The sequence below is a fragment of the Mixophyes fleayi genome, chromosome 6, assembly GCF_038048845.1.
Source record: "Mixophyes fleayi isolate aMixFle1 chromosome 6, aMixFle1.hap1, whole genome shotgun sequence".
In the NCBI taxonomy this organism is placed as follows: Eukaryota; Metazoa; Chordata; class Amphibia; order Anura; family Limnodynastidae; genus Mixophyes; species Mixophyes fleayi.
The window spans coordinates 195,951,261-196,095,439 of NC_134407.1; the positions used below are offsets into that span (position 1 = coordinate 195,951,261).

The 144,179-nt window shown below is 40.3% G+C and overlaps 6 protein-coding genes and 2 non-coding genes across 10 annotated transcripts; 4 read left to right on the forward strand and 4 right to left on the reverse strand.

Moving 5' to 3' along the window:
- Positions 1–14,740: 14,740 nt before the first annotated feature.
- Positions 14,741–23,413, reverse strand: KCTD2 (potassium channel tetramerization domain containing 2). The gene is made up of 6 exons (XM_075177874.1): positions 23,010–23,413; positions 20,135–20,243; positions 18,498–18,589; positions 17,531–17,626; positions 15,638–15,763; positions 14,741–15,247 (listed from the first exon to the last, which is right to left on the reverse strand). The coding sequence occupies exons 1-6, from the start codon at positions 23,295–23,297 to the stop codon at positions 15,218–15,220; spliced, it is 741 nt and encodes a 246-aa protein (XP_075033975.1). The 5' UTR covers positions 23,298–23,413; the 3' UTR covers positions 14,741–15,217.
- A 250-nt stretch (positions 23,414–23,663) lies between these two features.
- ATP5PD (ATP synthase peripheral stalk subunit d) lies at positions 23,664–31,206 on the forward strand. Its single transcript, XM_075177875.1, has 6 exons — positions 23,664–23,818; positions 26,758–26,888; positions 28,082–28,178; positions 28,279–28,350; positions 30,689–30,751; positions 31,026–31,206. Exons 2-6 carry the CDS (start codon positions 26,767–26,769, stop codon positions 31,155–31,157), a joined length of 486 nt encoding a protein of 161 aa, XP_075033976.1. The 5' UTR covers positions 23,664–23,818; positions 26,758–26,766; the 3' UTR covers positions 31,158–31,206.
- Positions 31,207–35,210: 4,004 nt separating this feature from the next.
- Positions 35,211–35,283, forward strand: TRNAR-UCG (transfer RNA arginine (anticodon UCG)). The gene has a single exon. It is a non-coding gene; the product is annotated as a tRNA-Arg (tRNA).
- A 441-nt stretch (positions 35,284–35,724) lies between these two features.
- TRNAR-CCU (transfer RNA arginine (anticodon CCU)) lies at positions 35,725–35,797 on the forward strand. The gene has a single exon. It is a non-coding gene; the product is annotated as a tRNA-Arg (tRNA).
- A 4,808-nt stretch (positions 35,798–40,605) lies between these two features.
- Positions 40,606–47,016, reverse strand: MRPL58 (mitochondrial ribosomal protein L58). The gene is made up of 6 exons (XM_075177876.1): positions 46,824–47,016; positions 45,044–45,077; positions 44,356–44,415; positions 43,457–43,539; positions 42,528–42,697; positions 40,606–40,914 (listed from the first exon to the last, which is right to left on the reverse strand). Exons 1-6 carry the CDS (start codon positions 46,953–46,955, stop codon positions 40,830–40,832), a joined length of 564 nt encoding a protein of 187 aa, XP_075033977.1. The 5' UTR covers positions 46,956–47,016; the 3' UTR covers positions 40,606–40,829.
- A 3,668-nt stretch (positions 47,017–50,684) lies between these two features.
- Positions 50,685–68,856, reverse strand: CDR2L (cerebellar degeneration related protein 2 like). Of its 3 annotated transcripts, none has more exons than XM_075177881.1 (7): positions 68,756–68,856; positions 65,296–65,414; positions 62,753–62,865; positions 59,613–59,761; positions 58,973–59,137; positions 56,690–56,960; positions 50,685–53,735 (listed from the first exon to the last, which is right to left on the reverse strand). In XM_075177881.1, the coding sequence occupies exons 2-7, from the start codon at positions 65,372–65,374 to the stop codon at positions 53,148–53,150; spliced, it is 1,365 nt and encodes a 454-aa protein (XP_075033982.1). In that variant the 5' UTR covers positions 65,375–65,414; positions 68,756–68,856; the 3' UTR covers positions 50,685–53,147. The 3 variants fall into 3 exon arrangements, with proteins under 3 accessions (XP_075033982.1, XP_075033981.1, XP_075033979.1); XM_075177880.1 differs by lacking the exon at positions 68,756–68,856 and adding an exon at positions 66,217–66,654; XM_075177878.1 differs by lacking the exon at positions 68,756–68,856 and having other exon boundaries at positions 65,296–66,653.
- HID1 (HID1 domain containing) lies at positions 66,724–93,344 on the forward strand. Its single transcript, XM_075177877.1, has 19 exons — positions 66,724–66,938; positions 75,200–75,349; positions 75,465–75,635; positions 75,794–75,910; positions 76,034–76,140; positions 76,300–76,419; positions 82,354–82,576; positions 82,664–82,720; positions 86,392–86,532; positions 86,655–86,745; positions 86,896–87,047; positions 87,132–87,210; positions 88,589–88,753; positions 88,921–89,148; positions 89,374–89,507; positions 89,866–89,937; positions 91,545–91,636; positions 91,840–91,998; positions 92,794–93,344. Exons 1-19 carry the CDS (start codon positions 66,873–66,875, stop codon positions 92,855–92,857), a joined length of 2,388 nt encoding a protein of 795 aa, XP_075033978.1. The 5' UTR covers positions 66,724–66,872; the 3' UTR covers positions 92,858–93,344.
- A 21,794-nt stretch (positions 93,345–115,138) lies between these two features.
- Positions 115,139–125,178, reverse strand: OTOP3 (otopetrin 3). The gene is made up of 6 exons (XM_075178365.1): positions 124,830–125,178; positions 123,454–123,590; positions 121,336–121,394; positions 118,205–118,314; positions 116,881–118,079; positions 115,139–115,309 (listed from the first exon to the last, which is right to left on the reverse strand). The coding sequence occupies exons 1-6, from the start codon at positions 125,176–125,178 to the stop codon at positions 115,139–115,141; spliced, it is 2,025 nt and encodes a 674-aa protein (XP_075034466.1).
- Positions 125,179–144,179: the final 19,001 nt, after the last annotated feature.

Consider the following 144,179-nt stretch of genomic DNA (forward strand, 5'->3'; position numbering starts at 1 on the left):
GGCGATGTGTCTCCGCGGTCTGTTTCGGAGACACATCATGGCACCTTGCGCCGAATTGCATCTGTTCCCGGATAAAAATTTCTGAAAATACAACGTGCAGTCCAGAATCTCATTCCACAAAGCAAAAGCAGAACTTACAGTTTGTATTGCCGGATCTTTATACCTATGCAAAGTACGAATTGAACGAAATTCCTCAGAGATTCTCTAGTGGAGTTACAAATTGTTCTACAGGTAAGTGTTTACCTTGTAACTATTACGATCTGAGTTATGCATGCTACAATTTCTTGCATGGCTTAATCGCCTGAGCTTGATTCTGGAGGGAATGTGGAGCCAATGAAGGGATTTACAGAGAGGAGCAGCAGATGAGGAGTGGCAGGAGAGGAAGCTTAGTCTAGCTACAGCATTCAAGATAGATCGTAGTGGGGAAAGGCCAGTGTTAAGGGCAGAGTATTGTGAGGTCCTCAACTGCTAGATCTTTGTGAGATGTCTACCTTGAAGCCCCCTTTCCGAGGAACTTGTTACATTCCACAGTACTCAGTTGCCCCCAGGACTTAAGCTTGGGTAGTAGCACCCGGTGGAGTGGACAAAGCACGGTAGGATTTAGTGAGCAACTAGGATGTTATTAGCAGAACTCAGAGCCAGATAGGCAAGAATTAATGCAGAGTATCAGACAGGCCTAGGTCAGGAGAAGGAGAAATCCGCAGTTCCTTTTAACAACCCAGAGTTCAGGGCAGGCAGAGATTTAAGAGCAGATCTGTTAAACAAGCCAAGGTCGAGAATGCAAGGGAAGACAGCAGTTCATTTAAACAAGGTCAGGGCAGGAAAAGATATGAGAGTAATTCTGTTTAACAAGCTGAGGTCATGCGTAGGAGAAGACAGAGAATCCTTAGAACAATCCAGGTGCAAATACTTACAGCAGAACAGGTCAGGATACAAGGCACAGTAGGTTGAGCAGGAACTATCACCAGCATTGGACTGGCAACAGGAAGTGGTTTATAAAGCCAGCAAAACCAAGCAGAAGTTCCTAGTAGATTGGCTGCATGAGTACAGCAGCGATTGCACAACTGATGCTGTAGACTGAAACCTGAAAGATGCTGGTTGCTATTTTACATTGCAACCTGCTGAATAAATGAGACACCGGCTGAGTGGAGAATCTCAGCAAAAGATCAGATATGCAGCGGTACTTACTGCATAGCTAGACACATGAAAGCTCCAGGCATTGTTTACTGAGAGGGAAGGAATGCAGGTAACAGATCAGGTATACAGATGAGATCCTATTTCTTAAGAGCGAGTAGGATGTAACAGTAGTCAATGCAGGAAATGATGAGCGAATGGTCCAGTGTTTTGGTTACTTCATGAGTGAGGAAGGGGTGTATTTTGGCAACATTGTGGAGGAGGAGGTGACAGGACTGCAAGAGGGACTGGATGTGGGGAGTGAAGCTGAGTCATGGATGACACCAAGGCAGTGGGAGCATGGAAAATGGGAGAGGGGATGATGTTGTCGACTGTGAGAGAGAAGTGAGGAGGGGTAGTGACATTAGCAGGGAGTACAGTAATGAGCTCAGATTTGAACATGTTACGTTTCAGGATGTGTTGGGACATTCGGGTGGAGATGGCAGACAGCCAGTTGGACACACATAATAGGAAAGAGCAAGAAAGGTTGGATGTCATCTGCAAAGAGATGGTGGTAGAGGCTAAAGGAGTGTATTTTCTCTTATAGACTAATAACATTATTAAATCAGGATTTATTTTTTTCTTGGCTAAAGTTATTGGTGATACACTTTTAAATTATTGCTAATATTATTATTTACACTGATTAGCCATTACATTGTCAACTACTGACAAGTGAAGTGAATAACATTGATTATCTCATTACAATGGCACCTGTCAAGGGAAGGGATGTATTAATCAACAAGTGAACAGTCAGTTCTTAAAGCTGATGTGTTGGAAGCAGGAAAAATGGGCAAGTGTAAGGATCTGAGCGATTTTGACAAGGGCCAAATTGTAATGGCTACACGACTGTGTCAGAGCATCTCCAAAACGCCGGGTCTTGTGGGGGGTTTCCCGTATGCAGTGGTTAGTACTAAACCAAAGTCGTCAAAGGAAGGAAAACCGTTAAACAGGCGTCAGAGTCATGGGTGTCCAAGGCTCATTGATGCGCGTGTGCAGCAAAGGCTAACTTGTCTGGTCCAATTCCACAGAAGAGCTACTGTAGCACAACTTGTTGAAAACGTTAATGCTGTCTATGACAGAAAGATGTCAGAACACACAATGCATCTCAGCTTGTTGCATATGGGGCAGTGCAGACGTAGACTGGTCAGAGTACCCATACTGACCCCTGTCCACCGTTGAAAGCAATGGACATGTGAGCGCCAGAACTGGACCATGGAGCAATGGAAGAAGATGGCCTGGTCTGATAAATCATGTTTTCTTTTACATCATGTGGACGGCCAGGTGTGTGTGCATCGTTTACCTGGGGAAGGAATGACACCAGGATGCACTATGTGAAGATGGCAAGCTGGCAGAGACAGTGTGATGCTCTGGGCAATGTTCTGCTAGGAAACCTTGGGTCCTGGTATTCATGTATATGTTACTTTGACATGTACCACCTACCTAAACATTGTTGCAGACAAAGTACACTCCTTCATGGCAATGGTAATCCCTGATGGCAGTGGCCTCTTTCAGCAAGACTGAAAAAAATTGTTCAGGAATGGTTTGAGGAAGGTGACAAAGAGTTCAAGGTGTTGACTTCCAAATTCCCCAGATCTCAATACGATTGAGCATCTGTGCGATGTGCTGGAGAAACAAGTCATGGAGGCCCCGCCTCGCAACCATGCCTCTACAGGTTGGAGCTGTTTTGGCGGCACGTGGGAGACCTACACAATATTAGCAGATGGTTAAAATGTTGTGGCTGAGCTGTGTATATTATTATCTTTTATATAAAAGTCATCACAAATAGTCCACAGTGACGTACATAGGGAGTGAACAGAGTACACAGTATTACACAAGCACAGTTACGAATAATACATAATTATACATAAAAAATTGAGCAGTCAACAACAAATTAATAGAGTATATAGAGAGAACATAGAATTGTTTTGAATTGTTCCTATTTGGTATCAGGCCCGCAGTATCTATGTGTTACTAGAGGTATTTTGACATTTTTCACCTCACCTGCAGGAGTTCATCTCCTCCCCCTGTTGGATCAACTGCACCTGTTTCCCTGACTATTTATTCCCGTTCTCATCACAGGGGCAAGTGCAGGATTTCTACACGGAGGTTTCTGCACCAAGCTGCCAGAGTGGGCATGACCAGCATGCAAGGGGTGTAGCTATCATTTTAGGTAGTGCTGGAATGCTCACCCCATTTCCTTCAAATACACGTGCACTAGTGTTCCCTCTTGAACAAGAACAGAGCAGTGTGAAGCAGGACATACCTCACAAAATTCCCTGCACATGGTACAAAGTCCTGATGGCACCTGTCCAGCTCACAGAAATGGGACTGTCCCACCAGAATCAGGACATTCAGGGTCGCCATCAGGGGGGTACGGGGGGTACTGTTGTATCGGGCCCGGGCTCACCAACAGCTCAGCACAGACTTACCTGGGGCCCGCCGCTGGTCTCCGCTATTCTGTCTTCAGCCTGGATGTCACCGTGACAGCCAGGCACCAGGATCCGATCGCAGGGGTGGAGGATTCATTCCCCCTGCTATCATGTGCTCTGCCTGTGACACATGGGGGGGGGGGGCCCGCTTATGGGGGGGTCCCGGGTGGCACGGGGGGCCCGTACTGGGCCCGATTTTTTCTGAAGGCGGCCCTGAGGACATTTGTCAGACTGTACTGCTCTCTCGTACCTGTTCTTGCAGATTGCACTACCAGCTCAGTCATAAGCTCAGTTGCTGCTTGTCTGGATCTTGGAATGTTGGGCACATGATAGACACATGAAATACGAAAAGCCTAGCAATGCGTGAACACTCTAAGCTTCCCTCCCCCTAACCAGCCTCAACATTACTAGCATTCACATTTAATAAATAGGCCTATTTCCCTCAACATGCCCTGACTACACCTATTTTCACCTCAAACAGCTCCAAAATTAATTTAGTATTCACAATTAATAGCCCCTAACCCTGCATTAAATAGTCCTATGTTAGTACCTTAAATTTATAGGCACTAACATAACTCTACTGTTAAATTAAATGGACACCACAAATAAATGAATGCCTCCCACCCACTATTAAGTATTTAGCTCACACTCTCAACATTAAATGATTAGCCCACTCCCCACATAACATTAAGAGCACCGGTACCCCACACTTAGCTTCTTCCATCTGACGCTATATTTTTCAGAGGCTCCCTTCTGTATGTCTTGGGAACAACATTGTAAAGGGCCACAACGTCAGGGGAAAACAGATCTTCATGTTGGAGATTAGTCTGGTGATAGGTCTCTGACAACAACTTTTATTTAGAAGAACTTGTTGAATACAGCCACTACCTGGCAGTACCTGGTGAAGAGCTAACTGCAACCTCTCTGGCTGCTCGAGTGTTCAAGTCTTCTGAAGAACAGCGTGACTAATGCAAACTGTGGTGTTTGTACCCCTGCCTGTATACAGGGGCCTCCAAGATTAATTTCAGACCCTGGTAGAGCAACTTCTTGGGCCCCCCACCATTCATATCAAAGGGAATCTGGCCACACAGTGTTGGCAGACGCCCATGTATGTTAACAGTATAATACACTGTATACAGCTAGCTACCCCTGTATGTTAGTAAAATGCTAAGCATTGTAGAGACACTCAGTCCTTAGCATTAATATACTATATACAGAGCCCTGCCGGATATTGCCTTTAATAAAATTCTTGTTTTAAATACCGCCGGCAAATGGCTGAAAATTGGTAATTTGACATAACTGAAGATTGATACATTTACACCTCTGTGTAAGTATTTAAGTTGTGATCAGAAATTTTTAAAAATGAATCAAATGTTCATTGAGAAATCAATTCTGTTTGTTGTAAGTAAATTCCAGTAAGTTATATAATATTCCTCTGGAATCTTGATTGTCTCCTTCAAATTATTTACAGGACTGAATCTTTCTACTTCTATTTTTACAATAATTGCTACATTCTGCCTCACCAATTTTGCATAGTAACAGTCACAAATAAATTGGAATATCACCAAATATTATATAGTGTAATGTCTTAATATATTTATTAGTTAATTTGTGTCTTTCACTCTTTTTAAGACTGTTGCGCTATTTTATTGAAAAGAACAGCTCAGATTTTCTAAGTGATGGATAGAGATGTATATTGATATCAGTCTGAATATATTACAGTCTTATTAACATCACTACTATTGCTTTCTTTATAGTACTCTGATTTAAGGCTTCTCTGCCAACTCTTAGGGGTAAATTTATCAAGCTGCAGGTTTGAAAAAGTGGAGATGTTGCCTATAGCAGCCAATCATATTCTAGCTGTCATTTTGTAGAATATACTAAATAAATGATAACTAGAATCTGATTGGTTGCTATAGGCAACATCTCCACTTTTTCAAACCCGCAGCTTGATAAATTTACCCTTAGTCACAAATGTTCCTTAGTAGCAAACACTGTTATAATCTTATTAATACACCACAGCCTCAGGCTCTCCAACGGTGGTGGGACTACAGATACCAGCATGCCATGGCATACCAGAAGTTGTAAATATTGACAGTGCATGGTTACCTCAGTAGGACCCTTAACCAGTGTGATAGCAAATAAACATCTTGCTTCAAAGACCTGCTTGAAAACATCTTCAATATTGCTGCATTCCTGTGATCTACAGATTAGACCCAAAATCTAATCCGTTCTCCGACTGTCTCAGAGGTTTGGACCCAAGCGTTTCCAGTACCGCTGCTCTGCCTGCTACCCAGCAGCCCTGGTCAGTGTGATAGGCCAGGGAGGAATCCATGCACAGCTTCCCTAGCAGCGTCAGTTACCCAGAAGAAACCCGGTTCTGGATGCCGGTAAAGGAGTCCGGTGGTGGCAGCTCGTGTAAGCTCCTCCTACTGCGGAAAGAGGGCGCATTTGGGATAACGAAAGGGAATGGTGGCAAAGTAAGCCCAGCCGGTTCCCAGCAACAACAGACAGGGTGGCATAGGCGGTGCATCCTGTCACAGATGGCGTTTGATTATACTTTATCACAATTCATAACATACACTATTTCATACGATAAACTAATCCTTTTACCTCACTATTGATCAATGGAACATGTGGCTCTCTGTTCACTGTGGCTAAGGGATCAAGACAATGGAGTCTCCTTTCTCCACTTTTATTAAATATAGCCCTTTATCCTTTGCTTATTATGCTACAATAAAGGCAAGATTTCAAGGTAAACAAATGGGCAACACAGAAATTAAAATCAGTGTTTTGTCAATGATCTTTCACAATTTACCCCTTATGTTCCGCCAGATCCCCAGGTTGCAGCAGAGGCAGGCAGCGGCATTTTCAAAACAAGGTTAAGCCCACTGGGACCTGATCTCCTCTAGTTACTACATTTAGGTTGTTCTGTATATACTTATTTATTTTTAATATCTAGTCTGAAAAAAAAAAGAGTCACGACTAGAAGGAGGGTGTCGAGAGAAAAGAAGACGTGATATTAGAAGGATCAGAGTACAGGAGGGGCTGTTGTAAATAAGGCGATCGCTAGGCATGAACGACACAGGGAGTAAGTGGTAACGGAGAGCATGCATGAAAAAGTGTAACTACTAAGTAACCCGTGGAGAATAACAGAAAATAAGCACCTGTGCAGGGGCAAACGCAGGATTTGCAGAGGGGGGTTTCCACACCACGCCACCAGTGGGCGTGACCAGCATGCATGGGGGCGTGGCTATAATTTTAGACAGTGCTTGGCTGCTCTCCAACTCTTCCTATCCCCATAATATACATGGGCAATGCTGCGTGCACTACTGTTAGGTGCAGCTCACCCTTTTCAAGCAGAGCCGTGTGAAGCGAGGGCAGTGTCCAGCCACCTCAATTATACAGTGCCCCAGGCTTGAAGGGGGTTTCCAGGCACTGTGCCCCCCTCGGCTTGCCTATACTGTGAGAGGAGCAGTGAGATTGTTCCCAATTGTTAAACACTATGGAATTTGCTGTTATATAAATAAATGATGATGATAAGTACTGAGTATGGGTTGAAGGTGAGGTCACAAACAGCAAGGTAAGAACATTGTGATAAAGCATTTTTAGAGAGTATAGCTTGAAAACATTTCAATGGGGAGTGTCAAAGTTGTGCACAAAGCAGGTATATTAGGTAGAGGGAAACAGGTGCTGGTTTTGCCTTTTATTAAATTGCCTTTTTAAATATGGCTGGCAAACTTGCAGAAAATTGTAGATTTAACAAAACCAGACTTTCATACATTTACCCCTAGCTATGCAACCTAGGGGGGAGATTCAGTTGCCGGCGATGAAGCGTGCAACAACATCACATTCTTCACATTGCCAGCAATTAATAGTATAAGTCTCCGCTCCCTTGCACTTCTATGGGGTGTGAGGAAAAATCAGCAGAGATTTCTGTCAAATCTTCGCCGTGAAGTGTCTCACGGATGTTTCTGGCTAATTGAACCTCCCCCTAGACATTTAGAATCCTGAAAATGGGACAAAATAAGCCCCACTCCAAATCCATCCACAAACCGCCCATATTTTGGGTAAAACCTCACCCACCTTTCTGTTAAGTCCCTCCCCTTTGGCAGCCCACTAATCGGGATGACCTACCAAAATCGGGACAGTTGGAGGGTATGGAATGTAGTCTACAGAGACTGAATATGTGAGGGTTACAGAGACATATGATCAGTAACTGGAATCAAACCCCCAAACCCCCCCCCCCCCCCCTCCACCCAAATAACCTCACACGACAAAGGGCAGCAGTACAATTTTTAAACATATATATAAAAATATGAGTTGGGTACACATTTCCAACGAAAGAAATACCACGAAAAACGTGCATAGCATTGATTTAATAAAAAACAGCACATCCGACTGCAGTCTAAGTGCCTGGTACAGAGCGGTAAGGGAAAATTATCAGTGATTTAATAAAAGACACAAATATGATTGCAGCCTAAGTAACTGGTGTATTTTCCAAACCAGAAATTTTTATACTTATGTGATGGTTTATTAGTGATTGGTTGTACAACAGAGACAATTAATTATGCCAATTCCTCTGTAGCAAAATCTTTCCATTAAAGATATGAGTTTAACATAGAATTAATTCCTACTGAAAAAAAAATCTTTATTGATGTCTGGGCAGCATGGTGGCTTAGTGGTTAGCACTTCTGCCTCACAGCACTGAGGTCATGAGTTCAATTCCTGCCCATGGCCTTATCCGTGAGGAGTTTGTATGTTCTCCCCGTGTTTGCGTGGGTTTCCTCCGGGTGCTCTGGTTTCCTCCCACACTCCAAAAACATACTGGTAGGTTAATTGGCTGCTATCAAAATTAGTCTCTGTGGCTGTGTGTTTGTTAGGGAATTTAGACTGTAAGCTCCAATGAGGCAGGGACTGATGTGAATGAGTTCTCTGTACAGCGCTGCGGAATCAGTGGCGCTATATAAATAAATGGTGGTGATGATGTCTCCTTAGAGGGGTTGGCATAGGTTGCAAAACAGATATAATTGAATTAGTCACCATTCACTGTTCCTTCAATTTATTGTCAACCTTAAATTGCAACTGGTTTGACAAGGGGATTATAGTATTAGATCTCTTGCAGATCACTCTGTTATAAACTCTCTTATGATAAGACGAGCTACAGAGAAATTTGAACTACCTCACTTGCACGCATTGGCTTTATCCCAGCACATTATGTAAGTGCAGCGATTAAATTCTTATCACCATTAGATTAGCCTAACTCCCTGGATCTGTTGCTTGGTAAACTCCAGGCAGGAAGAAAATCCATTTCCACACACTATAATATGACGTACAACTCTTTGGATTATTAGAAAACCAGATCTGGATTATCCTTTTGGCTGGATATTTTCCCACACATTCCCTTGTATAATGTTTGTTTTACCTTTTTTTTTTAACACATTAACTGCTAGTAGTTATTGGGAATGTTTTTATAATATATTTTACAGGGTCTATTTATAACTACAAAGAGACTACCTGATTGGATCATCAAATTCAAGCACTTGCCCCAAATGCCATACTTTAGATGCAGCTCTTTTTCATTGTTTGCGGGAGGGTCCTCATATCAAGTGATTCTGGAGAGTAGAACATTATTTATGATTATTTCTGCAGTCGCAAGAAAAGTGGATTCAGGATCAACCCCCAATTGCTGTGTTCAAGAATAAATTATACTTTTTTTCAGAATGGACTGGTGGGAAGTATAATTATAATAAGAGATTTGATTTCTTCTTTGAATCCTGATTCTTCTTCAAACTTGATGTAATATGTATGTGTCTACTTTATATAGCATTGATTTTGGTAATATAATTCTATATTGTTATATATTTGTGGATTTTATACTCAATCTACACTAGGGGCCTGATTCATTAAGGAACTTAAATTAAGAAGTTTCTTATTTAAGTATCCTGGACAAAACCATGTTACAATGCAAGGGGTTAAAATTAGTTTTCTGTTTTGCACAGAAGTTAAATACTGACTGTTTTTTCATGTAGCACACAAATACTTGATAGCTTATTTGTACACTGAAATTTAAAGTTGATATTTGTGTGCTACATGAAAAAACAGTCAGTATTTAACTTATGTGAAAAAACAGAAACCTAATTTTCACCCCTTGCATTGTACCATGGTTTTGTCCAGGAGACTGAAATAAGAAACTTCTTAATTTAAGTTCCTTAATGAATCAGGCTCCAGATGCTCTATTTTTCTCTTCATATATTGGAGGTTAGTTAAGTTTCCATTGAGGAAATATGCATATATTTTTTTGTAAATGACACACAAGAGATACTTATTTTTATATTCATAATACTTGTTTTTGAAAAAAAAATAATAATTTATTGGATTGATCAGACCCTTATTGGACAATTACTGTAGAAGACATCTATTGGCCTATGTGTGCTGTCATTATCTGATGGTGCTATTGGTGTTGGAAGACGTATGGCTGCTCATTCTTGTCCAATTTGGTCACTTACCTGTGTGGCCAAATAATTCTGCATAAAGATCTCCTTACACCAGAAGCAGACAAGAAGTAACTATTCATAAGTGCTCAATGTTGTTTTTCATATTGCCACCTAGTGTCATAAATTAGTAATGCACCACACTCCCCAACAAGAGATGAACAATTATTAGCGACAGTAGGCTAAATTTTAAGTATTGTGTAAGTTGTTTTCTTTAACTGAGCTACATTACATTTTTTTTTAAATAATGCAATTCCTTTTTATTATATGTTATTTATTATGTATTATTAAGCTCAAAAAATACCTTGGAATAAGAAAAAGGAAAGAGGTAAAACTAATAATATATACCTTTGTCTTATCTACCAGTTACATTGCAAAATACAGCTGCAAGGACCTCGGGTCTCCTATCCACCGCTTCTGCTGAGTCAGGTAAGTGAATGGGGGTGATGAAGGCTGACAGTACTCCCTCATTTTAGTGTAACTCATCCCTAATAGTTAAATAACTATTTGAAGCCTCCTATATTGTTGCCAGAACAATAAAACCAAAAAGTAAGGTAGAGCACACTTATAGTAGAGAAACTGTATGTTCGATATTGCTAACAATGCACAAAATAAAATACTAATAAAAACAGATTTATTCAAATGATTAAGGGAGTAACGAGAAAAACACAATCTGTATAATTAAAACTGGTTCTATTCAAATCCAGTTTTTAACCCGGAAGTTTGCAGGAAGCAATTGTCCACATGCAAATTAATTCCGCTATATGAAATAGGGCAAACAAAAATAAAATGGGCATGTTATCTAATTACTAGCAGCCCTAGCAATGAAAAGCTTCCAAACCACCCTGGTACTGTGGTAGTTAAGTAAATAAACAGGAATGGGAGATGTGCCACATCTATAGTACCTGCCTAGCAGACACAGGCTCCGCAGGAGCCTATACCAATTACACAACTAATTACAGAAATATGCTGTATATATTGTTCACGCCGTTTTAAAACTTATATTTTTTCTTAACCTTCTTCTAATCTTCTTTCTTCTAATCTTCTTTCTTCAGGGCCACACACTCAGATCATCTTTTATAAGGTCTCTCAAGTGAGCTTTCATTGGTTTCACTCTCAACCAATCAGGTACGTGAGAAGTGATGGGACAATATCATAGTTCCTGTCTCAATAGCGATTGCAGCTGTTGTAAGCCATCGCTCCTATGCTGTAGTGGATATGAGCTGTTCCACTTCCGGACAGCACATGGCTTATAAATCAATTTTAAAACTGTTACTGCTCAAAGTAAATAGCAATTCTAGGGCTAGATTTACTAAACTGCGGGATTGAAAAAGTGGGGATGTTGCCTATAGCAACCAATTAGATTCTAGTTATCATTTATTTAGTACATTCTACAAAATGACAGCTAGAATCTGATTGGTTGCTATAGACAACATCTCCATTTTTTTCAAACCCGCAGTTTAGTAAATATACCCCATAGTCTTATGGTGAACTTCTACAACATCATACATCCCATTTAGTCTGTAGGACATTTTAATCAGGGCCACTTCATATTTGATTTCTTTCTTGCAACTGGAATTGTCCATTCCTTTATTTTTCATGTAAATAGGTGTCTGAATCTGTAATCCATACACCTTGTATACCAATCATTACTTGTAACACATTTGGGAATGACATAACAAGAGATGCATTTGAGTATGTATCTGAACAAGTCTCATCTACTTCTTAAAAACCTGCTTCCCTATCTCCTTTAGATCTTCTGATCAATTACCAGATAATTACCAAGACATCCCTGTTAAGAACTGGTACATGGTACTGCATAAGTAACGTTTCAGAATAAAGATGGTCTTAAATGGTCATTTACAAAAGTGCAAAACGTAAGCCTCCCACAGTACCCATGCTGGGTGCATAGACTTGTGTGCCATCAGCAGAATGTAGCATCTGATGGGAAGAGCTGAGCAGATAAGCGGTGCTCCTTGCTGAATGTGGATTAGGTGCGTGCATTGCATTTATAGCTACGACTCCACGTGTACCAACATTTTGTTTTGCAGGATGAGATGATTTAAATGACACTAAAGAAGTAGATTGGGCACATTTAACGGAACATTGTCTGTTAAGTATGAGCCTACAGGACTTTACACATCCTGGGATATGGTGGGAATCAGGCATGTTTATAGTTTAGTAATGTCTTTATCACCTTCCAGGCACTTTTATGGAAAATCACTACGGGTAATAATAGTCCAGATGTTCCCTCGCTCTCATCATTCACTTAAAAATGTGGCTAAACAGTATTTTAGGAGTAGAACAGAAAAGATGAAAGGGGTTGGTAGCATGAACTTTGGAGTAGTTTTCATCATGTATATTTCATGTTGGACCAGACAAAGTAGATGGCTCTGCTACCACTGAGGACAAACCCAGAACGTGGGCATGTACCTAGGAATACCCTAGGCCAGGCCTGTCCAACCTGCGGCCCTCCAGGTGTTGTGAAACTACAAGCCCCAGCATGCTTTGCTGGTAGACAACCAGTTGATAGCTGGAAGGGCATGCTGGGACTTGTAGTTTCACATCTGGCGGGCCGCAGGTTGGACAAGCCTGCCCTAGGCAGACAAATAGACAACCTCTGTGCACAAACTTCTTTTTTTTTTTGCACTTTTGTAAATCACCTTTATTGACAAGTGAACAGACAGATGAAAAAGAAAATAATTCTCTTTACACACATGGGAAGCAGCAGGAAAATAAGGTCACCATAAATTACATCGGGTTACAATTTAAGTGTGAAATATCCATATATTTTGTTTGAATAAAAGCAGCTTGGGTTATATTTATTAACATGTGGTGTTGATGGAGAGATGCACCATGCCTTAGTGCAGTCTCTAGTTCCTAGTGCAGGCTGCATTCTCAGGGATATCAGTCCGGCTCACAACACGCTGTCTCCGCATTATCCATGCAACGAGTAGATTACAGCCCTTGTCACTTACATAGAATGGAAGTAGCTGAACCAATACTCATTAGAGCGCAGCCTATTAATTCACTTGGAAACAGTAGCAAGGTTCTAAATGTCTAATATCCATGAGGCCTTTTCATAAGGCACCGATTCCTAGTCAATTGATAAGCTGCATTTTTATGAACACTAGTTAGGATTACACAATAGCTGCCTCCACCGTGTATAGGGTATGGCTGTACATTAAGGACTAGATTTACTAAACTGCGGGTTTGAAAAAGTGGAGATGTTGCCTATAGCAACCAATTAGATTCTAGCTGTCATTTATATAGTGCATTCTACAAAATGACAGCTAGAATCTGATTGGCTGCCATAGGCAACATCTCCACGTTTTCAAACCCGCAGTTTAGTAAATATACCCCTAAGTGAATGCTTAAATCTCATGAACAGCAGTAAGGACAGGAGCATTCGCTAGATTATAAGGTTCTGCTCAGGCAGGTAAAACAAGCACAACACACTATATAAAAGGTTACCCTATTTAAATTGCAAAGTTCAATTACATTTCATCTTCCACAATAAAACTTATTGTTTATTTAGTATCTTATCATGTGTCGAGAAAAAAAAATAATAAAACTTTGCCTTTGTTTCCATTAAAAAAAAAAAAAGATGCACAGGTTTAAGTAAGTTTATGGTTTTATAATACTGTTGTGTTCCGTCTGTTTATTAAGAAACGTTACTGCCAGCAGAATACTGTGCATAGGGTATAGTAGCATCTACTGGCTGTCGGAAGGCATCACACCTGGTGAAATGTAATCATTGTTATATGGATCTTATTCAAATCTTAGGGGGGGAATTCAATTAGCCGGGAAGTTTCAGAACATCACGGCTGTGCACTTTTACCGTTACTAGGGTAAAAATCTCCGCTCAGTTTTCCTTGCACCTCTATGGGGCGCAAGAAAAAATAAGCAGTTTTCTGCTAAAATCTCAGCTGCAAAGTGTTTTTTTTTAGGAATTTCCGTCAGACACTTCACTGCTAGTTGAAATCCCCCCTTAAAGTCATATATTTTTCTTTAAAATGCAATGCCAAATCAGAGAACTGTCACTATTCTCATAACAAAAGGTGTTATTTGCACATATATATATATATATATATATATATATATATATATACACACATTAGTCTATTCCCGAGCACACTGCAAACCGGTTACATCGGCAGCTACTGCTGGAGAGTAAAAATCCGCACTCTAGTTTTGGCAATGACGACAGTTCTTGCCGAAGAGAGATTTATGCAACGGCACAAACAAGATAAATTACCTGGATCCACCTGTTCTAACAAGTGTCCTAAAATGTTTGTGCTTGAGTAAATAGACTGAGGCAGGCAGGGAGCCCGAACCCAAATAACAACAAACACCCCTCCCGCCCCCCCCTAGACTGGAACACAAGTTTGTGTGGTATAGGTATGTATGCATGCATTGTAGAGACAATGGAGGGGCTGCCTAGTGCTACCGACCAGTAGGAAATGCGGGAACAGTGACCACAGCCAGATAAGCCGTCTTCTATAGATGTCTTTATGCTTCTCCAGATTCTGTGGCTAAGAGTTCTAACGCTTCGTACACGAGCCTCCGGGCATTGATCCCCCCCATAGTGTCACAATGAAACAAAACTGCACAGTAAACAGCACTGGAGACGGGAAACAGAGCAAGACTTTTGGCAACTGTAATTAAAGAAGATAATTCAAGGGAAGTCCAGTTTCCGTTCCTCCAGCAGAAAGGCAGAGAGTCTATTTCACGATTCTGCGAATCCAAAGGGGCACAGCAGAAAATACTGACTCCTCTAAAAACAGGCCACAGAAAGAGGACACACGCACAAAGAAAAACACAATTAGCCCCAAATAAGCAGGGTCGTGCCCCCCCTCTAACCCTTGCACCCCACAATAATTGACATCATTCCTACATAACCTGACAACACAAAGTACACGCTTGTGGGTGGATATGGCAAACATAATAGTGTCTGCTCTCACTATGCTCGCACATTGCCCCTCTTTAACTTGGGGGTGTTAAGGCCTGCTGAGGATGAGGGGGTACATCAGTAATACAGCGCATGAACTCCGTGGGCAGTGAGGGCTTTGGTTACAACCCGAAGGGAGCTCAGGAACGGATCCCAATCCTACTTCTCCCTCACATGCGGGATCCACGCTCCTGAAGAATCTGAAACAGAAGAGTCAGTGAGAGCTAGAAAAACAATACACCCAACAACCACAAGGGGCAGTAATGTGCAAGCTGAGAGCATCTTAAGCGTATCACGTTCACGGTTCTACGGACTGTTAAGAGAACATTCGTCCAAGTGGACGTCCATAATATTGTTAAAATAATAGCTGATGTAGTAGTTGTTTACATTTGTATTAATAATTATGATTAAAAACCCAAAACGAACTGCACCACATTGTGTGTCCTCTAGGACTTACATGGTAGACACAATTAAATACACAAAAAACAAGGCTTCCCATTTAGCAAAAGTGTTCCATGGCAATAACATTTAAGGAATAGTTGCGAGATGTCTGCTTTAGACTACAATCGTCTTCCGTAACAGCAGCTCACCTTAGCCTTCTCACTGGGCTCAATCACCAGTCCATTTGTGGAGTTGTTCAGCTCTCTGGACACGACACATAGGAACTCTGCCTGGTCTTCACTTCCATAGTTGTAGGAAGATCCAATACTGATAAGCTGAAAGAAACAAATATATAAAATTACATGGGAAGACGGGATGAACTCGTTAGTCCTTTCAGTCATCAAATTCTGCCTCTGTGTCTTAGGGTATATGGTACATAGCACCCGTCATAACGACGATGTAATCACCTTCTGATATAACAATGTCATTAGACATATACTTGGAAAAAAAAAACAGCCCCAATTTCCACCCAGTCACATACAATCCTACTCCCATAAGGATCTGTACACAGTTGTGATATCGCAAAAGAAAAAAAAGGCTTCTCAAACTAAAATATGTATTTATGTACCTGGTACACATATTTGGTATGTCTGTACTAACAAGAAGTAGCTGATTGAATTAAGTACATTTTTGGAGTTGCACTAATTATATAGAAGTTGTTTTGGGAAAAATCAAGGAAAATTATTTTTTTCTTATTTTTGTCAATGTGCCCTATATAAATAGGCTACCAAATTAAAAGTATATATGTCCCAAAAAAGAATATAACATTTGATACCATAGACTAAAAACAGACCAAAAATTGGTCTGATCATGAAGGGGCAAAGTAATTAGGTGATCAAACACCTTACTTCAGGTTTTTGCGATAAGTCAGTTTACACAGGAATAACCTTTGTATTCAGTAAGCTGTAAACACCCAAACTGGTGCTGTCCCTTGGCATGAGTGCCAGGCACCACGACCGGTGGACCAATGCCATCTGCAGTCATCCTCTGACCGCATTTACCAAAAGGCCCAATAGTAATTTAAACAAATTTGATTGATCATCAAGGTAGGTTTTGGACCACACATGGCTGCAATACTGCAACGTTTGTGGACAGCATTACGCCAAAGACTTTTTTGTCATTTTGTTTTGGGGGGGGAACATAGGGCTGTTTTTTCTTAGCAACATGGGACAAATACATTTTTAGTTTTTTAATAATTATATATCCGAAACTGCCAATTAGTTAAACCCCAGAAATTTACTCTAAAATATAAGCACCTAGTTAAATATAACAATTCCAAACAGGTTTACTTAATTCAAGGTCTGACACAGGTACAAGGTCCAACAAAGGTACTCATTTTAGTTAAAAGGATTTTGCATCCCTATTGAACACCGTGACTATACACAAGTGCAAAGAGCAAATACATTTTTTTGTTGCCTTGGTACTACACCCGTTCAGCCTGACATTCAAGTATTACCGCATGACATCACTGACACGCACAACGGGTGACACGGTAATGGGGACCTGGGATTGAGGTTAGGGTTGACAAAGACCATATTTTAGTTTTGTTAAACCTTATTTCATATTAGAAAATAGTGGATTCTAATAGTAACTACAGTGATTCTTAGGTTGTTAACGAAGGAAGTCAGACAAAATATCATCCTTATTACACTAAACATTTCTGTAGTCATACGGACATGCTGAATGTGCTGATGGATTGCTATATATCCTCCAGTGTAACAAACAACAAGGGTTTGGATGAAGCATAGATAAAGCAAGTGACCACACTCAACAGAAGAGGATTGGACTTGTTCCCCTTGTTTCTGCACATTAGGCTTTTTGTTGGACTTGCCCCTTTAAATAATCCAGAATTTTAACGCTTGCTTCAATAAGATCAGGAAAGCAACTATCAAACAAATCCGACCGATCGTTTCATACAAATGGCAAAATACAAGATGGACAGTTAATGTTTCAAGGGAGGATTTCTGGCATAAGCTGTTCCAACAGCAGCCACAACAATTGCGGCAGCACAAATGTCATTGTCCCAGTCTTCTGTTACTCACCTGCTCAAACTTCCAGCCGTCAGACATGGTAGATACCATCTGTGTGAGCTCCTCTTCTTGACACTGCAATACTCTGTAGACGTGTTTCACAGGACCCTGGGGATAGAAGTGTGTGACACTATAAACAATGCATTGTGTACAGGAGTGTTCTCTCCACGCTACCATTGAGTTCTAATCTACACAGAGATTCATTTACAGACACAAAACAGGGGTAAGGCCACATGAAAACAAAATACTGATTAGTGCACAGTCCAGTAACGTATTGGAAGGTTGGCAGAGCAGGGAGAGTGCAAAAGACATCTCTGAACCTTTTCGCTGCTTCCACCTTGGCCTTTCCCAGACAAGCAGTGTGTTGCCCCACGACATCCTGCGTTCAGCGGGAGCATGTAGGAGTATATGTCTATTTCCCTTTACCCAGAGATTTTACATTAAATTTCCATTATCCACATCAAGAAGCTGCAGCTCGTACAATCCAGTATTTTCTATATGCTCCATTAACAATTTATACCTAGTCGCCACCTCCTGCCTCCTTTACGACCTCTCAAACGCAACTTCCAGCCCTACAAACACTTTCAAAACAGAATATTACTGAGATTCTGGCTTCACATCTCGCAATGAGTTCACAGTCTATCATTCGCTCAACTCCAGGACAGACTAGCCGGCAGAGGTCATCATAGAAACTGTAGGCTGTGCCAGCTACTTTATTTATATATGTGTTTGCAAGAGATTAAAAGATTGTAATCACTATAGTGGCGACGACTCCTCTGTGCACGATTCAATTAGAACAACACTGGGGGAGCGGATAGAAGAAAAAGGGCAGCTAAAAGACTAATGTGTGTGTGTGTGATAAAGGTGCTGGTCATTCCCCTTAAGGGAGATAGTTATAATCAAGGAGGTGCTGAATGCTGCCCATCTTCTAACAGTCTTATTGTGATGTTAAATCTGCTTTTGCTGCTGCAGAAATTACCTGTGAAGTTCTGTTTTCGTTGTCTCTAATACGCTCCTTGACTAGACGGACCAGGGAGGCAATATTATAAAACTCTGCTTCTTCCAGAACTCCTGTGTAGAAGAGTTACAGCAACTGATTAATGTGACTGATATAATACACGTACTACACTGACTTCATGTTTTCTCTAAATAAATGCAATCATAGCTGCAAGAACTATTACAACTCAGCTTTGACAGACTTCACCATTTCTAGCGGACACAGATTGACGTGCTTGCACAATGCAGAAGTAAGAAGTGGAAGAAAGCTAAATTACTCTGTCCCCAGAGGTTCAACAGACACATTCAAGGAGTTAAATAAAACTCAAATAACGGTTTAATACGTTGAATCAAAAACATACTTGTTTGCATACACAGGCGTGCAAACCCTAATATGCCAAGGTGTCATATGTGCAGGATTAGTGGGCAGTGGATTTATATAACCACTTCCTAAAAGTGCCCATACTGGTCAGATTTTTGCCATACACGTGCATATATGAGCATCATTAGTCCCAGTCGGATGATAGACAGCTCACTTTCTCTTCAGAGCCAGTGGCGGATCCAAGGGGGGGGGGGGGGCGATCGCCCCCCCTAGCAGGGGCTTGCTGCCGGCGGCTGCACACTGTGCAGGTCCGTTCAGCAGTGACAGTGTGCTGCCCGGCTGCTCTGATTGTGTTTTAAACACAATCAGAGCAGCGGGGCAGCACACTGTCACTGCCGAGCGGACCTGCACATACTGTGCAGCCGGCGGCAGCCTTAGAAATTAGAAAGGGGCGGTGCCTAAATCGCCCCCCCTAAAATCGCCCGGGGTATAGCAATAATCTGGATCCGCCCCTGTTCAGAGCTGCTGCAGTTCACAGCAAACTATTATAATCCATACAATCCCTTTAAAACAAGCACTAAGGAGGTGCTTCCCTTGATTTGCAGTGGTATTTGTTTACATGGGCAAAATCATGGATTAGGGCACCAAGATGGCATCGATTGGTTTTGCTCCTAGTAATGGAAGGATCTGGGATTCCCTTACAGAGTGTGAGCTAGGCAAAGAAATATGAATGACACTTGTGTTGTGAGATGAGATATTTACATTATATATTAAATGAAGTGCTTCACGTGTGTGTGTATGTTAGGGAATTTAGACTGTAAGCCCCAATGGGGCAGGGACTGATGTGAGTTCTCTGTATGGCGCTGCGGAATTAGTGGCGCTATATAAATAAATGGTGATGATGATGATTGCAGTAAATGCATTTCAGATGTAAATAAGCACAACTATGCTATATCCTATAGCAACCAATAACATTTTTGCTTTAATCAACTTACTCTTCAGCAGTTCTGTAGAGAGAAGTCTATTCAAGAACATGAGTCCATCCACTAGTGGAGATATTTAAATAAATATGGACAAATAGCAGAAGTCAATTATATCTTTGGAGCTTGGAAGAAAACTGGAGCACCTGAATGCATAGTGCATAATGAAAGAAAATATCTACTTACTATTACTTAGATTTGTGCTATTTTTATAAATATGCCACTTTGGATCTGGTCTGGTGTTATATATCTTGTGTCCTGCTGTAAATAAATCACGATTCATATCTAAACCTCAGTACATTCTAAAAATGTCCTCACCTTCTTCTGCTAGCTCTTTGTTGAGGATTAACTTCCCATGTCGTAGGTAGTTCAGGATGGGTCCAAAATAGGTTGGGTCCCGATCAATGAGATAGGCTCCTGTCTCGTCCTAGGAAATAAACACAATAACATTTTCACTAAACTATGCGGACTCGGACAATTACAAGTATGAGCCATAAATCAGTATAATATTTATTTCATATACACATGTACATATATGTTTTCCAAGAAGCCCAAAGGCTCATATTTTCAGGTGCCAAAGCCAGCACATTTTTAATTATATTCTATGTATAAGTCCACTGTGTTTAAAAAAAGAGCAGATAGATCTCATTTTGTCTAGCTTTACTCACACTTCTAGCAATGTCACATGTTGAGAGGTCGCAAGCACATGGATCGATGTTGTAGTATGTGTGGCCCCAAAACTAGTGCTACTATTGAAAACAATACGACTGTAATTGTTTAGATCATTGTTGAGCATTCCGGTATATCTGGTATCTAGGTGACTGCGCTATTAGGTCGCAATGCTCCTTGGCCTAAGCACTAAACAGCTAGATCTCAGCCCACTTGCGATTCTCCAAATAGGTAATTTACAAAAGTGCTGACACACAACGCACTTTTTTTATGCACGTGTTTATCAGGCTCTAGCATACACATGTGCACACTCATGTTCGGTTACTGGTGTAAGGACTGAGGAGACCAGCTGCAAACGTGCAAAGAGTAAAACCATGACTTCAAAGTGCTACCTACTACAACATTAAACTTTCTCCTAAAATGCTAATGATCCCAGGCTTATTTACATCATTATTTATGAGTGACAGAACATCACGGAATTAGTACTTGTGTGCATGTAAATGGTTTTATCTGCTTCAAATGTACCTGCTGGTAAAAATGTTGTCCCACATAGTGGTATATTTACTAAACTGCGGGTTTGAAAATAAAAATAAAAATGAAGATGTTGCCTAGAGCAACCAATCAGATTCTGTCATTTTGTAGAATGTACTAAATAAATAACTAGAACCTGATTGGTTGCTATAGGCAACATCTTCACTTTTTCAAATACGCAGTTTAGTAAATATACCCCCCTAGCCTTTTCGCTATGTGACCAACTGCTACACAAGGAGATCCCAGAACAACGCACTCTCTTTATCCCTTTAATCTTATTTACATACATGTGAGCGTAATTCGAGATATGAATGTGTCAAGCCCCCATTTAGTTAAGAACCTCCCACTCATCCAAGTTCCTTCTGTCAGAAAATTACATGTTGCACCCTCTTCTGATTTTGCAGATCCAGGTGTTTCCTATAAAATAGGCCTTTTTACATGTTTGTAAACGACCCTTAGATAGCACTAAGTGGCACAATCATACTATGTATGACCAGCTGTATATTTGCAGCTCCAACATAAAAATTCAGTAAAAACGAAGTGTGCGCAAAATGTTAACTATAAAAAAAACCTGTTAAGCACTTTAGGGTGGTTAATAACACACTAGTGACATGTGTGAAGCAAAATTGCTTTTGACATACAGGGCCTGATTCATTGAGGGGCATAAATGTCACAGAACTGAACCATACACCAGAGAACTCAGCGACATCCAAATGATAAACAAGCGCAAAGGACCCTTACTACAGCCTACAATTTCAAGGGGCGTAACGGACGTATGCACGTAGTTAACGCACAGTAAGGGTGTACCAAGCCCGAGTGCACGCCGTCCAATTCAAGCTTTAAGCATCTCAAAGGTACGTGTTTTTCTATCTTATCACTTGTACCAGCTGCAGGTCGGGTGTAAGTGCCGATTACTACTGATGACGGTTGTGTATGCCACTAGAACATGTGTTTGCAATCAGCAGGAAGAGTAAAAATTTATTTTATGTACAATAGACATTCATCATAAATGTATTTCATAGAAAAATGAATTACATTTTTTTAATGTTTTGTCATTAATGACTATAATACTAACGTTACATTAATTGATTTTTTTTTTCTGTGCATTCCTTTGTCACTTATTATTCCACATATGTATTGGACATATCCTGCAGTGTATTTATCAGTTAGAGCAGAGTGGACCTAGACCCGTACTCGACAACAAAAATATATTCAGATCTGGGGGTAAATGTATCAATCTCCGGTTTCTTCAACTCCCGCGAGTTCGGCGTCTTTGCAGCTTAAATTTAAAGCGGCGCTGCTTTGTAAAGGGAAGTTTCCCTTTAAATTTAAGCTGCAAAGACGCCGAACTCGCGGGAGTTGAAGAAACCGGAGGTTGATACATTTACCCCCTGCTCTTTGTTGAATACGGACGTGCGTATGCCCGATGTACATATGTCTTTTAAAAACAGCACATTAGGTCTGTTAATTAATCAGGCCAACGGTGTGCAAGCAGTGCTTACAATTGTGGTTGATGTGGTCAGTGGTCACATCTTTGAACCCTACTTTCACTGAATACAGCAGGCAGCTTCCTAAAAAGAGACTACGGCATGGAGTCATACCCTTACCAATATGTTCCATCATCCTAGCAGTACTTTTGGCTTTACTGGCATTAAAAAATGCTAGTAAAATCATGAATATTTTTGTTTTAATGGCAGCAGGTAACTGACCTTAAAAATACATAACTAAATATAAAAGGATACCATATGAATTATAGAATGGTGGACTGTCTGGAATCTGGTATTGGGTTAAGCTGGTATTGCCATCCAAGTCCTTTACATATGAATGCTGGAGAGAAACGCACATAATGTCTGGTCAGTAGCCGGATTGTGCCTGTTGGTGTCAGTGATGTTATATAACAGAAGATTATACACATATATATATATATATATATATATATATATATATATATATATATATATATATATATATACTTATAGTGCCCTCTCTGCACCTTGTCAGAGTCCAGGTCCGGGTCCTCCTGGCACAGGCGGTATAAGAAGGACTTGGGCTCCCGGCACAGAGTCTGTTTAGTGCTCAGGAAGTATGTGCCGCCCACATTGAGCCGGACCCACTTTCCTCCCGTCCTGCCGGCGGGATCCTGCTGCCTGGGACTGCGGGGACCGGAGCAGGAGAGGCCTGGGCTCGGCGGCCCGCTCCGGGGAGTGGGGATGGTCAGGGTGTAGGGGGCTACCCGCACTCCTACGGGCTCCGTGGATTCCCGCTGTGGTTCTGCCATCATGACTCAAACCGGACACAACCGGGAGAGCGGCGGAGCCATAACACCGAGACCAGGAGCGGGAGCGACTTCCGGGGAGATGTAGCGTCACTTCCGTGGCACCATCTTACTACACCCACAGGCTGGGCGCGGACACATGACGGAGACTAGTTCCTGCCAAAGTGGACTTGTATGAGGCTAGCATTAGGACAGTACTGGCAACGGCCACCCGACTACTATGTACACTCACGCTCCTCCCACCTATAACATCTCTCAGCATTGAGCATTCATACTGCTGACGTGTGATGTCATGACGCCATCCTTCAAGGTCATGACGTGCTAGACCCGTAATTTTACAATCACGTGACAAGCAAACGCCTGTCACAGCTCGCTGGGGGTTTGACAGCCGCTCGGTGATTGGTTCAAGCGGTTTCCTCTCGCGCTCTGTAATTGGTCGGTGTGGGGATTGCGGACTAACGTCAGTTTTCGCTGGTGGCCATTGCAGTGTCCCGGCCAAGTGTGACTGGAGGTCGCTGAGCCGAGAGGTGAGAGCCGGGGTCTGTGTGAGGCCTGTAGGTCCCCTGTCTGTCCCTGGAGCTCTGAGGGGTGTAATGTCCCCTTGTATGTACCGAGCCGACCTACAGACACCATGGCCGAGTCCTTCATATCCCCGCTGCTCCTGTATACTGGGTCATAGACTGGGGCTGGGAGCATAGTCATGTCATAAGGCTGTAGTCTATGTTCATAGTGTACTCTCAGGGGCTCTGAGTCCTTTCATACAAGCAAAAAAAGTATTTATTTTATATATATATATATATATATGTGTTGTATAACATGTACATGTATTATGATGGGTAATCATGTCCAAATTATCTTTTTCTGCACACTTGTAGTTTACATGTGCAAAATATTGTGCATTAACTGTCATTCCATCGTTAGATGTGCATTTTATACACATTATCCTTTATTCATAATTTGCTGACCTATGCAGTGCTGTATATTGAGGAAATCGTGATACAAATAAATTACACAGTTGCTTAAGATGACCCTGCCCAAATGACCTTACGGTCTACGAGAGGGAACTATTGATACATAAGGTAGCAGAGTAACAGTTGTAGCTGTTAGTGGGGAAAATTTATTGTAACATATTAAATTTTATAATTATGTGTAGGTTTAAACAGCATTCACATGTGCCTACAATGTGAGTGTTTTTTAGATGTGTTCATGTAAAGGTAGGCTTTTGGCACTTTCTGTTTAAGATTTTAGCTTTTTAATGTCTTTTCATTTAATTTTTGTTTTTAAACAGTAGACAATAACATGACAGTACACAGATAACATAGAGATTCATGAACTGTGGCGTAGTACAATCCTATTGATGTAATAGCAGTGGTTGAGGTGGGCCTGGTATACGGTGATATGCCATACCACCACTTCTACTGCTTTCATTGTAAAACTATCACATTTCATTCACTTACATTTTCCATACTGCCACTTTTAATTTTTCACTTTGGCCAGTGTCTCATAGCAGTAGATAAACAATATCCGGTCTTTGTGTTGATTATCTTCTGTGGAGCGCAAAATAATATAAAAGAGGAGGGGGTATAGGGTCGGCTGGGCAGGAATGACTAATTTGGGAGGCTCGCCTATCGGCAACGGCTCACAACTCCTATGTGATTATCACGAGATTTATCTAATGTGCTATTGGGGCGCAGAGGAGAAGGTTGGTGAGCGACAGGCTCAGGGTTGTGACAATGGCAGTGATTTTATTGAGATCCAGAATGAACTGATCTTGGGAGCAGGACTAAGCCTATGTGAATGAAGCTACCTACATAGCCATAGTCTCTCCAGAATTGATTGGATTAGGTGGGATACATTTTGTGTAGTCTTTCTAGCACTAAGTACCATCTGGCGAAGAATGTATAGGAGTTTTCTTTTATAGGTACAGTAATTGAGCTCTTAGAGCCTTTGGTATGGATTTTGACCCAAGTTTCTTTTTCCAGTCTAATTTGTGGGTATCTAGTTGTTGTAGAGCAATAGTTGTGTGGTATAGAAGATATATGAAGCCTCTGTAGTTGGGGTAATGGGTGCCAAGTTCTTTCACTTTGGATGACCTGTCTTGTCATCTGCTGGCTAGTTTCATTGATGTAGTGTTTTTATTCTATGTTGTGTTTCTGATTTGCACAGTGCTTTACATCCATCCTAGATGTCTGTCTTCAGTATAGGAAGCACATTCAAATGTTTTTGGTTATGAATCTGTTAATAAAATGTTTCATATTTCAGAATCCCATACATGTTATGGGTCTTTTATTAATTGCTAGGAAGGTTAAAGTGAATACAAAATGTAGACAGCCATCTGAAATTGTAACTGTTATTAATGTATGGTGCTACAGGAGTTGCACATTTCATCACTTAACTTTTTCCAAGCAATTTATTATTTAAGGAACTATAATAATTGTAGATTGTAAGCTTGCGAGCAGGGCCTTCTCACCTCTTTGTCTGTTTTACCCAGTTTGTTTATTAGTTTACTATGTTTGTCCCCAATTGTAAAGAGCTACAGAATATGTTGGCGCTATATTAATTGATGATGATGAATAATTACATTTCAGTCTGTTTCCCCTTTAATAAAATTAGAGAAATGTCTGCTAAATTCTCTTATATATTTCTTGCCAGTATATTCTATGTAAAGAAATAAAATAGACCTTAGTAAATGTATCCGTAGGTTTTTCTTTTTGTACTGTCTAGTTGTCAGACAGTTGCCACAGGTTCATTTTAACATTGTTTTCCATTTATAGACCTCTATCGTTTTTGTACATAATATCCTCCATTGTTTATGATCATCCTGTTTTCCGTTTGTGTTTTTCTTTTAAGGTCTTTATGTTTTCCAGGAATAGTTAGTTTGCTATTGTATACAACATGGCTAAACTGTGCTCTGTATATTTGCTATAATTGTATCTGCAAAGCAGTTTTGTGTTCTATCCAAAGGCTGCAAAAGTAACTAACTGCTGATGTTCAGCTGTAAAGGTTTTATCTGCTAGTTCTGAAAAATGTGGGGTTTTGTTACATGCAACTTCTAGTTGCAAGGAGGGGAACATTATTCTCATTTCGGGAGCAGAGAAATGTTTGGGAAGTATATCTCAAAATACTGAGTAAAGGTCCTTCCTCTAAGTAGCTTTGTCACTTAGATCTGCGTGTTCAGGGGACTATACTAAGATGGCAAGGAGTGTAATCAATCTTGAATTGCTTCACATTACCAGCTGGTTGAACTCATTGGAACCATTTTACTGGCATTATCCATTTCAGAAATATCATAAACTACAGACTACACACTTTGTAGTGTTTATTCCTCTGCTGAAAAAAGTATGTTTCAGTATTGATGTTCTGGATCTGTGAATCTAGTCTCTGTTATGTTTTGGAGAGTTATAACTGTGTGTATGATTCTTGTACTGCCTTCTTTCTCTTCTCACATGACTCTCTTGTTTTATAGATTGTAATCATGGCGGGTCGTAGAGCTGCAATCAAGGCCGTAGACTGGATGGCGTTTGCAGAAAGGGTCCCCCCAAATCAGAAAGCCATGTTCAATTCACTGAAGACTCGCAGTGATGCTGTGGCTGCAAAGTGAGGCTCTGAAGGGTTTATGGCTATTTAACCTAGGAACACACATCTGTAATATTATTTTGCACATTTGTTATGTGGTGGTATTTTATTTTTGAATACCACTTAAGTTTATCTATATTGTAATATGTTTTTATGTACATTTCTAGCTTCCGTTGCTTATGGTGTCAGCTATTTTATATAATAGAACAGCGTTTCAAACTTTAACACACAGCAAGTGGACAAATCCTCATTCAATGTTTTAAATGCATTAATGAGGATGTTGGGATGAAGGATACTTTGACCTCCATAGTTCCACCTATAGCAAGGTGCTGCAAGCTCACAGTGCTCCTATGTACCAAGGACCTCTACTGGACCCCAGACCTGAAGGTGGAAAACCCCTTGCATTGTTTAACCACTTGTGGATACATATATTGTAAACCTACCACAGTGACCTTGTGCACCTATCACAAATGGGTTGCACCTTCACATGCTATTGATCTGCATTCGGAGGATCGTTTTAGTACATTTAAAAACACATGAAATGTATACAGACTTACAATTAATATCAGAACTTGGTGGGGGTTAAGCAAAACCAATTAGAAAAGCACAGGGACAAAAACAAAAAGATGGGTGGAAAAAGTGTCCAAAACCAGTAGGGAAAAAATGGTAACAGGGAAAGGGCAAAAATAAATGTAAAAAGCATTAGGGTAAAATATTAAAGGAAAAAAAAATGTTAAGCAGATTTCATCTTTAATCTCCCCACTTTTTTGCAAATGTCACAACCAAAACTTCCAAGGTGATTTTTACCACTGCTCTTGCATAGAGTGTAGGGCAACTATTTTTAGCAGCATAAGTTTTACATGCTTAAATGTGGAGTATGTTGTGGTTGAAATATAGCAGTCTGTATAGTAGAACATCCAAACATGTTGTTTTAAATGCTACATAGGCAAACTTGAAATAAACTCTCAGCAATATGCAAAAAGTGTTAACTTCACAACCAATATAGACCAACTTTCTAATTGCTATTGGCCAGTATATAACCTTGACGTGACCTAAATCAGTGCTGTGGTATATTTGTCATGCTGTTTCCCCCACATCCCCATGCAACAATACTTTTGAGTTCTCACGAGGAGTGTCCTAGATCTAGCTGTAAGATCTACTTCATGGCTTGTACATAACGGGGCACCAATGTTACAAATAGTTTCTTTCAACAGGTTGACGTCTCTCCCAGCCAAACCCCCAACCATTGACTGGACACACTACCGTGCTACGATTGCCAAGGCAGGCATGGTGGATGAGTTTGAGAAGAAGGCAAGTGTGACACACTACCCTCTTGACAACAGGGATTTGATCACATATTGATTAAAATTATTCAGTAATCTACATAACAAATTGCTTTTTGTACTTTCAGTTCAGCGCAGTTAGCGTCCCAGAGCCCCTTGATAACCAGACAGAGAAGATAAGCGCACAGGAGCAGGAAATGGTGAGTCATCCACACAATATTAATGGCAATTTTTTTGTCTTAAGTCACAATTTTCAAGAGCAAGCTAAACAACGATTTGCTATTAATATATATGACAGCCTATGTGTTGCGGGGCTAAACAAGGGACATGGAAACAACTGTTGAGTCAATACTTAACATTCTGGGCAAATTAAGTTTAGTTGTGTGTTCTATCCATCAGGGTACTACAAGGCTCGTGCTTCCCTAACGTACATCATTCTGAAGCAGGGGAAAGCAAGAGTTTGTGTGACAGGCTAGTTTCCAAGATTGCAGATTAGTGGATTCGCACACTGAGGCAGGGATAGTTGTATACTGGAATGCAGGTAGCTGATTAGAGAAGTTGGTATTGTCCATAGTAGCCAATTATACATTTTGCTTTAATTTTGTAAACTATACTATAAATATAACAACCTGGTTGCTATGGACTGTTATTACAATTTACTTGTAAAATAGCTTTTATAAGTTTTACCCCATGTGCTTTCAGTTAAACCATGTCTTTGTGTATTGGAATAATGGCTCAGTCCTGCTTTAATTTTTTTTAAAAGTAAGGTTTAACAGTTTTATTTGACATTCCTGTTTCATCTACGAAAATGTAATTTTGCAGTTTAGTTGAAGTTTGCGTCTGTCTCTGATCATGTTGGTCAAAAAGCTAAAATAGTCTAGCACAGCATATCACATCCCTGCTCCTTCCTTTTTAATCTACCAGTGATATCACTGATCATGTCTGAGTGTGTCAATCCACCAGTCTGTAAGAGCATTACCGTGACAGAGGCAGACCTTCCTCATGCAAAAATATAGTTTATACATTGACATGGGGAAAAAGCAGGAAGAAAATACACTCCGTGTTTCTTCCAATAATTACTTTCACACAATTTGAGCAAGCCCCAGAAATTATACACAATTGTAACATCTTGGTCTTCCTAGTACAGTGATAGAAAATTCTGTATGTACTTGAGGTTTGTAGAGCTTCTAGGTCTCAGGATTAACGAGTGCCCATTCTAGCTTTAAATAGTTATTCTCTAATAGTGTAGTGCGATTTGTGCACCGGTATATTGGGCTGAAATTGGGTAGTCAAAATTTGGAAGAGGGCATTTTTTTTTGGGTCATCGTTGATTTCACATGATATTGATGCAGTTTAATTTGCTTGTATGATGCCTAGCGACATGTCCGTTTTTATGCAGAATCGCTGACACATGATCTTTATACTTTGCGGACTGGGCATGGAACTCGTCACTGTTACAACACTTGTATAAAATTTGCAATGCCGGCTGGCGTACCAGCACCAAGCTGGTTCCCTTCTCCCAGTTAGTCCATGATGATGTCACAATATCATCCGTGTCCCAAACAGAGGTGTTTGTCATTGTGTGTCTGAGAAGCCAATGAATTGTTCCTTGGGACAGCATTATGGCTGGGGGCATTCACAGCCAGCTTGGTTCCATTACCATTGTCAGGGGGGCAGAATTCTGAGTCAAAGTCCTGAGCATTTCCAGTCCTCATGGCTGGAGGCCTGGAGAATAATGCAATGATCATAACGCTGCTTGGAATGCAGATGAGATGACTGCTCCCGCACCCCAATATATAATCACTGTACTTGCATCACCCTCAAATATTACGAAGGCTTTCATATGTGGTGGCAGTTAAATGGTGCTTAGTGAGGAAGAGAAAGAACTGTGGTCGGTATGAGAGGTGACATTTAGACCACTGCAGTAGGTTGTGAACCAACATCACAAGTGTTTGGGGGAGAACCCACCAACTGGGATACATGCCCAATGGTGGTTATCTCCTTAAATACAGATTCAAATACTCCTTTTAAATATCTGAAAGCTATTTTAAACCAGTTGAAAATGTAGGGCCTGATTCATTAAGGATCTTAACTTAAGAAACTTCTTATTTCAGTCTCCTGGACAAAACCATGTTACAATGCAAGGGGTGCAAATTAGTATTCAGTTTTGCACATAAGTTAAATACTGACTGTTTTTTCATGTAACACACAAATACTTGATAGCTTATTTGTACACTGAAATTTAAAGTTGATATTTGTGTGCTACATGAAAAAAACAGTCAGTATTTTATGTGCAAAACAGAATACTAATTTGCACCCCTTGCATTGTAACATGGTTTTGTCCAGGAGACTGAAATAAGAAGTTTCTTAAGTTAAGATCCTTAATGAATCAGGCCTGTAATGCCTAAAACTTTTGTATATCGCTATATAGACTCTGTGGAAAATGAAGAGACTAGGTAATGGGTAATAATCTAGTATTGTTTTTCTTGGTTTTCAGAATGTATTTCGCTATCTAAATTTTGTTGTTTTGTTTTAAAGAATAAAGCTGCTGTAGCCTACATCGATGAGTCCAAAGCCAGGTTGGCACATTATGAGAAAGAGGTGAGTGTCCATAGAACTACTGAGTTTCTGCTCTCTTTAAATGGTCTTACTTTGTTTATGGGATTGCTCTATCCCTGCTGTTACATCACTAAACATTCCTCAATTACTGAGTGAGTGTTACTTGTCCTATGCAGCCCAAAGAGATTGTTTGGAAAGAGAAACCTTCAACAGTTGTGTGATTCAGTGAACGGTTCAACTTGTGTTCTGTCTCTGTCTCTCAATATGCACCGTCCTTAAATACAGGACTATCTTTTTTTTTTTCTCTTCCCTGCAGCTGGCAAAGTTTAAGAACATGATTCCATTTGAGCAGATGACCATTGATGACTTAAATGACGCCTTCCCTGAGACCAAGTTGGACAAAGAGAAATACATCTACTGGCCACATAAGCCCATCAGTGAATTATAAATAGCACCATAATACTATATTATATGTCAATAAAACATGTCAAGAATTATTTGTCTCCTGTGTTATTGATCAGGCCTATATTGGCCATATCCATCAGCACATCCTAACAAATGGCTATTGGAGTTGCAAGGGAAGCAATACCAGGAGGCACCTTTACCCATAGATGCAAATTTACTACAAGCCTCCTAAGTATCCCCTAAGTCTTCTCTACCCTGAATCCTGACCAGAGGCTGAAACCCACAGCTCAAGTAGTGGCTGAATTAGAATCCTGATCAGCAGCAAATCTGTATGTATGAATACATGACAAAGTTTAGAAACACAATACAAACATTGCACTCATTAATCTGTATTAAACACTGTTTTCTGGTCAAATATTCATCTGTCCAAGTCCAGCTGAAAAGGTTACACACTCGACTGAAAACTTGACAGACAACGCAGATCTTATTCCTTCTCCAGTCCCATTACTACGCTTTGGTGGACAAAAGAAAATATAGACTCTCTTATACAAAGTCCAAAAAGCAATTTGAGTACAAGCTCACTGCATTGTTTTTCATTTTGAAAACAAAGGGGGTAGGTTTATCAAACCTAAAATGGAAAAGTGGAGGTGTTGCTCATAGCAACCAATCAGATTCTAGCTGTCATATCTAGTACAGTCTAGAAAATGATTGCTAGAATCTGGTTGCTAAGGGCAACACTTCCACTTTTCCTTTTTAGGTTGGCTAAATCTACCCAAAGGAGTTGTTTCTTATGGATCAAACTTAAATCTTACCATCTCTACACCTGGAGCTTTCATTTTTATACAAGTATAGAGTATTGTTCAATGATGTTTTAACACAAAGAATGACATACACACTATGGTGACGGAAATAAAAATATTGTTTACAGTTGAACTCCATAAAATAGTGTGTGTGCAGTAAGAAATTACATCTCTGTATTATCAACAAGAATAACGGTGTCACTAATCCAATATTATAGTAATTCTCAATCCTAATGTGGACCCTTCCAAGTGCACCAGTTGTAGCCCAAATTCCCTACTAAACCTGCAGATTAGCTCTTTGCAAAGGTTATGGCCACTAGACTCAATATTCATTTGACTTATCTGAGTGACCTGTATCAAGTATGAATCCAGATTCATACTATACAAAATCTCACTTTGTGGCTGCTGTATTAACTAGCAACATCCCAAGTCTCGCTCCCTATTATGTTTATTGAATTGGAGACATATGGACCCTAATAAGGATACCAGATAAATAATAACACATCAGAAGTGTTGGCCTTCCATCTCCTTCCACATACCTTAAGACTACTAGAACTCCGTTTTGAATTACAATGGAGATCTCTAGCCCTTTGTTATCTGAGCATCTCAATTACAAAGAACACCAATTCTCCCCTATGCCTCTTAAGTTACGTGAGCAGATTGTCTGTGACCGCCTCGCCCGGTACTCTGACAATTCCCTTCTTGACCCTCCAATCTGGCTTCCGCCCCCTCCACTCAAACCGCCCTGACCAAAGTTACTAATGACCTCCTCTCTTCTCATTCTCCTGGGCCTTTCTGCGGCCTTGGACCACTCCTCCTGTTGCAGACCTTTCTTTCTCTCTGGCTCTGTCCTCGCATGGTTCATCTCTTACCTTGCTAACCGCTCCTTCTCTGTATCCATGTCCGCTGTCTTGCTTGCCCTCCCTTTAGGATGTAAGCTCTTACGAGCAGGGCCCTCCACTTTCTATACCTAATCTTCTGCTCTAGCTTCACTGTAATGGCTTTGCCTGGAACTTTTGGAGTCTTGGTATTATTCGTTTATTGTTCTGTACTGTTTTACCCCGTATGGTCTACTGTTTATACTCTGTACGGCGCTGCCAATATCTTGTGGCGCCTTATAAAGGATAATAATAATAACTACACCCCATTAGCTGCCGGTATTAAACAACTTAAACACCAAGAGCCATTTTTGGCCCAGTAGAATCAATGCTATAAACATTAATGCTCTTCCTCAACCCCCTTTCATAGATCTCTGCAATCACTTTCCAGCAAATTTCTATGGAATGAAAATGAAAAAAAAAGAACAAAAATAACTTGTCTTGCGCAATTGTTCTTATATAGCACTATTTTCTCATCTTACAGAGTCATTTGAAACAACTCGGGACCAGGACCAGCTCATGTGTGTGTAGCCAAATTCTCAATACAGCTGCTAAGGAAAATGTATATAACATCTATACTAGATGGTATAAAGTCCCAAAATTTATCCCCAATCATCTAATTTGTGCTGGATAACTTGTGCACTCATAGGAACAATTTTACACATCTGGTGCCCACTCATTTCTAGATTTTGGACGAGTTTGATACCCTTTCTTACAAAAATTACTAATACCCATATTCTTCACAACCCCTCGATTGTATTAGTTTCTACACAGGTTAATTCAATTAGCAAACCTACAGACAGTACAATTCGCCATCTACGCAACAAAGCCAAATTACGAATAGCTAATGATTGGCAGAAACCAGTACAACAAGCCATGAGTGTGGTCATCACCAGAATTTGGTGTGCGGCATCTAGGGAATATATTTCTCGTCTTCAACATGTCAAATCCTGGGGCCCCTGGTACTCAATTCAACCTTTCTAAGATTAACATAATTGCCACAGTCAAAGGCATGGTCAATGAAGTTTTTTTTTCTTACCTATGTATTTAACCTATTCTCATCTATAAATCTTCTATTGTCACTTGGCGGTAGATTTATCAAACTGTCTAAAAAGGAAAAGTGGAGGTGTTGCCCATAGCAACCAATCGGGTTCTAACTGTAGCTAGTACAGTCTAGAAAATGATTGTTAGCATCTGTTTGGTTGCTATGGGCAACACTTCCACCTTTTCTTTTTAGGAGGTTTGAGAAATCTACTCCCTGGAATTACAATACTGGCCCTATATCCACCCCCCACCTTTCCTTCTCATATATATATATATATATATATATATATATATATATATATATATACATATACAATGACACTTAGTAAAACAGAGAAAACCATTGAATATTGACGTACAAAACTCAAATCATGACAGATATAAAAAAAACAACATTTTTGTTTCATATATAAACATGAAAGATAAACAGGAGGGAGGTGAAGTAGGTTCGAGGATGAAGACCAAAGAAGACCAGAATCAAAGAATGAGGAGTGATTTAATAATTACCTTCTGCTTTCTGTCCCTCTTTACTCATGTACATATATATTCCCATAGTCCTCTATTTTTATGTACCAACTAGAAATATTGACCATGTTGCTGATCAGTGTGAAGATTGGTATTTAAAGGATGGGATTCAATTGGCCGGGAGGTGAGGCAATGTATCTCCGGTACAGTCTGTGGACATATCATGTTGGAATTTTTACTAAAACCTCTGCTAATTTCCCTAGTATAGAGATGAGAGGAGATTTCTATACCGTATTGTCCAACAATGTGCGCAGCCGGAAGCATCATCATCATTATGCAGTTTATGATATATAAATATATACATACACGTTTTATATTACTTTGTATTTAAATACATACTTGCCTACTCTCCCTTGGGAATTTCCTCCCGGACTCCCAGAAAAGAGTGCGCATCCTCCCGGTTGTGCTGGAGGCGGGGCTCAATCACATCCTCAAGCCCCGCCCCTGCTATGCAATGCCGTAGATTTAGGCATTTCATAGCAGGAGGCGTGGCCATGCACTTGTCACATGACAAATGGGTATGATTTAAATATTTTACAATGCCAGCAGTGTGTGCGCTGGAAAAAATTAATTAAGGCAAAGGTTAGATAAAGAAAGTTACACATTAACAGGCTTGTTTACAACAGAAAAGTACTGGTCATTAGAAGTATCAGGGGGCTTTCTGTATCATGGAGTGCAGGCAAGTAAACTGCATCCAAAATTAGCCTTTAATTGAGGGATAGACTGTAACTTCATGTTATGTGCTTTAAATGTTGCAGTTTTCTATTTAAAGAACAAAAATCATTACACCAGAGTAACATATAGATGTGGTACAACTGCATATATCCTTTTGTAACACACCAACATATTGACCGCGTGGCCTAATGGATAAGGCGTCTGACTTCGGATCAGAAGATTGAGGGTTCGAGTCCCTTCGTGGTCGAAACTTTTTGGTAGCAATTTTGCTATGGTTTTCAATGTTGCTTTATTTATGCAATTAGCTTCCGTTTAAGTATGCACAATTTTGCTTATTTCTGGATTGCATTTTGCACATGGGCTCAATGTCATTTGGACAGCAGTTCATTGATTGCAAACGTACATAGATTTTAAATACATTAGAAAACAGTACCGTGTAGCCTGTAGTATTCACAGCATATACAGCTTCGTTTGATTGTGTTTCTACGTACAGTATTCACAGCATATACAGCTTCGTTTGATTGTGTTTCTACGTATTATAGATTATAATACAAAAAGACGCGTCAAAAAAATGGAAAAGAACTCGTACTTTAAACGCTTGTAAGCCAAAAATATACCTCCCTATAGTTAAAAACGGATTCAATGTCTCACTCTCATATATCTATTTAGCAACAAATAGCTTTGTACAGCCCCAGTGGCCTAATGGATAAGGCACTGGCCTCCTAAGCCAGGGATTGTGGGTTCGAGTCCCATCTGGGGTGTGGAAGTTTTAATTTTGTTTCCAGGCTGTTCAAAACGTAATTTTAACCCCACATAAGACATTTTACAAATTATATTACTATGTGTTAGAAAATGGGGATAAGAAGCATTTATATTAGTTTTATTCCAGGATTTTATATAGTTCTCTGCTGGTTTTAACTTGTTATGTTTCCTGCCGTTGTATTACACACGATGATATTGTGCAAATCCTGCTCATTCATAAATAAATAGATTGGTTAATGTATTCTGCCTGTCACTTGGAGCTGCTAGGCCGCTAATGAGGAATTGAACGTGGTGACAACTCAGATACATTATTGACTCCCTGGAATGATTCTCGTTGTCATACAAACCGGCTCCTACTTTGTACCCATCCATGGTACGTTCCCTTTAAGCTGCGTTCTCCGCTTTATGATTGCTGATCAACCAACACTACAAATAGTTAATAGAACCCTATGAGTTGAGTGTTCCAATGATGGAACGTTGGTGTCAGACAAAAGAACATACTGTGCCCTTATTCGTCTGATCTTAACGGTGAATGCTCATGTGTACTACTAATGCCACTTTCCTAGAGTGCAATCAAATGTATTTGCAGTGATAGCCTCAAACGTAACACAGGCGTAGCGTAAACCTGTGTACAAGCCCTAAAATCAGTTTAATGTCATGGGAAGCAGTTCTTCTTATTAAACAGTAGGGGGTTTAAAAGGGAAAGGATGCTTAAAGTGGAGTGTTTCTCCTTGATCATTTAAGATGCTCGGAGGTATGCACAGTAAATGAAGCAAGAGTCCTACATTTAGAATACTATATCAATCCCATGTATTAAAGTTTAGCCATTTAGGACGTCTGCAACTGTCTAGGTGTGTATATTTCTAGGTGTATAGCAAGCATTTTTTATTTTTCAATTTGTCTAGCGGGGTGGGGATAAAAAAAAAGATGTTCCGGCACAAGCCTTTAGGGTTTTGCAATGCACTTTGGGAGAACCATTCCACATGAATGAACTTTGAGGATTTTTTGCCCTTTTTGATCAGATTCTAAACATTTGTCAATATTCGCTTTAAATGCATTTTTACTCCCATTGTACTACTATGTAATATCCTCGCTTGTGCTATAACAGCACCACCTCCTGGTCGAAGTTTATAATTTGAAATTATTTGAAAAGCACTTCTGCCTCACAGCACTGGGGTCATGAGTTCAATTCCCAGCCATGGCCTTATCTGTGAGGAGTTTGTATGTTGTTCTGTGTTTGTATGTTGTTCTGTGTTTGCGTGGGTTTCCTCTGGGTGCTCCAGTTTCCTCCCACACTCCAAAAACATACTGGTAGGTTAATTGGCTCACATTTCATATAGACCAATACTGGTACATAAATCTGTATCCTCTACATAAAAACAGGGTGGATGTCCTTACCAGAAAGCTCACATGAACAGACAAGGGGGAAAGTAAAGATGACATTATTCCCTGGATTCTCCTTCTTCCAGTGTCCAACCAAATGTCCTGCTTAGTGGGAAATCGCAACACTGCCAACACATTTCGACTCCACAAATTTAGGATCCCCAAACTGGGAAATGCAGCAGGAACCTACCCTAGAGACACCCATCTGCGGATTGTTCATCATAAAGAGAATCTTCTGAAAGCAGCGGGAAATGCTTAGGAGGACCTTCAATTCCATTTTTCTGCAACTACCATCAGTGAACAAAGGTCTTTCCATTCCATTACAGTTGCTTTGAGAGCGAATGACATTGTTTACAGATGGAGAATTGCAGTTAAATTATGGATCAATATGAATGCTCCACGTGTTTTTGAGTCCCTGGACCAAGTGTTATCCTAGTAGCAGAATGAAACATTTCAGTCAATCTTCCCACTTCAAAAACCTGAAGCCTTGTGCAATCGGATTGTCACAGACCAAATGAATGAGACCAGAAATAGTTCATCTGTTTATATCTATATCCGTTTCTAAACTTTACTCCTTACAGACTGAAAGAGAACGAGCTAGTCCACATTTTATGTCGCAGATCCCCACCATACCAATGTAGAGACCCAGTAAAATCATAGGGCAAAGTAATTACCGTGTGCTAACCTGCCTTCCCTACCAATACTACTCTGGCTATGCTGGCTGACAGATCTCTAGACTAAACAAGAAGTTCCCGTTGGGATTGTAATTAAACTCTATTTTTCTTACTTACATGCAACATCCTTTAAACCCCATACAAGAGTGCTCTGGTCACGGTCCGGCCAAGTGACTATGCATCTCAGCATCATTAAACCAATGACATGCTTTTGGAGTCATACGAATTGGAGCATGTTATCTGTGGTGGAGGGGGTCATCTCTCTGCCTGCTGTGCAATTCCTCCCCCATTACTAGTGTATTGGGGGGTCGGTGATGACAATAGTCATTGTGAAGTCTTCTCATGTGATCTTGGACACCTGACAGCTGTTTGCATGTAGTAGGCATAGTTTGTCTGCCATGTCGTATACAATTTGCCACATCCCTGAAGCACTGATGAGCCAAGGCCTCCTATCTTGTGACCAGTGGTTAGATTTACCTGCAAAGGAATTCTGTGTAAGTGTCCAAATTATCTTCCACAAAGCAGTGATCTTTCAAATGAGAGATTGGCTAGACTTTTTTTTTTTTTGATGGCGTGTCAAGGGTGCAACGAGAAGGCTCAACTAACCTCCGCTGCTGAGGGGCGCTGATGTCCAAAGATGGTTCACACACAAAACTCTGTGCTTTCCTGCATAATTTCAATGCTTTTCATAATATATTGTCTACTAGCTTCCTCTTGAACATTTTTTTTTCAAGTGTTTGCAGCAAAGGGGCAAATATCCCCCAGTGGTAAAACATATTTCACACAAAACTATGATTTACTGCAAATTCACAATGTGTTCCAACATGTATCAGACTGTACAAACGTTCATCTCAAAATTGAAGTGCTCCTGCACTAAAGCCATCGCTACACCAGACTTCAAGTAGCTCCTCAAAATATGAAGTTACATAAAAAAAAATCTCTCCATACTCCATAGTAAAAGTATTTCTGAATAACATACTAGCCCCAGCTGAATACACTTCTGGGAGTGTGCGCTGAGCTGCCTTATCTCTGAATTGATACATACATTCCAACCTATTCAATTAGACACTTTTGTGCACATCAGTCTAATCTCCATTACCAGCTCCTACATCCCCTGAATATACTACTACTCTGCTTCCGCATTATGAAGAATATAAGATTACATAACCGAATAGCAATTCACTGTTCCAGAAATGGACATAGTCATTATTATAGAAGTTCTACATGGCAGGGTTGATGTGTTTCTCTGCTTTGGTCAAAACGTGTATTGCAAACAGACAGGCTTTCTTCTTTAGTTTAAATTCATTTATTTCCTATAAATCACAAACACTTGCTTCTACTACCCTCCCTGAAAACACAAGCCCCAATCCCCCATACCTTACAGCTGTACTTCCCTGAAATCCACTCTTGTTACAAAGTTAAACATGATAAAAGTTGCACTTTTCTTTGCATAGATTGTTGCACCCATCCATGGCAGCATGTTGGGGTGGGGATGGGGGCAATTGTATTACAAAAAGCACTTTGGAATGTGTGATGAAAAAGTCTAGTAAAAGTCTTGGGGTAGCACGGTGGCTAAGTGGTTAGCACTTACAGCACTGGGGTCATGAGTTCAATTCCTGACCATGGCCTTATCTGTGAGGAGTTTGTATGTTCTCCCCGTGTTTGAGTGGGTTTCCTCCGGGTGCTCCGGTTTCCTCCCACACTACAAAACATACTGGTAGGTTAATTGGGTACTAACAAATTGATTCTAATCTGTGTGCCTGTATATGTCAGGGAATTTAGACTGTAAGCCCCAATGGAGCAGGGACTGATGTGAAAGAGTTCTCTGTACAGTGCTGCGGAATTCGTGGCGCTATATAAATAAATGATAATTATAATAATACTCTGTGGCCAATTTCAAGGCTGCACCTTTGTCCTTTGTGGATGATTTAAACAGAAGCAAAAACAATTGCAATAATACCTACGAGAAATATATATCTACTATCTACTATATAAATGCCTAGTGGCGTGTGTGAAAAAAAAAAAACCAAGCTGCAGCGCCACCTGCTGGGCAGAGTTATACACTGACCTATATATTTCTTGAAGGAGAAGTGAAAGTTGGGAGTGGTTGGTGGTTGTCGGGGGTGACAGTGGGGAGTTTTTAACACCTTAAGTAGCTTGATGAAGGATGTGGCGATGAAGATGAAGGATGAGGTGATGGAGAAAAATGATGAGGTGGTGAGATGTGGACAAAACCACGTTAAAAAAGGGCGCTTGCGTCGGGAAGTAACGCTCTTCTCCTGAGGAGGCCTGGGCTAGGCAAAAAATGCATGACAAGAACCTTTTTAACACCTTAAGTAGCTTGATTTGACTAGAATGCATGAGTATCATGCACGGGTTAACTTGTGTGTGTGTATATATAATATATAAATATATATAAAAAAATAATGATTTTCTCCCATTATAGTATAGCCTTCTGTTCAATTGTTTAGTAATAGAGTAATCTCCCTATAACACAGCAGTAATTTGTCCTGTGTGGATAGACATTGCTGTTGCTTCAGGTACTTGGAATACAACAGTCATGTCAATGGTGAGCTGAATGTATGAACTTTATTTAATATTGATATACCTCGGACACCTCATCTTTTCCATCTTTCTTTCTTGATTTGTAGATATTACTACCATGTTTTCCATTTTTTCTCATGATAAATAACAATGTATCTGGCCCATAAACAGTGCACATGTCCTTTATGAACAGTCTGAACACCGGCTCCAAGTACAGAGGTTTATTAAATCATTTGCAATATTTATAAAAAAAAAAAAATGCTGCAATCGTACTCCAAGGTGCAGCTACCACATGCTATGCCAGGCCATCGCCCAGGAAGCTTTGTGCATCACATGACAATACCACTAGTGTACGAGATTCAGCTTCATAGCTGTTCTGTCAGAAGCAGAGACCTGTGTATCCACTCTTAAGAAATAGGCCTATTACTATTCAGTCCATGCTGATACTTCGACTCTGTTTTATGCTAGATTGTATTTTCTTTTGACGCAGGCGTTCACGGTTCACATTTTCAAATCTGAAAAAAAAAAAAGTAAAGTAATTGTTAGTTTAGGAATTGCTTCAAGAGTTCTCCATCATGACTACTGAAAATAATCTTTTAGGAGCCATTACACTTCTTTTAAGGGTGTTGTTTATTACACACAATGTGGGATCTCTCCACTTTAAAATCGGAGCCAAGCTCAAAACAATAGAAGCGCTTATTAAGATATTTATGCTAGGGAAAGAGATTGTCCATTGAACTGTAAAGAGAATAAAGGTTTATGGGTGATTTCATTTACTTTCGGCATTCGAGTTTCAACACACAGTTTAAGTTTCATTTATGATGATGGTTATTTGTTAACAATGCTCGGAAGTCTAAGTCTACACTAAAACTACAGCATCCAATTACAAAGTTTATTTTACGGTAACTTGTCCAGAATATATAAAAAGTAATTGGTGGTTATGATTTTAGTGCAGACTTGAATCTTGGAAAATTAGTAAGTAACCCTTATGGTCTTATATTAGTCTGTGCAATCACTTAATGTACCTTGCATAATGAGACCTGTAATATATGGACATGAAAAACAAGGTCTGCTGCAGCATACAATCCCGCTTATCTATTAATAATATAAGTACGATATTGTTTTTCAAAGTCAGTGACTAAAGATTTAGGATATACCATAAAATTTTTCAACACTCGGCAGAATGCAGCGAGCAACTTCTGATTCATTTTATGGCTAACTAGAGCAATCCAAGCAAAGGCATTAATCCATCATCTACAATTATTATTGGGTTTTAGCTCCAGCTAATTTAACTTTGCCATATGTGGCAACATTGAGTTTCCCCCAACTTCCATGAGTACCGAAGTTCTTACTAATGCATACCCAACTCATTTCCACAGTATGACAATTGTTTTTCCCACAGCAATCACTTGGGCTGAATTCATCAACTAACATTAAAAATGATCTTTTAAAGCCAAATGACCAGATGATCGTAGCTGAAAAATTAGTGTGAAAAGCAGAAATAGACTATTATACTATGAGAAGCAGTCTGCTTGATACTAGTGCAACAAGTGTTAATTTCAAAATGTTGTTCAGGAAGGAGCTCTCATTTATATTTAAGGAAATGCATAATACAACCACATTAATTAACACAAAGACTATAGATTGGAGGTGCAAAATATGGGGAAAACCGGGAGTCAATTGTGAGAATTCACTAGGAAGATTTAAGTTGGACTGTTAAACTTAATGTACCTTACGAGTTTCTTTCCAAGATCCCCAACTGCTTTAGATAGTATCCCAAATACCTGGGAGCTGTGTATATACTAATTTCCTGTATAAGGAAGGACAATTCATGTCCCACTACAGGCACGGATCACACTTCTACATTATGCATCGTAGGCTTGCAAAACATTTTAGTAAAATATTGCTGTCTCTTAACAGTTGGTTAAATTTGTCCCAGATCTTATATATTTATACTGTGCGCACCGAGAGCTCGTTTTGGAACCAAAACTGGAATAAAAGGTGATATATGACATATGCAGAACATTAAGTACTAGCATAAACAAACTTTGATATCTCCTGATCCATATAGTATGTAAAGAGACATCGTTATTCATCTCATATATTAGGTCCCCGGGCACCTTTGTACCTTATCTGTCGAAGCTTAATGTTTTCCGATGTTTCAGGATTTGGCTTTTGGCTGGCTTCAGAAATGATATCTCGGAGTTTATCCAGGCAGTCAGCCAAGTTGCGCATCTGGTACCGACTGACTTGTGACACTAAGATTAGCTCTCCACTTCGATTGATGCGATTTTTATTCTAAAAAGAAGAGGAGCACACACACATAGTGGAATCCGTGAATATGAGGAAGGAGACGGGACACTGGAGAGATGAATAAGAGAAAGGGGAGAGTGCAAACGAAAAATAGTAGCAGGGAGATAAACGTTAATCAGTAAGAGACAAAAACAAAAAAACAGAGGTTCAGTACGAGGGAGACAGACATTATATAGTGAGCAGTATAGGGGAACAAGTCCTTATGCACGAACACTGCAACACAATATTAGGCTCAGTACAGCGAGATGTCAGACTAGAAGGATTTCGTGTTGTGTGTTGATCACTCTACCATGTTGTAATTGCGATTTTACAGTCATCCAGGACTAGCTGAGCGTGCTTACGATTTATTTTTAGGATTTATTAAATTTACTGTTGCAGCTGTGGGAACAACTACTTTTGTTAGAGATTCAGCACAGGATAAATACAGAGTATTCTTCACTCACACTTTTCTCAAAGATGACACTGCAGGGTGATTGGTAGAAAATGCAGACATAGGGATCATTGATGTCTGCCCTAAAACTGACTGGTCATGCACAGATGTTACAGAACAAGGTTTCAGAACTCCGATGCTCAAGACCATCCATGTCAGTAGCGGGTCATTAGTGAATAGGACTGGCGGTCACGATAAGTTACAGAATGCCCAATACCCACCAAACATATTCTTGCATTCCACACAGCAATCAATGATCCCTATATCAAGCTGGGTTAGCAGCCTGTTAGTCCCCTTTATAAGGGTTGTACTACCTGTACAGAGATTTTCTGCCTGATATCTTCGGGAATCCAGTCAGCTGAGGATAAATGGAAACGGACTTCAGCCTTAGTGTTAACTGTGTGACAAATAAATAAAAATAATATAAAATCATTAACATGAACGTTAACAGCATTAAGAGAATAAAACAACATTTAGTTTAAATATATCTTATTGTACTAGAGAAATGCAAAAATCACTAGTCTAAAACATGGACTTATTTAACAGATTATGTTGGCATTTTGGCAAAGATATAATTTATATGGTAGCCTAATACTTCTATTGTTTACCAACTGAAAATAGACATTTCCCTTCTTCCTTACAGCTTTATCAAACCCTAATGGACCATATTTACAGTTGTCTGTATGTGTTTTGTGTTTATCCGGGTGGATAGCAAATATTGTTTGTTTTCAATGTGGCCGTTCCCATTTTCTTGCCAGTTCTTACTTGTATTTACTGCAGCATTAGGTGTCCTTTATAAAGGTGATTGATTTAAAAATAAATAATAGACATTGCAACATGTGACTGTCACAAGTGATCTATGACAGACGCATAGTGGACTTATAATATAATTCCTTTGACTGAAAATGTTACTCTTTAATAAAAGTTATGCAGTATACACAATACAAACAGAAACAGAGAATTACTCCTAGTATACAGAAAAAATAAATATGGTACTGTGGAGACCACACTCAATCCACCCCTTGCGTGGCCCAATCACTAACTAATTATTTATCCACTCATGGACAAAGCAGAGGAATCTTCTGGCTGACACTTGGGCCTCTAGTGTGGTTGGAAGATGACTGCACAAACAGATTATATATACATCTCCATCCCCCAAGTGGTCCAATCTTATAAAGAAATCCTGAAACGATCACCTGCTGGGTGTTCTTACCTTTGTTGACATTCTGACCCCCAGGACCACTGCTCTTGCTGTACGAGATGCTCAAGCGATCTGAGGGTGTACAGTTAATCAACATTTAGAAGACAACACAACAATCTGGCAAGATCTGCCTGCATAGGTGACCCATCTACAAAAGACCATTAAATCAATGTCACTTGCAGTGAGGCAGTGGATATAAATCACGTCAGTTTCAGGATATTCTTGATCACAATAAAATCTGAACATTCCAGTCAAAAATATGATTAGACGTGTATGGAGCAAACCGATACAAAATTCAAGACAAATTCAACGAGATAGGCTTGTTTAACTTTCCTTTAGTAGACGCACTGGTTAGATTTCAGGGACAAGGGTGGACCAGCTCAATTTGCGGCCTACGGATCCAATACTTATAATGGGACCCATTGTGCACTTTAGCAGAAAAAGTGCATTTCTAGGTGCACTCCTAGCAATATAATAAAGAGACACACACACACACACACACACACACACACACACAATTGCCTTGTGCAAGAAAAACAACAGCGATGCTCCCTTACTCTCGTTACTGAGAAAGAATGGAGGCTAACCAAGCAGTAGAAAACAGAAAAGCTTTATTTAATGAAAACGGTGGTTTGGACGTGGAAGGAGTTTTTTTTAAAAAAAAACAAAAAAAACATAAATGCTTTCAGAATCTACTCACCAATGGGGATGTCTTTGTGATCCTCTCTTTTCTCCTATAATAATAATAATAAAAAATGATTAATCAATATCAAGACAATTAACGTCTTCAACAGTTTTTAAATTACTTTTTTCAAATCTATAATAAAGGGAATGTGGCATAGCATTCAAATTGCTGACATCCAGCTACTACCATGGGAATAGCAGCCAGGGGCACATTTGCTGTCACTGTTTGAAAGACTAGACCGGTGGATCCAAAACTTCCTCAATTCGAGGCACCCTTAGGGTCTCCACAAGTTTTTTTTCAAGGAACAACTAAGCCAAACTAATTACCAAGTAGTCCCTGCCTTGCTTACCACCGCCACCCCTGTGAGATCACCATTGCACACAGTTTGGGAACCACTGGACTAGATGGATAAAAACACTGGAGGTGAGTTGGAACAATTTAGTGCAAATTTTTACCTTCTAACAAAGTTAGTAAATAATTCCCATATGGTCTGCAGAAGAGAAAGAGTAAAGCAGTCACTGGACCTGTACATCTCTCTCCAGCAGGAAAAACACTATGCACTTTCTATATACTATGCTTTTCTGTTGTAGAGTATTACAGAGCTTTAAAATAAGGAACTACCCACCCTGGTTATATTGCATTATAGTGCCCCTGTGTGCCAGTATCTTTTTTTCAACCTCAATAAACATGTAACACACATGTAGAAAGCAACAAATACATATATAAAATGTGATATAAGAACAACTGTGGAAAAGTTAATGAATGCCAAGTATGTAATTTACAACATACTAATTAGAATGTAGTTGTAGTTTTGACACACTGGAATTTAACAGTATTGTTTATCTAGTGCCACCAATTTCGCAGCACTGTACAGAGAATATTTTTCACTCACATCAGTAACTGCCCCATTGGTGTAAATTCTCTAACACATACAAACTAGGATCAATTTTGTCAGCAGCCAATTAATCTCCCAATATGTTTTTGCAGCTCAAATATATTCACCATCTTTCAGGAGACACGCTCCGCAATGCACATCAACTGCCTAGTTCCAACAGAATGGTAACTAGTGCCAACTTAACAGTGTTGTAACTAGGGTAGTATACAAGGCCTTGGAAATGTAGGAGTAAATATAAAGTATAAATGGATGTCGTAGAAGAAAATTGTGTTTAGACTGGGGCTGGCAGAATTTCTGAGCAGGTCAGATTGAGCTGGTAGTATCATTTAATTAATGCTTTGCATCAAAGCTCTTGGTCACTGATAAAGCAAGTGCACGTTTTGCATTTAGCTGATCTCTTGCAAGCAGGGGATTGGGAAGAACTTTCTCATGGAATGTAAGAGAACAAATTGCAACTTCAGATATTAAATTATGCGTAGAAATGAAAGATTTTACATATTTGATACATTTTTATTTGAACTACAATATTATACACAATACATGTTGCAGAGCTAAACACATAAGCATCTTTCAACAACCCCATAAACACTGCAAGCTTTTAGGGCACAAAGGTCAATTCTAGGTGAATATGTTTTTTTGAAGGGTGATAGAAGCATGATTTTAAAATTAGGTGTTAAATGGGCAGAATGACTCGTTTCTGGCCCAGTAAGTTGTTTTTACAACAATGGACTATATTTGCTACAGAAGCACTCATTTTCTATTTTAAAGAAACCCACAGAGGTTGCCTCTAATGTCCTAATACCAGACTTATGCTGCTCACTGTCACAAACTGTCCTCATTGGTGGAAACGGACGTCACTCAAGAACCTCGTAGACCCGCCCTTCCGGTGTCCCCGCTCACCTCTGCTGGCCGGCTCACGGTCTCCGGATATAACTTATCCAAACTATATGCGCTCCGAAACTGGGACCGAGTCCCTAACGTGCCGAGAGACCGAAGCCTGGCGGCCCGAGACAGCAAACCAACAACCGCCATGTTGACTGCTGGAAGCGACCGGTCCCCTTCTGCTACAGTACTTCCTGACGTTGTATGACGTCACCTGGTCATGTGACCGCAGCAGTCACGCGGTATCGGGCTGCATGGTGCTAACTGTAATCAATGGTGGTAAAGTGGTTTAGCTAATAAGCTGGTGAGCAAGGGCTAGCATGGAAGTCTGCACCTTTCACCAGCTGCTCTCTCACCTGCTCACCTTACAAACTTATCCCCCCCCCCAGAATCTCACCCTGAGCTCATTTCTCACCAGCTTGGCCCTGTGCCCCCTTCTCTTTTGTATTTATCTGTACATATTGCTATTGCCCAAGAAAGGCAGTATTTTAATTTGAAATTTAGTAACTTAATATTCTATTACAGCCATGCCAGTATACAACATCTTTACCTCCAATTAGTCTTAAGTGCATTAACTTGTTCTTTTTTTTATGACTTAGGCACTGTAGAGGCCTCCTGTGGAAGGTTGCTGTGGATATGTTGAAGAAGTAGTGGCTACTTCACTTCTTTGAACAATTAGAGCCTCATTTAGAGTTAGTAGTAAATTAAGCTAGGAGGTGCAATGGTATGTCTAGGTGTAAATTTGCACCCTTTAGCTGGATGTGCTCCTAAGTCTAAATGAGGCCCTTAGGGGTATATTTACTAAACTGCGGGTTTGAAAAAGTGGAGATGTTGCCTATAGCAACCAATCAGATTCTAGCTGTCATTTATTTAGTACATTCTACGAAATGACATCTAGAATTGTGATTGGTTGCTATAAGCAACATCTCCCCTTTTTCAAATCCGCAGTTTAGTAAATATATCCCTAGGGAGGGAATCTGAGTTTTAGTGGCGCTAGGGAAGCAAGGTATGGTACATCTTTGCTGGGTGCTCTGTGCTGGTCTGCCCTGACATTCCCACCCACCGCTGACGCTTCCACTCCGCACACAGGAAAATTGCTTCAGAGAGGGTGAAATTTACATTATCTGTGTTGATTTTTCTTTGATATATACCACCCTCTATACTTTGTACCATAATAAATAAAGGTTGTATGTTTTTGATATTCATAAGGCCTAACAATCTATTTCTCCTAATGAAAAAAATTCTGTTTTAGAATGTTGTATGTTTGGTTACTATTTTGAGTTTGTATGAAGCCTCCAATTGAATAATTTTAAATGCTTGTTATAGTTATAACATTGTATATGTAATATGTTAATCGAATAAAAGGAGTGTGAGCAGACTATCCTTGCTTTAGTGCGTGTGTTTTTAACTATTGTTGTGTAGCAACAAGGGTGCACTAATCGTAAAATTTTAAAATATGTGATTAATTTTTGGCCATGTTTACCTGCCATTTGTAGCTTGACAACAACTGCATACCGTCAAATATATAGTAACGATCATGCTCTGCACCCAAAATAATATGAGATCAAGATTTGTGCTTTTCTTTTCCATGCTAATGATCTTCATACATTTGTTGATCTATTTATATATCACAATTACCAAATAATGGTATTAATAGTAGGTATTAACAATTTGTCATAACAAGTGCCCGGCCTATCGTAATTCCCAATACAGGTAATTTCCTGGGACATTTGGCTTATGAGCACGATGACATATCAAGGTGGAAAAGCCAAGCAAGTGGACAAAACTAACTTGAGAGTGGGGATGGACATCCCCTTTAAAGTGAAAACAAAGTTTTAGCTTATTGATTAACATGGATCAAAAGCAAATACACCCAATTAAAGCCAAAATTGGTGTTTTAAAACAAGTGACAGGAAAGCGCTGAGAATCGGCGGTTTGTTTGTTAAATATACCCCTTGGAGACATAATGGGGCATATTCAATTGTTGGCGGTTTCCGCCGCGGAAAAAGTATTACCATTATTACGGTAATACTAAGCCGGATTTCAGCTCGCAGCTCCCTGAGCCGCGAGCTGAAATCCAGCGAGAAAGTTTACCATAATAACGATATTTATGCGCACTATTACCGTAATGATGGTAATAGTGCGCGCGCGCCACGTTACTTTAGGCAGTAACGCCAACAATTGAATATCCCCCAATGAATGCTGAAACTTAACACATGCATCATTAGTTTAGATGGATTTATATTACATATTAAGCACTAAATACTGTATTTCCCCATGTATAAGACGCACCTTTTCCCCCAAAATTTTGGGTCTAAAAAAGGGTGCGTCTTATACACTGCCAGCGCTACTTACCTGAATGAAGAAGATGATCCCTGGTGTGAGGGTATGAGAGAGGAGTCCCCGCTGAACACATCTGCGCTTGCAAGATTCAGGTTAAAGGACCTTCAGATGCCTCCCACAGTCTCTGATGTCTCGGAGATGTCAGTCACGTGACCGGCAGCTCCGCTGACCGCCGATAATTAAGCCCAGATGACCCCGGGTGTGAGGGTATGAGAGAGGAGTCCCTGCTGAACAGATCAGCGCTTTCCAGTTTCAGGTAAAAAGACCATCAGGTCCTTCAGGAACCTCCCAGTCTCCGCTGATTGCCGATAATTGAGGCCAGCGTGTAGTATGATATGTACAGCACTGTGCAGTAGCGCTGCCTTCCTGTAACTGAATGTGGGACTTTATTGTAAACTCTGCTCCTCTAGACCTGATGTGAGATCTCTGACTAAAAGCACAACCAGACAAGCCTTCTACTTCAGTAACTTATTGTAATACATCTTTTTTAAAATTTTGGGCCCCAAAATTAAGGTGCGTCTTATACATTAGTGCGTCTTATACTTGGGGAAATACGGTAACTCACTTTGTACTAATTTATAGATCTGTATTTTTAAATTTAGGAAACCGGGTGTAGGACAAGCCCATTGTGCTATTTAGGGGACATTTATAAAACTGTCAGTACATTTTTTGTAATTGTAGTGTGTTTCTGCCCATTAGTTTATATGAGTTTCTCTGTGCAACTTTTTTTTTATATATAAATAACTATTATTCTTTAATTAGATTGACTTAACACTTAAAATATTTGTTACCTATTACATTTCTTTAGCATCTGAAATATCGCCCCTGAACGTATGTGCAGATCAAGGTAATTTTTGTGACTAACCAATGTTTTTCAATACTGGTGAACCAATCGTATTTCGAACTTCATTCCTCTCAAGAGCCCATAACAGGCTATATTTTGCATTATTCCTTAGCTGTGCACATATATTTCATCTAACTTATGGGGCCAATAATAAATCTATATTTCCCATATGTTTATTTACGTCAGATTTGTATTTTGTGCACGGGTTGGCTGGCAAATTTTAGTAGCCTATGAGGAACATTTTAAAGGAAAAAAATAAAGGTAGACCAATGACCTAGGCCAGTGTTGGCTAACCTGTGACACTCCAGGTGTTGTGAAACTACAAGCCCCAGCATGCTTTGCCAGCTATCAGCTGGTTATGGAGTGTCACAGGTTAGCCATCACTGACCTAGGCCAAAATAGCCTATTATTGGACCATCGGGGGGGGGGGGGGGGGGGGCTAATGCCCCCTGCCCCTGATTTTGTGTGTGGTATGATAAAGGATGAACACAAAATATGAACTAGCCTTCGGCCATATTGATTAATGCTTGAAAATACCCTTAAATGTACAAACTAATTATCATTGTTCAATATTTTGAAACAAAAATTTGACATGGGTAAAAAAAAGTATCCCCATGATAAGACTGAATGAAAAATAAACAATTTCTTTATGTTATTTGTAAACATTATGAAAAAATACACAATACACCTGGTATGCTAGAATATTTATTACCTTAAGAATAAAGCAATTTTAAATAGAAGAGTAAATAAATTGCCCCTTTTACTGCCAATATACAAGATGGCTTATTTGAGGCTAATACTGAGATATCACTGTTAATCCAGTTCAATACAATAGGGATAAGGTTAATACTGACCTCCAGTGTCACTAATTTGGAGGAGGGGGAGTAACTCCCTCAACCTGAGAATTCTGCACATATAATGGGGCATATTCAATTGTCGGCAGAAACGCCGAAAATCTTGCGGCGCGCACTATTACTGTTATTACGGTAATAGTGCGCGTAAAAACCGTTATTACGGTAATTTTCTAGCTGGATTTCAGCTCGCAGCTCCCTAAGCTGCGAGCTGAAATCCAGCTAACTATTACCGTAATAACGGTAGTAGTTTTAACGCAGCGGGGAATCCGGACAATTGAATATGCCCCATAGAATTTTACTTTCTTCACATGCTATCTTCAGCAGAGAAGGCCTGCAGCCTAAGACCATCCAATATAATGCCTACTTCCTGAGGTTCAATCATACAGGCTCACATAATACAAAGGGATATAGACTTCCTTTCTGTACCTGAAAGAACCAACTTCAGGTGGTTAAGTGGCAGCATTTAAACTGATTATTACTTACCAAGGGTGTTATGTGAAATAGAATAAAGCAATGTCAAATCCCTGGGAAATTTGTAGTAAAAACAGGTCAAGTTGCTTATTATCGAAACATATATGAAAACATTCTCCTTGGTCTTATTATAACTCCATCCAACACTGAAGGAGTTCAGTACGCACAAGCTGACTGAGATCACTACTGGGCTCGTAGCTGACAATCTCCACTATTCCACAGTGTGATGACAATCTAGGCCAACTTTTCACACTTGTTTCCTAATTCAACTCGGTAAACAGAATATTTAACACAAAGGAATTCATTCAGCCAGGTTATTACACTTAGAAAACAAGTATTGAAATCAGGCCTAGAACTTTATCATGCTATGGCAGAGGACATGTTCACAAGTATGTGTGGGGCAAATAATAGTATGAGGTCGCTTCTGAGAAGATGGTCAAATCGAGGCAAAGTAAATCAATGTCACGGAGACACATTACATCATTTTTCATTGCCTGATGGCTTTCCGGCATGACAGAACCTGAGTATTGGGAATCTATAAGTGCAGTTCCATCTCTTGCTGAGGAGTTCATTACAAAGCATAGATGTGTATACATAAAGTGTGAGATGTGTGTATACATAAAGTGAGGGAAGACCAACTGGAATGTATGCCTATAGGGGCCTGGCTAGTGTAGTGTGTATGCAAAGCACACAATTCTGCTAAGACAGGTAATACAACAGAACATACAAGTTTGGGCTCCAACAGCACCTTTATGGCATGGTATATTGAATCCCTAAGGTGCTGGAAGCATGGCTTTCACATTGTGATCATATGGTCCCTAGTGAGCAGCAGTATTCCGATATTTGTGGTGGTCTGATAGATGCTCAGCACTATGTCACAGGTCCAGGAACAAAGAAATGGCTCTAGGCCCTGTTCATCGTTGGATGGAGCTTACATCCACTTATATTATTATGGTTTTTGGTTGGTTTTTTTTTTAAAGAAAATGTCTTGTCCTTATGTCATTGTGACCTTGTCATTTAGTGTTTTTCTTTTCTGTAGTATTCAAAAGTAACCTGGGTTTGGTAGGGAGGGCCGCAGTCACATAAAGGAAAAAGGATTATGGGCTTAGCAGCAGAGTGCAGAGACAGACTCAGAATAATAATAGGAGTACAGACCAGCTCTACAAACACAGCCAACGCTAGAGCAAGGGACCTAGTACTCATCCAGAAACCTTCCCACAGGACAGGTGCGTCTTAGCGTTGGACCACGTACAGTACCTTTTATGTCAATACCTGTGCACAGATACATATGGCGAGAGGGCACATCATCGTTTATACCTGTATTGCATATTATATGTTGTGTAATGCAATGTCTGTGCAAGTAAACAATTAAAGTTATGCATATATCTAGTGAAGAAATCCTTGTCAATCTGCGGAAAATACAGCCATTGTCAAAATGTAGTGTGTTTGCTTCAGCAGTGACTGAATAGCGCCCCCTATTAGTGCCCTATCTGGTGGTGTTACCCATTAAATGGGGCAAGAGAATTACTGAATTTATCTATTGATAAATCCAGCCATGACTATACTAATAGCAGTATAAATACAGTATAGGTGTGAAGACTAATGCATGGATCCGTGTGCATATTAATCCAATAACGGCGTTTTCAATAAGCAGGCTACATAGATCTGCCGTTGGATTATTATTATATGAGCAGTTAGGAGTGTTATAGCATCAGTGAGTTTGTAACCAGCATTTCGGGAGAGTGTGAATAAGTTCTCTGAAAGGAATTATGTGGAGAAGACGGAATGCAGGTGTTAGTGTGAGGAGGGCTGTAAAGTAAACTGGACCCCTTATGTGTCACTTCCCACTGGCCCCTTCCCTGCATTAATATCTTGCTTGGTTCTCTGGATACGATTAAATATCTCTTTGAATAGGGCTTTGTATTCTGGTTGACTCTGTTCCAGCCTCCGGTCGGCCGCCTCTAGCTGCAGTGTCAGTGCCCGCTCAGGCTCCACCTCCTCTGCCGGGAGGTCTCTACTGGAACTGTCTCTCGACACCGGGCGGGAAGTCTGCACTCCCGCATGGCAAAGATTGTCATCGTGCCGTCTGCATTTGGCCAACAGCTCCTCATAGCGTTCCAGCAGCGCGTGATACTGCTCGTCCACTTCGCGTAGGATGGACATGCCACGCCGCCTCGTGTTGTTGGCATGTAGGGTGTAATTCCCTTCGTGTCGGCTAGCAGCGTCCCTGCCCACAATGTCGCTCAGGGCAGTATCGCTGCAGCTTTTCCTGACAGCTGAGTTTGGGGCTGTCTGGTTCCTGCTCGGGTCACCTTCCCCGTTTAACGGCTCTGGGTCATCCGTTTCTGGAGTCTTGTTAAGCGGTTCCAGCAATGCCTGAGAAAGGCTGTCCCCCTGACCCAGCAGGTAACGCTTCACCTGTGTTGACATAGGAGGAAATCAATTAACCACAGGCTATATTTCATATGTACATAAACAGAAAACACTAAGTAGATCTCCTCTCTTGTCTCAAAATATCTCCCAACTCGGCAACTCCGTTCTGCACAAGATCTGCGTCTCTCATCCACCCTCATTAAATCCTCCCATTCCTGGTTACAGGACTTTTTTCGGGCTGCACCCACTCTAAGGAATTCTCTCCCTCGCACAATAAGACTCTCCTCTGGTCTACAAACTTTCCAAGCGTTCTCTGAAAACCCACCTCTTCAGACAAGCTTATAATATTCCTCAACCACCCTGTTAACCTCACTACATTACCCTATTACCACCCGTTACACAATTTCATACAAGACAACTACCCCCTGACCAACATTGTTGTGTGACAGGATCATTTAGCTTATGAGTCACTTTTACCTTTGCAGTCTGACTGGGCCGAAATGCAAAATGTAGACTTAACCTCATGTGTCAAACTCCCATTGTCCCATAGATTGTAAGCTTGCGAGCGGGGCCTTCTCACCTCTTTGTTTGTTTTACCCAGTTTGTTTACTAGTTTACTGTGTCTGTCCCCAATTGTAAAGCGCTACGGAATATGTTGGCGCTATATAAATAAATGATGATGATGATGATGATAATAGATTGTGCTATAAAGGAACGGGCTGAGTTAAATTTCACCTCCAAAAAAACAGGTATAGTCAGCAAGGGTGAATATTACATTAAACCTGAGACACAAAGACAGCTTTGAAAACGTTACCGCTGGCCGTGCCTGCACAAATCTGTGCACTGTTTTCTTCCTGCAACCTATATCCCTGCAGACAGCACTACAAGAGGTTGCTGTATTGCTATGAACACAGATGCTTCTGTCTGTGCACACATATACCACTAGTTCCCTCTCACCGCAGCTCTATGTGCTATTATGGAAGGGTGTAGGTTCTCTTTGACACTATAGTACTAGGGACTTTTTATTTTCTTAAAATTAACTTGTACCTCTATGGGGTGCAAGCAAAAATCAGTGATGTGTTTTTTTTTTAAACTTTTTATTTTCAATGGATAAGTAACAGTTGCAAATAGTGTAATGATACAATAATAAAACAACATACAGCACAAGGTCCATGTTTTCAAAACATATAGAAGGACAAGAGGGGATAAAGGAAGATATGATGGGAAAGTGTGGGGAGGGAGTGCATGGGTAGTTATTGGGTGCTAGTGAATAGAGGGACCAGGGCACAGAGAAAAACCTGTCCTCTAAAATCAATGGATTTGGCTACGTTGGAAGAAAGGTGCTAGACACTCAAGCGGAGGTGTTAGGGGTGAGAAAGGCATTTCTATCTTCCCTAAAAGGCCATGGGGCCCATGCTTTAGTGGTCTGTCATGGAGGTGATATGTAATCTTTTCCATGATTACAACATACCGCAGAGAGGGGAGGGACGTCAACTTGTTTGCAGATTTGGCCGCAGCCAAAATATAAGTCATTTTTTTTGGAATATCTAGAAATATTTTGGGGAGGATAAGAAAGAAGGAATATCCATGGATCTTTGGGGATTGGGGCTTCCATCATAGTATTAAAGGATTAGGGGCCTGATTCATTATGGATCTTAACTTGAGAAACTTCTTATTTCAGTCTGCTGGACAAAACCATGTTACAATGCAAGGGGTGCAAATTAGTATTCTGTTTTGCACATAAGTTACTGACTGTTTTTTCATGTAGCACACAGATACTTGATAGCTTATTTGTACACTGAAATTTAAAGTTGATATTTGTGTGCTACATGAAAAAACAGTCAGTATTTAACTTATGTGCACAACAGAATACTAATTTGCACCCCTTGCATTGTAACATGGTTTTGTCCAGCAGACTGAAATAAGAAGTTTCTCAAGTTAAGATCCTTAATGAATCAGGCCCCTTTTTTGAATTTCACAGGGTTAAGGACCCAAGATAGTCAACTGTTTCTTTTCTGCCTTGAATGAGGTAGACACTGGCCCTCTACTTGCATAAAGACGCACTCAGAATCACATAACCTACTGTGACATCAATACCCTACCCCACAAAAAAGCCTTTGAGTAAAGCAAAACTGGCCAATGAGTGTCGACTCCTTTAACATGCACAATATTATTTCATCAGTTGGACAACACGTTGGCTTAGTGGTTAGCACTTCTGCCTCACAGCGCTGGAGTTATGAGTTCGATTCCAGACCCTGGCCCTATCTGTGTGGAGTTTGTATGTACTCCCCATGCTTGTGTGGGTTTCCACCAGGTGTTCCGGTTTCCTCCCACACTCCAAAAACATACTAGTAGGTTAATTGGCTGCTAGCAAAATTGACCCTAGTCTCTCTCTCTCTCTCTCTCTCTCTCTGTCTGTATGTATATGAGGGAATTTAGACTGTAAGCTCCAATGGGGCAGGGACTGATGAATGAGTTCTCTGTACAGCGCTGCGAAATCAGTGGCGTTATATAAATAAATAGTGATGATGAAATATAACCAGTGAGGCTAACAAGGGACAGAAGGGGTTCAAAGCTACATCAACGAGTCTTTTATTTTATTTTTTTAGGGAACCTTATTTATGTTTTCAAAATAAATTTAGAAAAATAAAATAAAAAAATATATATAACAGGTACCAGTGATCAAAATGATAACATATACATAAACAATTAAACAGCTTACACAACCAACAAGTTGTAACCATATATTAGTAGTTTAATTGGATGCTATCAAATTGACCCTAGTGTCTCTCTCTCTTTTTGTGTGTGTATGTGTGTTAGGGAATTTAGACTGTAAGCTCCAATGGGGCAGGGACTGATGCGAGTGGTTAATTGACCCTAGTCTGTGTGTGAGTTAGGGAATTAGTGGCGCTACATAAATAAATGATGATAATTAATATGCGCTCTGCTTTCTGTATAAATATGGTGAATTCTCCCTCCACGAATAACGTCACAATCACCTGCTTCATTTGCTGTAATTCTTGTAGTTCATTCTCCAGTTCTTTTATGCGTAACCTGCAATTTTCCATCTCACAGGCTCTTTGTTCCAGCTCAGCGTACTCCTGCACCACCGTCTGGTACTCCCGCTCTGCCCTCTCCTTCCGCTGACGTTCCTCTGCTACCTGGGCTCGTAGGGTAAGTACTGCACTCTGCAAACGTTCATTTTCCCTCTGCAGAGGTCTCTGTGACAGGTCAAGGCAGGACGCGTGCATGGTGAGCGTGTCATCGTACCTGTGGACAGAAAGTGTAGAACATCAACAAGATAGTGCACAAGTGACATTAATGCAGGACTATACAAATGCTCTTAATATTGTTTCCTGACACCACATTTTTCATACCTCTGAATGAGTGTTAGCTACATTTCCATCTCTAGTATATGTATAAACTCCTGAAAATGAATATCTGTATTAACAGTGCATCGTTAGAATTAATTGTACACCTGTGAATTAAATGCTTAGTGGTTAGCACTTCTGCCTCCCAGGACTGGGGTCATGAGTTCAATTCCCAACCATGGCCTTCTGTGTGGAGTTTGTATGTTTGCGTGGGTTTCCTCCGGGTGCTCCGGTTTCCTCCCACACTCCAAAAACATACTGGTAGGTTAATTGGCTGCTAGCAAAATTGACCCTAGTCTTTCTCTCTCTCTCTGTCTGTCTGTATGTATATGAGGGAATTTAGACTGTAAGCTCCAATGGGGCAGGGACTGATGAATGAGTTATCTGTACAGCGCTGCAAAATCAGTGGCATTATATAAATAAATGGTGATGATGAAATATAACCAGTGAGGCCAACAAGGGACAGAAGGGGTTCAAAGCTACATCAACGAGTCTTTTTTTTTTTTTTTTTCGGGAACCTTATTTATGTTTTTAAAATAAATTTAGAAAAATAAAATAAAAAAAAATATATAACAGGTACCAGTGATCAAAATGATAACATATACATAAACAAATAAACAGCTTACACAACCAACAAGTTGTAACCATATATTGGGGTTGTTAAATGAATGGAAAATGGAGTCACAAGGGTGTGTGTTTGGGACTGTTAGGTCAAAGGACGTTAGGAAGTCAAGGGAGGGAAGAGGGGGGGGGGGCAACGCTATGACCCCTGGGGGCCCCAATTCCAAGATACTAATGTGTACTAAGAATCGATTATATATAAAATTTTAGCTACAAAGTAGATCTGAGAAGCCCAATGAGGGACCTCTTTGAGTGAGTGAACTGTTGTAGATAAACAAAGTGCCACATTTTATTGAGGAAGGGAGAGTATGGTGCTGAAGTTATTTTTACTCTACTATTCATTAGCAACTTAAGGAAGAACAGATTGGTTTCAGTACCGGCCGATTCCAGGGAAAAACATCTGCTTAATGCTTAAATGAAATAGCACATTATCTATTGTGCTTATAAGGATATTTCATGTTATCTTGGTGTTAGGAACCCAATAATTCCTCAATTCCTTCCAATAGTCCTATATTTTATAAGAGGTGTAAATGCCAATATATTGTATAGAAAGCAACAATTACAAAAGCCATCTTATTAAAAACAAATTGTTCAAATTTGATATAAAACTATGTGCATTTTGCAAGCTTTAATAAATAGGGCTAACTCTGAAAACTTGCTTGCACTGGGCAAGTGTATGAACATGCATATAGGTTGCTTGCCCTATATATAGTGCCACCCATCACGTGCCAGAGAGGGAGTGAGGAGGAGGTGCAAGGAATTCCTACAATGAACAAACTACTTTTTTGTTTTTATCCTGTTCCTTAAATGTTTTTTTTTTTTAAAGGATTACACATATGACAATTAATTAGTGGTTAGCACTTCTGGCTCACAGCCCTGGGGTCATGAGTTCAATTCCCGACCATGGCCTTTTCTGTGTGGAGTTTGTATGTTCTCCCAGGGTTTGCGTGGGTTTTCTCTGGGTGCTTCGGTTTCCTCCCACACTCCAAAAACATACTGGTAGGTTAATTGGCTGCTATCAAATTGACTCTAGTCTCTCTCTCTCTCTCTGTCTGTCTGTGTCTGTGTGTGTGTGTGTGTTAGGGAATTTAGACTGTAAGCTCCAATGGGGCAGGGACTGATGTGAGTGAGTTCTCTGTACAGCGCTGCGGAATTAGTAGCGCTATATAAATAGCGGCTGCTGCTGATATTTGTCCAGTAAAGGAAGACAAAGCAAAGTCAAAGTAACCCCTTCCCATTATTGCTGTACTACTCTGACTATCTGCTGCCCACTCAGACCCCTGCACTCACCTGTTGCCGGAGTACAGTTCACGCACACAGGGGAAGGTGTGGATAGTGCGGCGTCTTTCTCTCTTTTCCCGCCGGACTCGTACCTTTTCCAGACCACGCAGCTCCTCGACCTGTCTCTGCAGATCTTCTACCTGTTTCTGTAAACCATCTATAGTGTCTGTTAGACTGGAAACAGAGATGAAAAGCGAGGTTTATGTTAATGTTTAACTGGCAGATTCCACCCTCTTTTCCAACTAATTTGCCCACTGTTTCTTTTTGTGTCCCGAGACCCGCAGCCCTTAGGGCAGTGATGGCTAACCTGTGACACGCAAGGTGTTGTGAAACTACAAGTCCCAGCATGCTCTGCCAGCTATCAGCTAGTTATCTACTGGCAAAGCATGCTGGGGCTTGTAGTTTCACAACACCTGGAGTGTCACAGGTTAGCCGTCACTGCCTTAGGGGTTACTTACTCCTGCTGGTGCCTCTAAAGGTAACTCTGGCTGACCGCTGATAGTAAGATGCCAATGGAGTGGACCATACATGGGACCTCATGGTTCTTCTGTTGATAGACGATTATTAAGCTAACATTTCAGTGGCATTCTTATTTGAGGCGCAACCTTTTCTCAATTCCTTCTCCATTACGATTCCTTTCCTTGCTCACCTTTGTATCTTTTGCCGAGCCGCTTTGCTTTCTTGTACCAGTCGCAAGTTGGTGACTTCCAAGTCTCGCGCTACGGTGTCCAGTTGCTCGTACACCTTGGCGTGCTGCTCGTTCACCTGGCGCAGCATCTCCAGCTGTTTACTCAGGTACTGAAGAGGCAGAAAGTATTCAAACATAAAGTTCCATCTATTTCTCACCACTCCTGGTTGAGTTTTGTAGACTGTGGTATTTATTTTAAATCGAGTTTTTATTGAAAGGTTTTTCAAATAACAAACACAAACAAATGTACAGAACACGCACAACAAAAACATCCCTCTACTAATAACTGACTACTTATTGAACCAAATTAACTAGGTACCATTGTTCTAGTGCAGTTAACTCTTTCTCAGTAATATTACAACCACTTTCAAACAATCAAGCTAAGGCAATATATGACTAATAAAGCCTTAGTGCAGGAGAGGATATGGAGATTACATGGAACATCTAAAAACACATACAATACATATCGACACTATATTAAACATAAAACACATGTTGTAAAGATTTTGATTTTGTGCAGGACTGGAAACCCTAAATCCACTCAATCCAGCTTATTCTCCTGAGACGGGATCACATATGGTGACTTGGACCACTATGATCAAATGTTTTGGTATTTTTGTAGACATTTCCTACTAGTATAAGTAGAAACTTTCATGACTGGCTGTGTCATTGTCCATGGCTACCCAATCATAAAAACATGGGGATGCCCCTGCCAACCGTGTACGTGTTATGATGCCCTTGGTCAGAGTTGACAGGTTAAATATTTATTTAAATGTATATATACCCAGGTTCTCCTCCACAGATAATCAAAATAAACACACTACAGGGGGTATATTAACTAAACTGAGGGTTTGAAAAAGTGGAGATGTTGCCTATAGCAACCATTCAGATTCTAGCTGTAATTTTGTAGAATGTACTAAATAAATGATAGCTTGAATCTGATTGGTTGCTATAGGCAACATCTCCATTTTTTCAAACTCGCAGTTTAGTAAATATACATACCTCCAGGACTCATTTGCGGGACATCAACACCTCTTCTACAAATACATGCTACACGGATACCAAGGGCTTTATTTACTAAGCTGCGGGTTTGAAAAAGTGGGGATGTTGCCTATAGCAACCAATCAGATTCTAGCTATCATTTTGTAGACGGTACTAAATAAATGAAAGCTAGAATCTGATTGGTTGCTATAGGCAACATCCCCACTTTTTCAAACCCGCAGCTTAGTAAATCTAGCCCCAAGAGTTTGTGAATCCCAGGGCATTCGCACAACATATACCAAAATTAAGTTTTGGCATTACCACATTTAAGGTAGCCTGAGTTGTTTCTCCTTCCCATTCTATATAATCTCTGAGGGGTGAGGTAAACCATAAGCAAAATAAAAAAGTATATTTTTGGAAATTTCACACAGGATGTAGCATCTTTAGTACCACCCAACACGAGATCCAACTCCTTGTCTGTCTCCATCTAAAGTTGTGTACACACTACAGAAATTTTTTCTCAGTGAGATATCTGTAACAATTTATCCTGTGAGCGGTGTGATAATTTGGTGAAAAACCTGTATTGTGCACCCAGCTTAAGTCTCAAAGCCGTGAGACTCTCCCGTAATACATGTGGCAAAAGATAACCATAGAGTAATTAAGTCAATCATTTTACGAGAGTCCACATTACAAAGAAAACTCTTCAGTAGAGTATTGTTAAATAAGGACACTTCGCCTCCGCACTGAGCTCACAGAGCTTGGCACAGCTGTAAGTATCTATATAATAATTTATTAGGGATATTGAATTAGAGTTAGACTTTATCCTTATCCTCCTAGCTTCCTTCGTACATTAAGTTTATTATAGACATTCCAACCCACAGCAAGAATGCTCAAGTAGGTTTTTTTTTTGTTTTGGAAAAGTATTTAAGCCCTGCTATACCGGTTATGTGGGTGCACATTACAAATGTTTTAAAATAATCCCAAAGAAGGCATGAGGTCGCAGCTTGAGCATTAGTACCAAAGTATCCTTTTGACATAGCTACCAATTCACATCCCTCGCCCATTAAGGGATTAATCCCTAATCCCATTTCAGAGATTAATTTGGCAAAAGGAGATGCATTTGCACTATCTACCATTGACACCTCCCTTCATATATCCAAGTCTGAGTCCAAAGAGTTATTAAAGTTCCCCAAGCAAATTACTGGTGTATCTGGTGATAATGCCATAAAGGCAGCACGCTTCGTGAAGGTTTCATTAGTATAAGGAGGTGGTATATAAATGGCCAAAATGATAAGAGGAGAGGCATTGAAAACGGCCCACACAAAGACGTATCTACCATGTGAATCAATTCGGACCGTTCAAGGGCAAAGTGTAACTGGCTTTTTCATTAAAACAGAGACCCCTTTTGAGTTAGGTGAATACATAGCATAATATGAACAAGAATGTGATACATTTTAGAAAAACAACAATATTGTAAAGCAAGATGAAATGTTCATTAAGTAATACTGGATTCCATTTACGAAATGGCAGAAAAGATAAGGCCTCAGGGCATTTTCCACTTCAGGATTACCACAGGACTCTGACACCTTCATTAGCTGTGGAGCTTGAGAACAACAGTATATACCAATGACATTTGTTTGTGAGGTAATAAATAGCCATTGAAGCACACATTCACCTCATGTGCAATAAGTATATTAAGGTGCACTGTACAAAAGCAGGAACTCTTTTTTTCATTTTTCAGCAAATGTTCCCAGATTGGCCAATGCAGGCTTGGCCAAACTGCGGCTCTCCAGGTGTTGTGAAACGACAAGCCCCAGCATGCTTTGCCACTAGATAGCTAGCTGATAGCTGTCAGGGCATGTTGGGCTTGTAGCAGAGCCGTAACTTAGAATTCTAGCGCCCTGGTCGAGAAAGACAAATGCCGCCCCCCTAGCCCTCAATTTTAACCAAATTAACCTAAAATATTCCTAAATTGCGCCCCCCTTCACCGTTGCGCCCTGGGCGGTCACCCCTGTCGCACAGCCCTAGTTACGGCCCTGGCTTGTAGTATCAGAGCACCTGGAGATCCACAGGTTGGCCAGGCCTGGAATATGGGACAGTTCTAGTTAATGCTTCAATACCTCAATCTCCTGCACCTGCTCCTCGTTGCTCAGGTACATCTGCTGCAGAGACACTTCCAGTTCCTTGTTGCGCTCCAAGAGTGTCTTCCCCAGTTCTGCTGCCAGGTGCAGGTCTGTGGGGGTAAGAATAAGATGTAAAAGTTCACTAGATTTAACTTATTACTTACTATCAGTGAATTATAAGGAATGTTGGTACCATATTTATCTATGTAAAATCCCATGCAGCAAAGGGGTTGATAGCAAAGAGCACGGTTGCACAATCTATGACTAGAAGCATCGCCTGCTGTGTGCAATACATTTGGAAAACTATGTATTTACATTAGTCTACTATCATCATCACCATTTATTTATATAGCGCCACTAATTCCGCAGCGCTGTACAGAGAACTCACTCACATCAGTCACTGCCCCATTGGAACTTACAGTCTAAATTCCCTAACATACACACACACACACACACATCCACCCACCCGCCCACTAAGGTCAATTTGTTAGCAGCCAATTAACCTACCAGTATGTTTTTGGAGTGTGGGAGGAAACTGGAGCACCCGGAGGAAACCCATGCAAACATAGGGAGAACATACAAACTCCACACAGATAAGGCCATGGTCGGCAATTGAACTCATGACCCCAGTGCTGTAAGGTAGAAGTGCTAGCCACTAAGCCACCGTGCTGCCCTACTATGACTGTATATGCATCACATAGACACAGACAGATCCAGATTTCTCGAGCTTAGTACAAGACACATTTATTTTCCATTCCAGTCAGACAAATGCCCTCTATATAAAGTCTTGAATTAATTGTACAATTACAAAAACAAACTAAAGTAATATAAGACTATGTAAATCTAAGCAGGAAACCCAGCATTATGGCAGTCGACTGGGCCCCCAAAATGACTTTAAACATAGTACTGGATATTGAATATCACTCCTAATTAATTTCAGGTGTTTGTGTTCCTTTGGCTGATCTCCATATTGTTGTGGTTACTGCGGTGCTTGACCTGTATATCTCCATACCAATGCATGCTGTCACTGGGGCAGAGGATGGTCACACACACAAATCTCTACCACACGCATTACACACAGAGAAAGGGACAGATTTGTTGCAATAAAGAAACAATGCGTCTCTTATCACAGTCTGTCAGTGCGCTATGAGCTCATCACGGGGCATAATCTGTGGCTTTATATTCTGATCAGACAATCTGTGGCTGTACAGCTGTTTTTGCATTGCATCTGGTGTTGCATATAAAGTGATCCCAAGTACAGGCTTACACATACAATGACGCACTTTACATCATTTACAAGAGTAAGTACTGCCTTATAGACCTAATGCTTCTAGTACATTCTGTTTGCCCTTTCAAAAAGAATTCAGGTTTTTATTACAATTAAATTGTAATCCTATCTTTGATCTTTTTTCTTACCTGTTAGTGTTTGTACAATTATTTATAGATGCACAACTTTAATGGTTCCCAGGTAGATCTTCCATGTTCCTAAGTCCAATATATTCTTATCCATAGTGCTAATTATTGTGTGTTTTGGAGTTCTGTGATGTTTTGGTACACTGTATACAAACATTACTAATAACAAACAATCCAACATACAAACATTACTAATAACAGACAATCCAACATACAAACATTACTAATAACAATCCAACATACAAACATTACTAATAACAGACAATCCAACATACAAACATTACTAATAACAATCCAACATACAAACATTACTAATAACAATCCAACATACAAACATTACTAATAACAGACAATCCAACATACAAACATTACTAATAACAGACAATCCAACATACAAACATTACTAATAACAATCCAACATATAAACATTACTAATAACAATCCAACATACAAACATTACTTATAACAATCCAACATATAAACATTACTAATAACAATCCAACATACAAACATTACTAATAACAATCCAACATACAAACATTACTAGAAACAATCCAACATACAAACATTACTAATAACAATCCAACATACAAACATTACTAGAAACAATCCAACATACAAACATTACTAATAACAATCCAACATATAAACCTTACTAATAACAATCCAACATACAAACATTACTAATAACAATCCAACATACAAACATTACTAATAACAGACAATCCAACATACAAACATTACTAATAACAATCCAACATATAAACATTACTAATAACAATCCAACATACAAACATTACTAATAACAATCCAACATATAAACATTACTAATAACAATCCAACATACAAACATTACTAATAACAATCCAACATATAAACATTACTAATAACAATCAAACATACAAACATTACTACTAATAACAATCAAACATACAAACATTACTAGTAATAACAATCCAACATACAAACATTACTAATAACAATCCAACATATAAACATTACTAATAACAATCCAACATATAAACATTACTAATAACAATCCAGTTTGTCCCATATAACCTAGTAGGACAATAATGTTATGTAACAATGGACTTTATCAGTAAAGTATATTAACATTTATCGCTTACCTTGCTCCAGATCATGCTGATCATACCAGGGCTCATCCTCCTCACTGTGGAACTCTTCCATCCTTCCTGCTCCCAGCATTTGTCCCGCCAGATAACTGAACAGTTACTACAGATGGTGGCTATGTAAATAATAGGATAACCTTACAAGGCTAGCAAATTATGATCGATGCCTCAGAGCAGCAGTAGTACTAGTGCAGACCACATATACCTATCATAAAACTTCCCCTGTCCTATCTGCAATCTGCCATTTCTCTCCAGCCTTAAGTAAAAACCTATGTTTTGTTGTGCAACTAATAACTTGCTCACTATTTATTCTACTTCTATGACCTTGGTTGTTACCTGTGTAACTGTAGCAATTTTTTTACAAATGCTGTATGTATTACCTGTTTTCTATGTTGAAATTATTTAACCAGTAAACCCAGACTGGACTTGCCCATAGTCTGCTTTTATGCAGACTCCTATGTCACAAGATCCAATACCTCTCTATGTCACAAATGTAATACTGATGCATACAAAGCCTGATCTGTCTTGTGCAACAGTATCTCTTATTAATTGCCCCTGGATTTCCAATCCCACGTTGACTATGTGTGGGATCCTCTTGCCTCAATCACATAGGCCTTCTGTGACTATGACATATGTCACTAACACCGTCTCAGGCAATGACTCCAACCCTGATACTGAGGATCTATGATGGTGGACTGGCCCTATGAGTATGGATAAAGCCACAATAGTACCTCAGTGTCTTCTATACCTGATCTAGCAGTGTGGATGTGAAGCTGGCTGTCAATGCAAAATACTATTGTTTTACATGTAGTGTGTGGCACTGGTGTAGGGTGCTGTGATATACACTATATGCATATATACCCTACATACATATATATACATACATATATACCCTACATACATATATACACTACATACATATACACTCAGCCCCCTCCCACTGTGATCCACAGCTATCCCTAGATCACAGATCTCCTAGATCCCCTGTTTCCCTATTGGCTAGGTCTGTTCCGGAGACTGCTAGTGACGCCGGTAGCACGGCCTGTAAGGATCCCAGTCCCCCGGTATTCCCGATCCCAGTCCTGTATCCCCGGTGCCCCCCGTAGCATCCCGTCACATCCCTGGGCCTGGACCTGGACCGGCCGAGCCCCGCCCACCCATCCTACAAGTGGCCGCTGATTGGAGGGTCGGTCCCCTCCTTCCCCGCATCATCCGGGGCTGCTGCATCCCTACAGCCTCAGTAGGGCCATGTGTACAGGCCCTAGTGCACGTATGTATAGGATGACTAGGCATGTAATGCACACACATGTACAGTGTATATATATATATACACGTCACTGCAGTATCACCGCCTCCTCCTAGAGCGAGCTGTAATGTGGGCGGGGTCTCTGGTACCGTGGGCGGGGTCTCCCGCGGAGGGCGGCTGACAGACTCGCACCAGCAGTGATGACGCATGCAGAGGGGGCGTGGCTATACCCGCAGGGTGACGGATCCGGTTCCCCAGCTGCTGCAGGCGGATTTGATCGGGATCCGGACCGGGCCGGGATCAGGCGGCCGCACGGCCGGATACCGGGATGGGGAACTCCGACACTAAGCTCAACTTCAGGAAGGCGGTCATACAGCTGACAACGAAGACACAGGTACCGGGGGGAGGGGCCGAGCCGGAGTCCACACCTTCACCTGCACCTTCACCTGCACAGTACAGGTGTCAGTGCATGTAACATATGGGGGCCTCCTATTTATACACATGTATGATACTGTGTAATGTCAGTGTATGGAAGCAATATACAATATGTATATTATGGCTAAAATAAATAAATACATTTTACCAATTTAAATGTACATAATATATATATATCTATCTATCACACACACACACACACACACACACACACACACACACACTTTACATTGTGTACTGTATTCTCCAAGGTGAACTGTAGTTTCTGAATAAATAAGGCATTAAATGACATATTTGCAAAAGTCCTGTGAGTGTAACATATATAGATATATATATATATTTCTCGAAGGATGGACGCCACTTAGGGATTTTTAAATACAGCATTTAAAATATAGATATATATATATATAATTTTATGTATATATTTTATGTATATGTAAACAATAATTACTGATACATGGTAAATGTTCAGTCTGAATAGGTTAATGTTTTAGAATGTTGCAGTGTTCTTTCTTTAGGACAATCTACCGCTAGAACATACATAGAAGACCGTGACATCATACATGCTATGAGTAGAGTTAGAAAGACGCTGAACCTCCATTTATCTATTTACTTCCATTTATCTATTTTATATACTACATATACAAAAAATGTATTGTGATAGATCTAAAGGATTAGGTACCAGGCCTCTTGTTATCTTACTTGCCACGTTACCTCAGGGCCAGACAGACATATTTTATAGTGTGGATCATTTCCGCATCCCCTATAATTGTTTGTAGTCTTCATCATTCTTCTTGGCTTATAATATTTGTATTCTGGTACGTGGGGCGAAATTACCCAGAAGAATAAATGATTAGTCTTCTAGGAGCCAGGAACTGGTATACAGATCATTTGCTACAACTATGTTACTGATAATGGGGAAATTTCACAGAAAACATTTTGCTGACCATGTTATATCACTTGTTGCAGGTATTGCATTCAAAACTATCAGATAATAATATATTGTACCTACCTGAAGTTGCAGCTTTTATAGAAAACTACAACTGTGGACATACAAACTATGGATAGCGGTATGGCCCTTCAACCTTCAAAAGGACGTACATTACTCTTAATCTCCGTAACAAGCTAAAAGAATACATTTAATCCAAAAAATGGACACCTATCTGTAATAACATATCAACAGGCATTTTATACAAGTGTTACAAGCTATGACAAGCTAATCTACCAATAAAGCATGAAGAAGCTGAGGGCCGCAGGGGACGGCTCAAAGGGCCGCCTGTTGTCCATCACTGCAGTAGAACTTCCACTTACATATACCATATGAGGTATTTAATTCTTGAAACACATGAAATACATATGCAGGCATACAGCTTTATGTATTTTATATATGTCCAGTATTAAATCTATGATCTTGTAGCCTAATGCACAATTAGAGTTTGTATATATTAGTATGAAAGGTGGGGGCCACATAATGCCTGGGTACTGCCAGTCATAATATAAAAAAAATGAGAGGTAAAATAATATTTATTCTTGCAAATTCTTTGATTCTTTTTTTGTTTTGGTCGACGACTTGTTTCCTTGTTACTCTTCCGTCCAACCTATTATAATTCACCTTCCCTGTTGCACTAGTCTTAGACACACTGTGGAGGAGAGACCTGTAGAACAAGTTTTTCTACAGCTGAAACATCTTATCTTGTGCCCACAGTCACTATATAGACCTCAGAGGTCAGATCTGCCTTGACTTATAGGTTAAGTAGGTTTCACTCTCTTCCATACCTGCATTGTAAATCGACCAGTGTCTTGTTCTGTATTTGGCCTACAGCAGATAATTTGAGGCAAGCTCAGTTCGGCCTACGTTGAACCACTGCACACATCTTCCACCTCCACCTTTGTTTACTCATCTAGAATATTAAGCTGCACAGCAGCTGCAGACTTCTGATAAAGAGTGTGTGTGTGTAATGTGTACGTCACCACTCTAAATGACCACAGGGTGAAAACTGCACTCTTTATTCGTCTACATTGTGCTTTATTATTCCCAAAGATTGTAAGCCTGCAGGCAGAGCCTTCGTACCTTTGTCTGTCTGTTACCCAGTATTGTTTTATTACAGTTTGCTGGAGCTATATAAATAAATGATGATTAATCTATCTTTGTTTATGTTCCCATATTTCACTTCCCCTGTAGAATGCTTTATTCCTATATTTGTGAAAACTTTTGATACATTTGACAGATTCTATCATAACCCCCTTTATCTTCTCTGCTCCAAACTATACATATTGTGGTCTTTAAGCCTCTCCTGTTAATCTTTCTGGTGTACAATTTTAGTTGTCCTTCTTTGCCTGATTTATTTATGTTCTTCTGGAGATAGGACAGCACGGTGGCTAAGTGGTTAGCACTTCTGCCTCACAGCAGTGGGGTCATGAGTTAAATTCCCGACCATGGCCTTATCTGTGTGGAGTTTGTATGTTCTCCCCGTGTTTGCGTGGGTTTCCTCCGGGAGCTCTGGAGGAAGCACCCGGAGTATGTTAATTGGCTGCTATTAAAATTAGTAGGTTAATTGGCTGCGATTAAAATTGACCCTAGTCTCTCTCTCTCTCTCTCGATCTCTCAACTGTAAGCTCCAATGGGGCAGGGACTGATGTGAGTGAGTTCTCTGTACAGCGCTGCGGAATCAGTGGCGCTATATAAATGAATGGTGATGATATGGTGTCCAGAACGGAGCACAGTGTTCTAGGTGAGGTCTCGCCAACGGCCTATCACCGCCTTTTGTCTTTCATATGCAAACGAACATCTGATTGGCATGTTTCCCCATTACTTTATTACATTGCCTGCCTTTAAGTCACCTGAAATAATGACTGATAGAGCCCTTTCCTCCTCAGTAGTCTCTCTACCTCTCCCCTCTGTCGTCTATACTTAAACCAATATCGTATCCCCTCCACTACTGTTGTATTCAGTCCCTAGTATTCCAATTCATTTATCAGTCTTTGCTACGGGACAGCGTTAGAGGCCTTACTAAAAACTTGATAAGTTACATCTATGGTTCTTCCTTGATCTCTTTTCCTTAGTCACTCAGGCAATAAAACAACCTTTATATTTGTTTATGATCTTCCTCCTGTAAATCCATGCTGCTTGGGATCTTGTAAATTGCTGGATTTAATATATTCTACATTGTATTTTCTTTCAGCTAAGTGTTTCCTGTAACTTTCCTGTTTCTGATGTCAGGCTCGCTGGTCTGTAATTGTCAGACTCTACTTCTACTTTTGTCAGGTGCAGCTACACTAGCTCGTTATTCTCAGTCTTTATTCTCACTATTCCACCTTTCGTAGATGTAACGTATTGTCCCTGATACATACAAACTCTGATCCTTTTTCCTGAGCCTCCTTATATCCGATTTCCTTCTTAGCCTCTTTTTTCTTAACCAGATTTACTTCTTTGTCTTCATTCTTCTGAGTCTGCTTCTGTTTCCTAAAGGAAATCTCTTGTTTGCTTTCACAAAACTTCCCACCTCCTTTGAGAAATCGAAATTTATTTATCTATCTTTTGCTAGTGATAAAAATGACGTATATGGAGATGTTGATGAAAAAAGGAATTTGCAAAAGAGGGGGGAGGGAATCACGGCGTGATGGAGGAGAGGGGGGAGGGAATCGCGGCGTGATGGAGGGGAGGGGGGAGGGAAGCACGGCGTGATGGAGGGGAGGGGGGAGGGAAGCACGGCGTGATGGAGGGGAGGGGGGAGGGAAGCACGGCGTGATGGAGGGGAGGGTGGAGGGAAGCACGGCGTGATGGAGGAGAGGGAAGCACGGCGTGATGGAGGGGAGGGGGGAGGGAAGCACGGCGTGATGGAGGGGAGGGGGGAGGGAAGCACGGCGTGATGGAGGGGAGGGAAGCACGGCGTGATGGAGGGGAGGGGAGGGAAGCACGGCGTGATGGAGGGGAGGGGGGAGGGAAGCACGGCGTGATGGAGGGGAGGGGGGAGGGAAGCACGGCGTGATGGAGGGGAGGGAAGCACGGAGTGATGGAGGGGAGGGAAGCACGGCGTGATGGAGGGGAGGGGGGAGGGAAGCACGGCGTGATGGAGGGGAGGGAAGCACGGCGTGATGGAGGGGAGGGGGGAGGGAAGCACGGCGTGATGGAGGGGAGGGGGGAGGGAAGTACGGCGTGATGGAGGGGAGGGTGGAGGGAAGCACGGCGTGATGGAGGGGAGGGGGGAGGGAAGCACGGCGTGATGGAGGGGAGGGGGGAGGGAAGCACGGCGTGATGGAGGGGAGGGGGGAGGGAAGCACGGCGTGATGGAGGGGAGGGGGGAGGGAAGCACGGCGTGATGGAGGGGAGGGGGGAGGGAAGCACGGCGTGATGGAGGGGGGAGGGAAGCATGGCGTGATGGAGGGGAAGGGGGAGGGAAGCACGGCGTGATGGAGGGGAGGGAAGCACGGCGTGATGTACAGTAAGGGCAATTCAAGTCCTGGGTTCCTCTTAAGTACGCTTGTTTTCACAAGTATCATTTTCACCAGCTACAGGGCAGGTGTAAGTGCCAACTGGTAGGGATGACTGACTCTGCATAGACTTTGTTTTAAAAACTACACTATGCATGCCACTAAATAGTACAGAACATGTGTATGCAAGTAAGATAGATTATATAAAAGCATTGTATGCACCTATGCAATAAGAACATTGTGATTTATGTAATGTAAAAAAAATAATCTTTGCACAGTATACGCTTGTGCGTACTTCCTTCTGCCTATGTAAGGCAAGTACACTCCACAGCGCACTTACACGCAGACTCCATCAACACGCCTCCTGAGATCCGCTTGGATGTGACTGCGGTTGGAACTATGCTCATGTTTTATGCTCCTTTTTTTTTTTTTTTTTTTTTTTTTTTTTAAAAACAGCAACTTACATGCAACTTGCATTCCAATTTTAATCTGGCCCATAAAGTACTCTGTATGTACATGATCTGGCAATGTTTGAAATAAATAGTGAGATAAAGCGTTCATCTTCAGTGCTGAAATTATTCCAGTTCACGATATAAATAGATTGTTCCTCTTCCAGATCTCTGTTCTAATCTTGTTTAGAAGTGGAGGAAAGTTGGCGGCAAAGCAGTCGTCGTAATATTTTTTTAGTTTGTATTCCCAAGTACTTCCTGTACGATAACACCCATTTAAAGTTAAAACTGAGTTGGAGCAGATTTATAGTGGCAGCAGGTAACTTCAAGTCCAATAATTGTTTCTTTGGAATTGATTTTATAGCTCTATTATATAATTCCAAGTGTAAGCTTGGCAATGATGTAAGTGGGTGGGTCACTGTAATAGAGACATCCGCATACTGCTTGATCTTATGGTCACAAGGTCCAACCTTGGGTCCCCAATGTACGGCTATTAAGTTTAATCCTGGCAGGCAGAGGCCATTGACAGAGTTTGTTGAGTTACGGTGGAGGGGTAGAATACGCTCTAGACATTCACTTTTAACACCCAAAAAGAATAGCGTCCACTGCATAGACTTCCATCTCGCTGTGTCAAAGCCTTCCTCCGCATTCCAGAGCAATAATGAAGATGGTCCAGAGAAGAACACAAAATGAGAGTAAATAGTGCAGTGCTTTAGCCATCTAGAAATACAATGCGAATGAATAAATATTTGCTTCCGCTCTTGTGTAAATGTGGTATTTAAGTCAACTTCCCACTGCAATTGTGCAGTGGATTTATAGGGGGGTTTTGGGGGACAGTATATCATTGGATCAGAATGAAATTCCAAATTTCTCCTTTGTAATTTTTCAACGTGAGTTTGGCTAATAGAGGATTCAGAGACATTTTTAAAGTGTTATTGTAGATGGAGAACTGTGAGAACAAGAGCAGTTGAACCATACAATTGTCCATACGTAGACAGGTACTGAGCATCCAGCATCTCATGTAAGAGAAGTGGCACTGTGCATTTGTCCATACATAGATAATCAGAACTGGTACTGAGCATGTCATGTAAGAGAAGTGGTACTATGCATTTGTTCATACGTAGAGAATCATAACAGTTACTGAGCATGTCATGTAAGAGAAGTGATACTATGCATTTGTTCATACGTAGAGAATCAGAACAGGTACTGAGCATCTCATGTAAGAGAAGTGATACTATGCTGTTGCCATCACATGAAGGGTAAGAACAGCATGCATTCAGGGAAAGAGAAAAAATTTAATTAAAACCAGATACAGTATTAACAATTACATCTGGCTTAGAAAACGTAAGAGATAGTACTGGGTATTTAGCCCATGTGACAATCAGGAACATTGTTGGGAACAAATTATATATATTAAAAATGCCGGCTCTTGTGTTTTATATTCATTTTATCGCCATAAATGCACTGTTGCTCCTATTATTTAATTTATTTTACTATGCTAGATTGTTATTTATATTCATAAGGTTATATATTAACTTAGAACAATGACAAGTAGAAGAATAGAAAGATTTACATTATATCAAATATCACATCAGAACAATCCACAAAATGAAACATTACACGAATCGAATAACACAAACGAACAAACCGATTGCGGTGCACTTTATTCATTGTAAAGTTTGTTATATCTTGACAGTTTAAATTTTAACCCTATTCAAGTAAATTGTTAAAGCAGGTTTTTTTATATCTGACCCAAGGAGCCCCATACAATTATGTTATAATATTTTTCTGTTGCAGAAGCTTTAATGGAACGGCACTTGTCATTTTAAGGACTAACTCTTTCTTTATCTGGGTTATCTAATAATACTGATAATATCTGGGCACATCAGTCAGTGCTTGTATACAGTGTATATAGTGTATATACAGCGTGTGTGTGTGTGTGTGTATATATATATATATATATATATATATATATATATATATATATATATATATATATATATATATATATATATATATATATATATATATATATATATATATATATATATATATATATATATATATAATTTACATACATACATACAGTGATGTAACCAACAAGTAAATATTCATGTTATGCCACACGATGGTGCCCCCACAGTGTTCGCCCCAGAAAATTTTGCCAGGCAGCTGGCATTAAGAAGTAGCCGGGTGGGGCAGTTGTAATACTTTGTAATAATATTAAAGATTGTTGGAGGTTATTGCCCACAGCTGCCAGGACTGGTCAGACTGGTGGTCAGTGGTCTAATGCACACTGCTGGCTGTAGTGTTCACATAGTGCCTGTTCTAATAGGAGAAACAATGGTTTATTCTATTATAATTGGACTCTGTTGGGCTCCAAGAGCACAATAACAAGTAAAAACAGCCTGGTGGTGCACCCGGGAAATAGGGGAGAACACTGCCCCAAGTTCATGTTACGCCACACAATAGAGCCCCCAGTTCATATTAAGCTTCTTCGGCTGCTTTACTAAGGCAGGTGCTGAGCTCCGGCGTGCCAGACATAAGCGGTCTGCATGCCGGTGTTTGCCGACCCATGGTCTACGCTATGCCATCATTAATAAAAGTGTTTACCCTTATACCTTCATTTTTCTGTTTGTTTCCATTTTCCCACTTTCATTGGTAGTCAGAGGTCTCTACACATAAAGTAGATTTTTTAACACCCAGTCACAAGTTCTGGGTTTGTGCGGCATGATTTGTTTCAGCTAGTGTGGAGAGCTTCCAAAATTAAATCCCATGATATTGCTGGTGATTTTAGCTAAAAAAAATAAATCAAAATGGTTTCTTAATGGTTACGGTCTGGGGCCGTCAGTGGCTTCCTAATTCGATAGCCATAATGTTTTCAGTATTGATTTCACTACTTGCAGTCTTCCTTTTGAGCCGGCTGTAGCCAACGTAGGTAAATTCCTACAGACTTCTTGTTTTGTGATTTTTCATCATCCAACTGTGGCTATAGACAAGTCCATGTTTATGTATTTAATTTGCCACAATATGCATTTGCATTTTGATACAGCTTTGGATGCAGTTATGTTTATAAAGACAAACAATGAAATATATAAATATAGTACAAAAGTAGCAAAAATGTTTGACTATAAAATGATATATAGAACAAACAAGCTGTGTGTACTTAGTGCATTTACACAATATTCAAGCTTAATGATGTCTTATACATGGCATTTCTTCAGTCTGTTGTCTGTTAGGAAATACATCTGACAAGCTTTACCTAATTTTACCATCCCCGCCCATTCATTTCTTCGCCAAATCGCTACTTTCTGTTTCACCTTTTGGTGCTTTCTTTCAGCCAGTGGAAGCTACAGATGATGCCTTCTGGGACCAGTTTTGGTCAGACTCGGCCACCTCCGTCCAGGATGTCTTTGCTTTGATCCCAGCTGCTGAGATTCGAGCAGTTCGAGAGGAGTCCCCATCAAATCTGGCCACACTCTGTTACAAGGTGATTCCTCACAGTCATAGGTGTAAATTAAGGAAGCACAATGTAAGATGGAAGATTACATAGTTTGACTGTTAACTGCTCAGATCCTGATGTGTTTGATATATGTACTCTACAGGCAGTGGAAAAGCTGGTGGCCGGCGCAGACAGCGGATGTCACTCGGACACAGAAAAGCAAATCGTGTTAAATTGTGCGCGGTTGCTGACTCGTGTACTGCCGTATATCTTTGAAGACCCAGATTGGAGAGGATTCTTCTGGTCATCAGTGCCCGGTGCAGGGCGGAACCAGGTATTGGCCATAGAAGTTATTCTCCGTTTATCCTTTATACCCCTTTATGTTTTTTTCACATAGGAGATGTTATTGAACTGATGAATGGTTTGGATAACCATCCATTGTCCAGTTAAGCAGCCATAATCAATAGCTTACGGGTAGTCTGTATCTTTTAGGAGGATGACGAAGAGGAGGATGGGTCTCGTCCACTTGCCGAATCTCTGCTCCTGGCTATCGCAGATCTTCTCTTCTGTCCAGAGTTCACAGTGCAGAGTCACCGGAGGAGTGGAACGGTGAGAAATCACTGAACCCCCAGTGGCTGGTTCACAGTCATCCTTTATAGTTTCTATTTGGCATTTATCAGTGTCCCTGCTATAAATAAGAGTTTGAATTTGACTCTAATGACTTCTCTGTAGGAGACATCAGAAGACATCCACACTCTGGACAGCTGTGAGTACATCTGGGAAGCTGGTGTCGGCTTTGCTCATTCTCCAACCCCCAACCACACCCATGACTTCAACAGGTAACGCCGCACCTCAGTAGTGACTGGAAAATCATTTTGTCAAGATTGGGCAAATAAAATTAAGTTTTGGGTGGCGTTCTCCTTGAACTTGGTCAGAGAAAGACATCTTCACCAGTGTCTTACACAAGTATCCAACTTGTACTTTTTTTTTTTTTCCAGAACGGAACTTTTAAAACTACTACTGACCTGTTTCTCTGAGGCCATGTACCTTCCACCATCGTCGGAGAGCAGCGGCATAGCCAACCCATGGGTCCAGTTTTTCTGCTCCACAGAAAATAGGTGAGTGAATGAAAATGAGAGATTTCTGTCACTTAAAGGGGAAGTCGGGAAAAAAAATTCTGTTATAGAGTCTGGTCTTTCACTGAATAACAATAAATGCAAAACAGCTGTGTTTTCTGCCATTTATTGCTGTGAACGTTTCTAACATATCCAAAGTCACTGACTAAACAAACTGCCCTTCTAGTATCAATGCATGCAATTGTTTTACCACATCATACGTTTAAAAAATAAGTGTTAAAGTATTTTCCTTCTTTTCATTATATAGAGGACAGTGCTGGCCACTTTGACATAACTTCTTATGGCAGCTCCCAGTAAACAAAGACCTTGACTAAAAAACTGACCACCACCTACACACACACTGACCACAAGTAGTAACCTAATAACCTCTCTGAGGCATTTGCTACAGAATGTTACCTCAGATATTACTAATGAAATGATAGGCTGCATTCTATTTCATACTATCCCGGACCATAAACTGTGGTGCACCATTTAAATATAAAGCATATTCAAATGCTTTATACGTGTAAAGTCCCTAATTAGTTAATTTTCAGGGTTTACTGTAACTTTAAATGGGTTTTCCACTTTAATTATGACTTAGACTGAATTGACTGAGTTCCCAATAATAGAACTTTGGTTGGGGTCCATATAGAGCTGCTGCCGCTTCAGATCGGCTCTGCTATGGAGAGAGTTGAACAGCAGCGAATGTGGTCAGCAGAGATCTGGCAATGTGTAAGTACCGGGGCCATGCAGTGTATATTTGGGGGTCCAGGAGATGGGCCCCCACCAAAGTACTATTATTGATTAGTTAGGGGAGTTTACTAAAATTGATAATTTTTCCGTATTCATCCAAATTGTTTAGATATTATTTTCCACCTGAACTACGTCTTTCCTCCCTGTCCCTTTTAGCTATCGCTGTAACTTAGAACTTCATTTGGATACAGCGGTTCACATTTTCTTTACATGAGCCTTAGTGTAGGCGGCATTGCTTTCAGTTCTGGTTTGTTTCAACATAGAAATGCCGCTATTTGTCTACATAAGGGGATAAATCTGAAAAGTTAAAATGTATTTGTTTTTGCCAGTTGCGTGTACTCTTGTTTTGGATACAGTAATATAGTGTCTGTGCTGTGTGTGTCTTGTAGAAATATTCTTTAAGGAACCTCATTTTTTCCCCCTTCTGGTTAATTGTATCTAGTACAGGGAATCCATACTGGTAGACTTAGATTATTATATCTTTTGTGCAGACAAATCGGGGTGTGTGACTGCCTCCACATAGCCTACTCACTGCCTTGTATTGGACCTTGTAATTCTGCCACTATACCACATTCCCATTTGTATTATGATAGGGTTGTTACATATACATACGTTTGACGTAAGGAGGTTAGGAGGTAGAACAATGGCATTCTACTGCATGGTAGACTCGGCAAGGAGGTATATTACCACATCACAGAAACCAGATAAAACCCTGCAAACAGAATTGTATTCTACACTTTTTTCTCCTAATACTTTACATTAGACAAATTCAAATAGAAATAAAAAATTGTATTTGTAGCAGGAGAAGTCCAGTGGTCTTCTCAGAATCACTGACACATCTGTGAATCTGATGATGAAATCTATGGGACCCTTCCTCAGAAAAATGCTCATAAACATATGCAGGCAATATTGTGCATGTAATTTCTTCAATCTTCACAATGTTATTTTACTGCTAGCTTTAAGTGGTGCATTTACAAGTATTAATATTTTAATAACTTGTCCGTAATTGGGTGGGGGGTGGGGGGGGGGGGGGGGAGCGGTGAACATTTGAAAAGCCTGCATTATCTTAAACATCTGTGACCAATTATGAAGAAATGTTGATGTTAATGATCATAGTGTCAGAGTAAGTGGTCTTTAATTTTAGCTCAAATAAAAGTATTCTCTACTCCACACCATGGCGACAGTGATGATTACATTGCCTTGGTGTGTACAATAGCATTGTATGCCATCCTCAGCTTGCTTGATGTTGATGCTTGCTAGTGTTACCTATGCTGGGGCTTGTGCACCAGCCCCGTCTCTTCATCTACCCATAGTAGGCCGCATTTATAAAGTGCAAAAAAAATTGAGGTGCAATGTAAAATTCTGTTGGCTGATGCGGTGTGACTTGACTTGCTCAAATGCATTTAGATTCCTGCAGAAGCGCATGAGTTTGTGATGCAAGATGGCCGCATTTGCAGAGTAAGCAAAATTTGTATCGATGGGATAAGTTGGGGTCGGCCCTTGCTTAGGCGGAGTAGTTGCACAAGTGAACCTAGTTTTGCGGCAATGTTTAAATAGGAGATTTAATATGTCGGAGTAGATACGTTCCTTACCGTCCTTAGTTTTGCACCAGTTCTGAGATGGCGAAGATCAGGTCCTGTCCTGTACATTTTGCGCCTTGCAGTTAGTTTGGAAGAGAAGTACATTTCACAAAGTGCCACATGTGATAAAGGCAGTCCCAATTTTCACAGAAAAGCTGATTTAGTTTTATTAAATTAAAATGGTCGTTCTTAAGTGGTAGAAGGTTGGACTTTTATGTCTCTCTGTACATTTTACTTCCTCTCCTCAAACCTATTCACATTCCTGGGTTGTGGAGGTGTCTATCGAGGAAGGAGAGTAGGGATGAACCCCGATGTGTGCTGGGCTGACCATCTGGGCACACCAGAGCAAAACCAAAGCGCTTTACAGGGCACATCCAGCGCTCTTTGTAAATAAACTCCTCTGTTCCAGGAAAAACAGGCACTCGCATGGAAACGTACTGATAATGCACACATGGTCTGTCATCTGTTTATGTAGGAGACTAGTGTGTATTGTCAGTACTTCTACATAGGTCACCATGGTCTCTGTGAGACTCTATTTAGTGGAGAGACTATATAGCAGCACCAGTGTGCACATATACTTATTTTTTCCTTTGTTGAACCTAATTTAACTTCATGCTTTGGTCCTTTTAAATTTTTACATTTGTGCAGCACTGGGATCAGCTGGCACCTCTACTCCTAAAAGTATATGAATACTAGATGATATAAATAAAAAACTTAATTTATTGGTACAATCATACATTAATTGCATTCAAAAAACATTTGTCGTTTGGTGCACGAAATGTTAAATTTTAGCCATTTTCTGGCAATTGGAAGGTGGCAGATTTCTGGTACTGCAGCGCGACCTATTGCCCATTGAGCTACTCACGCTGTGCGCCACTAGGAGTGGTCTTTTATTAATTACTTTGGTTCTTCTGTCTCCCCTTTCTTGTTCTTTCATTCTTCATTATTTATGTCACTTTGTTTCCCCGTCACTTTCTTGTCTTTTGATTCACATCTAGATTATGGAGGTTAATTATTGTAACGTTTTTAAAGCGTGTATGACAATGGGTTATAGACCTATACGATAACAGTATTTATTGTTAGATTATAAGGAACATCTAAATGCCAAGAAATATATTTCCAAAGGAGTCCCAAATGTACAATTATATTTTGTTTGTTTTTCCTGTGTGATGACACATTGAATGGTGAACCTGTATGGTTACCTTGTCCCTATAGTATTCTGTATTGCTACAGTCTTTTATCTCATCTATGGTAACAAGACGTTTCCCATTTTTAGTGTCATGATCATGAACTTTCTGAACATCACAACTTCCTTTTTTTCCTCCAATGTACCTTTTTTGTCTTATAATAACTACTTGCTTTAGTTTTCTTTGATTTGCTTTGTGCTTGATGTCTTGTGATGTTGTGTTCTTTACGTCATGCTCTCCCAGCTTTAGAGGAGTTTTACAGTACAAGCTCCATGTCCAAAACTGTGACACAAATGTTAACAAATTGCAATTTTAAAATACGTGTAAAATGGATCATCATCATCACCATTTATTTATATAGCGCCACTAATTCCGCAGCCCTGTACAGAGAACTCACTCACATCAGTCCCTGCCCCATTTGGGCTTACAGTCTAAATTCCCTAACACACACACAGAGACAGACAGACTAGGGTCAATTTGTTAGCAGCCAATTAACCTACTAGTATGTTTTTGAAGTGTGGGAGGAAACCAGAGCACCTGGAGGAAACCCACGCAAACACTGGGAGAACATGCAAACTCCACACAGATAAGGCCATGGTCGGGAATTGAACTCATGACCCCCGTGCTGTGAGGCAGAAGTGCTAACCACTGAGCCACCGTGCTGCCCTAATATTCAAGACTACATTTTATTTAATAGCGACAAGACGAAGACAGGTAAAACCTAGTCAGCCATCAACCGGTTGACAAATTTTTGGTACAATGTACAGACCTCTTTTATCCATCGCAATATTAAGTCTCTGGAACTTCCATGGGAACACATCGCGCTGATGTTATGGTAGGAATCTCTGCTCATTTACCTTGTACCCCATAGTAGTGTGCAAAAAAAAATGAGCGGAGATTCATACTGTAATGGCTGGCAATGTCCTCAGTTGGACATCGTGGTGCTGACCGCGCGGCACATCATCACCCATTATATCTTCCACACAGTAGATAAATCATACGCAGTTGATTGTAGAGGTTAGACTGGGCGGTTCTATATCTTTGTAATTACTGGTTATTTGACATTTGGCTGCATCTAAAATCTACCAGATAAGTTTTTGGCTGTTCTTCGGTATGCCTGAGATGGGTCTGGGCAGTGATGAGTATAAAAAGAGGGCAATGGGAGAGAGATGCAACTAATGTATTAAGCTGAATCCTCTTTTATATGCAGGATATATTGTTGATCTATTTCTTTGTTTGGCCGAGATGCTTCACTGCTTATACAATCTCTATCCACTCTCGAGCGATATAAGGTTGTATTTCCGCACCTCAGTTGTGACTGGTACATAGCACATATTTAAGCAGAGTCATCTTGTTTTCCAAATGAATTACCTATGTTGTTTTTTTTTTTTTACTTGTTTTTTTTTGTCTCAGTTTTGAATAAAATGATACATAGTGATTGCAATTTTGCTTTAATGTCCATCTTGTAAAGCTGACTGTTTAGTTTACTAGCTAGATTTCTTCTCGGGGATCCCAGTTCTAACCCTAGCCCCGATGGTAAAGGAATATTAAGTTGTTGTTATGGTGGTTTGGCTGCTGGTCAGGTGCGTATATGTTATTGTTCTTCTATGGCACATTCTAGGCAGACAATGGAGCATTATACTGTGACCTGAGCACTGGACGTGATTTACTATTCTCATGTATTGTTAGTAGTTCTCTACTCTCGTTGAATAACTTTTAACATCCTACAGAGGTACATGGGCATACAGAGGGAGTTGGTTTACTCTAGGCGTCCACGATAAAGTTCTTGTTTAAAACAAAACTTCAAAACACTGACCCTGGAGATGTGGGACATTTGACTGTACTGTCACTTTGCTGCTATCTTAATGGAGGAGTGATTGGTCATTTGAATGATTTTCTCTCTCTAAAGTTTATTAGTGAACAGAGTTTTTTCTTTATCTTGCAACTAGTGATCATATGCCAAATTTTCCATCCATTGTGCGCGTTACTTTTAGTCTTTTGCCCAAAAAGATGTGTTTAAACTGCCATACCTCATCCGTGACCATATACAATGATCTAGGCCGTCTGTCAGTACCACTATTGGTCGGCAGATATATCTGTTTGTAACAGTAACCCTTTAGCTCTATTAAGGATAATTTGACTCTATCTTCAGTTTACTTTTTGTATTGACATTTATGTTTCTCTTCTTCTGTGATCAGTGAATTTGTAGCATAAAAGACCAATTATTAAACTTATGTTGTTGAAATGTGCCGAGTTGATGACTTTGTATGTCTCCTGTAAATCTCACTGCTCCCCTCACTCCTTTTTACCTTTGTATCTTGACTTCAATTGCAGTTTTCTTCTTTAACGTTTTGGAAGTGGTATTTTGCCGTGATCTATTTATTAATGGCACCACTCTTACTCCTTTCTCTGTGCAGACACGCTCTACCGCTCTTCACCTCCCTCTTGAACATAGTGTGTGCGTATGACCCTGTTGGCTATGGCATTCCTTACAATCACCTGTTGTTCTGGGACTCACGTGAGCCTTTGGTGGAGGTCTCTGCTCAGCTCCTCATTGTCACGTTGGACTCTGACTGCACTGTCACCTCTGGTCCCAGCATGGATGGAACTACCACCAGTACTGCCATGGACGAGGGTGAAGTAAGTTACCCTACACGCTTGTTGTTGTGACCTCCTTGCCGCTTCCATGTGACCTCTGACCCTAACTCGTATTCTATGTTCTTAAAGAGCCCGACGCCGGACAATCTCTTTGTGAATTATCTGTCGCGGATCCACAGAGAAGAGGTGAGGAGGTGTTGGGGGTTTATTGTGTATACACAGTCAGCGTAGCTGATAATAAATACATATCATTGTTTGTTTTACAGCTTATTTTATTTCGCTTTATGGGATTTGATGAGTGTTTTAGACTTCCAGATCCTGTGTATGTTTATGCTGGATATGAAATTGTGTTTGCATGTCTGTGTGTGTTTCCTACCTGTGTGTGTGTTTCCTACCTGTGTGTGTGCATGTCCTACCTGTGTGTGTGCATGTCCTACGTGTGTGTGCATGTCCTACGTGTGTGTGTTTCCTACCTGTGTGTTTCCTACCTGTGTGTGTCCTACCTGTGTGTGTGCATGTCCTACGTGTGTGTGTTTCCTACCTGTGTGTGTGCACGCGCGTGTTTCCTACCTTTATTCGGAAAAGTGTAAAATAAGTCTAAAAATGCCCAGAACTTAAAATGAAATAAGGATCAAACACACCAGCAATATAAAGTAGTTTTTCTCACCCCATCGCACTGACAGCAAACAGACAATCGCACAAATACAGACAGTTCATCACACTGCACCACGTAGAGCACAGGAAAAAACAATACAGCATACAGTACTCGCACTGTAGGAATAAGCCACTCAATGGTACATGCTTCACATAGCTTCCCTTTAGTACTGTGCATAGCGTGTGCTGTGATTGGTTGGGAAGCGCTGGCTTCTCATTGGCAGATGAGAAGCACTCATTTGTTACTAGCGGAGTAATCACAGTCAGATGTTGCTCATTGGTTGAGAAGCACTGGTGTCTTATACTATGTCACACACTTACCTCTAAAGCCATGCACAGTGTGTGCTCGAATTGATTGTGGAAGCCAACTAGCAACATTCAATTTAGATTGATTTAAGGGGAAAGCATTGCAAACGACATACATTTCCAGAGTCCTACCCTCATTGTGTGTTTATCTTTCTGTGCATACTGTGATAGATGTAATGAAGTGAAACAACTATGGGGAAATAACCAGGCGACAGAAATATAAGGAATCTGTAGACTGTAAAATTGAAACACACACAATATAATGCATTATTTTGTGTATTCAGACTTTGCTATAGTTATGTTTTTTTGTCCTGTCCTGAACGGAAAGCAGACCAGTTACTCAATCAGCAAGTTACTCAAGGAAGTAAAATAAACAATGTTTAACACACAGCTATACTGAACACCGTGACTTATTTACTATGGAAGGAAATCGGCAAACACTGTACACATGCATCGTCAATGTGCACACAATCGCTGTACATTGCTGTGTATTTATTTTAACAATTTAATTTGTATGTATTTGTTTTCACACACATTTGCAGTGCCTCTACCCAGCATGGTCTGTATAAATGTCCTGCTTCCTTTCAAGGCTCCATTGTTGGACCTCAGAGCACACAGCCTTCAGGTTGTGGCTGAGGTGTTAGAGGCAGTGTTGGGTAACCTGTGACACTCCAGGTGTTGTGAAACTACATACCCTTCCAGCAATAAGCTGCTATATATTGGCAAAGCATGATGGGACTTGTATTTTCACAACACCTGGAGTGACACAGGTTAGCCAACACTGAGGAATCATGTAATTTCTCCAGGAAGGTAGAACATTTACTCCATTGACTCAGTACTGTAATGAAGGATGGGAGGACTCATAGTGGCCACCCTTTGAAAACCATTGGGTTAATTTTTACATTTTATTTTTATTTTATTTTCATAATATGCATTGACCAGATTAATTTTGCTAGTGGAAAAATCTCTCTGGAGGAGAACTTCATGTAAAATGAGATCTCTCCCTCAAACTCACACTTCCTTGCCTGGTCCCCCACAGTATGTATGTATGTATGTATGTATGTATGTATGTATGTATGTATGTATGTATGTATGTATGTATGTATGTATGTATGTATTAAAAATCAGATTTTTTTTTTTATTATTATTTTTTTTATTGAGAGTTTTTTACATTTTTAACACATAGCAATACTAAACTAACCCCTCACAGGGGCAACAAACAAGTGTCTTGGAGATCAACAATGAACAAATTAGTGAAAGGAGCATATGCAGTAAATGGACAAATGCATAACAACATTGTAGCTGCAGAGAGCACGGCCAACCCAACTAAGGCACAACACACAGCAGGATATACATATGACAGAATAGAATAAATAAAAATGCAATCAATACAGGAATATGACGCCCAAACACAGTCAGGGGAAAAAATAAATAAATAGTGGCTGGGTATCTTCCAGAGATACATTACACCAAGGGATACCGCAACACCTCCATACTTGACCCCACAATTTATTTAAAGCAACATTCTCATTTAGATTATTTTTTTTCTTCTTTAAACAGCACATTAAGCACGTTTTTAAGCATATGCATCTGATAATCCTTATTCTTAGCTGTCCTCCGACAAATCATTATCTCCTTTTCCCAGTTTGGCTAAAAAAAATTACTGCCAGACACAGGCAGTCTGCTACATAGGCTCACAGCTCTGTGTGTCATGTGATGGCACAGAGGGGAGGAGGAAGATGTTACAGTGCAGGCAGAGCTCAAAGGGACTCCCAAAGTGCCTCTGCTCAATGCAAAATGTGCCATAAACCATTAGTAGCAGCAGGAAGGAAAAAGGGAAAATTATGAAACCCAACATTCTTATAGCCCACCACAGTGATTTATGCTAAAAAAAAACCAAAACACATTTTTATGAGATTGCTGCTTTGAGAGATATCGCACCCGCTGGCAACTTTTCCACGATCATCCTGGCTAATTCTACATATAATATAAAATCTTAGAATGCAAGCGACTCTGTTATACCCTTACTGTTCTGAATCTTGCCAGATGGACAGTATTTTGGGGGATGTAAAAAAAGAATTAAAATTAATAACACGGGGTGGGGTGGAGGCAAACATGGTAGTAGGCACTGCTAAGTAGTGAGTTTTTCTTACTTGTGAAGGACATTCACTTTTGAGTCTCACCTTTCAAACACAAGGATGAAGCACATTGGGTGCACAGATGGACCATGTACCATGGACTTGCACCTGTATATGTGTGGACCCATAAAATTAGACACCACTGCACGGTTCCCGTGGGTCTTACTCTTTATAAATTCGAGCAGATGTGTCTTTCCCTGCAAATGTGTGCAAAGTATGTCTGTCTGTATGTATATATACTAGTGTAAGAACATCTGGGCTGAAATACAAGTTCTCACATAGGGACTTGTGGCTGTGGGTGTGGCATGCAGAATTTGTGGAAAATAATTTAAAGACTTGGGCATGTAGTGTTCTTTTGGGGGCATAAAACTCCTCACGGTATGTAGTAGATGCATTAAAGCGCTATGGAATCTGATGGCGATATATAAATAAATGATGATGATTACGAAGTGGTAATGTGAACTCTACTTTGGGTCTGTAGGGGTTTTCTACAGACTACAGGAGTTACAGTAAATGGGGGAGAACTTGCTGCTTTGGAGAACAAATCTAGTCTGCTGTATATTGTGTATGTGTTCCCTGTGGTTAATCCTATATGGAGATTCTTCCCTATCCCTCGGCTGTTTCCTGACTGGCTTTAGCTATTTTTTGTTGTCAGTCAGCAAGATGTGCATATTTCACAAGTAATCATATAGATGTATCATTGATTGAGTGTTTGATAAATACATGTATCCTCTGACCAGTGTTCTTATTACACACCAGGATTTCCAGTTCATTTTGAAAGGCCTGGCCCGCCTGCTCCTAAACCCGCTCACACAGACATACCTACCAAACTCCACCAAGAAAATCCAGTTCCACCAAGAACTGCTTGTCCTCTTCTGGAAACTGTGTGACTTCAACAAGGTCAGCGTTTTCTCCACATTTAATTTGTCTGCAGTAATCCATGAACAAGTCTTACGAACTGGGCGCTGTGTCTGATTGGCTTAGTGCTTTGTCTCTCACGTTGTCCTCTCTCACTCCTACAGAAGTTCCTGTTCTTTGTCCTGAAGAGCAGCGATGTCCTGGATGTACTGGTCCCAATTCTGTTCTTTCTGAACGATGCACGAGCGGATCAGTGTGAGACTGTACTCCCTTCTTCTCTCTTCTTACCTATGTATTCATCGCCATCTTCTCACTTTTTCAGTTTGGTCCTTCAGTGGTATTTTCTTCCATTGTCCCATATACTGTCCTTGTTCGCATTCCGCTCACTGTTCCCTTGTCTTACAGCTCGAGTTGGTCTTATGCACATTGGGGTGTTCATCCTTTTGCTGCTGAGTGGTGAGCGGAACTTTGGAGTTCGTTTGAACAAGCCATACTCTGTGAGAGTTCCGATGGATATCCCAGTGTTCACAGGAACACATGCAGACTTACTGATTGTGGTGAGTTATCCCCTAATTTGCTTCCTATCCGAGCTTATAAAGGTTCTCCTAGCTCATTTGCACATCTTTTTTTTTCCTCCTTAGGTTTTTCACAAGATCATCACCAGTGGGCACCAGCGTTTACAACCTTTGTATGACTGTCTGCTCACCATCGTAGTGAATGGTACGAGTATGGGGCCAATGGAGTGGGAATAAATGTTATCATTTCAAAACTGGCTTTTCAGTTTGCATTCTGGACCTTGTGAGATAGGTGGATGCTTTTTCTATATTTGACCCCTAGATGGCGCTGTGAGCCATCTCACATAATTACTTTGTACTCTTCTGCAGAGCTCCTATATATCCGTTATACTAGTACTGTACTAATTTCTAGAGATGTTCACTGTCCCCCGCGTTCTGGTTTTGGTTTTCGATCTGGATTAACGTGTTTTGGTTTTGGTTTTTGGCAAAACTGCCCTTGCGTGTTTTTTGTTTTTTGTTTTGGATCCCAATTCTTCTTTTTTTTCCTAAAATCCCTATTTTGTTTTTTGATAAAATTGCATTTGCTTTTTTTCCCCCTACATTATTATTAACCTCAATAACACTAATTTTAAGTCATTTGCAGTCAATTTTGACCACCTCACAGGTCACAATATTATTTTCATACACTTTCAAACAGACTGCAGCGACCTGGCGGGTTGCTAAGCGACAAAGCAATGACTCAAACACATGGCAGTTCCTAGCACATCTAGGAAACATTGGCACACAGCAGTGGCAGAAAAGAAAAGTGGTGCAATTAGCAATGGAGCTCTCCTCTTTGTGTGTTACCTATATAACACAGTACAATGTGACTGCAAATTTAGAAGACCAAGCCTGCCAGACCTATTATTTCCATTTCAGCAATGACAATTGGCACTGGATCAATGGAGCTCTCCTGAATATCACTGGAGACTTTGAAGAACAATGCTACCCTTCTCCTCTTTCTATTCTACCTTTGACACTGCCCAACTGCACTAGACTGCCAAGAACTGTGCTACCCCTTCTGTGTCCCTCTGTGAAATGGGGCTGGATTGCCGTGGAGGGCGGTACTTATAGAATCCAAAGCTCCCGAGATCCGATGACGTTTTGTCTCGTTTTCAATTCCGAGGGCGTGCAAAGATACCGAGCCGGCTCGGCTCGGTGCTCGGATCTGCTAAGTTCGGGTGTGTTCGGTGTTCAGTAATAGAAATTAGTAGAGATGCTCAGGCTCGGTTCCCTAACAGTATTTTCCTTTGAACTCAGGTTACTTTATTTGAGCTAGTGAGATAATACAACTTTTGTTGAACTATTTGCATTATTATTCCAATAGTTGCATATTTTATTTATCATACCCCATGACTGTGTTCAAACAAGAGTAGCCTAAAGATAAAAAAAAGAAAAAAAAAAAGTTAAATTGTGTGTGTATAATAAAACACTTGAAGCCAAGTTTATTTGGCATAATTGATCTAGTTTCCTTTTATAAGTGCCCTTCATGACACACACACATAAAGTTCATCTTGTTTATGATTTTCTGTTTCTTCTTACAGTATCCCCATACTTGAAGTCGCTCTCCATGGTGGCATCTAACAAGCTCCTCCATCTGCTTGAAGCTTTCTCCAGCTCCTGGTTCCTCTTCTCCTCCCCACAAAATCATCATCTCGTGTTTTTCCTGCTTGAAGTTTTCAACAACATTATCCAGTACCAGTTTGATGGTGAGCGTCTGTTTACTTCTTCCTACTCTGGGTTTCCATTTCATGATTTTTCCAAATGATTTGACTTTTGCCATCTTATATACATCCCATTTTAGTGCTCCTCTTTGTATCACCTGTATTGTACCTTTGGTCACATCCGCCTGTTTTCCTTTGTTCTACGCCCATAGGAAATTCGAGTCTAGTTTATGCCATTATACGGAAGCGTAATGTATTTCACCAGTTGGCAAACCTCCCTTCAGACCCCCCTTCCATACAGCGGGCACTGCAGCGGAAAAAGAAACCGGCTGAGCCAATATCCCGCACCAACTCTCAAGATGGGGCCTCCATGGAGGGCTCCAGGCCTGCTGCCCCAGCAGAACCAGGGACCCTTAAAACCAGTCTAATAGCCACACCTGGTAAGTATTGTGTTTGGACTTGTCTCCTCTGGGTACCTAGCAAGGACCTGTGCTTTTACTGGTGTCTTCAGCAAATCCCCGTTCTAATGATTTATAGCCTGTGCTTCTAACCATTCCTTCTCTGACTTTTGCTGTTAATAGTCCATATACTGACAATCTTTTATCTTGGCTGAACAGTTTCCTGAAATCCGTTCTGTTACCCCTTCTTCCACCTTACCTCTCCAGCTATAGAGAAACTAACTGAGAAATCTCAGGTATCGGAGGATGGAACTCTACGAGCTGTGGATCCTGATCTTCCGTCACCACCTGGAGAGAGCAGTCAGTCCAGTCCCCTGAGTGACACCGAATCTCGGAGTGGGGTATGTAATCCAAACACGTGACACATGTCGTTCTCTTCTTACATATTTCCACAATAGTTTGTGTGTAAAACTCAGTTTATCTGACATTACAAATTCCTGATTCAATTTAAATTCTAGTGAGCCGTCTATAAGTATGGAGCTACTAGGTAGGTTAAGACACTTAAGGCTGAATTTTGGCAGAGAATTTGCACAATTTTATGACCAAATTGCGTCTCTATAATGACATGACATTATCCCTATTCGAAACCTGAGAGCCAACTCATAATCTCCTCATTGTGTTGACTGTTTGCTGATGAGGTCAGATAGTTGACAGTGACATCTGGCTTTGCTCTCACGGTAACTTAATTATACTCTGCAGGATGCTGCACAAAGCAGGCAGAACAGACGTCTATCAAGCACCTCATCTCAATGGAACCCATCTACAGACTGGGTGAGTCAGGGTGGGGTGTACGCAGACACACGTAGGCATAAGATTGTCTGGGGCAGGAAATAGAGGAGGAGGAAATGTTCTGTACACAAGTACAATGATAATTACAATCTGCTTGTAAAAAGATATTATCTTAAGGGTGTTTTCACCTGCGGTTGACACTTTTATTTTTATTTTATGCCAGGGAGAAGGGGTACAAAGAACAGAGAGGGAACAGGGGTAGGGATAGAGTACAGGTCAAAAGAACAATTCTGTTTAGGTGTATACAAACATCACGGGCAGCACGATGGCTAAGTGGTTAGCACTTCTGCCTCACAGCGCTGGGGTCATGAGTTCAATTCCCGACCATGCCCTTATCTGTGTGGAGTTTGTATGTTCTCCTCGTGTTTGCGTGGGTTTCCTCCGAGTGCTCCGGTTTCCTCCCACACTCCAAAAACATACTAGTAGGTTAATTGGCTGTTATTAACATTGACCCTAGTATCTCTAGGTCTGTCTGTCTGTGTGTGTGTATGGTAGGGAATTTAGACTGTAAGCTCCAATGGGGCAGGGACTGATGTGAGTGAGTTCTCTGTAGAGCGCTGCGGAATCAGTGGCGCTATATAAATGGTGATGATGATGATCACATAGAATAGGAAGGTCATGGTGTAAGGTATAACGATATGACTGTACTTGTACATGGAAGTATACAATGGATGAACTCTGACAAGTGTACATCGGCCATTTGTTCCAGGGAGAAATAGAAGTGAAGATGAGATTGATGTATATTTCAGTCCTGTGTCTCCATCTCGTAGCTCACTTGGGTCTTAGCTATGTTTAGCTTGTTATCAAAATGTTTAGCAAAAAATATTTTATTATTATTATTGCACTACTGTGTTAGCCAGAAAAATCTATGTGATGTTTAATACATTTGTGTCAAAAAGCAGGTATACAATCCAATATGACATGTCAATCACATATTTTAGTGATGCATCTACCACCGTTTGAAGACCTCTATATTTAATATGCAAGGAGATGTTTGGTGTTTTGCCTTTTTAGGAAAGAAATAGATTGCCACTGTAGCCAGAGGTTTCGGCAATTATACATCAGTTATGGAGACGGGTATATGGCTGTACTGTAGTAATAAATTGTATCACTGTAAGCATCTCACACATGCAATAGATCCCCAGATGAGACTAATGGGATAAAGTCCAGCAGTACAAAGAAATATATCCTAAAATACCCAAAGAGGAAGTACTTATCTGTACACTTTGATGGTAAGCTTGTAAATACTAACGCTAAGAAACCTGACATTGTGAGTACACTTTAAGTTAGCAGGTGAATATAGTGCTGCACCTTAAGGAATCTTCTCTAAAGCCCTATAAGATGGGGTTGTATAAATAATCACCGGCCCATCACAATACAGCTGTTTTCAATGCTCCTACGTATGTCTCAGGCTCCAAGTAAAGTGGATCAAATGAACATAAACCAAACTGTGCTCCACTTGTTGTTCTAATACCCTCTGCTGGCTGTGTTCTGAGATCAGCCTCTGACATGGCGGGTTAGTGGGGGCGCTCTAGATACGCTGTGTCCTATATTTATAACGTGCTCATTGTGGTGTCTATCAACAACAGGTCATGTCCTGGAAGGTGAAGCTGCCCCTTCAGACAATCATGCGGCTGCTGCAGGTCCTGGTGCCACAGGTGGAGAAGATCTGCATTGACAAGTGAGCTCAGTGGTGACGGTGGCAGCAGAGAATGGAACAACTAAAAGTATAATGAGGGATGTGTGTTAAAGTACATTTTCAAGCTATATATATAATGTTTTGTATGACTGTGTAAATATATATATATTAAGTTGTTAGATGTTGGTGAATGGTGGTATAATGTTTGTCTCTGTACTACTCCTCTGTCTCTCTGTACCTTGCAGGGGGCTGACCGATGAGTCTGAAATATTGAAGTTTCTGCAGCATGGTACCCTGGTGGGGTTACTGCCCGTTCCTCACCCCATCCTAATCCGCAAATACCAGGCCAATGCCGGCACGGCTATGTGGTTCCGTACATATATGTGGGGGGTCATCTACTTGAGGTGAGAATCGCACTAATAGAATATAACTTGGGTGAGTGTAGCATATTGGACAGTAAAACATTGCTGGTAATTGGGACAAGAAAGGGAAATACAGCAAGGAGCAGATGGTGGGTGATGATGGTGAAGAGTGGATGTGTCGGTAAACTAAAAAAACGGAAATCGCATGGTGTGAAATGCACATTTTTTTTTTTTTTTTTCTATTCCCCAATCACCATCTATTTTTAATACGTGGAAAGCACACAACCAATGTCCTGGTGTTCCGTAAATTCCAGGTGTTCTTTATTATATAGCAGTTTTTATATTGTGCTGAGCCCACCAGTGTGGTTGGAAGAGCGTAGCACTGGGTTCTCCCAGCATCACTTAGTAATTACAAGTTTGTACGTTACGGATGGAGTGTCCTAAATACTCTAGAATGTCTAAAATATTTTTTGGTATAGAACTTTAAACTAATTTTGATGATGGTGTTCAGAAATCTGCCTGCAGCACCAGCCACTCAGCAGTGATGCCGTTGTTTCTGTTCTCTTCCCCATAATCCCTTTTATCTCTACCCAGATGTTTCCTGTCAGTCTTATTGATGTGTGGTAATCCTTTTGCAATAAAATGGGTTTGGGACATGATGTACTGGCAAGGTATATGTGTGATACTATTGGGGTGAGGTATGAGGACGTTGGGAGAGAGACCAGGTTCATAAATTACCCAAAATATAACGAACAGCAAGCTGGGATGTCAAAGATTCATTGGAAGTTGGTGTTTAAGGTTTGTGATTGAAGTTATAACTGTCTTTTTAATTTGTAGGAACATGGACCCTCCTGTTTGGTATGACACTGATGTGAAGTTATTTGAAATCCAGAGGGTTTAGACATTAACTCTTGAACATTAAACCACTACTCAGTACCTGTTATATATGAAGTCTTGTCATAGGATGCTCCATCCCGCACAATCATGTATTTGCACAGGTTATTGTCCCATCGAGTATCAAAATTTCTATTTACTCCATGGAAACAGACATCTCACTTGTATTATTGATGTGCTTTAGTCAGTTTTATACTTTTTGTTTTACACATTGGTTTAGATTACGGCTGGGCAACTTGTGGCTTATGAATGACAATCCCCAGCGTGCTCCTCCAGCATATTTGCAAATTGTAGCTCAGAAACCGTCCACGTTGTTCCCCAAGCCTGATTTACCCAATGTTCTCACTGCATCTGTATCTCTTGCCCTCATTAATCCTATCTGTGGGTAGGATCTGTGTTAATTATCTTGTTAAGTAGCGCTCTCATCTCCACCTTTATGTGAAATCCAATGTAATCTATTAAATTATATTAATAAATTGATCTATAAACATAAAGTCTATGTGCTTTAAAGGGGTCAAGGGTCGTGGGTCAATCCTTTCACTGCTCTATAAATCCATGAATCTGATTGTTGTGATCTGTGAGACATGTATTGGTAGGGTTAGTGTGTATGTGTTTTCTTACGCTTTTGTTGTGCTTTTGAACTTGTTTCGATACATACATCACCATCCCGACATCATTATTCAGCCCCCAGCTTCCTGTTTTCTAACATAGCTCAATATGCAGAGAAGCCAAGTGTGATAACTCAGCGTGTCTCGCTGAATATTGCCCCTGTCCGCTTGGCTCCTTGAATGCTGGACAGCTCTTAGGTTTCAGCAGATGAAAGCTGTTCCAGAGTACAGGAGATAAAGAAAGAACACAGCACAGGTACCACCTATTTCTATGTCCCGTCTACTAACAAAGATATTGGAAAGCATAGGATATCCTTGATATTATTCATTCATGGCACAAAAAGGCTTGGTGCAATATCCCCCCTAAGGAAGAAAAGTATTTCTTGTAAAGATAATTAATCATCTATAATATCTTGGCCACTAGGTGCTCTGTAACACTGGAATCTTTGGCCAGATATTACATCTGGCCTTGAACATGCCAGCGCTCAGTCTTGTAAAGTAAAATGTATACCGCTCAACAACTGAAAAGAAACGAAATAGCGACAAGTAAACTTCACATCTTATCCCCCAATGGCACGGCCTGGTTCACTCAATGATGACTTTTAGCTAAAACATTATTTTCTTTTCTTTTGTGCGGCCTGAAATTGAGACTGTCTAATTCAAAGAGCAATGAGGCTAGGGCATGACAATTGCTTTCATCTGAACCAGTCCATTAAACAACCCCAGATTTTTATTTTCCATTCTTATCTGCCTAGTATATATATATATTAAGGGTTGGTTGCCCAAACAATTCAATAGTTCATGTGTGCTTGTTGAAGGATCTGGGTATAATGCAGATCCAGGCATCTGAGCCCATGGGGTCCGGTAAATGTTACCGAATTGGCAATGGGGAGATGTCACCCATGTTGGTTTCTTATGCACTGTCCTGTACTAGGCACAATTAAGAAAGGAAAACGTTTTTGGTGAGAATGCTTTTAACGAAAATCTTGAGAGTCTGATATATTTTGATAAATAACTGAGAGGGTCTCCTGCCTCACCCTACACTTCAAGAAAAATACCCCTCTGGCGCCTCCAATAGTTTGTTGTGATATCAGGCTAATCGCCAGGATGGTATCACTGTATCAGCGGGAAGGATGCAGTGATTGGAGGTTCCAGAAGTTCCATTGCTTGGTTAGGCTGGGGTCTCCCATGATTCTGAATAGGGAGGGGGGAAAGGGCTTTGAAAGATGGTATAAGAGACTGAAGTTTACTGCTTGAGTGGAGAAAAAATGGAAGCGGTTGCGCATGGAGCAAGCACACCAGTATCGGAAATATCTCTGTACACTAAATATGGCTCTGCACTTACGTGTTGGCACCACATATAATTCTGCACATACGTGTTGGCACCACATATAGTTCTGCACATAAGTGTTGGCATCACATATAGTTCTGCACATAAGTGTTGGCATCACATATAGTTCTGCACATACTTGTTGGCACCACATATAGTTCTGCACATACGTGTTGGCGCCAGGTATGGCTCTGCACACACCTTAATATGGTATCCGACAGACCATTACTTACCATAACTGATTTATAACTACACCAATCTCTTTATTTTTTTATAGATTTATTTTTTCCCTTCAATGAATGTATATTTTATTTGTTAGTAATAATATAGTCAAAATAAGGCACCAAATGTTATCTATTTCTCAGTATTGGGTCTTTCTTAATTGAACATATGAAGGAGTGTGCTTATTATGAGGAAACCCGACATAGCTTTCTTGGACAGCAAAATAAAAGGAGTTAGTAGCATGTATATTTTTCTGTAGCCCTGGCTAGCTTATGGGCATAAGTGTAAATGATCAAGGGATGCCCACACATTCTGGTTTTTGCTTCAACAAAGTCTCTTTGAAGGTGGGCGCCAGACCATCTCTATATTTCAAATTTAACTATTTATTTACACTCCTCTTCACTCCAGCACCGTCTTAAATGGTTAATAAAGTAGAAATACGTAAAGTAAAAATGTACAGTTCACATATACACCGATCATGCACAACATTAAAACCACCTGTGTAATATTGTGTAGGTCCCCTTAGTTGCGCAAAAACAGCTCTGACCCGTCGAGGCATGGACGCCACAAGACCTCTGAAGGTGTCCTGTGGTATCTTGCACCAGCACGTTAGCAGCAGATCCTTGAAGTCCTGTAAATTGTGAGGTGGGTCCTTCATGTTTGGATCAGATTGAGATCTGGGGAATTTGGAGGCCGAGTCAACACCTTGAACTCTTTGTCATGTTTCTCAAACCATTCCTGAACAGTTTTTGCAGTGTGGCAGGACGCATTATCCTGCTGAAAGAGGCCACTGCCATCAGGGAATACCGTTGCCATGAAGGGGTGTACTCAATCTGCAAGAATGTTGAGGTAGATGGTACGTGTCAAAGTAACATCCACCTGAAGGCCGGGACCCAAGGTTTCCCAGCTGAACATTGCCCAGAGCCGTCTCTGCCGGCTTCCCTTCTTCCCATAGTGCACCCAACAATTTGTGCTACAGTAACTCTTCTGTGGGTTTGGACCAGCCAGGCTAGCCTTCACTCCCCACACTCATCAATGAGCCTTGGGTACCCATGTTGCCGGTTCCCTGGTTGTATTTCCTTGGACCACTTTTACTAGGTTGTAATAGCTGTATTCTAGGAACACCACACACCTGCTGCTTTTGAGCTTCTCTGAGCTGGTCGTACATTGGACGTAAATGCTCCCCAAAAGTAAGCAGGAAATTACACTCACGTGTAAAAGTGCATTTATGTGCATATGCTGTTGGACACACATTAAGATGTGTCCAGCTGTACATGACTAGCATATGTGCCTGGTTTACATCAGGAGTAACAAGTTTGTGCCCTTACCCTCCACAATACGGCAGAGAAAGCATAAAGATATGGCTTGAAAGTCACATTACCCTATTTGTACACAATATAATTATGTTATCAATGTCAAAGTCACATTTACCATATAAAAAAAATAAATGCAAGTACAATACAATATATGAATAAAAATGAAATTAATAAGCAAACATCTGTTGATTTCCCCATTAAAAATCAAATGTGAATCTACTTTCCCTGCTGCTGTCCAAATGAAAGTACTATCAGATCGGGGGTCAATCCATAATCATCCAATAAGAAGCAGCGAGCTGGTGCTGCTGATTGTCATCTCCATCACTGTGTCTCTCTGCACCAGTCCTCCAGCACCCACCAGAGATTCTGACCGATATGTACACATCTGTGTCCAGGTTTACTTCACTTGTAATTACACAAACTGTACTCTGCCTTGGCTTGGCCCTTTTCTCTGCTGTTACACTACTAGGGTAAGGAGAAGTCAATGTTAGATGCAACAAAATCTGAATATGGACATATATGTGTGAGCATGTCCAATCTCATGCAGAACCATAATGAGACCATTAGTATAAGCAAGTTGGGTGTATGAGCCTCTTTCATATAGAGCTGGGCTTCCTGCACTACAGCCTCACAACATTACTCTGTGCTGTAGGAGGAACCTGCTCCGTCTACTATGGACTCCATTTCAGTCTCCTGTTTCCCTCAATCCCCATCTCGCATCATGATAATACCCCTGTGCATGCAGTCCTGACATCAGGTATTCTATCACACAGGATGGGTCACAATCTTCCACTTTATAAGCACACTCATCTCCTTATATAATCCACTAGGTGCCACTATAAGCGTTCTAGTATACTTGGTTAAAGATTGTTCTATTGATATCCACTTCAAGACTGGGTACACACAGACAAGCAGAAGAGGAGGAATGGGAGATAAAAAGTGCTCCGACCCTTCAAAACACACTTTAAAAACTCAAGTACATCATATATTCAATGTATGGCATTATATAAATATAAGCTCATATATAAGCACTCAATGCACCCAAAAATACATAAGAAAGCTATGTCTCCATTTCCCCCCCCCCCAATATCTTGCATATAATTAGTATATATACAGTGTATGTATGTTATGCATGTATATGTGTGTGTGTATATGTGTGTGTGTGTGTATATATATATATATATATATATATATATATATATATATATATATATATATATAGCACTTCAGCCTCACAGCACTGGGGTCATGAGTTCAAATCCCGAACAATGGCCTTATCTGTGTGGAGTTTGTATGTTCTCCCTGTGTTTGCGTGGGTTTCCTCCCACCCTCCAAAAGCATACTAGTAGCTTAATTGGCTGCTATCAAAATTGAACCTAGTCTCTCCCTCTCTGTCTGTCTGTGTGTGAGTGTGTGCCTATATTAGGGAATTTAGACTGTAAGCTCCAATGGGGCAGGGAATGATGTGAGTGAGTTCTCTGTACAGCGCTGCGGAATTAGTGGCGCTATATAAATAAATGGTGATGATGATGAGATTATGGGGACTATCCTGATTAGCCAGGATACTGTCCCAGCTGGGACGTATTTCCGCTCTTCACTTTACATACATGCTGTTTGAACCAGTTAGTGGTGCACTCTTTATATAAGGGAAGATGGAAGGGAGATGTAGGAGGTTGAAGGGCAGTGCAGGTTATGTCCTCCATGGTGGTGGTCATGCCCACACACAGCCGGCCACACCTGCACACCACTGGCCACGCCTACGGTGGGACAGCACTTCTCACAATAGGCCCTTTATAATTTTCAGTTCAAGACTCCTATGGCCCTTAATCTGGTCCTGATGCTGGGATTACTCTGGGAGCCCCGGCAAAGCCCCCTCCTGCACAAAGTCTTTTTACTGTGCACCTAGCACTGCCGGTGGATGGAGGAAGTGTTATGTGAATGCACATAGCTCCTCTACGGGTGAGACGATCCAGCGAAGTCGGAGAGTCTTCAGCTGGTTCCCATATAAAATGACAGGTATGAGCTTTTCAAAGCTTTATAATTGCAGAACTTCGCAATCCCCATATTAATCTGTGGGGACTGTGTTCAGAAACGTTACATGGGTTATGGCAGGAGAAATATTTTATTTCTTCTGCCATAAACTCTTCATAAATTGTGTGATGGCCATTGAAAAAATCTGCTGTTTTCTCCGTTTCAGTGGCTGATCGTACTCTAATACATAGACCCCTAACACATTTATCTTTTAAGATGCTGTTTTCAAAACAAAATCCTACAGAAAAAAAACAAAAAATCTAACAATCTGAAGAAATGTCCATTCAAAAACATTTACACGCTTAAAACATCTTTTTTACATACATTTTTTTTAAAATAATTAATAAAACTTTTTTGAAAACCTAAATCCTCCTGTGAACTACAATAAAGATGGTTTGCTAATTTCTTCAAATCTATATTCCTTACTCTCAAAGTAGTGTATCTATACCAAACGAGCTTACAGGACTGTGTAAGTCTGGATCAAAACTAGAATTTAAAGATTTTTACTTATTAACCATATTTAATAAACTGTACAAAGGGGTAGGATACAATTTGTGTAACTACAGTCTGTATGTATTACATTACACACAATTATTAAAGCATTGGATGATGAAAAAACAGGTTAACTATTTTCATGCACTCAGTTGCATTTAGGCATCTAAGCACATAGTCGCCATGTGATCTGAAGAACTTACAATTTAGTTTCATAGTACAAACAAAGCGGTCAGAAAAAGTGTGCCCACCTGCAAAGCCCATTCCTGCCTTATATGTTGTTGCTGACTGAGCTCTGTGTGTCTGCACCTTCAGGTCCTCAGTGGTTGACTGTGGCTGCTCCTTGTCTTGCCCTGTATTTTTTCTCTTGTTTGCTCTCTGAATAATCCTCTCACTCTATTAATTACTTTAACAAACAGCCCAATAATTTTAGTGCATGAAAGAGCCGCTAATTGTCTCTGCCTGGTGTGGGCACATAACGAATTGTGCTGACCTCCAGTAGCGATTCACTGCGAATCCTGTCATTTAGGCTAGGCAGTTGCGGGATGCTGGAGACTTGCCTGCTCTCCCGGGAGTCCATGAGACCGACCCGAATTTCGGGAGTCTCCTGGACATTCCCGGGAGAATTGGCAAGTATGAGATTACCAAGCAACTACATGGCGTGAAGCCTTGGTGCAGAGTGTTGGTACAGTATTTACAACCTTTGTACAAGTGTATGTCATCAGATTGTTGGATATTAACGCTAAGGGATCATTCAGTTGTGCAACCAAGAAAGATAAATATTTCTACTTTAATTCATAAAAATGAAGTAATTTCGATACCTCATCTAAAGTCTCCATGTGACTCAAAAGGTATGCAGCGATAGGGGAGAGAGACAGAGATGTGTTCCCAATTGCCGTTCTAAAGCGCAGTTCCTCTGCTCAAAAGGGAAAAAAGATTTGCAAGCTTTATTTAGAGTTGGACGCATTTGGACAACTACCGTATGTAGAAGAAGATGTACATAAAAATGGAGCACTTACGTGTACATGTTGAGTCTCAAGTATTTGCGTCAGGGGTACATCAGGCGTACAAGTATACTTACGCCCTATGAGAGTGTTATGCACGTCTAGTTGCTATCCAATAACGATTATCGATGCAATTGGTTCCAAAGCACAATGTGATTTAATAGCCAAAAGTAGCAGAATAACAAGTCAGAATAAAATAAGTACAGCCGTATGTCGGGCCTTGCAGTAAAGGTCTGTCCAGATATTCCATACAATTATGCGTATCAGTATACCTGCAAAACTCATCCCCAACCAGGGTCTCCTCACCTCCCACCCTTTGTGTGTCTCTAGAGACACATATGGAAGGTATGTAGCTGGATTTAAAGTGCTGCAACGTTTGATGGTGATGTTTGCGGGTGCCATCAGAGCTAGTTCCCATTTTGTGAACCTAGCTGAAGAGACATGTCTAGTTTGAGCTGAATTCAACAGAGCGGATACCGCATGAGGTGTATAGACGGTTGAATCATGTCCTAATACTACGTCCTCGCTCCTACTTACCAGAAGAGCAGTTGCTGCTGCACTTCTTAGACATGTTGGGAGTGATCTTGCCACAGTGTCCAATGGTGCACTGTAGTATGTTACTGGTCTGCTAGCGTCACCATGTTTCTGTGCGAGGACGCCTGCTGCACAACCATCAGCTTCCGTACAGTATAGCTCAAAAGGCTTTTCATAATCAGGTATCCCCAATGCAGGTGCTCAAGTCAGACTATCTTTAAGATTAAAGAATGCTTGCTCTGATTCCTCTGTGTGTACGACACGTTCGGGTTTTGAGGAAAAGACTAGCTCCTGCAATGATAGCGCCAGAATAGAAAAATCCGGGATCCAGGATCTACAGTATCCACACATCCCCAAGAAGGTACGGATTTCATTCTGGTTCTGTGGTAGAGTCATGTGTTGTATGGCCTCAATTCTGTCCGTTGTCAAGTGTCTTAGCCCCTGGGTGAGACAGTGTCCCAAGTATTCAGGGGAGGAAAACAGAGAAAACGGATCACAATCCTTGTATGTTACCTTATTTTTTATTAAAGTCAATTAAAATCCATCTAAACACCTACAATAAAATCGAAGCTTCAAAACATATATAAAATGCAAAGTTTCTATTGGTGTTCTGCAAGTCTGTCTACCCGAAAATGATCAAGTTTGTGCTTTGTTCTATACTTTGGGTAGCACAGTGGCTTAGTGCCTCACAGCACTGGGTTCATTAGTTTGATTCCCAACCATGGCTTTATCTGTGTGGAGTTTGTATGTTTTCCCCGTGGTTGTGTGGGTCTTCTTCAGGTGCTTAGGTTTCCTCCCACACTCCAAAAACATACTGGTAGGTTAATTGGCTGCTATTAAATTGAACCTAGTCTCTCTCTCTCTGTGTTTGTGTGTCTGTGTGTGTGTGTTAGGGAATTTAGACTGTAAGCTCCAATGGGGCAGGAACTGATGTGAGTGAGTTCTCTGTACAGCTCTGCGGAATTAGTGGCACTATATAAATAGCTGATGATGATACCTTGAATGTTCTGAGATGTTGTGACATTATATTTCATTTGCTCTGCAACTGAGTTCAAATAAGTGTTCTCTGCTGAATGTGGCTGAGTGCCAAGCCCAGGGCCCGATTAAGGGTTCCGGCTGCCCTAGGCTATTTCAGCCGTAGCGCCCCCTCCCCCCTCCAGCCACCTCACCTGCCCCCTTCAGCCTGCTCACCTGCCCCGTTTAGCCACCTCATCTGCCCATCTGCCGCCCCTCCCCCCGAGACATTAGAACGGACTTACCTGCTGTGGAGTCCTCTTTTCAGCGCTGTGTATGACAGGCAGTCTGGCAGCGATTGCTGCTAGCTGCCTGTCGGTGTGGCCGCGGGCGCTTCTTATTCTGGTGGTCACGTGAGATGTGGAAGTCCTGATCTCACGTGACCAGAGTAAGAAGCGCCCGCGGCCACACTGACAGGCAGCTAGCAGCGATCGCTGCCAGACTGCCTGTCATGTGATAGTGACAGTCGGGACCGCTCCTTTAGACCAGTGGCGGTCCCGATGACTCTGCTTGCCACATTTAGGGAAAAAAAACAAAAACATCTCAGTGACGTTGCGCCCCCCTGGCTCCAGCGCCCCAGGCTGCAGCCTGGTCAGCCTATTGGCTGATCAGGCCCTGGCCAAGCGCTAAAATATAATTACAGAAAGGAAGTTTGCTGTGTGTATGAAAATACCTACAATCACTCCTGTATGTAAGGAAATGTGTGTTATAGGTATAGTTTTAGTATTCATTACCCAGTTCTAGCCTTATCTATCCTTTGTTCCATTTTCTAAATTGAAGTCAATTGTATGTGATCCTCATTAGTGCAATGAGAAGTGATAAGAAACTTTACTTGTATATGTGTATGTGACTGTTTCTATTTGCCTTAATTGTGTATCTCTTAATAGTAAGTAAATAATTCCAATAATAATTTTTATTAATATAAGCTCCATAGTAGAATATAATATAAAGATGTAAATAGAGTTATCTCAGATTGTTATCTCTGACAATAACAAATAGATCTGAAAACTTCCCTAAGCTGCATTCCTAGGTGAAATTAAACAAATAGTTCAAAATATGTTTGTCCAAGATAAGCTGATTAGCTTGTGGGATAAGAATGGCTGTATTTAGACCTTGGGGTTCGTGTATTAAAGTGCAATCAGACATTAGAACGGCAGAAGTTTTCTCTGTAACATTGTCATTGTACAATTTATGAAGGGTTTATGGCAGGAGAAATCAAAGATTTCTAAACTCTCATTCTTACGCGTTACGCCGCTGGGTTCCGATGCAGTTTAATAAAAAAATAGAGAGGTTTTCCTAATCTGGCCCGTATCTAAATAGTCAACAGCCAAGCACACTATTCTTCTAATTAAGCTACATGTGTTAGTTGATTATTTTTCAAGAAACAAGCTTTATACATATGTATCGCATAAAACTGCATATGTCTGTATGGGTAGGGGTTAGCCATATTAAAAGACAATCTCAAATAATCACAACCAAAAGAAAAAATAAATATAAAATGAATACTAGATAAATAAACAAAGTGAGTTTTTAAAAAGATAAAACAGACGGTGTCGCTTCTTTGGTGCATTACAAAATGTATTCATTGAAAACACAGATGTACATGTACCAAAAGATCATAAAAATGTAAGCATATCACAATCACTTATCCATTCGCTCCTATAGTGGAGCAGACCTCACAGACAGTAATCCTCTTCCAGTCCATTTACGCGTTTTGTGGGATTTGTGAGATTTAAATTTAAAGGCTGATACACCCCCGATCTCCTAACTGTCTCATGGATTCTTAATATAATCTTCGTTGTCAGAATCTTCTTTGTCAACACTTTTCTCTCTTGGGGGTTTAGGTTGTCTTTTAGGGGGTCATTATTTGTTCTTTTACAGATATCTTGAAAGTCATTCAGTGTTATTGTATACAAAGCGTCAATGAATGAAGTTTTGTATTTCATGGGGTAAAACTCAGATCTCTTTCTAAGCAATGTCATCATCACCTTTATCATCATTCTTGTCCTGCCTATAACATCAGAACGTGGTATCTCTTCACCTTGTGACAGATCATCATCATCATCATCATCATCATCATTTATATAGCGCCAACATATTCCATAGCGCTTTACAATTGGGGACAAACATAATAAACTAATAAACAAACTGGGTAAAGCAGACAAAGAGGTGAGAAGGCCCCGCTCGCAAGCTTACAATCTATGGACAGATCTATATTTTCATCAAGCCCATTGTCATTGCTCTCATTTAAAACAATTGGTATTCCATCTATCCCTTCATATTTCATTTACTTATTAGCAAAATACCTCTTTTTACAAAGATCTCTGACAAATTGTTTCAGATCAACAAAAAGCCCAAATAAATCTGATTTGTTAGCAGGGGAAAACTTCAACCCTTTCCTTAACAGTTTCATTATACGGGGGTCTACCTGAAAGTTAAAAAATATTTTTTTTCTTTAATCATGTCTTTGACATGTTAATGAACTTTTTCCACCCTCCTCTCCATTTCCGGCCAATAATTGGGCAAATCAGCCGACATACGACCATTCGGACGAAAGTCAGGTTAGTGTATATAGTGACACGATGGTCGAAAGTTGTACTAAAGTGTCAGTTGTCAGCTCATTTGGTTGATCGTACTGTTTAACATTTTCCATCTAATCAACTAATGATCATGTAGTGTGTATGCATTCATGCTCACGATCTCCATAGAGTTTACAGAGTCGGGCTCTTTTCAGCCGATGCTAGCGATGAATGTCCCGGTGAATAAATGTAGAGAGTGCTGTAGAAGGAATAATTAATTAGTTCGTTTTGAGACAGAATGTTTTGTTTCAGAGTCACAGTAGCCAAGGAAATTCACTAGGACATGTAGATACCTATAACAAGGTGGTTTTAATCAGTGCGACAATGAATGAATATTGTGCTGTCATTCTCTGGAGACTAGAGGACCAGATGAAGAGCACAGATCTGAAGGTAAATCGTGTCATTGTGTATGTATGAATCGCCAGACTGATCGGATTTTCAGTGGTAAGTACAATCATTTGAGATAAGACATCTGTCGGAAAATTCTTCATTGTGTACCCAGCCTTAGTCTGTATATTTTGTCTTTTTGGTGAATTTAACATTAACCCCTGATGGTGCGGATCCAGATTTACTTATGAAAGTGGACATTTTCCTTTCCTGTATTTGTGGTTTGAACACTTGTCAACCAAGTTGGGCAGGGTGTCTGTGTTGGGAGATCAGCGCTATTCGCCTTCACCATTGCCGGGGACTGGAGGTGCAGTGCCGTCTGGCCCCTCCAGATACCTTCTACACATGCGCAATGCGCTCAAGCCGGTAATACCTAATCATGCGCAAAATGTTCAGCGAGGTGCAGTACATAGTCCTTCACCTATATACGTGTATTGTGTTCCACAAGGCTGTTACTGCATATACATACATTCATCTTTATCTATTTATTTATATAGCGCCACTAATTCTGCAGCGCTGTACAGAGAACCAGGTCACATCAGTCCCTGCCCCATTGGAGCTTACAATGTAAGTCCTCTAACATACACACACACACAGACCGAGAAAGGGCAATTTAAAAGAAGCCAATTAACCTACCAATATGTTACCATCTGCAGACACCTATTACAGCCCAATAGGCTTCTGCTAATAGTCTGAACAAACCCTAATTGTAGAAACTACAACTAACCAGAATGAATATTAATTCAAGGTGGCCAAAGTAGCCACCATATATCATGCTAAGTGAGGTTTAACGAACATTGGTTGAGGTTTGCAATTAGAGAAATAACAAGTTTGCACAGCCTTTTCAATGCATCCTGCTGGCCTCATTGTTGCTGCTTGTTCTTCATTGTTTTTAGCATAATCTGCATATGTTCTCTTCCAGTACAATGAGTCCACATATGTAGAAATCTACAGTATGATAGCTTCTATGTGTGCAATTAGAGGGGATCTCTAAAGGGTTACAAATGGTCTTTGAACATGTGGAAAGTGGATGGACCCTGAACCAGGGGGCATGTTTGAGTTACATAAGTATCACTGTATCTACATTTAATGACTGAGAACTGACATAATGTTCAATGTCTTCCACCCACAATGCATGACTGTATGGGACTTTAAATTGAACCTGTTGTCACAGAATTTTTGGTACGGGTGTTTATTAAATAACCACACACACACACACACACACACACACATTTATTTATATTTTATATTCCTATTTATATTCTCTTCACAGGTATCTGAGTTGGCTTTATTTCAATATGCAGCATGGGTCACTGGACTTATGACGTGCAGTGACATTTAATAAAGGTCACACACAAGTATATATATAGTCTTCACATTAAAGCTTATCGTTAATACATTAGGTTAAGTAATGGATTATAGATAAGGCATTGGTTCTATGCATTTTGGCTCTAAAAGACATCACTCATAAACAGCCATAAAAGTACAACAGCGATAAAGCATGACCTCAGCTAATGCATACATAATTAGATTCTGATACTTAACATACACATATAATTAGGTTAGGAGTTACAAAGCTTAACACGCACATTTATAATTAGATTAGTAGTTACCAGGGTTTACATGTTCACAATAGACCGTTTATCCTTTTACAGTGTTCCATAAGCTGCATGCAGACATTGCAAAACGACATTTTGTAATATTAATCTTTCAGCTTCAGCTGAGACTCCATCTCTCTAACTAACTAATTATATATAGCCGGGGTGGAATCCTGGACCATTCATTATAGTGTACCATTTATAGTGTAAGGCAGTGTCTCCCAAGCCCGGTCCTCAGGGGCCACTAACAGTGCAGGTTTTCCATATCTCTTTGCTGGAGCACAGGTGTATTCATTACTGTCACATTTTGAAAGATCCACAGGTGGTACTAATTATTTCACTTGTGATCTGGAAAACCTGTCATCTCAGCAGCAGCAGCGGCACAGCATAGATAAGTACAGTGCATTGGAGGTGTTTTAATGTGTCTTGGGAGGAGGTGGCATCATGTGTCCGGGTGAGTGACGTGATATGGCGTGATGTGTCTGTGTGGGTGGCATTATTATTATTATCATTTATTTGTTAGGCACCACAAGGTTTCCGCAGCGCCGCACATAGTACAAACAGTAGACTATACAGGGTATAACAGTACAGAACAATAAACAAAAGTACCAATACTTCAGAAACTCCAGGCAGCAGATGCAATAGACACGGAGCAGAAGAACGGGTAAGGAGACAGGATGTGATATGTCTGGGGGGGGTGGCATCATGTGTCTGAGAGATGGCATGATGTGTCTGGGTGGGTGGCATTATGTGTCTGTTGGGTGGAGTGATGTGATTGGGGGTTGGCGTATATGGTGTGATGTTGCTGGAGGGTGGCGTAATGTGGCTGTAGGTGGTATCATATATATTTATATATTAAACTAGCTAAAGTAGCTGGCGTTGCCCGGGTTTAAATTCTCACATTATTAACTTATCAATGAGTGGGATATAACTGTAAACTTTTTTTTATAAATAATTAGCAGCGAAGATGTCATCCAAATTCATCCAGTGAAAGGACCAGAACAGGCTCCCTGTGTCAAATTTCTGCCCAGCACACACCAATGGGAGGTCCGACCTCAACCTCAACCCTGTAGTATGTCTTTTAGGATCCAATGTTACCACTCTGTGAAGTTTTCGTTCAAATTCATCCAGAGGAAGACTCAGAGCAGTCTCCCCGGGTTCTGCAACGGGGAGGTCCGATCGGGACCCTAACACCCCTAAAATCTGACCATGATCCAACTAGACCACCTCGCATTGGTTTCATTCCAATTTATGCAGGGGTGTCCGAATGCATAACCGGACACACAAACAAACAAACAGACCAACGATTTTTATATATAAGATGTGTATATTTAATTGAAGGTATTTTTTTATTTTTTGCATTGTGAGACATATTGTTACTTTATGTATAAATTAGTTTGGAGTTTTTAGTTTTATGTAATTTTCTTTCATTAATTTTGAATGTTTTTGAGTGCTTCTTAATATTTATAGTTGATTTATCTTTGTAAGGGGTTGCAGAGCCCATAGAGGCAGCCATTTCTCTTATACACTTACAATCGTGCTTCATTATTTGACCATCTCCAAACATATAGTGCCCCTTCTAGATATGTGTGATTATTTTTATCACACATAGTTTGCTTGTTATATAATTATGTACTGCGTGATCTGTGTTATGTACTGTGTTCACTTATTGCTTGGTTCCATGTTTCATGTACCTATACATTTTACAAACAGATCCCAACATTCCAGGATCCATACAAGAAGGTTGTGAAATCTGCAATAACAGGTAGGTGACAGCATCAAGATCTAAATACATAATATGTCATGTCTAAAGAGGCACAGCCACACCCCTAGTTGGTCACGCCCTCAACGCTATGTTGCCAGGCCCCCTTTGACGGTATCACCGCACAGCGGTGGCACACAACCCTTTTCCTGCTGTGAGTGGAGTGGGGGTGCCCAGAAAGTTGCTGTACCTGGGCCCCAAATTCCTCTTAGCAGCACTGATATTACTATATAACCCAACAATACTGTATCCACACAAAAGAGGATATCCCTGGGCGCTGATTTAAATAAATTAAAACAAAATAATCCTTATAATAATACCATGAATCATATAAAATATGTAGCCACCACTCTATTGGCGGGGAGAAGAACTTATGCAGCTTCCTATAAAGATTGTTGTGTGATCAATCTTATGGCAGAATAGATAAACTAAAAAGTGGAAGCGCAAACAAAACCTCTCCTCGACAATTATATACCAGCAACAAAATATCCTATTAAAACCTTTTATTAAGAACAATTATACATAACATAATATGAACCATAATTCATATTATGGGTAATTCTCAGAATAATGGAGAAACAAGCTAGAAGTAATCTATCAATGGTCAACTGCAGGGGGCGGATTAAATCTGTCCTCACTGACATGATAGGTGGAGAGTATAATCCATCATACTAGAAAATATAACCCCCCTATCACACGTTGATACGTCACGTAATTGGACGTGACTTGCTGTATAAACATCTTCATGCCTCGTTTCTGGTTGCCTTGAAAAAGCGAGTAGCGAAACGCGCGTTGGCGTTCACCTCGCTGCTGAATCTATTATTCCACTAAAAACCACTGACTTTACTAATATCATTTAGTACTAGCGCTACTTATGACAGGGGTCTATATGCCAGTGAATGTGAACGTATCGTCAGGTCACCTTGTATGATTGAGCTTAAAAGAAAAAAAAAAAAAATGTCAACTATATGAGGCATCCTATTTAGGGTATATTATCAAGTGATGACATAGAACTACTATGAAGGAAGCCATTATAACAAGGAACCCGCACAATCTGTCACGACTTTTATGTAACGCCCCCTAGTTGCGTGTTAGTAAAACCCTGCAGCTCAGTGAATTCAGGAGGGTTCACCTAGAGGGTAGTGCCACTTTTCCCAGCTGAGTGGGAAGCAATAGAAGAAAAGGTTCAAAGTGTGAGGTGTAATTACAATGCAGTCTGTATATTGCCTTTGCTGAGGATTTGGGGAAGCAAAGAGAGGCAGACTGTGCAATGTGACATCTGTATATTGCCCTTCCGGAGGATTAGGGGGAGCAAAGGCAGATCGTCCACGTTGGAGAGAAAGGGGGAAAGGCAACCCCGCTGGTCAAATGCCACCCCTGCATATATTGCTGAGATGTATTTGTTGGGAGGGGCCCACGAGAGCCACCTGTCTCTTTTTGACCCAGGAGGGGGGGGGGGGGGAGACATGGGCAGGCACGGGCAGGTGCTACATTGCTTTGGCATAAAGCCATATTTAAATGTACATTGGGAAAAAAACAGGAAACCTGTGACTCACATGTTTACATCCATTGGGGGTGTTGTGGGGTATGCAATGTGAAATGTGTTTTATATTCATACTGCCATTGTATTGCTATGCTGTGTTCACTTTACATTGTGATTTTGCATGCAAAAGTGATGTAGAAAATTTTACATGTGTGTGTGCATATGTGAGTTAGATGTGAGTGAGATTAGCTAGGCAGCCCCACTAGGTGTAGTTTAGGGTGCCCAGCTAATCGGGGGAGAATGTAACGCCCCCTAGTTGCGTGTTATTAAAACCCTGCAGCTCAGTGAATTCAGGAGGGGTCACCTAGAGGGTAAGCTAATAGTTTATGAAAAAGTTACATAAACAGGTTTCCATGGTGATAACCCAGCCCAGCCTGTGAGACTGAGGGAGAAGAAGGAGGGGCTGTCAGCAAGGGGGAAAAAGGGGATAGAGAGGAGACACAAGAGGAGAGATGTAGCTGGGGACCTGGGAGAGTGTGGGGTGGAAGCTCCCAGGCTCCCCCAGCATTCCCTGGAAGTCTGAGCATGGTGACTGAGCCAGGGCAAGGAATGTGTGCCCTGGATGAGGGGGAGAACTTCATGCCACTATAGAGAACCCAAGATAGAGGGGGACACTTCGCATGGAAGAGGCCCTGGAGTGAGGGCTGCTACAAGAGGCCTGGTAGCTGTAGTGTCAGATCCTGAGGCTGAGAGTACACAGAGTGACGTGTCAGAGCACAGGAGACATTATCTCTGCAGAGGAGGGATGAGCTGCAGTTGAGAGGTACACAGAGTGTGTCAGAGCTGCATGGTGGAGAGGCTGCCTGCCTATTAGCATCCATGTGAGTGCCCCTGCAGAGGAGGGTGATCTGCAGTGACGTATGTAGTGCAAGAGACATGTAAATTATGTTATTTAACATCTGGATAACATTAAGAACTGTGCAGGAGGAGTGATAAGATATTTTCAACCATATTCGTATTGCTCATTAAGAACTGTGATGGAGAGAGTAAGGAGCTGTACATATATTTCTATATTGCTGCAACCACTATGATTATCGTGCTGGAGGAAGAGGAATGTAAATAAAGAGTTGAGTTTATTATAGAGATGGTCTGGCGCCCAAAGTATTGTGACTTGCATTACACTGCACCAAAGTGACATCCCCTGTGTCCCACTAACTACAGAGAAACACCTGCATGTGCAGGGACCCCCTGATCATTTACACCCATGCCCATCAGCTAGCCAGGGCTTGAGAAGGATGTGCACTGTGTACCCACTGCACCCCACAATACACACAGTGACAGGGGGTTACATTTATAATAAGGATCAATCATTGTTAAGAAAACAATACTAACAACAAAGCTAGACAAAAATGTATTTTTATTACATCAAGAAGTCAGTTTGGAGTGGAGTGATCTATGTACAAAATATATAGAAGTAGAAAATACAATTCAAGGAATATTCAATTTATATATAGTAGCGAGGCATAGCAATCTTTGCTATTTTAACTCACATTTGCATTTCAATTATCACTTATAAGTTTTAAATATTTCAATATCCGTATAATTAGAATGCTGAGTGCCCCATTTAGCAAATCTTCTTTTTTTCCATCTTTTTCTTCTTTTGATAATGAGACTTCTAATATAAGTTACAGTAGTTGACGATTCAATCCATATGTCTATGTGTGTGTTTGTGTGTATATGTATATGTGTATATATATATATATATATATATATATATATATATATATATATGTATATGTATATGTGTATATATATATATATATATATATATATATATATATATGTATATGTGTATATATATATATATATATGTATATGTGTATATATATATATATATATATATATATATATATATATATATATATATTTATTTATTTAAACTGATGAGAGATTTGTTATGGGCACTTAGTAGCTGGGAACTCTGATGCTTGGAATAAATTTAGTGCCCTCATTGGATAATTATCTGCAGGTTTATGAGTGACACACCTTGATTTATTATGTACTTACTGCTATTTTCATGTGACTGTGCTATGTTCCTTCCTTTTTTGGCCTGTTGCAGAAAGTATTTTACATCCTCATTAAATATATTTGTGCTCCAGAGTGATTTGTAGTCTGTTGGGAATGAAAGAAATGGAAAGGAAAAAAATATAGGTAATCATGTAGAAAAAGGATATGGGTCTTACTATGAGGTCATAATTATTGTTTGCTATTGAGTTGCAACTCAGTTACGTTCTAGAATAGATTTTTCAGATATTATTTTTGATATGACATTATATGTGATAGTGATGCAGCACTTTAATATTAAATGCTGAAGTAATTGCAGAGAATACTTAGATGTGCAAATTATGTCCCCCACACCTTAAAGGAGACCTGTCACCTCTGAAGTTATTTTGTTTACTTTAGTACATAAAACCATCTACTGATTAATGCACATATGGAAACGAGGCTTAGAACGTCAATATAGTATTAACGTGAACACTTCCAGTTTTATGACATCACTGCATATACTGAAATGAGGGACATATGTGGACATTTCTGGATGTATGAGACAGACTTTCTTAAAGATTTCTTTAAAGATATTTAACCTATACTATCATCCATGTTAACACAATGGGGAGCCTCATTTATGTTTTTCATTTTTATATATATAATATATATGTGTGTGTTCAAATATTTGACCATTTAATAATGGCATAATAAGGGCAACTATCATCATCATCATCAGCAGCTATTTATATAGCGCCACTAGATCCGCAGCGCTGTACAGAGAACTCACTCACATCAGTCCCTGCCCCATTGGAGCTTATACTCTAAATTCCCTAACACACACACACACACACACAGACAGACACACAGACTAGGGTCAATTTGATAGCAGCCAATTAACCTACCAGTATGTTTTTGGAATGTGGGAGGAAACCGGAGCACCCGGAGGTAACCCACGCAAAAACGGGGAGAACATACAAACTCCACACAGATAATGCCATGGTCAGGAATCGAACTCATGACCCCAGTGCTGTGAGGCAGAAGTGCTAACCACTAAGCCACCGTGCTCGTTGTTATATATACTTTTGATGGTTAACACATGCTTTAATAATACCGATTTGAGGATTGTTTTGTCATGTAAGTTTTTTGTTTTTAGAGAATGATATGATTTTGTTATTCCTGGAAAAGAGATCATGTGACTCTAAGTCACAAGATCGGTTGGAATACTATAAAATCCCTTCATTTCACCTATCCAGTTCTTTCCTTGAAAAAGACTCCACAGGTAGGGTCGAAACGCGTTGGGGGCACTGGCTAAGTGAAATAGAAGGTACCACCAGGACCTACTGAATTAGTGGGATATATCCACATTAATGCATTATGAATGTCAATTAATGTATTGTTTATTTGTTAATGTTATTTAGTAGTATTAGCCTTACCCACTGCAACCAATCTATTATCTTTTGTAACACTTTATATGATCAACCAATCTATTATCACTGCATCTCTATCTTTTGCCCTCATTTTCCTGTCTGTGGATAGGATCTGTGTCAATTATCTTGTTAAGTAGCGCTCTCTTCTCCACCTTTATGTGAAATCCTATGTAATCTATTAAATTATACTAATAAATTGATCTATAAACATGAAGTGTCTGTGCATGAAAGGGGGAAGGGTCATGGGTCAATCCTTTCATTGATCTATAAATCCATTAATCTGATTGCTGAGCTAATCAGTGTAACATGTATAGGTAGGGTTGGGGTGTATGTGTTTGCCTACGCTTTTGTTGTGCTTGATTGGATGCAAGCATCCTCACTTCATTATATTTTGTGTACCCAACAAATCCTCCTCTCAGCCCCCACCTTCTTGTTTTCTAACAAAGCTCTATATGCAGAGAAGCCAAGTGGGATAACTCAGCATGTCTCGCTGAATATTGCCCCTGTCCGCTTGGTTCCGTGAATGCTGGACAGCTCTTAAGTTCTTGCTCATTTGAACAAATAGAGGAGCGCGCCTATGACGAGGAAACTCGAGGCAGTTGTCTAGGGCAGCAGGATTTGGAGGGCAGCAATGTGAGGGATATTACCGGTAATCACATTTTAAAATTTCTTGATTGAAAATTGGAATTCTTGATTGAAATCTCGATTGTAGATCTAAAAATGCTTAGCAAGGACAATATTTGGCTTTTAACCCTTTCCCACTCTACAATGTATGATTTACATCGGGGGTTGCCTGATGCTTAGGAGGCCGCTGACTTAAATCATATATCACATAGCACTTGATCCCTTTCCATTGCAAGCCAGAACTTTAGTGAGCAGTGAGGTGCTATGTAGGGATTCTCTCATAGAGATCACAAAGGGTATTGCATAATGATGCCCCTTTGCCAGGCAGGAAACGTTGGTGATGTCATCACTGGTGTTTCCTACGTGAAAGAGATCTATGTGCATATTTATAAATGGGCACCTTTTTTGTTTTATTGTCCGTTATTGTGATGGTAAGAAATCACTTATCACTGCAATTTGCCAAAATGTAGCTGAGGCACATGAGCGATACTCATGCATACACAGTGGAACTGAAAACGCTCAGATTTGGGCTTTAATTTATCCTACTGTGGTAAAAAAAAAAAAAGTAAAAACAACCAATAGATTAAATTTAATAAAAAATATAAAAATCATCATTTATTGATTCTAATCTGCGATACTTGTTAATTCCCATGCAAGAATCTTAGCAAACAGCGCAGTGGTATCGCCAGCACTAATCCTTTCATGTATATGGTGAACCGAAAAAACACCCTTTCTCAGGTGAAGCCATTTTTTGACCCTTGATAAATCAACCGCTTAGTAATCTCCAGGTTATCCCTTCCACAGTGCCCCGTGTGGTAAAGTTTGCGTGTTATATGCTCTATCATATAAAATTAGATGTCTTTGACATAAACCATAGAAATCAGAATGTTAATGTATATAAACAAATTACACTATCACAAGATTCAACATGTCTGACACTATGCAAAACTACTGTTGGCCTCACTAAAAATTAGTGACTTCTGTCGGCAATCATTTTAGGCTCTGAATGGCACCACAGTGTGCATCCCACTAGGATCACTGATAGAAAGACGTTTTGAAAGCCGTATCCCAATGTGTTCAGTTCTTAAGTCTTTCTGAAATATTATATATTTTAATTGGTTTTCACTGGATTATCGTTCCAATCACACGACCAGCAGTGTAGGCAGATCTCCACAGAGTTTACAGAGTCACAATCTTTTCAGCAGATGGTTATGACAGATGAAGAGCACAGATCTGAAGGCAAATCTTGTAAAACGTGTATAGTGTGTACACGTGAATCAGCTGCTGATCGGGACTTTCAGTCCTTGGTAAAATCATTATTGACCGCATCGGGAGAAATTTTCAGTAGTCTGTACCCATCCTAATGTTATATGAAAGAGCTACTACTATTTCAAAACAAATACATGAGCGAAATTTTCATAAGTGTTCTGCAAAATGTTCACCTCGTTTCGCTTTTGGCTGGCGAAATGTTGCACATTTCACCAGCTGACTTAGCCATAAGTGTTCACAACCTCCAACACAGCAGATTCAATACCAGTTTTCACTAAATTACACAAAACATGGATTTCTAAATAGTGTGCGTAATGGCATTCCACGGAATAGTGAAGCAAAAGTGAACTCAATATATCACCCAAACTGCGCTCCTTTGGGAATCGGTCAGTTCAGTTGCTAAATTTTGGTTTTGCGTGAAAATTCATAGCAATGTTCTCAACACTCTGCCATTTCTGCTTTTGCCGGATCCACCAAATCCCATCCTTAAGTTATAAGAGGACATTTATCTACAGATCATATTTACATGGAAACAACATTCAGTCTATAGTCTTTTATATTAGGCAGTAACGTAGACTTCTAGTAGCCCTCCGACACTATGCATCCTGTAGAAGACGGACAGTGGGAGCCCAAAGTTGAGGATGGAAAACCAAGATGAAGATCCATAGAATTCACGTTCTAGACCATTTGTGTACTGTGGGTGATCTCCAAATGCTGACATGACCCAGAACTGTAAGAGGAAAAACAACCATGTAAAGTAATTCTGTACAACAGAAGTTGTCATGATGTCATGGGCATTTTGTTTGGGTTTGTTATGCTCTGAAGGTCACTGGGGACCCGTGAGTATGTATTTCCAACAGAGAAAATATTAGTCTAATAAATAGGCATTATTTTGATCTACCTGGATCTGACAAGTTAAGGTGGTGCCACACGGGCCAATCCTACCTCTTGGCTCAAGTGGCAACAGCACAAGTATGTGACTAAATTGGATAAGATTGTGCTGCATGATCAAAGTGCCATACCACCACTTCTACTACTGTCTTCATTGTAAAACTATCAAATTCCGTTCACTTACATTCCTATTATATTTTTCATACTGCCCCCTCTAAATTTACACTTCGACCACTTTGGGCCTGATTCATTAAGGAATGTTAAGCAAAAAATTGAGTACGTTTTCTTACTCACATTTTCTGGTCAAAATCATGTTGCAATGCAAGGGATGCAAATTAGTTTATTATTTTGCACATATGGAAAATACTGTATTTTTTCATGTAGCACACAAATACTTGATAGCTTATTTGTAAACTGAAATTTAAAGTTGATCTAGTACGTGCACTATCCCAACAATAAATCTGCCATAATATTTTAAATTTACCCCCCCTCCAATGCAACATGGTTTTGCCTTACTAACTTTTGTTTAACTTTCCTTAATGAATCAGGCCCTTTGTGTGTATAGAGTAATATATATATTTCACTTACAAATTCAAGGTTGAATTGCATGTAACAAAAATGTGATGATCTGATCACTGTTTAACCTTTCATAAGGATATCAAAGAGGCTGTGATGGTTTAAAAAAACATTTATGTGAAGAGTGTATGAGTAAGGACAGACAATGAAAATAATTGGTAGTTGCTCTTTAATTATTAGTTAAAATCTTCCAAGTAGATTCTCCTTTGCTAATATGAGGGTAACAATCTCTAAATAACAGAACTCGTCTACTCATAGATAATGTAAATATACTGTAAATATCTGTCATGGTATGGTGACTTTGCATACATATAATGTATGTTTTGTGTTATTTAATACTTTTTAAAATGTATAAAAATTCTTATTAATATTATATTAGTAGCAACCTCTTCTGCGCCATATTTGAGATGAGGACACAAGTCCATCAAGTTAAACATTTTATAACTTCTAGCTCCATTAAACTAAATGCAAAACAACTACCTCACTTTTTCCTGCTGACCCAAGGTTTCTTAAATTTACATAATGTTGGAGATCAGGCAATTTTCTGGGTTACTTTCATGTGCCATGATATCTGAAGCTTTCTACGGCTAGTGTCAGATTTGAGAGCACGGTGACATTTTTATTTGTAGCTTTACAGAAACCAAAAGTTCAAAATATATAATAAAACCCTGTTCCATTACTATTGTCCACATTTGTAACATTATCTATAACATAGTACATAGTTCTTGATGGTTTACTATGGCTCAGAAGGACATTCACCACATACATGATTCTTGATTTGATTTGTTGTCTGCAGCACAGTGACCTAAACAGATAGAAGAGAAATGGACTCACCATTATATTGCAGAACACTAGGAAAAGTGCAATCTCCTTCACCAGTCTGCGGCTGACACTGAGGCGTCCAACGCTTTGCAAATAGGCCAAAGACACTCTGCGAATCTCCTGCATGGACATTCTATGAGGAGCCTCCCCCTGTTCCTCTTTGCTCTCCTTATGTGCTGTGGGGTAGATATGACCCTTGTGCTCTTTTCTCATGCCCTCTATTATGAAAATATTTTGAAACATATGCTGCAAGATCATGAGGACCGAGTATGACAGGTTTAAAGTGTTCATCAATTTCCATGAACCTCTGGCTACGATGGCAACTATGGAATAATAGGAGATAGAAAATTGACCAAGGGCAGCTCCCAACAAGAGGATGATCTCAAGACTACGGGTGTAGTTTTTAGGTTGGCTCCTCTGACTTAGGTATTTGTGGTCATGATTTTCCAAGCTGAGTTTTCTCTTTGATGTCCTCTTATGATGGTTGGGTTCTATATGTTCCTTTTTCTCTTCTTTTACCGGCTCCTGCATTGCAAAATTGTCATTGTACTTTCCATCCTCTATCGGACCTTCACTATCCTGACAACTTTCCTTTTGTACCTCTCTATGCTCCCCAATTTCCTCTTGGTCCTGCCAGTTATCCTCTTCTCCCCTTGTCTCTCTGTGTTCCCCTGTATCTCCTTCCCCCTGTCCATGTGTTTTACATCCCTCCACATTCCTATGCCTACACTCTTTTTTAACTTCTTGCCTATTTTCTCTACCCTTCTCCCCACTGCCTTCGCTATGCTCACTGTCATGTTCCGTGACTTCCAGCCAGTGCTTCTCCCTAAAAGTTTGTGCAATTATTCCTATGAAGCAGGAGATGACCATGATAGGCAGTAGAGTGTCACTGAACCCATAATATAGAATAAGAGCAGAGGTGGCTGCTGTTCCTGCAGAGGCTTCTACCTGATACTTTATAAAGATGCAAATTCCTACTATCAAAGCAGCGGCACCTAGAATTGGACCATAAAGAACCCCTTGCAGACGAAAGCTAGGGTGGGAAATGCCAGAGTGAAGAACGTCTTTCCTGCCGACGTTCCTCCACATTATAAAAAGCATAGAAGCACAGATAAGACTGTATTCCAAGTTGAATGGGTATATGGTCACATATCCTCGCTGAAAAGTCCCACACATTGAGAATGCTGGGCACATGCAATCACTTCTGTCATCTACAGGGGAGACAGAGGATCAGCTGTAGTAGTGCACGATGAACAGCTTCAGAAAAAAAAATAACAAAAGATATTTTTTTTACATTTTGATGTATTGTTGGGATCTTTGGGACAATGTCACTTACCTGATGTACTGTTTGTTTTTGAGCTCTCCAACTCTTGGTGCACGGAGTCATTTATAACAGCCAGGAGCCAAAGTAATAGGTTGGTGGACAGTGTCAGCATAATGCCACATCTGAAAATTAAATTTTGAGATGAGTGGTTGCATAGTACATAGCAAAAAGGAAATTTACTTAACTCCTTCGCCACTGAAGCTTTTTCTCACCACTGTGCTGAGCCTATTTTGGCACTTTTTGTCCTGGTCACATTACAACATCAATATCAGTAGTTTGTTTATGCTGTATCTACACACATTATTCGTTGTTTTTTGCAGAATTTTAAGGAAACACCATTAGTTTGCTTACACCTCCTAACACAGCAAAGAAAATATTTAACTGAAATTGTAAGAAAGTGAACTAAAAACAAGTATATGTATATTTGTTTATGAAAGTCACCAATAAATACATTGTGGTTCTTGCTTTTGGCATCAATCCATCTTTCCAAAATGGCAAAAAGCAGGATTCTACAAATAGGTTTGCATAATAAAATCGGCACTAGAAAATGATGATGCATATTTTTTTTGCTAGTTTGCACTGTCTTGAATTGAATACATACATGCATAGGAATAATATTGATAGTTCATTAAGAATAGACAAGCAAACACAACAAATAAGGATACCCCTTAGTTTATTGAATCCAGGATGGGGGAGATCTATGCATTATAAGGCCCCAGGGGAGCGCTGGCAAATTTTGGCCCAGGCGGCAAGATTATTAGGAATATTTTAAAGGAAAATATGCAGGTGGCCCAGTGACCCAGCCCAAGTTAGCCCACTATGGGACCGGCCCGGGGGCAGATGTCCCCCAGCCCCCCAGCCCAGCCTGCCTCTGATAACCTCCATCTCTGGACTTCTTAATGCTTTCTGTAGTGTAGGGTGTTATTGTCTGGTGATACCCAAAGAATAATTACTTAATAAGAGGCACTATCCTCTTTCAAATGAGAGGTCACTATAGTTTCTTGTAGTTAGCATGAAAGATCTGGGCATAGCAAATCCCCTCCCCTATCTTGGGCTCCTTAATCGTTTTATAGTGTATAGTGTTATTGTCTGGTGATTACATGTAATCATAAAACAATAACTACTGGTTGGCCACATCCTTTGAAAGTGGGTAATCATGTTTTTTTTTTTACACCATGATGGGTAAGATCCGTGCCCACCTACCCAATCACCAGACTTCTTAATTTTTCTGTAGTTTAGGTTTTACTGTCTGGCACATTATCACCAGACAATAACTTCTCAGGAGTCAAATCATTTGAAAGAGTGAACTCCTCTCTGTAGGTGCCAGGATGGAGGAAATTGGGCACTCTCAGTGCCCTTCCCCAATTCACTGTACTACAGATTTTTTCAAATGAAATGTGTGTAAGTAACAAATGCTCTTTAATCTTTTATAAAAAGCAGGAGACCACCTCTTTCATTTTGTTTTTAAGATACAGAGGTGGTTGCTGTGGATACTGTATTTATCATGGATTATTACTCTACTTGCCAGAAGAAACTGACACCTACAGAAAGGCAGTGTAGAGTGTGGAATACACCGGCTACATGTTTCACTCAGCTCTTCGTTTCAATTTTAAAATGGGTGATAATATGTATTTAGACTGTGGGTGGAGAATGGATGTGCAGACTTTGTAGTGTCTTATTGAGGAAATCTATGATCAGTCAGGTCACCAGTACAGCTGCTTCTCGATAGTTGCTGTTGGAAGACTAAAGGCAGGTGCTTTAAGACCATAAGAAGATAAAATGTTTAATAGGACATTAGGACTATTTATAGCACTTTTGGATTCGTTGGGCACAGAAGGCTGGGCAGGCAAACTGTTGGTGCCTTTTACTTCCACAGATTAGCCAACCGCCTCGCTGTCAGGGTGGTCGGAATGTAGTGAAAGGAAACTAAGGACTAAAGACCATTCTATTGACAAGTGGATGAGTGCTCCATGGGAGAGTGTGTGTGTGTGTGTGTGTGTGTGTGTGTGTGTGTGTGTGTATGCGTGGGGGAAGGGGGGGTGTCCTCTTTCTTTAATATGTATCTGTTTACATCCACGTATGCTACAACTTTGTTTTCCCCCAAAATTAATTGACAATAAACACGTACTTTGCAAGTTGAGTAACAACAATGCAGCTTTTGAGATTTCCATTCAAAATAGTTATATTAGGGAAGATCTCCCCCCCCTCTCTCAACTGGTTATCTCGAAAAAACTCCACTCTGCTAGATGCAGTACTGGAAACTTCTCCAGGGCTAAAATACCAGAGAAGTTTGAATGAATACACCACTCAGTGCACTATTGGATGACCACACCAGCCGTCCAATCAGCTTTATCAAGATCATGTGCTGAGCGTAGTATTAGCTAAATTTCTCCAATGTGTCATTGAACAGTGATCAATCAAGAGGTTTTCCCTGTGGTTCTCCATATTTGGATTTTGGGATTTCAAATAAAGAATAAAAATTTAGGGTGGACATCTTCTTTAACAAAATGCTTCAAGCTATTACTTTTGCCTCACAACAATTAACGCTCTTTGTACACTAGAAAGTGCTATAGACCTATACATACAGTGGCATTATTAAAGACACATTTCCCCACAACTCTCCAAGCACATTTCATTATGCATCTGCTAATAAAACATCAGTTGTTTTCCCTATTCCATGCTCCAGACGAAAAATAAAATGCCTCCTTCCTTAGCTCTTTTCTCCATCAGATCACGATAAAATAAAATTGGTTTCAGCTTTCTGCTGTACAGAGCTCTTACACTGATCGATTTAAGAATAAAACATAACTCAGCACCAAACTTCACTATCATTTCACAGTTTAGACAATGATAGGAAATAAACAGTCATCAGCAAGACCTAACACACTACTTTCATGTCCCTCGCATCACATTCCCAGTTCTCATATACCAACACCACATGCTTAAAGCCAATGTCTATCTCTCATCTTATCAAACTTTGCCCTAATCTAACTTATACCAAAAGCATCTCATGTGCAATGTCTGCTGCCCACTGTGATCTATTGCACCAGTCATGGCTCACTATATTTAATTACAAATACTACCCCTAATCTGCGTCTTCTTTCCTACCCCTTCCAACTCTATACACCATATTTCTTGCCTACCTGCTTAGATTATGCTGGACCTGGATACAATCCCTGCAGGAAAGCCACAGAAGACATGTCTGTAAGAGAAACACACCCTAAGTCACACTCACCCATACTAAAACTGGCATGTACTTGTCTGTATAGTGTGTGTAGTCAGACTCCTATATCACTGTTATCTGCACGTTATCTATTTTTTACCTCTGCTATCTGCATGTGATTATCATGTATTTATTATTTGCAGAGTATCACAGAGAGCATATCTATACTATAACTGAAGAGATCATCTTCTACTGTACCTAGGGTGATCCAGATTATGTTCAGCCTCTGCTATAAGCTGGGTACACACTACTGTGATTTTTATCGGACCAATCAAACGACCGAGCCGATATCGCATTAGTGTGTAAACTGCATTGAGGAATGATTATCATTCCAAAGCACTTCGCATCGTTTCATTTGCATTTTAAACCGGAATAAAAATGGCGTTCAATGATTGAACGATATCGTTCCAATTCTGCAGTGTGTATGAACTCAGGACCAGCAGTGTCCATAGATCTCTATGGAATGTTCATCGAGTGTGCAGAGTCACAATTTTTTTTTAGCAGATGATTATGACAGATGAAGAGCACAGATCTGAAGGTAAATCATGTAAAGCGTGTATAGTGTGTACAATGAATCGGCATTTCAATCGTAAAAAAATCTTTAAGAATTTCACATCTGGAGAAATTTTGTACAGTGTGTACCCAGCCATAGAGAGGAGCGAGATTACAGGGAAATTTTGTGCATATTGAATTATGCAGTAGAACGTGCCGTCTCACAGAGATGTAAAGTTCCGGTGATACAATCTTCGAATCCTGGTTTTGTTTTGCCATACCGTGAATTGTCACTCTGCAGTGTACTTTAAATTAGCATTTTAGGGAAGTTATAGTCCATGAATAGAGCTGGGTTGATGACTTTTATTCATTGGGGTGGGACTGGGAACAATTGAGACCAAATTTAATCAGAGAAACATATGGGGGGTATATTTACTAAACTGCGGGTTTGAAAAAGTGGAGATGTTGCCTATAGCAGCCAATCAGATTCTAGTTATCTGTGTTCACGTTTCGGTGTCAAATTTAATATGTTCAGTATATCAAAATCAAAATGTTATAGTATGTTAACTCTGCTGGTCCTCATATACTATTCGGTGTGACGTATCTCCAGAAAATCCATGGAGACACCACGCGCCAATGTTATGACTGGAATCTTCATTCATTTTTCCTTGCACCTCTATGGGGTGGAGATTCCTACTGTAATTGCCGACAATGTGGTGAACAGCCGGTCATCGCGGTGATGTCCGCACCCTACTTCGCCGGCAATTTGAATCTCCCCCTAACTGCATAATTAGACTAACGGGAAGGGAAATAAGTCTTTTCAGTTAAAGATTTAATGTGGAAAAAAATAAGACTGTCTTGAGAAAACTGACTGTATAGGAGCTTCCCCTATTCACCAATTGTTATGCATTAGGCCATACCAAGTAGATTTCTCCCTTTTCTCTTTGCAGAGTAAAGAAAGAATTGGTACAATACCGCCCTGGCACAACGGTAGATCTCAGTACAGGGGAGATCAGAGGAGAACAGAGAACACCCAAGCAGAAGTCAACATTCAGTGTATAACACAGGGAAGAAAAAGAAAATATCTGATATTAAAAAAATATTGACATTTTTATATTAAAACTACAGGTTATATGTTTATAACCGTGCATGTTTTTTGTTTTAAAAATTTTGGTGATGGGTCACTTTTAAAAAACCATTGACAAAGTACATACTTTTAAGCAATATAAATGTACCTAAATTTTAACAAAATACACATAAATAAGAGAGACAGCTGATTAGGGTGTTTTCATTGGGCATTAAATAATTGAAAAACACATGGACAGAATTATGGTAAAGTGCTTTATTTTTACAATTTATGTCTAACATCCCCTTAAGAATCTAAATATGATAAAAATATGTTTGTATGAATGTGTTACCAGAAGATGTATCATAATATCATATGATGCTGTCTGACATTCAAATGGGTTCCTGACAAGTAGAAGAAAACATATCTATTAATTGTTTAACCAACATATAATATAATTACATACATATAATATGTTACCTGTGTGCTTATAAAGACGATTTCCATGACAGAGAAGACGATCTCCATGTGCAACTTACAGGCCAATAGAGTCACGTCATAGCCAATTTTGAAGACAGCGAGTAGGAGGCTGCAGATTCCGAAGAGGGCAAGAGATGCTGCAAAGAGAAGGTGCGATACTTCAGTTTTGTATTTTTCAACACTTTTTTAAGTTTTGTTTCGTCGGCGAGGAGTGAGGGCGGGTGGAAAGATCTGTGCTGATGATGATGATTTGAAATGTTTTTATTAAAAGGTAAAGTAAACAATAGTTAAAAAATGGAGTCTCCCCTCCCCCAAAAAATGTGCACTCATACTGTAAGCTGGTAGTGGCAAATTACAGGGGAAAAAGCTGTTACCAGCACTTCTATACCCGGCTGGGCTGGTTATACTATAGCAGGGAAACCCAAAGCATGGGGTCCTCCTGTCATAAAGTCACTCAGTCCTAGTTTGATCAGCACAGAGCTGAATTTCCTAGGGCAGGCCTGGCCAACCTGTGGCTCTTTAGGTATTGTGAAACTACAACCCCCAGAATGCTCTGCCAGTTGATAGCCAGGCGATTGCTGGCAGGGTATGATGGGACTTGTAGTTTCACAACATCTGGGGCGATACAGATTGGCCAGGCCTGCCCTAGGGGACTCAGGGAAAATCAGCCCCATGAGAATGCTGCAGGAGAATGCTGCAGGAGCATGCTACAAGAGAATGCTACAGGAGAATGCTACAGGAGAATGCTGCAGGAGAATGCTACAGGAGAATGCTAGAAGAGAATGCTGCAGGAGAATGCTACAGGAGAATGCTAGAAGAGAATGCTGCAGGAGAATGCTACAGGAGAATGCTGCCGGAGAATGCTACAGGAGAATGCTAGAAGAGAATGCTGCAGGAGAATGCTGCAGGAGAATGCTACAGGAGAATGCTGCAAGAGAATGCTGCAGGAGAATGCTACAGGAGAATGCTGCCGGAGAATGCTACAGGAGAATGCTAGAAGAGAATGCTGCAGGAGAATGCTGCAGGAGAATGCTACAGGAGAATGCTAGAAGAGAATGCTGCAGGAGAATGCTACAGGAGAATGCTGCCGGAGAATGCTGCAGGGGAGGAGGTGGGCTGAGGTTACTTGGCTGGGGAATTAGCGGTACTTTTAAAGGTTAGAGGGCACCAACATTTGGCCTCTGAAGTGTATCAGATTGCCCATCACTGAATTAGTGTATACATTTGTGAATGTAACAAAATTGCTTTTACATGCTGCAATCATGGCTATTAGAAATATAGTTTCACATAAATATACAAGATTATATTTAAGCAAATATGAGGGAGTCAGAGATACGTAAGTCACAGCCCCAATCATATTATCCATTGTAACTGACCTCTTAGCCATAGTGCGCCAGCATGGTGATCCTGAAGCACTGCCACGCACGGTTTCTTGCGTGTCCCCAGCATATAGTAGAGTGCCCATACTGAACTGCACACCATAAGGATTGAAAGGAAGATATGAGAGTTCTGAGTGGGCATTGAACTGAGGATTACACTGCTGATTACGGCAGCACCCAGGAACACCACATTCATAGCCATGAGCCCTGAGAGTAGCCGTCCAGAACCTCGCGCTCTTTGGTGATGAATTAGTGTAGAAGTGCAGTGTCGGTGGAGCCATGAATATTCATACCTTATACTGAGACCCTCATTGGCAACAGACAGGCTCGGCTCTTTAGATCCCATACCTAAAACAAGATTAAATATAAATCATATTTTAGTAAACCAATGCCTCCAAATCATATAGTAGACAGTATTTAAATGTATTATTTAAGGACTTGTTGCTACATCTAAGAATGTCACCAGCAGAGTAGTCAAGGCACACTACACCCCTATCATGTCACGTTCCATAAACATAGTCAATATACATTGTTAAATTAAAAGAATAAAATATATATATATATATATATATATATATATATACATTTCAATATTAGCCAGTTGATTAGACTAGCCATTGGGAATTCAAGATTATATACTTAATTTAATACTTTCTATCAGAAAATAACCCCACTTGTGATTACACCTTGTTCTGAAATGAGTTTTTCAGTTCAATTCCCGACCATGGCCTTATCTGTGTGGAGTTTGTATGTTCTCTCCGTGCGTTTCCTCCGGGTGCTCCGGTTTCCTCCCAAACTCCAAAAATATACTTGTAGGTTAATTGGCTGCTAACAAATTGACCTTAGTCTCTGTCTGTGTGTGTGTGTGTGTGTATTTAGACTGTAAGCTCCAGTGGGGCAGGGACTGATGTGAGTTCTCTGTACAGCGCTGCAGAGTTAGTGGTGCTATATAAATAGCGGATGATGATGATGATGATGAACTAGTAGGTGATGAGAAACAGTTTTGATTTGCATCTGATACAATTTGAACTGTATCCTCATTCCTCACTCCATTAAATGCTTTGCTGTGCTGTGTTTTGTATTAAAAACTGTGATTGAAGACTACGATTTGGTGAAGTCCCTCTGATACACCTTAAATCATCTTATTACTGAGTGGAGTAATGTAGAAGGTCTCCTTTAAATAATTGTAGAATTTGCAGCTAAACTGATGCAGTATCAATAAAATGGACAACAGATTATTACTCACTGTAATAAAAAGTAGATCACAAAACTGAAATTTACCATTTAAATAAAATAACTATATATCAATATGTAAACTATATTGTTTTTTTAATGAGCATAACAAGCCATAAAGCTTTGTATTATTTCATTCACATCTATTCCATTTCAAAGGAAAAATATTTAACATGGAAGACACTGTATTTTAAGCTAGATTTAATAGATAGCTCTATATTTGCTTGGATTCACAAAGTTGACATGATTTTAGCCTCAACATTACTATGCCGCTGTGACCCTGGAGACCAGTGTTTAGAGAATGTATACTAATTGGTTCTAGGGTCAGCAAGGCATAGCAACTAAGGGGATATTACTACAGTGAGAAAAACTGGGATCATAACTTGTAAATCAAAATTAATGTTCTGACCCTACCTGACCGATGAACCCTCCTCAGCCTCAAAAACCCTCCTGCCTCAAGGACACTTCAATGTCACGCGACTATTTCTTTAAAAGATTATCCTGGTTTTTAACAAAGCTTTGTAGATGCAACAGAATCTCTTTTGGAGAAATGTGATGCTGTCAACATTGACTACACATGGTTTTATATGGTGTTTTCCGGTTTAAGACTATTTTAAGGTATAAGACTATTATGATTGCGTTCCACTTTGTTGCATTTATAACTGAACTGGAATATTGCACCATTTAATTGACTCGGCATATACGTGTTCTACTTCCTCAAATCAGCATTATAATTTGCTCACTTAGGGCCTAGTTTAGATTAGGCCTGAGGCTTGAATATAACCGTAAATTTGTGGCCTTATGTGTGTATTTTGAATTACATATATTTGAAGTATTTTGATGCAGTCAGAAGAAAGAAATGGCAGTCACCGTCATGATAATGAATATCATATGAATAGTATAATAAATAAATAATAAAAAATGTGTGCCCCCCTAAAAGTAGTAAACAGCATTTATGCTATTATGCTGACTGGTTACTCTTAAAGCAGGGTGACAACCACTGTGGGGTCCCCCTGGTGAAGTGGTAATGAGCACCAGGCAACGGCACTGGTGCTGGTAAGGATTGGCAAGAACAATAGCTCAACAAGTCTCATTGGCTTTCATGACTTTTCATAGTTTCTGGTTGTTATCAGGGTGCAACTAAAACTTCAGAAAACATTGTACTTTGCACACTTAGACAATATTCTGGTCAAAGCACCTTTAAACACATTGCAGACTGGGGTGCTCACAAGACTGTACTTAGGAACTCAGTATAGAGAACACTGATCATAGTAAAATGGTACATGGGCCAAAGAAATAGAATGCAATCTATCAGTGTCCGGATGATCAATTAATTAGAAGGTTCTCAGTGGCGCACGCAGGGGATCTCCAGAAACCCCTCCCCTCCGCTAACAAAGTGCTCCTACATACGGCACTCTACTATACAGCAGCCGCGGCGCTGTCAAAGAAGCGTCCGCGGCGGTGCTGTATTGTATACAGCACCGCCGCGGACGCTTCTTTGACAGTGCCGCGGTTGCTGTATAGTACAGTGCTGCCGAACTGGAGCTGCGTGCGCCCCTGGTTCTTTATAAACTTCAAATCATTTTATCTTTATGTGAGGTCCTGTGCTACTGCAGTCACAGCGGTGCGAGTCTTGTATGCCCTGAAAACTGTTATCATGCAAGGGTCACCTTTTGAGATTGTGCCTCTTTTCTACCATGGTGCAGAGCCGGATTTAGACCTCATAGGGCCCTAGGCAAGATACTGGTTTGGGCCCTGCCTCCCAGTATTTGCAATTAAAAGTTTTCTAGTTAATCACCTGGGAATGATCAAAATTTGTAGACTAAAAAAAACAGCTATTATTATCATTTATTTATGAGGCACCACAAAGAGTCTGCAGCGCCGTACATAGAGGTTGGGATAACAGTACAGGGTGACAATACATAGCATACAATACATGGCATACAAGGTAGTACAAAATAAAGTGCAGTAAAAGCAAAATGCACAAAAACAGACAAAGTGAAATATGTATAAACAAGTACCAATTCAGCAGAGAGAAGTGCATAGGGCAAAGAGGTAAAAGTTAATTCCAATGTACAGATCGGAAGGGAAGGATAGGGGTGGGGGAGTGAATAAAGGTATGCACCTGTGCCCAGTAGAGTGGGCAACACTTACAGGATCAGGGCAGAGATGGAGAAGAGGAGGCACTGGAGATGAGGAAAAGTAGGGGCAGGAGTCAAGTGATGAAATGGAGAGAAGAGGTGGAGGGCTAAGGGCAAAGGAACAAGAGGAGAAGAACACAAGGAAAGAGGACCCTGCACAAGGGAGCTTACAATCTAGATGATGGTAGAACCAATAGTAATGGAGAGGGTGGGAAGGGAGGAGTCTCTAAAGAGAGGGGGATGATACGTTTGGATTTGGCCATATTAAGTTTGAGAAAATGTTGGGACATCCAGGAGGAAATGGCGGAGAGGCAGCAGGACACTTTATTGAGAATGAAAGGGGAGAGAACAGGAGAAAAAAGGTAGATTTGGGTGTCGTCAGCATAGATATCGTACTGGAGGCCACATGAGCTGATAAGATCACCCAGTGAAGAGGTGTACAAAGAAAAGAGCAGTGGGCCAAGGACGGAGCCCTGAGGTACACCTACGGGAAGTGGGGAGAAGATGGAGGGGCCAGAGATAGAGGCAGTGAATGAGTGGTCAGAGAGATAGTCGAACCAAGTGAAGACAGTGTCGGAAAGGCTAAAGGAGCAAAGGGTATGCAGCAGGAGAGGGTGATGGATGGTATCAAAGGCTGCGGAGAAGTCCAAGAGGATGAGGAGGGAGTAGTGGACTTGGATTTGGCAGTTGAGAGGTCATTAGTGACTTTAGCTAGGGCAGTTTCGGTGGAGTGGAGGGGGTGGAAACCGAATTGAGGATCAAGGAGGGAGTTGTCAGAGAGGTAGTTGGTGAGACAGTTGTAGACTAACCATTCAAGTAATTTAGAGGCTCTGATGCATCAAGGCATAGACTCTACAAGACCTCTGAATGTGTCTAGTGGTATCTCGCACCAAGACGTTAGCAGCAGATCTTTTAAGTCCTGTAAGTTGTGAGGTGGGGCCTCCATAGCTCTGACTTGTTTTTCCAGCACATCCCACAGATGCTCGATCAGATTGAGATCTGGGGAATTTGGAGGCTGTGAACACCTTGAACCCTTTGTCATGTTCCTCCAACCATTAATGAACAATTCTTGCAGTGTGGCAGGGCACATTATCCTGCTGAAAGAGGCCACTGCCATCAGGGAATAAAGTTGCCATGAAGGGGTGTACTTGGTTTGCAACAATATTTAGGTAGATGGTACAGGTTAAAGTAACATTCACATGAATGCCAGGACCCAAAGTTTCCCAGTAGAACATTGTCCAGAGCATCACACTGCCTCCGCCGGCTTGCCTTCTTCCCATAGTGTATCCTGGTGTCTTCTCTTCCCCAGGTAAAAGACCCACCTGCACCCAGCTGTCCACATAAGGTAAAAGAAAAGGTGATTCATCAGACCAGGCCAACTGCTTCCACTGATCTATGGTCCAGTTCTGGGGCTCACATGCCCATTGTAAGTGCTTTCAGAGGGGTCAGCATGGGCACTCTGACCGGTCTGCGGCTAAGCAGCACCATACGCAGCAAGCTGCATTGCCCTGTGTGTTCTGACACCTTTCTATCATAGCCAGCATGAACTTTTTCAGCAATTTGTGCTACAAAAGCTCTTCTGTGGCATTGGACCAGACAGACTAGCCTTCGATCCCAACGCACACATCAGTGAGCCTTGGGCAACAATGACCCTCTCGCCTGTTCCCCTGTTGTCCTTCCTTAGACCACTTTTGGTAGGTACTAACCACTGCATACCATGAAGTCCCCACCAGACCTGCCGTTTTGGAGATGCTCTGACCTAGTAGTCTAGCCATAACAATTTGGCCCTTGTCACAGTCGCTCAGATCCTTAAGCTTGCCCATTTTTCCTGCTTCCAACACATTAATTCGAAGAACTGACTGTTCACCTGCTGCCTAGTATATCCCACCCCTTAACAGGTGCCATTGTAACTAGATAATCAATGTTATTCGCTTCACTTGTGAGTGGTTTTAAAGTTGTGGCTGATCGGTGTAAACTAGAGCAGTGTAACTGGCAGGGCAGGTTCAGTGATTATCTGCAATTAATACTTGGCATTAGTCTTGCATTGCTTGTGTACTACTAAGAACAGTGAACTTTGCATATTTTGGAACTCATGTACATTGGACATAATTGCTCCCCAAAAGTAAGCAGGAAATTACACACGCATGTAAAAGTACATTTATGTGCATATGCTGTTGGACAGACATTAAGATGCGTCTAGCTGTACATGACTAGCATATGTGCCTTGTTTATGGCAGGTGTAAAAAGTGTGTGTACTTGACCTCCGCAATAGGACAGAGATATGGCCTGAAAGTCACGTTACCCTATTTGTACACAATATATAATTATGTAATGAAGTGTCATATACACAATGGAGAGTAGTGTCTTGACAGTTATAAAAAAACATGAAAGTCACATTTCCCATATAAAAAATAATTAAATGCAAGTACAAATACAATATATGAATACAAATTCAATTAAATAAAATACAAAAATCTGTTGATTTCCCCTTTTAAAGATCAAATGTAAATCTACTTTCCTGCTGCTGTCTAAATTAAAGTACTATCTGATCCGGGGTCAATCCATAATCAGCCAATAAGAAGCAGCGAGCTGGTGCTGCTGATTGTCATCTCCATCACTGTGTCTCTCTGCACCAGCCCTCCAGCACCCGCCAGAGATTCTGACAGATATGTACGCATCTGCGTATGCATTTTTGGTGTGCATCGAAATATGGGCTTTACCAGAGGCGGGCTGGGCAGGGGGGCAGCTGGCATCCGGGCCGCTCAGTCTAACGGCTGTTCGGGCCGGTCGCCTCCCCCCATTCCCCCGTGGATGAAATAAATTATCTATATGACTAGGCGGCCGCGTCTGATGCGGCCGCGTCAGCGCACAGGCGGCCGCACCACGTGACACACGATACGGCCGCCTGTGCGCCCCCCCGGGCCGAAAACTGCCAGCCTGCGCCTGGGCTTTACGCAAATAGAACAGCTGTACATAAAAGTTTTTATGCAGAAATACACCTACACGTAAGCACTTAATGCACCTTAAAATACATATGAAAGTTATGTCTCCATTGTTTCGATATATACAGTTTATATAGCCATTGTGACAGGATGGACCGCCTATGCCACCCTGTCTGTTGTTGCTGGGAACCGGCTGGGCTTACTTTGCTACCATTCCCTTTCATTATCCCAAATGCGCCCTCTCGCCGCAGTAGGAGGGGCTTATATTGCTGCCACCACTGAACTCCTTTATGACGCTCAGAACCACGTTCCTTCTGGTTAACTGTCCTGTCACTGCTAGTGTACTCCTGTGCTGGTACACTTGGGCTGGTAACTCCGCACCTCTTACTATGGATCTGGGTTGCTGTGGATGGATCCTCCCTGACCTATCACAATGACCAGAGCTGCAGGTAGCAGGCAGAACGGTGGTACTGGAAAAACTTGGGTCCAAACCTCAGAATCAGCCGGAGAACGGATTAGATTTAGGGTCTAATCGGCAGGTCACAGGATTTACGGCAATATTGAAGAAGTTGTCATGCAGGTCTTTGAAGCAGAGTAATGTTTATTGCTCAAGTGTCCTGACAAGGACAATCCCACTGATTTAAGGTATCAGTGGTCTAATTACACAAATATAGATTTACATGCATTGCAAAGCAACTAATATTTATACTTGGCTATAAAATTCTTAAACCTTGCTGTGATTTCCTGGATCTTATTTCAGAAGCAGGAGACCCACTAGCAAGTCAAAATGTCTGACTGGCATGAATACTTCAGACAGTCGCCGAATACCCATTCCCACAGAACAACAAAAAACCCCAAAACAAGCTACTTCCCCACATCACAATACACCAAAAGCTTGGTAAACACAGGCTCATTGTATCAGATATATACATCAGAAATAGGCATATCCTATAGCAAGGTTAGACAAGATACGAATTTCTTCCCCTGGTCTCAGAAATAACGATCTCCTATCTCACAATATACACAATATTAAAAAATAAGTGCACGTGCAATTACATAAATAAGTGCCTTGCGCTATTTGCTTTAAATAAATTTTTACCAAAAGTTATTTAATAGTGATCCAGTCACAGCCATATTATTCATGTCTATGTATGTTGGCAATGCATGTTATATTTAGGATTTAAAAAAAAAAAGCTAGATTCTTTCTTACAGTCATAAAATGCACACTGTTTTTCATCAAGCCTATCACTGGGTACATAAACACACATAGGCCAATGTGTCACTCTGTTTGTGCATTAAGCTATTTGGAAAATTAAGTTTTTCATGAGAAAAATACCATTCTTCTTGTTATTCCTTTTACCCATTTGTCAATGTTTTGAACCTCTACTTTGGTCTATTGCCCTGCAGTGTGGGGTGAACACAGCTTGCAATAAATCTAAAAACAGGGATCGATAGATCCCTATGATAAAAAAAAAAGCTTGAAACGAAGTACTACTTTTTTTTACTGCTTTTGGGACTAAACTTAAGAGTAAGGGACATTTGGACGTATCATACAGGTACTGTCAGGGCTTAATCCATGTTGATCTGTTAACCACTATTATTATGTCTGCAAAAACTGCATTCACCATTCGAAGATGTCAGGGGAGAGAAGTGAATGTAAAGCTGCCTGTATGCACAAACCATCCAAGTGATCTGTGTATTAATAATTATAGTGTCTAGAGAAGAGCAAAAGGTCTGCAAATTTGTTAAAAGTTTGTTACAACATCAGTGTTTTGCAGATTGCTAATAAATTTGTAAATGTTGCAAGAATTAAAGCATTAAAACATTTATGTTTTAAAATGCTGTTTTCAAATCAAAATCCTATAAAAATAAAAAATAAACTGAAAAAATGTACATTGTAACTGTACATGTATACACTCAAAACATTTTTTTGTAACAACTTTTCTTTGTTTAAATCATTAATAAAAGATTTGCAAAATGATTTTGTGAAATCCACCTAAATCATCCTGTGAATCAAAATGCAGGAAGTTAATTCTCACTTAAATCTATATTCCTTACACTTAACATATTGTATCTATTACAATTGATCACACTTACAGCATACTGTTCGTATAAATATGGTTCCAGAGTAGATTTTTACTTATTAACCATATTTAAAAGGGGTAGGTGTATTACAGACATTATTAAGCACGGTATTTTCATACACTCAGTTGCAGTTAGGCATGCAAGTACATATTCACCATATTATCTGTACAACTTGCTTTTTAGTTTCATAATACAAAGAGTTCCGAAAAAGAGTGCCCACCTGCTGTTCCCGCTGACTGAGCTCTGTGTGTCTGTACCTTCAGGTCCTTACTGGTTGACTGTGGCTGCTCCTTGTCTTGCCCTGTAATTGATTTTTCTCTTGTTTGCTTTCTGAATAATCCTCTCACTCTATTAATTACTTTAACAAACAGCCCAATAATTCCAGTGCATGAAAGGGCCGCTAATTGTCCCTGCCTGGTGTGGGCACATAAGGAATTGTGCTGACCTCCCCTAGGGATGGGAAGATTACCAAACAACTACATGGCGTGAAGCCTTGGTGCAGAGCGTTGGTTACGCTTGTACAAAGGTTGTAAACACTGTATGTCATCAGATTGTTGGATATGAACGCAAATGGGATCATAGCATTTGTGCAACCAAGGACAGAAAAAAGATAAACATTTGTACTATAATTCATAAAAATAAAGTAATAATTGCAATACCTCATCTAAAGTCTCCATGTGACTCAAAAGGTATGCAGCGATAGGGGAGAGAGACGGAGACGTGTTCCCAATTGCCGTTCTAAAGCGCAGTTCCTCTGCTCAAAAGGGAAAAAAGATTCACAAGCTTTATTTAGAGTTTGACGCATTTGGGAAACTACCGTATGTAGAAGAAGATGCACTTAAAAACAGAGCACTTACGTGTACATGTTGAGCCTCAAGTATTTGCTTCAGGGGTACATCAGGCGTACAAATATACTTACGCCCCATGACAGTATACAGATGTGGCTTGGCAGTGTTAGTAGTAAATGCAGAAGATGCATTACTCTATTTGTACACAATATAATATCTGTAATGAAGTGTCATATACACAAAAGAGACAGTTAATAATAAATGTGACTCATATGTTCCCTATACAAGGTAATTAAATACAATCACCGCCATCTGTTACCCCTTTAGAAATCAAATGGGAATCTCATTTACTACATAGCCTGAAACAATTACTCCACCCAAAGCTGAACTTTCAGCACATGATTTATTTTATTCACTGGAATCAATCATATATTAGTTTTGATCAGTCTGGTAGAAGTGAAAGATGTTATGTCAGTGCCGTAACTAGACATTTTGGTGCCCTGGGCGAGGCAGGCACCGATGCCCGACATCGAAGTGGGAGTGGCATTTGACAAGTGGGTGTGGCCAACCTAATGTGTGGGTTGTGGCTAGCACTTTACTGAAAGAATATATATATATATACACACACACACACACACACACACACACACAACCCATTAAACCCTATCATTATGTGTTATATAAAAGAATTTGACCTACTGCTCCTCTTTTTTTGTGTGTTCCAGCGGTGGAACTAGTTAGGTCATGTTTTGTAGCTCACATATGTTCTACGATAAAATAAATACAATTACATATAAATAAAAATAATGAATTATAAATATATATATTGATGAAAAAAAAATAAAAAGGGAAATACATACATAAAAATAACAAGATATATTATACAATAGAAATTTCCATAGAATCATCACTCACTTAGGTGATAAGAGGCTAAGAAATATAAGAGCTGGTTCAGCAGCACTAGAATACATTGGTCCTTTGGAGACTGATCATTACGTCTTAAACCATCTCCTCCTGTTTCCAAATCAGGGCACGTTATCAATTAATTAAAACACTAAATACTTTGCCTGTCAAACAAATAGGGAAGCTATGAAGCATTTTTGTCACATGCACGTGACAAAAACAAAACTGTCATGTTAAAGATCTCCAAACATCTGCAATTGTCATCTTATTAAGTGGAGAATTTAAATGAAATACAACCAAAATCCCCTATCTCTACAGGATTGTATCACCATACTTAGATTTTTTGTTACGGACTTCCAGACGCAAATGACTATAAAGCACAAATTAAAACAAACAAAATAAAATACTAGAATTCAATAAGAAAGACTGGCGGTCAGGAGATGGGGATTTCTGAAAAAGAGGAACTGTTCTTCCCATGGATGTGTGTTTGCTTGCTAGGATGGCTTATATAAACATAAACAGTTGTCTTTTTGTCTGGAAGCAATCCTCTCCAATCTACCACATTAAGTTACTCTACGTCAGGAGCAGAAGGTTCATTACAGGGCCATGAGATAGGTGCTGTAGGAAGTCTCTCTTGCACTACTCTATGCCACGCTAACCAAGCAGGGTCATGTGACTAAGCTTACCAACAGGAAGTTCGCCAATGTCGAACTTCCTGCTTTCGGTGGAACGCACATGCGTTCCACTGCACTGCTTTTGATGCCGGGAATGAATTGTAACGTCCCGGATACAATGTGGGGGAGCTGGATTAGAGCCGTGGTTTCTTCTGGGCACAGAGGCAGGTATCGGGTGGCTTCGCCCCCTTGGGCTCGCGCCCTGGGCGGTCGCACCGCCGTCGTTACGGCTCTGCGTTATGTGAATAGACGGCCTCGACTTCATATAATAATAATTCTGCAATGCTAATAATTTAAGTGCTGTATAAGGCAAATAAAATTGTCATACGCCCCAGTGTAAATGAGCTCCTATATATGTTCATCATAGTCTCTAAAGCAGGCATGCCAAAGAGATGGGGTAAATTTATCAAGCTGTGAATTTCTGGTTCAGATTCTAGTTATCATTTATTTAGTACATTCTACAAAATGACAGCTAGAATCTGATTGGTTGCTATAGGCAACATCTCCACTTTTCAAACCCACCGGAACATCGCATAAATTTACCCTGTAGTCTTCTTTCAATTAGTATACAGCCTGCAAGCTTACCTATGTCTTCCAATTTAAATTGTTCTACATAATCTGCTATTACTTACCTGTAGGTCTAACAGTTCTGGTAATGGTTACTTGGGGTCGTATTTACAATTGTCAGAAAGGATGTAGCAAATTGCACTAATGTAAATGACAGTTAAAGTTCTTAACTCCTTAAAGGGGATGCACATTTTTGCTCAACCCCTCCTCAATATTATAACATGGTGTCCCATATAGCGAATAGGGGACTTCCAACTTTGCTTTTACCCAGTTTCAGTCAGGGGCGCCGAGAGGAGGGGGAGTGGGTACAATTTACCCAGGACCGGGTGCCCTCTGGAGCTTCAAAATTAATTTTTATTTTACTTTTTTTAAAAAAGATTTATTTTTGTGGCTGCAGATGTCGAATGGGGGGGTGGGGGGAACTATCTTCCATAATTTCCTAATCATAATCACCCCCCCTCCCCTATGTGTGCACACACACATCGTTTTAACGATTACCACAAACCCGACACGAGGAGTAAAAATCCAAATTGATCAAAAACCGATTTCAATATAAGCAGACTTACCTCAAAACCGACGCTGCAGATCTTCGATCGCACCAGCATACTGACTGCAACTCATTCCGAATGGACACCTCTCTGGCACTACACTTTCACGTCATCGCGACCTCTATGAATGTTCATTTAAAGTGGCAACATTGGGTTAAGCGTTTAAACACTTAACCTGCGGGGTCCCAACATTGCCGCTTTAAAAGAACATTCATAGAGGTCGCGATGACATGAAGTGATCTCATCGGTCCATGGACTGCATACACACTAGCCTTGTTTAGGACGATAAAGGGAAGAGCGGACGTCCCTTTAACGACTTTTTACAGCCATGTTGTCGTGAGCAATGACTGTAATTTCGTACTCACTGTTGTGGATCGGTCGAAAGTTTATACACACTACACAACGGAAACGAGATTGGAACGAAAATATTAAACGGTACGACCAACCAAATGAGGCAATAATCGTCCATTTGGGCAGACTTTTGACCATCGTGTCACTGCACACACTGACCCGACTTTTGAACGAGCGGTCGTATGTCGGATGTTTGAGCCGATTATTGGACGAAAACAGTGTAGTGTGTACCCAGCTTTAGTGGACAATCACAGAGAAAAATCCCCCAGCACACCACTGTTAACCAGTAACAAAAGCGGCTATTTCTATTTGTGCATAAATATGCAGAATTCTTAGTTACACACATTTGCAAATGTATGTTAAGTCACCCACCACTTCACGGTGCTTCTGCTAATAGGGTGGTCCTAACTCTAATCAATGAGAGTCTCTATTAACAGTGGTGTGCTGGGGGATTTTTCTCTGTAGTTGCTCCTTTCAGGATAACCCCACCCTTTCAAGCACCTGGTATATATAGGCTTTACAATAAAGCTTATAGTTAATAGACTATAGATAAAGCTTTAATTCCATACATGTTGGATCTGCAAGACATCAGTAATAAACAGCCATAAAAGTTCAACAGCTATAACATATGAGCTCAGCTAATACATCAATAATTAGATTATGATACTGAATATATATTAGGTTAGACTTTACAATGCTTAACACATATATATATCATTAGATTAGGAGTTACCAGGCTTTACATGTCCACAATACACTGTTTATGCTTTCATAGTGTTCCATACACTGAATACAGACATGGATTTATCTGTGTGAAGTTTGTATGTTCTCCCTGTGTTTACGTGGGTTTCCTCCAGGTGCTCTGGTTTCCTCCCACAATCCAAAAACATACTAGTAGGTTAATTGACTGCTATCAAAATTGACCCTAGTCTCTCTCTCTTTCTCTCTCTCTCTGTCTGTGTGTGTGTGTGTGTGTGTATGTTAGAGAATTTAGACTGTAACGGGGCAGGGACTGATGTGAGTGAGTTCTCTCTACAGCACTGTGGAATCAGTGTCGCTATATAAATAAATGATGATGATGATGACATTGCAAAACACCACTTTGTTTTTCATATAGCTTAATATTAATCATTCAGCTTCTGGTGATTCTCCATTTTCACTAAACTAACTAACTAACTAACTAGCTAACTCTCTCTCTATTTCTCTCTCTCTCTCTCTCTGTATATATATATATATATATATATATATTATTTTTGGGAAAAATTCTGATATAAACAAAGGCGCTCAATGCAAAATTGAAAGCCACTTAGTATATGTCCATAAACACCATAAAAACTTCCTCCATACGGGGTGGCATCCTTCCTTCAAAAATCTTCGGATGATGCCAGGAATATTGAATCTGGAAAAGTAAGCAGAAGGAACACAAGGCGCCTGATAGTGTAGTATGTTTCTGGAAAATAAACACCATAAACCCGTAGGTGATAAGCCTATTATTTTTCATGTCATGTGAGTGCACATTTTATTAGTTAATAAATTGCTGTTTTTTAAAACAATATTACACTTTTTGGGAATTTTTCCTTTTTATTCCTTGGTTTCTGCAATAAGCATTGGAACAACCAGGATTGCAGATGTGATTTGATACAGATAAGCGATTTTATGATTTTTTTCTGGTACACTGCTATATTGTTATGTGTAGAATATATATTGGTTTCATCACCATACTACACTATTCTTTGGTCTTTTGTTAATATGTTCACATATGGTTGGAGATGATGGAAGATATAAGTGATATCGGTATACCCAGTGTATTGTGATTGATGAGCCCATTTCGCAATTACACTCGTATATAACACACATTTATTAAGGTTCCAATCCACATTTATTTATGAGTAAAATGTATTAGAGATTGTTTATACATAAATGATAATATATAAAAGGTCTATCTAAGGCTCAGGATATAGGAAATGTATCATGTTTAGTGTCATTTCATTCTGCACATTACCATCTGGAATCAGCTACTTTCGGCTTTGCAATCGATTCCTGCGATCACTAGTTATGGAGGATATAAGATGAAATGTTCAAAATGACATTGCATGAAAACCGGTTTGGGTCAGTTTCTTAAGAAGCACATGTTTTTAGCTGTTGAGGGGAAGGTGGTCACACCTTCCCAGAGGAATCCTTTGAATTAACCTATGACCAGCAGAAAACATCATTAACCCTGAGCCAATGAAGACTCCTAGACGTGATGCTTGTATACATAGTGATATCATCAGTAGTTTTTTTTAGACTGAAGCTGGATATAATCAAGCTGCTTCCCCCAGCTAGATCTCCTAGCCTGACTACACAGCAGACATGACTATTTTATCCTGGGCCCGGATGAAGTGTTAGAGGAGATGTAATGTATTTGGTGTTTTAATACTTTCCTGCTTTATTGTAATAATTTTATGCGTAATAATGGCTTGCTGTAAATCCTGCTATATTTTGCAACTAAATATATTTGTGCTGTGGAACCACAATAATCGCATTGGACAATGTTTATTTGGTAAGCGATAAAATGACTTTAATAATATATTTATGTGTCTATCTATCTATCTATCTATCTATCTATCTATTGTATTGTACTCTAATACTGTGCGGCGACCCCTGACCATACCTTCCGTGGCCGCCGCACAGCTTCAGATAGATCCACAGGGAGGGGAGAGGAGCTATGGATCACTACCGCCGCCGCCCTCCCCTCCAACAGCTGATGGGGCGCACCGTCCCTCCGTCTCCTCCACTCCTCCACTCATTTATTTATTTCTGAAATAAATAAATGAAACTTCTTTTCAAGTTATTATTTGCTAAAGATAATTGTTTGATTGCGTACTAATAGCATCGCAACTGATATTAATGTACAGAAATTGCTGATTACCACTAGCCTCCAATTATTAAACTTCAACAAGAGGATGAAGAGCCACCTAATTTTTATCAACCAGAAGCGTGGGTGTCCCTTGTGGAATACATGTGGTCTTAGTTTTGGGGAACTGGGCAGGATTTCATTTTAACGAGTGAGATTATTAAAATGAGATAAGGAGATGGTGAGTCCCAATGTACTCTCACGCTCTTGATTACTTTAAGGCATAAATGAGGCTACATTGAACATTATTTTAGGAGAAAAACCGAAATGTTTAATTTGATAAATGTGGTGGTTCTAAATGTGTAGGCGGTTGGACTTTGGACAAAGTGGCCAGCTTTAAATTCACCTGCCTGCATAACTAGGTGGTGTTCAAGTTTGAGAAAACATTTCCAAAGCCCAAAAACTAGTTCTGGAGGTGCGCTAGACGATCCAGATAGGTGTACTAATACAAAGCTTGGGCACCAGAATTATCTTACTTTTTTTAAGGCTAAGGTTAACCTAATATGACGGTAATGAAAACTGGCAAGGTGAATTGTAATGTGATTGTATCAAACATGGGTGGGTTAATTAAGGTGGGTTAATTAAATGTCATTTAAAGTTGGTAACTTCTTTTGAGTATTATGCTCTCACTTACCTGTGTGTGACTTCTGTGTCTGTTGTATTAGTTGTGACATAAATCCCCTATTGCTATTATGTTTGATCCACATGATTTAGGCCTATTGCATATAACTCAATTGATGTTATGGTCTCAAATATCTTATATTCACCAAGTAAATTATTCACTATTAACTGTATTAAACAAGTCAGCAAAATCTTGCCCCCTCATAAAAAACTATTAGTAAAAGGCCTCTGAACCCTGATAACGGATTATGCCATATAATCTAATCAGTGTACCTGTTAATGTTTAAGGGTGGCAACATTTGATATAATATATATTAATATGTATTTTTTCTCATTGTCCTGTGGGAGTTTGCAAAATTGTGTGGTTGAGTATCCATTGCATATTTATTTTTTAAAAATTAAATGTTGATGGACAGACAGTTGGTTATGCTTCTTGGTGACTATATTGTTCCAGGTCTTCTCCAAAAACAAATGGCTATTGCCCAAGAGTTGCTAGCAGGACGTCCACCCTCTTTTTTCTCCCAGGCTTGCGTCTTAAAATTCCCAAATTGGGACTGACCATCTGCAAATAAATCCTCTGATTTGCACAGAAAGTCTAACGGTTCCTTATTGTCTTTGCAAATATGTATTTTTAGATTTAGAATTGCACCTATCTGGAGTCCACATTTCATCCTCCACTTGAATGAACGTATAGTCTACTTGTTACAGCAGGAGCAGAACCAGATCAAGACTAAATGGGCCCCTAGACAGAGTAGCAGTTTGGGGCTCCTTCGTCCTCCACAGGTACTCAAGTCAGGGCAGTTTATTTTTGCTTAGTGTAATTGCACAGTTGCTTCAATCCTTCCAAAAACTCACAATGAGAGTAGTCTTACTCTCTTGACGCTTTACATCTACCGCACCACTCTGCAAATCCTTTCACTAGCTCACAATAGCCTCTACAATTCAACCTACAAAGCCCTCAACAACACCACTCGTTCATACTGCCTGATCAGACTCTTCTCCAGCTTACATATCTTTAGCCATGCTCTCTGAAAATCCACCTCTCTACTAGAGCTTACTGCATACTTACCAACCTTTTTAAAGTTCTTTCTGGAAGATCCCAGGCAGGGGGGCGTGGTTGGAGGACGGGAGGGGCGGGGCACAGTGAATCGCGTCATTTTGGCCCCACCCCCGCAACGGAAACGTCATTTGATCGCGGGGTGGCCATTTACGGGATATTTGCCTGCTCTCCCGGGAGTCCGGGAGATCTACCCGAATTTCGGGAGTCTCCCGGACATTTTGGGAGAGTTGGCAAGTATGGCTTACTGTACTCCCACCTATACCTATTACTGCTCTCCCAATCTCCACGCTCACTCCTCTTGTCTCAACTCTGCCGTTTCCATTACTTTGTAAGCTCTCTCATGCTGTGGATCACCTTACAAATCAACAACAAATGTTAATATATATATATAGATATATATATATATATATATATACAGTAGCTATATATGGAACCTGCTCAGTTTACAGTAAAAACTTGCTTGTTTTAAGGAATATAGAACAGTATTTTAAATATACTGATAGATTTGTTATGGGCACTCGGTAGCTGGGAACTCCGATACTTGGAATAAGTTTAGGGCCCTCATTGGATAATTACCTGCAGATTTATGGGTGACATACTCTGATTTATTATGTAGTTATTGCTATTTTCATGTGACTGTGCTATGTTCCTTCCTTTTTTAGTCTTTTGCAGTAAATATTTTTCATCCTCATTAAATATATTTGTGCTCGAGAATGATTTGTGGTCTGTTGGGAATGAAAGAATCATTTAGTGACCAGTAAAAGGAATAAATTCTAATTAGATAATCATGTACAAAAAGGATATAGGTTTTAGTATGAGGTTGTAATTGTTGTTTATTATTGTGTTGCAACTCAGTTATGTTTTGGAATAGGTTTTTCAGATTTTAGTCTTGCTATGGCATTATATGTGATAGCGATGCTGCACTAAATGCTGAAGTGATTACAGAGGATACAGAGATCTGCAAGTCATGTTCCCCAGACCTTAAAGAGGACCTGTCACCACTGATGTGATTTTGCTTGCTTTAGTACATAATGTGTTGTGTACTATGTAGTTAGAAGCAAATCAGCTCCCGTTGGAACTCCCATTTGTCTCAAAATATCTCCCAACTTGACACCTCCGTTCTGCACTAGATCTGAGTTTCTCTTCCACTCTCATCACTTCCTCCAATTCACAGTTACAGGACTTTTTTTGGGCTACAACCACTTTGTGGTATTCCCTCTCTCGCACAATAAGACTTTCCTCTAGTCTTCATCCTTCAAGCGTTCTCTGAAAAGCCACCTCTTCAGACAAGCTTATAATATTCCTCAACCAGCATCTTAATCTCCCTAGGTTACCCTATTACCACCCTCTACACAGCTAACACAAGACAACAACCCTCTGACCAACGTAGTGTATGACTGAGCATACAGACCACTAAATACTTTGTAACCTTTGCATTCTAACTGGACAAATATATAAATAAACGCTATATAAATAAATGTTGACATTGTTGATAATGGAGAGAGTATTTTATTCAAAGTGCTGTTTCTGTACTTCCTGCAATCAGTGCAGTAATAAAACTGTGAGGTGTAGAGGAAGCTGAGACAGTTGTAAGCTCTCTACACAGATTGTGAAACCACACAATGGGAATTTTGGAATTGTGTGATTGAAGCATAGACACACTTGCGATGCATCGCCCCCTTCTGAAATATCATCGATTTGCTGCCTTACAGTTTATTGTCATTTGTTGTTCCTATGCATCTGGTTAACAGGTGTTATTTTATGCCCTACGTATTTATGTTACTTGTTCTATAAATTAGACAGGTTATTCTTAAATGTCATCAGGTGGAGTGTTATCAGGGATAAGAGAGAACCTGATGTCTGGGTTAAACAATTAGTTTATGCAGATATAATACTATCAAACTTTTCATGTTTAGCCAACCAGGTCATTGTTATACTAGTACCCTGGATTAGACTCCTAGGCATCTTATCCACAGGGAGTCAACGGTCCCCAACCACCATGGAAGAGTACCCTCAGGGTTATGCCTTATCACTGACCCACCTGTAATGACCTGGCTACCGCCCCTAGTCCACCCATCACTAGCTCCACCGCCGTGGAATACTAAAGGAGATATAACCTGTGTTTGGGAGTACTGAAGAGTGCTTGTGGAACTGTGCTTCCGTCACATGTGTACGCTGTACCTGCAAAGAGACCCATCTGGCTGGTGATTGTATATCCGTGTGTCTGTATTGCCATCTATGGCATAAACTACATTTTGGTTACAACAATCTGTCTAGGTGATTTCAAAGAACTCACTAGGATGTGCAGTCCTCACACAGCCCAACTTACTTTCTGAGTAAATCTGTGAGACCGCACTTTGCTGGCTCCTGGGTAATCTTCCTCTACATGACACAGCTCTTTTGCAGTGCAGACTGGAGGAAATCTGCCTAGGAGGGTGCATCATGGGTGGTGTGTGAAAATTGCTCTGGTTGGAGCTGGTGTTTCAAATTTAGTTTTGCTTAAACTTGATAATAAAAACATGGTTTGTCCTCAAAAAG

What these genes read in the sequence shown, in the direction of transcription:
- KCTD2 (XM_075177874.1), bottom strand. Translation starts at nt 23,297, where the DNA reads ATGATGGCAGAACCACAGCGGGAATCCACGGAGCCCGTAGGAGTGCGG. An exon ending in ACGGCTGGAAGTTTGAGCAG is followed by an intron (nt 15,764 to 17,530) that starts GTGAGTAACAGA and finishes TGTTTCTTTCAG; the next exon opens with CTTATCAGTATTGGATCTTC. An exon ending in AGCCCAGTGAGAAGGCTAAG is followed by an intron (nt 15,248 to 15,637) that starts GTGAGCTGCTGT and finishes CTTCTGTTTCAG; the next exon opens with ATTCTTCAGGAGCGTGGATC.
- ATP5PD (XM_075177875.1), top strand. Translation starts at nt 26,767, where the DNA reads ATGGCGGGTCGTAGAGCTGCAATCAAGGCCGTAGACTGGATGGCGTTT. An exon ending in AGTGATGCTGTGGCTGCAAA is followed by an intron (nt 26,889 to 28,081) that starts GTGAGGCTCTGA and finishes TTCTTTCAACAG; the next exon opens with GTTGACGTCTCTCCCAGCCA. An exon ending in TGGCACATTATGAGAAAGAG is followed by an intron (nt 30,752 to 31,025) that starts GTGAGTGTCCAT and finishes TCTTCCCTGCAG; the next exon opens with CTGGCAAAGTTTAAGAACAT.
- MRPL58 (XM_075177876.1), bottom strand. Translation starts at nt 46,955, where the DNA reads ATGGCGGTTGTTGGTTTGCTGTCTCGGGCCGCCAGGCTTCGGTCTCTC. An exon ending in CCGTGAGCCGGCCAGCAGAG is followed by an intron (nt 45,078 to 46,823) that starts GTGAGCGGGGAC and finishes TTATTATTATAG; the next exon opens with GAGAAAAGAGAGGATCACAA. An exon ending in GGCAGAAAATCTCTGTACAG is followed by an intron (nt 42,698 to 43,456) that starts GTAGTACAACCC and finishes TCTTCTTTTTAG; the next exon opens with AATAAAAATCGCATCAATCG.
- CDR2L (XM_075177881.1), bottom strand. Translation starts at nt 65,374, where the DNA reads ATGCTGGGAGCAGGAAGGATGGAAGAGTTCCACAGTGAGGAGGATGAG. An exon ending in AGCAGGTGCAGGAGATTGAG is followed by an intron (nt 59,762 to 62,752) that starts GTATTGAAGCAT and finishes CTGCCTCTTCAG; the next exon opens with TACCTGAGTAAACAGCTGGA. An exon ending in GAACTGTACTCCGGCAACAG is followed by an intron (nt 56,961 to 58,972) that starts GTGAGTGCAGGG and finishes TTCTGTCCACAG; the next exon opens with GTACGATGACACGCTCACCA.
- HID1 (XM_075177877.1), top strand. Translation starts at nt 66,873, where the DNA reads ATGGGGAACTCCGACACTAAGCTCAACTTCAGGAAGGCGGTCATACAG. An exon ending in GTCACCGGAGGAGTGGAACG is followed by an intron (nt 75,911 to 76,033) that starts GTGAGAAATCAC and finishes ACTTCTCTGTAG; the next exon opens with GAGACATCAGAAGACATCCA. An exon ending in CAGTCTAATAGCCACACCTG is followed by an intron (nt 89,149 to 89,373) that starts GTAAGTATTGTG and finishes TTACCTCTCCAG; the next exon opens with CTATAGAGAAACTAACTGAG.
- OTOP3 (XM_075178365.1), bottom strand. Translation starts at nt 125,178, where the DNA reads ATGGGATCTAAAGAGCCGAGCCTGTCTGTTGCCAATGAGGGTCTCAGT. An exon ending in TGGCGCACTATGGCTAAGAG is followed by an intron (nt 123,591 to 124,829) that starts GTCAGTTACAAT and finishes TTCTCTTTGCAG; the next exon opens with CATCTCTTGCCCTCTTCGGA. An exon ending in AAAAACAAACAGTACATCAG is followed by an intron (nt 118,080 to 118,204) that starts GTAAGTGACATT and finishes TCTCCCCTGTAG; the next exon opens with ATGACAGAAGTGATTGCATG.